We start from the raw sequence: 144,179 nt of genomic DNA on the forward strand, positions 1-144,179 counted from the left end.
ACACTTCTCCATGCTTCTGTATCCTTAGCCACCCCCCCCCCCACACACTTCACTTTCATTCATGTTTAAATTACTACCAGCTAGTGGAGCCAAAGATCCACATACAAATCCTTGAAGGAAAATGACATTTTTTCTTCTCAAGCTAGGACAGATAACGAGAGCTAAGGTCAAAGAGGATTTTCTGCATGTGAACGTGCAGATTTTGGTTAGCTCTGTATCTATTCAATACAAAGAATATGTTATACCTGAAAGAAACATTGTGGTCTATTGTTATTTAATAAACTAACCTGTCTATTTTGATCTATAAAAAATAAACTTTGATGGCAAAGCTGGGTTTCATTTGTAATTTCTTTTGAAGGCAGCTGGAAGTTGCAGAGGTAGCATTTAATCTCCCTCCTTGGGGCATCGTTTGAGTGACAGCTATTCACTAGTAGCCTATGGTGTAGGCTTCTAGGAAGCAGTAGCAGTTTTGTCTTCTCTTGGTTCACAGGCTGCTCTCTTAAGAGAATTGACTGACACTGTTTTTTGCTATGGAGGGGAAATTGTCCACAGACATAGGTGTGTAGGGAAGAGCTCAAACCTGTAATTTCTCACTGTTCCCAAAACCTCATTTCAGCGGTAAGGCTGAGGGTCTGTCCATTTTGCCTTTTTCGTGATTAAGTCTGGATGGCATTAACAGTCAGTGGGGAAGCAGACTCTTCCTCCATCATTTGCTCCAGCGTGGCCTAGCTTGGGGTCAGGAGGAGGGTTTGCAGAGCCCAGGAGCTGCCTTGCTGGGACACAGCTTGAACCCTGGCCCTTCTGAGCCTCCCACTTTAACTGATTGCCTGCTCACATACTGGTTGAGTGGTCTGCCTATTTCAGTGCTGCTTGTGCACTTGTGAGACATAACTGTTCTCCACCTGGATATCACTGTATGCAATGGGAGGTCTTAATGAACTTGGATCCTAGTTTCTTGGGAATGAGTTCTTGACAGTCTCAGTCTGGGGTTGGTGTCCCTTTTATGTGCCCTCAGAGTGTCCTATGCTTCCTGTATCACTCTATGTATTACACTTAATGCCTGTTTTATAAGTTAAAATTTTATTCTTAAAAAACTGAACTCATCCACTTAATTGATTTATCAAACATATCTTTACATGTACCATGTGCCAGGCACTGTGCAAAGGACTGAGGATTCAGTGGTGGACAAAATATTCAAACAAAACCGAAGTATGTGGGGAAAAGTGAAAGTTCTCTTTTAAATCCTCCATCTCTCCCTCAAGTCTCACTCCTCTGAAGGGACCTACTTTTAGTAATTTAGAGCAGGGGTTGGCAAACTGCCACCTGAGACTCAAATGTGACCTGCCACCTGTTTTTGTAAATAAAGTTTTATTGGAACAGAACCATGCTCATTTGTTTACATATGGAAGCTCTGTGATTGCCGTCACACTATAACCCCAGAGTTGAGTGGCTGTGATAGCATCTGTATGGCTCACAAAGCTGAAAATATTTACTATCTAGCCCTTTACAAAAATAGTTTGCTCACCACTAATTTAGAGGGTATTTTCCCAGAACTTTAAAAATGTATTTTATATGCACATATATGTGGATGTTTTGTTTTGTGTATTTTTTCTTAAACAAGAGTATGTTCCATTATTTTTTAACCTGCCTTTTTCTTTCTAATTGCTTGTATAATTGGCCCTCCAACAGAGAGAACAGAGAACCTACTCACTGTTTCTGGTTCAGCCCTTGGCATGGTCTCTGGCACATAAGGGTGCTCCAAAAATATTTATTGAATGATTAATGAAAAATATATTGCTATTTTTGATAAAGTTCCAAAGTTGTAAATGATTTAGTTAAGAGCATACTGAAGGTTATTCATATTATAATAGCCCTCTTCCAACCTATATTCCATTGTGATTTCTAGGGTCAGAGAGAAAAATGGACAATATCCACTTGTCCCTGGAGAATTGTGCAAGGACATAAGTCTTAGAGATGTGAGCCACCTGTGAAATAGGTCGAAATGGAAGGCAGGTTGACAACTGGCCATCCTTGGGAACACAGGGCTTTCCATGTTAGCACAGTAAGCTCTTTGCTGAAGCATGAGTGAATATAGGCAGCCTTCTTCATTAGGTAATTTTATATGTCATGGGTTGAGTACCTGGAATTGTGCTGGTGCAATGCCCATGGCATTGCAACATGTAGATACACTGCTCAGAAGGTATGGCTTTTATTACTATTTTGTAGCTTGCAGTTTTAAGGAGGTTTATTCTCCATCAGACAGTATGAATCATGTATTTAAGTATTCACAGGGATCTTTATTTCTACTAAAGGTGGGAGGGTCTGCTTTCTTATCAAGTTTATCATTTTCTATAATTTTGGCAAATCTCCTTTCTTGGATATTGAGGAAACAGTTTGGAGTGGCTTTATTTTATGGCGATGGCTTTCTTTTCTTTTTGCATCCTCCCCCACCGCCATGTCTCAAACCTTCCTCATCTAACCTTGGCAAAGCATGAGGTGCGAGTAGAGCAGGTGTGTTGCCAGGTGAGGTGAGGTGCGTGGGCACGTGGGAGCCTAGCTGCTGAAGTCTTTCCTGGATTTCTGTGTGGGAGGAAAACGCGTGCATTTCCCACCATCTGATTTAGGCTCGCTGTTGATCCTTCTCTCTCCCAGGCATTTATTTGGTTTAGGGGCACAAAGTGGGTCTCACGAGCGAAAGTGTGATTCCAGGTAGATTCTTCCTTAGCAGCTGGGACCTGGAGTGGGATTGTGGCTGCCCGGCGCAGCCAGCTTCTCGCTCCCCTCACCTCCCGTCAGTGAGCACTCTTGGGCAGCCACAACACAAAGTGGATGCTTATAGTTACAGGAATGGAGACCTTTTCACATCATCTCAGGAAAAGCTGTTTATTATGAGGATACTGCTGAACTGGAACTAAACTGGGAAGGTGGATGACATTAAGGCAACTCTAGAGATCAGCTACTTTTTATTATTTCTCTCTCTCTCTCTGTTTACCTCTTTCTGCTTATCTGCATAGTTCTTTTTATATAGTTATCTTCTGCTTTTCCATATCTTCAGCTTGCCATGCCTATCATACTTTCCTTAGCAGCCTCTCAATTTCTGCTTTATAAAACTATTTTCCACGCCCTACACTGAGGAACACAACATATTCTCACTGGTAGCAGTGATTCTTACGTTCTGAGATCTCTGGGTGTCTCTATAAATAGGTTAAGAAAACTCCTTGGTTCTGATGAATTCCCTTTAGGTAGAGCAGACCTCCCTGGTCAAGAATCATTACTTTCAATTTTGGCTATTTTAACTTCTTTCATTGAAATTCATTATTGTTTTTCTTCTGTATTTCTCAGTACTTCGTGTGCATACCAGTTGTCTGGAGATATGAAAATGCTGATTAACTCTAGGTTGGGGCAGAATATTCTGTTTCTGGCAAGTTTCCAGGTGATTCCAATGCTGCTGGTTGATGGACCACACTTTGAGGAGCAGAGCTTTAGGGCTGTGGTGCTCAGACTTCAGTGTGCATCAGAATGATTTGGAGGGCTTGTTTAAATGTAGATTGCTGGGTACCACCACCAGAGTTTCTAATCCAGTAGGTCTGGAGTGGAGCCTGAGAATCTGTATTTCTGACAAGTTTCCAAGAGATGCTGATGCTTCTGTTTTGGAGACCTCACACTGAGAACCACTGTTCTAAGGCCATGACACTCACCCTTGACTTCATAGCAGAATCAACAAGAGTACTTTGTAGAATATGTATATCCAGTTCCCCTAATCCCCAGCCTGATTTAATTGGTCTGTGGTGAACCCTGGTACCTGAATGTTTAAAAAGGTCACCAGGTGATTCTAACGTGTAGCCTGGCGAGAGAAAGCCTAGAGAATTTAATTGGCCATGTTGACCTTTTTCAGCCGGTGCATGAATGGACTGCCCTAGATTATGTTCTTGTCTATGGTCTAAACAGCTGTCATCAGGAGGAACTCGTATGGAATAAGTGTAGGCTCTTAGGCTAAAAAAGCTGGGAGTGAGCTGGTTGCTGTTAGAAGAAGCCATAGCAGGAAGGTGGTTGATGTTTGCAGCCCACTGAGTATAACGATACCTAATTCAAAGGATTGTTGTAGAGGGTTCAGTATAGGCTTGGTACAGAGTAGACATTTAAGTACTGATAATAGTAGAAGCAGCTCTAATTATAGGAGTTGTAGTGGTTGCTATTCTTAAGTCTTGGGGTCCATGAAGGACATCACCAACATTTTTTATGGCACTGGCAGCAAAACAAATATCCCCACTGCCTGATACTTCCAGTCTCTGCACTCATTAGTGACCTGACTTGGTTCTGTTACTGGTCTGTGAGACTTTTGGTTCTGGGGCCACGTCTCACTCATTTAAACATCCTGGCTACCTTGGCATCTCAGTTAGTATCCAGCACCTGGTAATAACCTTCCTGCTAGATGCAGGAATGAAAGGATACACAGACAGTACCAAGTAAAGTAGTACGACGGAGTTCCTGTTTGTGCAGCCCTATCGTGGGCTTGCTCCCCACCTCAGCTTGCAAGAGGGGGTCTTTGGGGGTTTGCTTGCATCCTTGGAGCATTGCCCAACAATATCTAGACAGTTCCTATTGGAACTGAGAAGGTCTTTGTGAGCAATTTAATACAATACCTCATTTTACAGATAGGGATGCTGAGGCTCAGAGAGTGGAGAAACAAGTCATCTTTGGGGGTTGAATTATACTATTAATCACCTGATAAGTTAATACTAAAACGTACAAAAACTTGAAAAATTTGCTTCCTTTTTTATTTACAACTAGGGAGCTCTGCATGGCAGGATAGTAGTAGTTTTTACATGTGCCAGGCATCGTGCTAAACACTTCATATGCATTATCTTATTTCATTATCACAGTAACCTTAGAAGTTGGTGCTTTTATTCACCACAGTTCATGAATAAATAAAGCCAAAAGAAGCGATGATTTCTCCAAGACCACATTGCTAGTGTCAGAGCCCAAGAAATCTGATTGCAGAGTTTATGTTCTTAACCAATGCACCTTCTCCTGTGCTTTGGATGAGAGCATTCAGAACACACCCTGCAAAAGAGGCTAGATGTGAACAGTGAGCAAAATCCAGCATTTAGCTTCTGGTAGAACCTGGCTTCTTCATTGCACCTGAGTGGATGAGGATCATAAAATCTTCAGTACCAGGGCAAGATGGGATCTGTGACTGCCTAGGCCCAAGAGTGAAAGGAACACACTCCTTGCACATGCTCTTTTCACTCCAGTCCCCTCTTGTCTGGACGTGGAAGGTCTTGGTGTTGTGTTTGGAAGAGGCAGAACTGGAAAGAACCACCTGGTGAGTTATTGTAATTTTACAGCTCATAAAATATTTCTGAAAGCTTTTCTCAGAGTCAGTATTGAAACATTTCTTGATTCCCAGGCCCTGAATCACACCACGGGGCCAATAATATTTCTTGGAAGAAATAATATTTCTTCTGACTCAACTTTTTTTGTCTTAATTGGTGTTACTTTAGGATCCTGAGGGGCATGAGTGAAAAGAGTCTGGTTGGCTGTTGCCTGATAGAATTTCATTACTTATCAGCATCCCTGCTATTTCCTGTGGTAACGTAATAACAAATGAACTTGGTAGCATCTGTCTTCATAATAGTGCAAATTACATTGGAATGTTGCTGGTGGGGAAAAATCAGCTACAGAGAGTCAGGAGGAACCCAATGAGAGGAGAAGGACTACAAATATTCTAACAAACATAAGTAAACTAGGCCTCCCTCTTCTCTGGATAAATTTGGGAGTTTAAATAGATTGCAGAAGAATTTAGCCTTCAAACTGGACCTGGAGCCACACAACAGATTTATCCTGACTCCTTTTGATTCAGGAGGAGGAAGAAGAAAATAGAGGCATTCATTCCTCTTGGTGATTAGCTGGCTGCCAGCAGAATGTGCAGAAAGGATTTACAGTCCCAGGAGCCCTGGGAAGCTGCTTTCAATAGCTTTTATAGTCTCAATGCTTGAGACTTTAATTTGTTTGACATTTGGTTGTTGAAGAGGATTTATTGTCCCCGGCTTGTTTTCATTATCTCAGGCACTGGAGAGGGGAAATTTAGAGACTAGGAAATGGGAAAGCAGCTGTTTAGGTCTTGGTTACTCAAAGTGTGGTCTCTGGGCCAGTGCTTCACCTGGGAGTTTGCTAGAAATGTAGACTCTCAGGTCCCAGCCCAGAATTACTGAATCAGAATCTGCATTTTAACAAGATTCCCAAGTGATTCGTGTGCACCTTACATTTTGAGAAGCACTGCTCTAGAATGTCTTCTCCTGGTCTTTGAGATGCGCAAGGATGGGTGTAGGCCGTGCTGGCCTTATGTATGTTTCTTCAGGCTGGTATAATTTCTTAATACCACATCCAGCACAGTGCCTGGAGTGTCTTATCTTCATCCTTGCTATGTCATCAATCAACAGTACTGATAACTGGGTGTTTACTGTGTGCCCAAGCACAGTTCTTAGCACTTTACAAACATTCTAATCTTCAGAACAACTGTGAGGAAAAAACTACTGTTATCCCTATTTTATAGATGGGGAGATGAAGACAAGAGATTGGGCAAATTTTTTTTTGGCACAATGGAATTAAAATTGAAGAGCTGAACTTAACAGGAGGCAGCATGCGGGTAATGGAAAGAGCTTAGGCTTTGAGGTTGGATAGACACTTGCTTAATTTTGATTTGTTTTGCATGCTAGCAAGGTAATCTTGGGGCTTTCATTACATCCTCCATAGGTTGTTATGAGGGTAAAGTGCAATAACATATGTAGACTGTCTAGCAGAATTCTTGGAATGTAGTAGGTACTCAATAGACGTCTTTCTCCTCCTTTGTTATTTCCTCTCTGTTCTTTCCCTTTCCTTCTCTTCCACTCCCCTACCCTGTGGTACCCTCCTGCTAGCTAACTCTGGGCTATCATTTAAGTCCTAAGCACCTCTGCCTGGAAACCCCCAGGTGTATGGAACTGAGGTTTTGTAATGCATGTATCTTTTTAAATATACAGCTTAGAAAGGAGTGAATATGAAGCCTTAAGTCAGTTGTCATTGATTATAAGCATCTAAGATTTAAGTGCTTGGCTTAGATGATTCCTGTGGTCCATATCTATACTGTGAAAGAATTTAAATTCTGATCTGAACTGAAAGCAAGTGGCTTCAAGTGAGATGTGTGGAAACATATATAGAGTCAGTACCCTACCTGGAGTCTTGCTGAGTCAGAATCCATCTTCATTAACTACTATCTCCCTAACCGTAGACCATTCATGAGTGAGACAGAGTCACGGTTAACCACACAGACTCTGGAGCCAGATTGCCTGGTTCTGATTCTCGGCTCTGGTGCTGACTAGCAGCGTGAAACTGCAAAGCTGTCTAACTTGCTTCTGCCTCAGTGTGCTCATCCTAACATGGGGATAATGAAGCCTATTCATAAGTTGTTTTGAGGACTAAATGAGTTGATGCATGTAAAGCTCCTAGAACAGGCCTGGCCCACATTAAGGGCTTTGGTATGTGGTATTTTCCATCATACTTGTCAGTCTGAGCCCCAATTTCCTCACTTGTGTATGGGATAATCCACCCTTGCATAGGGCCAGAGGCTTAAATGTGGTGGCATAATGGGTCTAGCACAGTGCCAGGTGTGAACAGGTACTCAGCTCATGTTTGTCCTGCTGCTGAACTAGTGAGACATGCAGAGTATCCATCACTTTGAAGAGTTGGCTACGTACTTGTATATACGTTTGTGCATAAGTTGGGTGTCTAACTGGGAATTTTTCCTAGGTTCAATTCAAGTTACTCATGGATCTTATCATATAAAACTTTAACAGGAGAGAGAGACTTCATATGAGCTGAAAACTGCACAATGAAATGATGATGATTATGATGATTTTAATGATGATGATAAAGAAGCAGGCAGAGATGTTTCCAGAGTTCTCCTTGGAGAGAGAACTCACACCCCTTTCCAGGGGTAGTGACAGGGCAGATGTTGACTGAAATGTCATTTAGATAAGGAGATGCATCCATGGCAACTAAAGAGACCGGAAACAGGCTGGGAAGACTCAACTGGCAGTGGGTCAGGTAACAAAATGACGGAAATGGCATTCTTTAAATGCTCTCCCGCCAATCATCAGCTTAACTTGGCAGCCAAACTGCCCTAGGTGAGAGGTGGTCAGAGTGGATCTATGCAGCTACTTTCTCCATAAACTGGAACGCATTATGACAACATCAACTGTAACCTTGCAAGCCTTCCGAGAAGTGGGAAGGTGCAGCATGACATTTTTCTTATCTTATGGATTGGCAAGCTTGTTCTCAGGAAATACTGCGAGGCGGAACTTGTTGACTCTCTTTCACTGTTCAGCCCTCCGTGGTTGCATGCCAATCTCTCTTTCTTTTAGAGTCCTTCTTTTACCTGGTTATCAGGGTGAGGAGTTTAGATGATAATATAGCTTAAGATGTTATTTACTACCTTTGAAAGTATTTGTATTTTACAGTTTTTTAAAGACTAAAAAATAGCAGAGCACCATTTGAGGACCTCTTGGTATGAGATGCCTCAACATCCATAGGAGAAGTCTATGTTTTGGTGCAAAATGTCCTCTAAGTACATTTTGTTTATCCTCAGAGCCGACTGTGGCTTTCAGTTTCTGTCTTGGTCCTGAGAAAAGCAGCCTTTGCTCCATGTGAACGGCTGTTTGTCCTTGCTCTCTTGCTCCAGTGGCTCTTGACTTTTCATTTGTTTCCTCCTTTCTGCTCAGCTTAGCCTGCCAGTGTCTCACACAGGCTCCATGTAGCTGCACAATTGGGTCTGAAGACAAAAAGGACTACCAAACTCAGCTTAAGTAAAGTGACCTTAACAAATAGTCGAAACTACATCTTGTCTCAGAATTCTAGATGTAGCAACAAAGTCAGTTAGTTAAAAATATTATGAATTTGCCATTTTTAGTCAAATGCAAGGCTGTACCTTGAATTTCTTCTTATAGGTTTGGATGATCACATCTTAAACCTGGAGGTAATCTAGGCTAATGGCTCGCAAACCTGATCCTTTGTGAACTTTAAAAAGTTGATTCCTGGGCCCTACCCCAGCCCCACTAAATTAGACTCGTGGTGGTTGGAGTCCAGGGATCCCAGGAATCTGTATTAGAAGGAATGACAACAACAACTCCTCCTGTGATACCTGTGCTACAGTCAATTGGCCTTTAGTCCAAGGACCAGCACTTGGGAACCAGTCCAACACTTTTTAGTTTGTGAATGTTGAAACTTAGGCCCAAGAAACTTGGCCAGTCACAGAGCAAGGCTGTAAGCAAATTGCCTCCAGGACTGGCTTTATGATTATCTTTAGCCTTTCCTTCGCAGTGACCACTTAGGGATGTTGACAGGCTAGCTGTGCTTCAAGTGAGAAGGGCCGACATGTTTCTCCTTGACCAGCTGAGTAGCAGCTTTGCCTGCAGTTGGTACTCACAAGCCTCATCCTGTTCTATCAGTAATGGCTTTTAGTTTTCTAATGCCCCACTGGGCCTACTTTTTATTTAAGGGGCTTTCTATTATGGTTAAAGAATACTCCATTGTTGCTTAATTTCTAAATCAAGTGTGCACAAATAATTTATTGATGCAATGTTGCACTCAGACAATTTTTTGAAATTGCCCTGTGTAACTTTATTAAGTGCAGAACCCGGAATGCTAATTTGTCTGATTGGAAAGGGGAAAAAAGAATCTATATATTATTAAACCATTTGGGTGATAAACAGCATTGCCCCTCAAAAGTCCTAATCACTGTTTTTAGTCATCAGATTTAAATTGTAATTGAAACAGGGTCAGTGCCTTGGAAAAGCACACGCCACGTTTTGTTAACATAATCAGAAAAACAGAGTTGCTACAAACCTTTTCCCCATCTGTCAGTCATTGTATTAAATGCTTCTGCAATTTTATTAGAATTCTCTGTCTCTGCAGATGCCAGTCAGCTGTGAAATTGAAATTGCAATAGAAATATTACATTTTCATCCACAGTGGAAACTGAGAAAGTCCATTTTTTTGACAGGCAAAGAAATGGCATGACCTTGTCAACTGGGTCATTTCTCAGTTTGGGTTTGAAGGCAGTTTTTGGCTCCTGTCTGGAAAGGGAGAAAGGAAGGTGGCTCTGCCTTTCTGTTGGCTTTCTCCGGCAGTTTGATCAACAAGTATCCTCCACGAGTTCACAGTTGGAGAGCTTTTGAGCTTTTCTGAATGCAACCCATTTTTCTTTCTCTCTCTTCCTCTGAGCAAATTGAGGTTGTGCTGGAGAAGCTTTAGTGCTTGAGAGGTCCAGAAATTTCAACAAGATGTTAGCTGTAACATTTTAAAGTTTTCTAGTGGGTAGGGAGGATTAATGGCAGTGATAAATAGTTCTTGTTGTACTCTGAGTTGGGCCTGAAGTAGCGGTCAAGAATGATAGTTGGATTGTCTTTCCTTGAGACACTTTTTCTTTTCTTATTTTCATGGGTAATTCCCTATCATTTGTTTGGCTTTGCTTAAATGTCACTATCTCTTGGAAGAGTTCCTTGATCAACCTTATCCACTCTCTCGAGACCAGGTTATTTGCACCTGCTTTGAGCTGCGATTACTATTACTACTGTTACCCACCTACTGGTTTTAATGTCTGCCTTCCTTCAGAGCTTGTAGACTTTCTGAGGGGCGGAGACCCTGTTTATCTTGCTCATTATTATATCTCCAGGCTTAGAATGGTGTGGGTTCATGAGAGTTGGATAGGTCAATATTTGTTAAAAGAATGAATGATGAAATAAAAGGTACCTCCAAAAACAACTTAGGTGAGAGGTACTGGGAAATTAAGAAGACCAGAACTAGGATAAGTGAATACAGGATGGAATTCCATAGAATGGAATGTAGAATAGGAGCCAGAGAAATTATAGTAAAGACATAATGGGAACTCTCCATAACAGCAGTTATAAACTCTCCAATGTTTTGAGGCGGAGGGGAAAAGTTGAGGTGGATCCTTCACCTTCAGTTTCAACTGTAAATATTTTGTGGTTTGGAAGGAAATGATAAGGAGATATTTATTCACATAGGTATGTTGTAGTACCCTGAGTATCAACTTGAGTTGAAGAGACCTGGCCTAGCACCTTTTATATTCAGCACAGAGCCCAGCTTAGGCTAGTTACTGTGAATTTGTGCTATCACATGCTAGACCCTGTGTTGAGTGCCTCTCAAACATTATCTCATTTAATCCTCAAAATAATTCTCTGACTCTAGGTATAGTTTTTAATCCTCCTTCTACTGGAATGGAAACTGGAGCATACAGAGACTATCTGACTTGCCCGGGGTCACATAGCTAATTAGTGGTGAAGCTGCAGTTTGAATCTATGACTATTGAATTTCAAAGCTCAACACACTTCTAACCATGATGCTGTGCTGTATCTCCATGCAGACCAGGATAGGTGTTCGATGAATCCCTATTTAATTGCCTGAAGAAGGACTATGGGGATACAGGAAGGATTGTCCACTGGATGAGCCTTACAAGGTTGCCTGGAAATGAGGTAGCTGGAAGGGTGGTCCCCCTTTCATCAAAGGGAGCTGCTGTGCCTCTACTTTACACAAGCTTTTTAGGTGCTTTCAGCTGGGGCTTCTAGACTGTTGTGCAACTCCCCTAAGCAGCTGGTGCCCCAGTCATGCTGGTTTTCCAGACTTGGAAGGCTGCTTCCTTGAAAACCCTGTAAAGAGAGAAAGCAGCAGGGAAGGGGTCCATTTCGTGGCGCACAACCGGTGATGTGTCCAGCTGTGCCTGATGCTAGCATATCTATGGGATGCTCAGAGAATGGGGACCATAGGCACTGTCCTGCTGCTGAGTTCTTGCCTGAGAGTTCCAGCCTACACTGTGTGACAGTTATGTGGTCTTTGTCTACCCTCCTTGCTTGCCAAGACCTGATGAAAGGAGCAAGCATCCCTCAGACTTGAGGCAACAGGATAAAAGCTATAATACAGACGACGAGTTTGCTGATGCTCCTTCCCTTCTTGTGAGTTTCTATGCATGATGGCCTTCAGTGTTTGCTCTTCAGTCTGCTTAAGCATCATTATCTCAAAAGTGACTACTGTTTATTGAACACTTTTATCATGTGCCATACTATGAGCTAATTGTGTTGTTACAGTATCGCTTATTCTCTACAGTCATGCTCTAAGAAGTATTACAGTCCCTATTCACAGATGAAAAACACCTATAGCTTGTAGAGGCTTAGTAACTTCCCTAAGTTCACATGCTAGTAAGCTGTAGAGCTAGACGCCATCTAGGTCCGTCTGACTCCAGAGTTCAGTTTTAAAATCAGTATATCATGCTGCCACTCTATGCAATGCTGAAGAATTGGCTGGATCACTTTAATGGGCATTGTCTTTGAAGTTCATCTTTCTGGTGCAGCTTTGAGATGCACAATAGCTGGGAGGTATATTAATGCAGCAGGTGGGCAGTTTATTTCATTGCCAGGACTGCTCCATGTCTGGGACTGCCCCTTCATCAACAAAGTCCATGCATAGGACCACAGAGGCAATTAAATCTACTTAGGAGCCAGTACTTCCCCAGGGGTTATAAAAGCCTCTCCAGAACACTCCGGTCTCCTCTGTAGAGCTAGCTGGATACTTAGCTTCACCCGTGTTTTCGTCCCCTAGGCGATAAGCCCTATGGCTTCCAAAAGCCCCTCTGGCAAAAATCTCTGGGAGGCACCTGCTATTTTTGAGTACCGTCTTCCTTTGCTGGCAAGCTTCCAGAATTTAATTATGGCGCCTGGATTAGTGTAAGACCATCATGTTCTATCGGCTACTGTACTTAGTTCCTTTCCCCCTCAAGAGAAGATGCCATTTCCACATCCCTCTTCCAATTTCTGTTTGGAGTCAGGCTTGTCCAAGGGCTTAACTGCTGTCTGGTGGGTGCCTTTGGGCTGGTGTATTGCTTCTGATATCTGCCGAAACTGGCTGCCACCAGCCTTGGAATTTGCTTTCTGCGTTTTGCCAGAGCCCTACCCTGCACACACTTTCTTTTTATAAAGTCCACGGTAGACTCGATTATAAGAAAGGTTGGGGTAGACTGACTTTTGAGCATTGGCAAATCGCTGCCATTCCTCCTGATCAAAGGTAACCAGAGATCAGCGGCACATTTAAGAAGCTGAAAATTGTCATTGTGCTTAATACCCTTAAGCATTCTTGGAAGTCTACTTACATGGTGGCAGCTCATGCCTCGAAGCCTCAGTCTGTTCAGAAGGATGGCCTGCCTGAAGTGCATGGTCTGGGTTATCCCAGCAGAGGGGGTGGGCTGCTCACTGTGAGGGGGCAAAACAGGTGCATCTTATTCATGGACTTGGAAAGTTTCTGAAAAAGTGTGAAATTTGGGTTTGGGAAAGTTGGACTGTCCCAGTGGCAAGAAAGGGCTTTTGTCTTTATAGGATCCTTGCACTAATGATTTCACCTAGCAAACATCTTTTCCTGTAAATGTGATTTGTTGGGCTTCTTAAAGTGGGGTCCACCTGCAACAGGGAGCTTTTACTGCCTGTGGAATGCTCTGCACCCCCTCCCCAAAGATATCCATGTCAAACCCCTGGAACCTGTGGATGTTACCCTATGTGGCAAAAGGGTTTTTGCAGATGTGATTAATTAAGGATTATGGGATGAGGAGATCATCTTGGATTAGCAGGTGGGCCCCAAATGCCATCACAAGCATTCTCATAAGAGAGAAGAGACAGAGGAAGAGGAGGAGGCAAATGTGATCACAGAGGCAGAGATTGGAGTGATGTGGCTACAACTCAAGGAATGCCTGCAGTCACCAGAAGCTGGAAGAAAGAACGGATTCTCCTCAGGAGCCTCCAGAGGGAATGTGGCCCTGTGGACACCTTGATTTCAGACTTAAGACATGATAAATTTCTATTGTTTTAAGCCACCCAGCTTCTATTGTTATAGCAGCCACAGGAAACGAATACACTACCTTTATCAGTGTAAATAAGTTCTTACTTATATTTCCCTCCTTTCAAGAGAGTTTATGCCTTGTTTGCCTGTGTTACAAATTCTTTGCTGTGTGCATGTGTATTAATAACTGTTGACTGTAAGACACTCAACAGTTTTAAAAGTTCTTTGAGCAAATCTGTGAAGGTGAACAAGGTTTATGTACTCAGTTCACTCCTGAGGTTAAATGCCTTGCTCTGGAGTCCACCTAGCCTTGAATTGGCAACCTAGCTTAGTAGTTAAGTAGTATCCTTCTGTCTCTTCTCTGCATGTGCCCTCATTGGACATTGTCCTGTTTAAAATGTAGTGAGGGAAGTGAAACACCATGGAGTAGTTAAGAAGAGGTTCTCAAATCAGAATGGTTGGGTCTAAACCTTGTCTCCCTTTTTTATTAGCTGTGTGACTTTGAGCAAGTTATTTGAACTCTCTGTGCCTCAGTTTCCTTTAACAACACCTACCTGATAGGGTTTTTGTGAAGTTTAAATTACTTAGTTCATGTGATACACTTGTTCATGTAGTAGGAGGAGACCCTTAAACACATGATAAATCTTAAACAATGTGAAGTTATTAGTATTTCTATTAGTGCTAGGCCTGGAACCAGTGGGAGACAAATAAATGGTTGGTATGTCGAACTACAGGTGAGGAAATCCGAGCTCAGGAAGTTGAAATAATGCACCAGTGTTGACATAGCTGCTGAATGGCAGATCAGGGAGCACCCAGTTTACAAACATGATTGTGTGAATTCCCAGAGGAGAAAATCTTTCTAGATGAAATGTTGAGTTGGGTGTGATTTTGAAAATGTGTATTATCTAGCTTCCCAGTTTCCTCAGTGTGGACGACATGCCAAGTCTGCCTTTAGGTTTCTTGTTCCAGATCTTTCTCACCTATCCATTAAACTTAGCCTGGCTTGTGCCCTTTTTTCTAGGGACACAATTTTTCTCCAGGTGGCAGCTATCTACTCTGAGACTCATCCTCTCTAATAAGTATGTGGATATTAATGTGTTAATATCAGTTTTCCCAGGTGAAATGTTTGCATTTTAACAAGAATGTTCAGTTGATTATGCCTGAATATTGTTGGTTGGGCTTGGGGAGAATGTATAAATATCACCCCTTTCTTTTATCTCTGAGTGTGGATCCAAGTGACTCAGACAAATGATTGCCATTGTTCCTAATAAGCTGTGTTGTGGCACACACTTTGAGACCTGTAGGTACATGAGCTTGCTAACATCTCACGTCAGGATTCAATAGCTTTATCTACCCAGTGCCTTGCGGGCATTTGTGCAGGGACAATTTTTCTATTATTATTATATTTCATGGCAGAGAACAGACTAGAATACACGTTCTTGGCAAGAGGCCTGATTGTTCAAAGAGAACTCAGAATGGGCCGAACCTTGCTTTCTGTATTTGTAAATTGAGAAGTGGAACTAGATAGCTTATAAATGTCTCTTCCCTCCCTCTTAATATTCAGTACATGTCAATTATGAAGATGTTCCATGTAACCTGCCCATGTCCATGCCAAGTCATGTCAGATTTGAGACTAGAATCTAGGATTCTTGACCTCCCCAGTGCAGTTTCCTTTTACTCCTCAATGCCCCGACCTTCCCATCCATGCCCATTTTTTTGGTAGAATGAAAATCAGTGTCATTGCCCTGAAACGATATATTCAAAGGTGCCATATAGTATTTATGATGTTTATTGGAAATGCACAATGTTTTGTCCAGAGATATACTTCTGATCATTAGACTGATGTAAACAACTGTCCATTTGGGAGAGGTTTAATTACCAACTCCAGATGTCAGGAGAAGCTGGTTCCAGGACTCCAGCAACCTGGCTCTTTCTCTCTGCTAGCAGGTATCTTCCACCCCCCAAGCAGACTTGCACACTGGACACCTCACATCTCAGCAGTGAGAACAGATGCTCCAGACACCTAGAAATAAAGAGGAGATGGCTGGCGACCAAATATGCAGGGGTTCCTAGGCCACATGCTTTGCACATTTTCTCCCTTTTCTCTGGTTTCTGGGAAGGGTCTGTATGACTCTCCTTTTTGAAGTGCTGAGGAAATTGGAATATTTTGGCACTTTGCTCTATATAACCTCCTCTTTTGGTAACATCCCCATTTTTCTTATTTTTCTCGCAAAAGGATTAATTGTGATAAAACCCAGTGAATCTTTTACTCAAGTGCTAGACACATTATACAACTGTAGCATGGTATGGGTGTTCGTTGCTCTGTAACGGGGTGCTGGCAGAAGCAAGTATGCTTTAGATTACAGATACAGTGCTGGTGTCACTCATAAGATATGTGTATATGTACACATTTGCTACTACAGAATTATGTATCATCTACCTCTACTCACTCTTTATGTAATTGCAGCTCCATGGCTTTAAACACCATCTCTATGGTGACAGTTTTCAAATTAATATCTCTAGTTCCAACCTCTTTCTTGAATTTCAAACTCAATATTCAATTGCATACAATGTTGTACATGGTCCATAACATATACTTTTCAATGAGGACTCTGCTACAGCCCCATAAACCTCTTAACAGGTACACAGATAACTCCTTCCACATCGCTGTGTTTACTCAGTTCACATAGTTGCATGCCTCATTGACTTCATTTCTTCATGTCTCTGCTAAAATGTCAATTTAAAAAAAAGTATTTGTGATCAGAAAACTTGCACAAGCCTCTTAGATAGCCTCATCCAACAGAGGGTAGACAGCAGAAGAAAGAAGAACTACAGTCCTGCACCCTGTGGAACAAAAACCACATTCACAGAAAGATAGACAAGACGAAAAGGCAGAGGACTATGTACCAGATGAAGGAACAAGATAAAACCCCAGAAAAACAAGCAAATGAAGTGGAGATAGGCAGCCTTCCAGAAAAAGAATTCAGAATAATGATAGTGAAGATGATCCAGGACCTCGGAAAAAGAATGGAGGCAAAGATCGAGAAGATGCAAGAAATGTTTAAGAAAGACCTAGAAGAATTAAAGAACAAACAAACAGAGATGAACTATACAATAACTGAAATAAAAACTACACTAGAAGGAATCAATAGCAGAATAACTGAGGCAGAAGAACAGGTAAGTGACCTGGAAGACAGAATGCTGGAATTCACTACTGCGGAAGAGAATAAAAAAAAAAAAAAATGAAAAGAAATGAAGACAGCCTAAGAGACCTCTGGGACAACATTAAATGCACCAACATTTGCATTATAGGGGTCCCAGAAGGAGAAGAGAGAGAAAGGACCCGAGAAAATATTTGAAGAGATTATAGTCGAAAACTTCCCCAACATGGGAAAGGAAATAGCCACCCAAGTCCAGGAAGCACAGAGAGTCCCATACAGGATAAACCCAAGGAGAAACACGCCGAGACACATAGTAATCAAATTGGCAAAAATTAAAGACAAAGAAAAATTATTGAAAGCAGCAAGGGAAAAAATGACAAATAACATACAGGAGAACTCCCATAAGGTTAACAGCTGATTTCTCAGGAGAAACTCTACAAGCCAGAAGGGAGTGGCATGATATACTTAAAGTGATGAAAGGGAAGAACCTACAACCAAGATTACTCTACCTGGCAAGGATCTCATTCAGGTTCCATGGAGAAATCGAAAGCTTTACAGATAAGCAAAAGCTAAGAGAATTCAGCACCACCAAACCAGCTCTACAACAAATGCTAAAGGAACTTCTCTAAGTGGGAAACACAAGAGAAGAAAAGAACCTACAAAAACAAACCCAAAACAATTAAGAAAATGGTAATAGGAACATACGTATCGATAATTACCTTAAATGTGAATGGATTAAATGCCCCAGCCAAAAGACACAGGCTTGCTGAATGGATACAAAAACAAGACCCATATATATGCTGTCTAAAAAAGACCCACTTCAGACCTAGGAACACATACAGACTGAAAGTGAGGTGATGGAAAAAGATATTCCATGCAAATGGAAATCAAAAGAAAGCTGGAGTAGCAATTCTCATATCAGAAAAAATAGACTTTAAAACAAAGACTATTACAAGAGACAAAGAAGGACACTATATAATGATCAAGGGATCAATCCAAGAAGAAGATATAACAATTGTAAATATTTATGCACCCAACATAGGAGAACCTCAATACATAAGGCAAATACTAACAGCCATAAAAGGGGAAATCGACAGTAACACAATCATTGTAGGGGACTTTAATACCGCACTTTCACCAATGGACAGATCATCCAAAATGAAAATAAATAAGGAAACACAAGCTTTAAATGGTACATTAAACAAGATGGACTTAATTGATATTTATAGGACATTCCATCCAAAATCAACAGAATACACATTTTTCTCAAGCGCTCATGGAACATTTGCCAGGATAGATCATATCTTGGGTCAGAAATGAAGCCTTGGTAAATTTAAGAAAATTGAAATTGTACCAAGTATCTTTTCCGACCACAACGCCGTGAGACTAGATATCAATTACAGGAAAAGATCTGTAAAAAATACAAACACATGGAGGCTAAATAATACACTGAATAACGAAGTGATCACTGAAGAAATCAAAGAGGAAATCAAAAAATACCTAGGAACAAATGACAATGGAGACACGATGACCCAAAACCTATGGGATGCAGCAAAAGCAGTTTTAAGAGGGAAGTTTATAGCAATACAATCATACCTTAAGAAACAGGAAACATCTCAGATAAACAACCTAACCTTGCACCTAAAGCAATTAGAGAAAGAAGAACCAAAACACCCCAAAGTTAGCAGAAGGAAAGAAATCATAAAGATCAGATCAGAAATAAATGAAAAAGAAATAAAGGAAACAATAGCAAAGATCAATAAAACTAAAAGCTGGTTCTTTGAGAAGGTAAACAAAATTGATAAACCATTAGCCAGACTCATCAACAAAAAAAGGGAGAACACTCAGACTGTATTGTGCTGGTTCTGTCACTCCATATTGATGTTCTTTATTTTTAAAAACTACTGCAATTTGGATACAGCATAGCTTAATTATCCATTTTCCTACTTACGGATAATTAGTCTCTAATATTTTGTATTACTACAATGCTATGATAAATGCTTTTATTCATATCTTCTTTAGAAGTGGATATAAGCATTTAAGATTATAATCAGTACTGCTAAATTGCTCTCCAAGGTGGCTGTACACATTTTGTGTGATGGTACCCGTTTCCCCATAGCCTCACTAATGCTTAATATTGAATATTATCACACTTTAATACTTTTTGCCAATCTAATAGGTAAAAAACGTATATCATCATAGTTTCAATTTGCATTTCCACATTCACAAGATTAAATATCTTTTTATATTTTTATTAACTATTCATAATTCCTCTTTTATGATTTATCTGTCATATATTTGCCCATTTTTCTATTGTATTGTTTTTATTGTTGATTTCTAGGGGTCCTTTGTATAGCCTAGACATTAATCTCCTATTATGTATACTATAATAAACTGTATACAGTTTATTTTATACCTATAAGCTATGTTTATTTTGTGTTTCATCATGCAGAAGTTTTAAATTTCAATCTACTCAGATAATCTTTTCCTTTTTCTAAAAGGATTTTTTTGTCTTTAAGAAAGTTTTTCAACTTCAAGGACATAATATATTCACCCATAATTTCTTTTATTATTATGGATTTGTTTCTTACATTTAGATCTTTAATCCACCTGAAAACTTTACCTAATTTTCACATCTCATTCACTAAATTATTTCATGTAGCTATTCCCTCACTATTACTGCATGTTGTACATATCTCCCTTTACACAATAGGCAGACTTCTGAGCAGATAAGCCCATATTATTCGGGTCAGTTGAGTAACTTTTAAAATGATGTACAAAGAATGCAGGTGGTTCATTTTCTGTCATGTGAAGGTATTTTATAAAGTGAGCACCCTAGCTCCTAATTTCTTTTGCATAAATCCCTATCTTCATGTACTGTGGTTGGTTTCTCTTTAGTTAGGTCTGGCTGCAAGTCCGAGTGCTTTTAATTATTGTTTGCTGAGTTGATTTGAATGTGTTCTGTTTCAGGCAGCTTTAAATCATTGACTCTTCTGTGTTTCACTTTTTCTTCTTTCTTCTACCCATTTCAAGTATCTGATTGATTTAAAAAAGGAAAGAAAATCAGAAATAAGGCTCTGCAAGGTGATAAAATACAGGCCTTGCCTTGCAGGGAGGCAAAATCATACACAGTAGGATTTCAGAATCGACCCAACATCATTCCCATTTTCCAAATGCTGTGTCTGCTGATGCCTGGAATTCCTTTAACAGAGGGCAACATATTGCATTGCCCAGCTGGAGGGGAGTTAAAGTGCACATTATCCTGAGAGAGCCAGTTCATCAAACTGAGTTCTTAGTGAGGTGTTACTGTTTCTTTGCTGGAAATGGATATGAATTAAATGTGGAAGAGAGAAATGACAACCTGAAAGAGGGGAGACCTTGGCGAAGGGGCCAAGGTCTTTGTTTCTTTATCTTTAAAATGGAGATAATTATAGAATCTACCTCGTGGCATGACTGTGAGGACTAAATAAGATAATGCTTGCCCGGAACCATAGCACAGTGCCTGGGACATAATTTACTATCAGACGGAAGTTAGCTACTATCATTTTTAAGAAAGGTAGCAGGTATCTTTTGTGGTACATGTATGATTATCCCTCCATCTGTGTAGTTCTGATGAGGCTGACCCAGGTGGGACACAAGGGACCGAGGCCTGGCCAGTCAGAGTATTCCATTCCCTTAGACACATTGTTGGGTCAGGGACCCAAGTTAGTCTAATGAGCACCAGCTCTAAGATTTTAACCGGAACTATTGGGAAGGAAGCACTCTTTTTGCCTGGTGTTGCTAATCTGGTAGAGCGAAAGCCTGGAGCTGTTGGCTTACCCTTGCTTAAGAAGAGCCTGCTTTATAATAAACCAACACAGGAGGAAGCAGAGCTGAAAGACACATTTCTGCTGGCACTGTGTGAGTCCTAGATCCAGGCATACCTGAAGCAGGAAACCTCTGGGCTTCTTTGTAACAGGAGGCTATACATTTCCTTTTTTGCTAAGCCAATCTGAGTTGAGTTTTTGTCATAGAAAATGTTAAGGTTGCTGTCCTTTATTCCTGTGAGAGTTCAAGTAAATTGATTTGAAGCAAGCATGGATCTTTTTAAACCACATCTGTATGCAAATTCCCTGCCAAATGTAAGCCCGTGCCTTCCATTTCTGCAAGGGTGGCTGCTGTGCTTCTGGGGGGGTTGGTTGGAAAAAAGAGTGTTAAATGAAACTGGATTCTTGTGGCTTTCTAATATCTGTTCATTTACTTAGAACATAAGACTCCTCCTTGGCAGGGAAATCACAAAAGTAGAAACAGCAGGGATTTTCTTAAAGCATAGTACTGTGCCGTTTCCAATTAATTCACTGCCTAACCACCCACTGTCCATTAGGAAATGCTTTTATTAACCTATAGCACCTCAGGACTTCTTGAAGGTGTTAGGGCTTAAAAGTGATTCATGAGAAAAAGAATGAGGGGAAAACCTTCATATAAAAAAAAAAACCTACCTTAATTTAAAGTACCCACACAGTGAGTTAGTATGGGACACCCAGGTTGCATTAATACATGTCAGAAAGCAGGTGCCTTTAAACTGAAGGCTCAGAAGTTGGCTCATTCCCAGACTTCTGTAGTACACCACAGGAAGCCCAAACCTTGAAAAAATACAAATTGAGGCCTTGATGTTGCTCCCAAGAATAAATTTTGGGTTAAGGGCAGCTAAATCTGATGACGGTAGCTTTTGTGCTAATAGACTCCAAATACTCTAGAACTCCATTTACTTCTCCCAGTCTTCATCCTTGTCCTTAGGTATACATGATGATTTCTGTATGTCAGATGTATTGTGTTTCTCCAGGTGTGTGTGTGTGTGTGTGTGTGTGTGTGTGAATTCAGCTGAGATAGAAATGTCCCTGGTCTTCCCCTGCCTCTCCCCTTAGATTGGTAGGAATCTTGCCCTCTCTGTTCCTTAACGTGTTGTGTGTACCACATCATATTATCATTGTGCTTGATATTCACCAGATTTCAATTGCTTTTCAGCAAAATTGCCCTGGGATTGTATCTTCCATGAATGTAGGGGTTGCATCTGTTTTGTTTAACCATGAGTCCCTAGACCTTGATTCAGTGACTGAACCAGAGTAAGGTTTTAGGAAGCATGAAAGAGATTGTTTCTTGATGCTAGGTGTCATCCTAGCCCTTCTGAGTTTTCCCTTGTATTAGAGAGTGTGAGCCTAGAAACTGGACTCCCTTATCCACAGGATTCTAGTTAGATTCCATCAGTGAGTGGCCGTCATGTGAGATTTGACAGGTGGAAGAGAAAAGAAGCCAGTATTCCTCTGGTGACACCTGTGGACAGGGCTGTGGGCATTGGAAATGGCAGGGGTGACGTTTTGCCCATAACTTTCGAGCATTCTCTTGAGAATCACCTACTTTGGTGCTGTAGGTAGCCAAGGCTACAGGTAATAGCTTCCTTATGATCCTGCACTTCTGAATTTGCTGAAAGCAGCCTTCCCTGCCCTTTATTCCTGCAACCTTTGAATGGTTATGCAAGTGTCTGTTTTTCTGTAGTAATGCGCTTCCTACTTTAAATACCTATAGTAATTGTTTTTTGTCTGATTAAACACTGATTGATAAGATGACAGTTGATTGCCTGACCTTAAACTTTGTGGCATGTGGTTTTAATCTTCTAATTTGAATTATTTATATTGAAAAATGTGTATATTACTAGCCAGTGAGTGTATCTCGTGGACAGACCAGCATCCACATCTTAGACTGGCTTTGTTGTAAACTGGTGGTGGTCTTATACACAATAGCTCTGATAAAGAGATGAAATTTTGTTTCTTGGTGAGGTATTGTCCCCAGTTGGAAAGCAATAGCCCCTGCCTGAAAGTGGAAGTGGAATACAACTAGTTCTAAGAAAATGAGAGTTATGTACTGTTCCATTTTGACTGTACAGCAAACAATTTAAAAATCTGAGTGGCTTACAACAACAAGCATTTATTTTCTTGTTCCCAGGCCTGCAGGTTGGCTGTAACTGTGCTGGGCTCAGCTGGGAACTGGCTGGGCTTGGCTGCAGCTTTTGATCTGGGTTCAGGTCAGTTCTGCACGTTTCTCCATTTCTTTGGACTAGCAGCTCTCCTACGCAGGTTCTTCTCATGACAAATCACAGGAGCATCATAGCGCAGGGCAAAACAGGAAAGACATTTAGAGCTGCTGTTCACATCATGTCTGCTCACATTCCATTTGCTAAAGCAAGTTATATGACCAACCACACCATCAACCCATGGTTGGAAGCCTCACACAGGCTCCTAGCCAAAACGGAGAGCTTTTAGGATAAATTATAATAGAATGCTCAGTCAAGTCATGGCTTCAATCTGTAACATGGACTCAATCATCTAATGCTTTATAGAGGAAAAAGAATAAGCAACTCAACTTTCTGGATAAAAGATACTTGTCAAGTGAAATTTAACACTAGGGTGAAGGTGGGGTGTGAGGAGAATCAGAAAATTCTCAATAAAAATGTGATTTGGAAGGTATTCAGATGCCAGGGTCCTCCGCATCATTGTGTTCCTAGTGCCTGGACCATAATGTATATTACATAAATATTTGTTGGGAAGTGAATTATTGAACTAATGGTATTGGTTGACTAATAGGCTGTGTTGAGAAGGGTTCTGATGTATAGACTTGTGGTTGATTAGTGATGTCTGCTTAGAGGAGGGTCCAGAGGAGGGACATGTATTTACCATTGCTGCATAACTCTACTTTTCCTTAGATCAGATGGATCTCTTTCAGCTTTAACTCTGTGACTGAGGTTCCTTGAAGGAAAAAACTCAAGTTCATCTATGAATATGCCACAAAACCTAAAAAAGAAGAGGGACGCAGAGTTTCTAAATGCCATGAGTGGTTCAGCATATGTTTTTTTTGAAGTCAGGTCAGGATTTAGCATCAGCAGACACTTCAGGGCCCCCATCCATAGTCCCTCAGCACTTTCCATTTCCTTGCACTTTTAGGATGCTGTATTACATGATATAATGCATGCTAAGTTCTTAGCATCAGAAATGCTTGCTATTATTATTAGCTATTTTATGATAATTGCAGTCATTTATTGCTGGAAAGATGAAATGGATTTACAGATCTACTGATGAGTAGAAAAGTACTGTGGTACAAAAAGCTTGCAGATCTTCAAGGGATGGTACCAGTCCTCAGCCTTCCCCTTGAAGTCTCTGATAATAGTTATATGCTTTAAGCAAAAAACAGAACAAAATAAAATCAAAACAGAACAATGTATTCTTTTGAATGTCTGGTTTAGCCTAGGAGCTAAGAACAGGCTCACTTAATCGCTGTGGTAACATTTTCTGGCCTCCTCTCTCTTTCTTGTTCCTTTTCTCCCTCTCCTCCCACTTAACATTGGCTGAAGAAAACAGAAGTGGAGAAATTCTCCCCCAAGTAATCAAACATGCCAACCAGAAAGGAGAGACTGCCAGGTCCCAGGAGCTGGGTGGCAGTTTGTAAGCACCAGTTGCATCAAGGCACATGTGATGTCGCTGGAAGCCAGGCATGCTCAGGGAAGGCCAGTTTGATGTGTTATCCAATTCATAGGCATGAACGCCTGGCCTGCTGAGTCTGGTTTTCCTCTATCGACACTTGAGAGCAAAGCACAGAAATCAAAGTGCCTACCGTGCTGATATCAGCCAGATGTTTGCAGAGTTGTCTCCCTTAATGGGAAGCTAATGGTGGCAGGAAGGAAACTACTCAGGAATTCTCTTGGTATAAAGTATGGTGCTTGGCGGGAGCCTGATAGACTTGGGTACAAATTTGGCTCCACTGGTCCATAGCTTTCTGACATTGGTTGATTTACTAAACCACACTGAGCCTCTGTTGCCTTGCTGGTGAAACGGGGACAACATTGCCTTTCTTATGAGGTTATTGTAAGAGTCATGTTATTTCTTGCTTATAACTCTCCAGTGGTTTCTCACAGAATTTAGAATAAAATTCCAACTCTTTATCCTGGATTAAGTATTTCTGTGTGATCTGGCCACTGCCTACGTTTTTGACATTATTACCTACCACTCCCCTCTTGCCCAGCATGGTCTGAACACTCTAGTCTTCTTTTTCTTCCTCCAACATGTCCGACTTCTTCCAGGTTATCAAGGCCTTTGTACCTGCTGTTCCCTCTGCCTGGAGTGCTCTTGCCCCCAGTTTTTGCATGCTGCGTTCTCACCAAACACGTCTTAGCTCAGTTGACCCCCTCCACCACCGTCATCACCATTATTGTCATCGCCACCAGCCCCATCACCATCATCATCATTATTAACATTTAGTAAGTACTTACCATGTGCTCAGAACTATTCTTTAGCATTATATGTGTCCTGACTCATTTAATCTTCACATCAACTTTCTGAGGTGGGTTAAATTATTATCTCCACTTAACAAATGAGGGAACTGAGGCACTGCAAAGTCTAGTAACTTGTTCAAGGTTACACAGCTAATACAGAGCTGGTATATGAATCTAAACAAATACCAGAAGCTAGTATTTAATCATTGTGTCTCTCTAGCCACTCAAATTTAAGAAGGCATCTAGTCACCTTCTCGAACTTCACCCAGTTTCAATTCTTTGCACAGCAATTATCTCTAATTTTTTCTTATCTGTTTAACTTGTTGACTTGTTTATTATGTATTTTGTTATTTATGTAGCCATGAAAATGAGGTAGACTGTTTTGTTCACTTCTTTATCTGCAGTGACTTGAAAAAAGCCTGGCACTTAAGATGTGTTCAATAAATATTGGTTGAATGAATGTGTGAATGTCGTGATTCTAATTTCAGGTCTGAGCTTGGAAAATAACAGGCTTTTAATACATGTTACTTTCTCTCATCCCCATGGCCTCCATTATGGTTGAAAGGGCTCCATTTGGACTATGATGGGGCCCCCAATTTTTCAGTACCCCATTTTCTTTCCTGTGGCTTATTAGGATTCCCTATGGGAATAGGCCATGACCCCCTCAGGCACTGAATGCCCTCTTGGGTCCCATTTCTCCCATCCTCCAAATCAGTAACTTTAATACGTAGCCTATCTTTAGGTTTAGACTCTGGAGAAGTCTAAAGTAGCTCTTAATCAGGAAAGGCTCAGATACACTTGTGTATTTTGACAAGCTCAAGCTCCTTGTCTGAATTTTAGCCCCCTGCATAAAGTGACGTGAATCAGAAGATAGAATCCCTGTTTGTTTTGTACCTCAGGTGCAGAGGGTGGACAGGACTGTTCTTCAGCACTGTATGTGTACTAGCATACATCATTGTCATTGACCATACAAAGCCTCTCTCATTTTTATTTAATTTATCCATTTCCTTTCAACTTTTTTCCAAACTCTCATTTCCTTTCCTCCTCATAGACAACCATTCTAATGTTTTTAATGTACGTATTGATACTTTGGTACGTGATCTTGTAAAGTGTGCTTTCTTGTTTTATATTTTTGTATTATTAATTTATATAAATGGTATTGTATGACATATCCTTCTGTTCCTGCCTCTTTTCCCAGTCTGTATTATGTTGTAATATTCATTTCTGTGTAGCTATCTGTGCATCTAGTCCAGTGCTTCTAACTGCTGCAGAGACCTCTGTGGTGTGTACCCAACACATTCTAATGAGACTCCCAGGGATAAACCGTTCCTGTCCGGGGCCTCCTCACAGTGCACTGGGACGCCAGAGATCTCTTCATCTTATCCTTGTCTTCCTTTTGTTCTTCTGCATCCTTCTTTTCTCCCCATTCCACCTCACCCCAACTCAGCTTTATCAGTGCCATGCCCCCACTTTGCCCACCGATTTTCAGCACCTAGACTACAGGTTGCAACTAAATATTGATAGCATACTCATGTATTTATTCATTTAACAAATATTTATTCATTTTATACTATGTACCAGGGCACTATTCCAGGAAATGGTGATTTAGCAGTGAACAAGACAGTCAAGTTTCCTATTTCCATGGAGTTCAGGCTTTAGAGGAGGGAGACAAGCAATAAATGATTGTACAGATAAGTAACATGTTTTCAGAGAACACCCCCTTTAAGAGATGAATTTGATCTGAATTCCAAATGACAAGAAATAGTCACGCAAACACCTGGGGCCTGAGGGGATCTGGAAACTGGAACAGCAAGTGCAAATGCCACATGGTGGGCAGAAGCTTGATCTGTTCGAGAAACAGCAAGAAGATTAGTGCGGCTAGAGGAGAGTGGGGTGGGGGAGAGTGGGAAGAGACGAGGCTGGAGAGACTAGGCCAGTTAAGACAGGACATGGTGAGAAGAGTGATTTTATTCTAAGTGCAGTGGGAAACCTATGGAAGATTTAAAGCAGGTATTATAGTATTTGCAATATGTAGATGATATTCCTCTTCCCTCTCAACTCTAGTAGATCTTGGAGGGGGGAGGGTTCTAGTTTGGTTTCTGCATGGGCACTGGGGGCTTTCTTACTCTGGGCCATCCTTCCCAGGGAAGGATGCAGTTGTCTCTGGCATAGGTACTAAACTATATGTGCCCTGTGTCATGACCCTGGGCTTGTTAGAACTATACCATGCAGTGCACCATTCAAAACTGATGGCCCTGAACTTCTTTGTCTCATATACGTTTGAATCGGGAGTCAGCCTCAAAATCCACCCAGAGTATACACTGAAGACAATGGCTGTTTCCCTAGAATCCAGAGCTTTTCCTTGGGGTGTACCCCCAGCCTGTCACCAGAAGATGATGAATCCTGCCTGAACGGGAAGATTCAGGGGCAGATGTATAGAGGTCTATTTGTTCATATCTCATAGCTATCTCAGGCTGAAGTTTCCATTGTTTAGTCAGTTGAGCTCAAGTTTTAAATCACTAGATAATTCATCAGATATTCTAAATATTTTCTTCTGGGGGTAACACTCTACTTCTACAGCTGTGTAAGCCTTAGCATTCACCTTTAACTGGGCCCCAAAGCTACCTTTTTATTTTTTTTATTTTTTTTGGCTGCGTTGGGTCTTTGTTGCTCCGCGCATGCTTTCTCTAGTTGTGGCGAGCGGGGGCTACTCTTTGTTGCGGTGGGCGAGCTTCTCATTGCGGTGGCTTCTCTTGTTACGGAGCACGGGCTCTGGGCCCGCGGGCTTCAGTAGTTGTGGCTCGCGGGCTGTAGAGCGCGGGCTCAGTAGTTGTGGCGCACGGGCTTAGTTGCTCCACGGCAGGTGGGAACTTCCCCGCCCAGGGCTCGACCCCTTGTCTCCTGCATTGGCAGGCGGATTCTTAACCACTGCACCACCAGGGAAGTCCCAAAGCTACCTTTAAGATTATGCTGCAGGTTGTGCAGATGTGGTGGATTCTCTCCTCACTGGTGTGCTCACTCCAGCCCACTTCTCCTGATGTCAGCTGTCTTACATCAGTGCCATAGACCCCACACTTGCCTGTTTTCAGCCTTGGAATAGCCAGTCCTCTAGTTTGTTTCTCTCCACCTTAGTGTTCAAGTGGTTAATGGCTCGTAAACAAGGAATGAGCTTTCAGTGTACGTTTAAAGGAGTCCTTGGTGAGTAATCCTTTGTGTTGTGAATAATCACCCAATAATTTACCTCCTTACAAGTATGGATTTGGAGTTTTTATTAAAGAATGTCCTTGTAGCAGTATTAAGGGGAATTAAATGAGTGTTTTTAGAAACTATTTGACTAGGGGGAGAGGAATAAAAAGGGTAATCAAGGTGAGCGAAGTGAGATCATCAGCTGTGTAAAGCTGTTTGTAGGGGAAGTCTTTTGTGAACCTAAAGGAATGAATGTCTTGAGGTAGTATTTTGGGGGAAAGTATTGAGAAGTAGATTTTTAACTAGAAAAACTCACGCCATGCACATATAGCTGCCCCCCACATTTGTGAAACAGAAACCTAGTTGTACGAACGGTTAAGTCAAACTTCCAAAATGCTTTACATATGAGTACATTCAGGACCAGCTACATGATTTGTGGGGGGTCCAGTGCAAACTGAAAATGCAAGGTCTCTTGTTTATATTCAGAATTTCAAGCAATGACAGTGGAGCTTGAAACCAAGCATGGGTCCTCCTATGAGTGGGACCCTGTGTAGGGCACATGCCCATGAAGTTGGCCCTAAGCACAGTTGCTTTTACTGGCAATTTGTAACAGATGCACTCAGTGTGAAGAGGTGAAAAGACTATGGACTCTGCAAAGATAAACCTGGGTTCTAATCATAAGTATCTGCAATTTAATAATGTAGTGGCCAATGGCACGTCACATGACCTCTTTGAGCTTCAACGGAGGTGTTACTCTTTAGCTTTCAGTATTCCTGAAAGGATAAGTAATGCTTTACTACAGTGCCTTGCAAGGAGAAAGCGTGCAGTATATACTGGCTATGATGGTGATTGGACACGCGAGTTAAAAAGCTGAAACTCTTTAGTAATTACCATCTTTGTTTTCCAGTGCCTGTTCCTTTGACAGATCTTATGACATTTATAGATTTCAAGCTTCTATTTAAGACCAATTCTAGGGACACTAATAGAGCCACTACTACTTATAGAGGAAGTAGGAGTGGGATTAAAAAGTTGAATATGAGACTTTCCTCTTCTTGAGATGCTTGTAATCTAGTGAATGGGATAAGACAAGAATACAAGTGGCTGTACTGTAATGTAGAGTAAGATAAGAAGTATTGGAGAATTACTTGACCCAAGTACTGAAGATATGTAAAGAAAAATGAAGCCAAATATGGCTAGAGAATAGCTGCAAGATTGAGGTGGCTCCTTTATTGCTGCAGAAGATGAAATTGTTAAAGTTGAAGGAACAAGTGCTGCTACAAATTGAACTAGGCTCCACTCTTTTTGTGAGGAGTAAACTATGTGGGGTGAACTATGATTTTGGGGGTAAACTATGGTTTTTGTGGCCCCAGTGAACCATGCCTCATAGTATTCATGTACTTATGTGGATCCCTCCCTTTGAATCTGAATGACCTTGTGACCTGCTATACTCATAAAATATGACGAAAGTGACAGTGTTCTAGTTTAAGCCCAAGCCTAAAGAAATCCAGGTAGCTTTTACTTTTGTACACTTGGGGACCTTGAACAACAGTTCTGGAGAAATCATCTGGAGAGACCACAAAGAGAGTCTGAGAATCTTGGAGGAGAACTAAGGAGCCCAGCCAATAGTGAGAACTGTGACTCAGATATAAGACCTTAGTGGAGCTGTTGCAAGCAGTCTCCAGATGTTTGAGCCATCCTAGCTGAGGTGCTAGATACGTCAAGAGAGCATCTAAAATACCGTGTGGAGCAGAGATGGGCAAACCCTACTGTGCCTTGTCTGAGTTCCTGACCCATAGAATGGTGAAATATAATAAGAGAGTTGTTTTAAGTCACTAAGTTTTGGGATAGTTTGTTTTATAGCAATAAAGAATCGAAACAAAAATTGGTGCCCAAATGTAGTCTGCTGCTGTAACAAAAAGTGTAAAACATGGAGCACTGGCTTTGGCAATGGGTGGTGGCAGGGAACAGAAAGCACTACGCAAGACTGGAGTGGGGACTGGAAGAGTGGTGAAAATTACTGCTGGAGGCTGGGGAATATGAGACTGGTATTACATATTGGCAGAACAGTTGGCCAAACTGTTGCCTTGGTCACGTGGAAGACAGAATGAGTATCTAATAAGTTTATGGATTTGGTAAGGAGATATCCAGGGAGAATGTGGCAAGTGCCAACTGGCTCCTTTTAACTGCCTATCATAAAGTAAAAGGAAGATCAAGATGAGCTAAAGAAAGAACTTCTAAGTTTTCAAACAAAATTTAGAGAAAGTGTGAGGAAGTTAGAACTTCCTGGGTTTGCAAATAAAACTATTTCTCCTTCCCAGCTTCCACAGCCTGCAAAAGTTAAAAAAAAAAAAAATTACCTACAATGCTTTTTGCATTCACTTTAAATTGATGATCACAAATCTTAAATGGACACTCAACACTACCAGCTAATCCTAATATAATTTCCTAACCGACTCTTTTTCCCAGTCAGCCAGAATATTTCATAACTCCTCTTCTATCTTCAAGTCTCTAGCACCCCTCCTCCATCACTGACAACTTTATTTCAGACCTTATAGAGAAAAAAAGATGCAATTAAATAAAAATGAATTCACCTACCTGGCACTAACTCTGATTAACCTCCTGCATCTATATCCACACATTTTGCCTTTCCTCCTAACAAGAAGTGTCTCTGCTCTTGTCCAAAGCCAATCCCTCCACTTGTGCATTGGTTCACCCTCTTACTTACTTAAGGATTTTGGTCCTGCAATGATCTCTATCTTGTCTAGCAAACCCCACCTACTCTACTGGATTATTTCCACTGGCATTTAAGCATGTCTTTGGGTGTTTTTTAATAAATTTATTTATTTATATTTTTGGCTGCATTGGGTCTTCGTTGCTGTGCACGGGCTTTCTCTAGTTGCAGTGAGTGGGGGCTACTCTTCGTTGTGGTGCACGGGCTTCTCATTGTGGTAGCTTCTCTTGTTGCAGAGCACAGGCTCTAGGCGTGCAGGCTTCAGTGGTTGTGGCACATGGGCTCAGTAGTTGTGGCTCGCGGGCTCTAGAGTGCAGGCTCAGTAGTTGTGGCGCACAGGCTTCATTGCTCCACGGTGTGTGGGATCTTTCTGGACCAGGCCTCGAACCCGTGTCCCCTGCATTGGCAGGCAGATTCCTTTTTTTTCAACATCTTTATTGGAGTATAATTGCTTTACATTGTTGTGTTAGTTTCTGCTGTATAACAAAGTGAATCAGCTATACGTATACATATATCCCCATATCCCCTCCCTGTTGCGTCTCCCTCCCACCCTCCCTATCCCACCCCTCTAGGTGGTCACAAAGCACCGAGCTGGTCTCCCTGTGCTATGTGGCTGCTTCCCACTAGCCATCTATTTTACATTTGGTTATGTATATATGTCCATGCCACTCTCTCACTTCGTCCCAGCTTACCCTTCCTGGCAGGCGGATTCTTAACCACTGCACCACCAGGCAAGTCCCCAAGCGTGTCTTAGTATGGCTTTAAAACATCTTCCCTTGACCCCCTATTTTTGCTAAGTTTCACAAGTGCTAATCTTATTTATCTGTTCTCTCTCATAGAAAAACTTCTTGAATGAGTTGTTAAAAGTCACCCTCTCTACTTTTTCACTTTCCATTCTCTTCCTAACTCTTTCTAAAGAACTTTTATGTTCACACCATTGAAATGATCCTTATCTAGGTCCCCAATGACCCACATCTTGCCCAAGCCAATGATGACTTCTGTCCTTATCTTACAGGATCTCAGCAGGCTTTGACACATTGACTACTCCTTCTTTTGATTTGACACTGTCTTTTCTAGGCTATTATAATGGAAACTTTACGTAATTGTCCTCTCACATACTGGTCACTCCTCGTCAGCCTGTTTTACTGACTCATCCTCTTTAACCAGACGTCTGAATGTGGGAGAAGCTCTTCTTTATTGACGTCTTTACCCTGGCTTATAACTCTGAGTACCGTTCATCTACTGATGACCCTTAAAGACTAACCTTTTTTTTCTTTTAGCAGAGGAGGGGAGCAGAATTCAGATTTATATATCCAGCAACTGTCCTGAATTCTCCATTTGGATATCTAATAAATACCTCAAAAATAGGGCCAGAATAGGAATATCGATTCTTGCCTCCTCCATCCACTCTTTTCCATGTCAAGAAATGGTGTCACTATCCAGGAATTCACACGGTCGACACATGATACCCAGACATTTCACATGTTCTCTTCAAATGCTTCTAATTGGTCTAGTCTGCGTTTTTTGTCATCTAGGCTGTGTTCCTTACTAGTGACTCATCACTATTGCTCATCTGGCGAGTGTTTTGACTTTCATTGCCTTCCATTTTGGATTAGTCTAGAATGGAAAATCAAGAGTAATTTGTGTCACTGAAATGACATGAATAATCTCTTGGGGAGACAGAATAGCAGCACTCTTCTGAAATTAGGCCACTAAGTAATCCTCTTCCGATTACCAGCACCACGAGCTCATTAGTGACCACATGGTGTCAGGACCTTGATTTCCTCTCTTAGAGGCCCAAAGACAGGCAGACTCAATCACTGCAACACCAGCAAGGACTCCACTGCAGAGAGAAGTCATGATGATACTGCTGTCAGTGTCCAAAGAAGAGCAGCTTAGTTCTAGTTGTCTCTTTTCTCATTCCCAGAATCTGAGGACAGAAGAGACTTGATTAGAATGACTGTATGCCCTATTTTTAAAATAGGCATGTTTAATAGATAATCTGTAGCTATGATCATCTAGGATTTGGTTATGTACTCTTCCAGGGAAAATCGCATATGTAGGCCAATCAGAATGATGGATTCTTTCCTGTTGTTAAGTAGCATTCACACTGCAGTTCACATAAAGGATGTCCCCTGGCCAGACTAGCCACTGGGATCACTGATCACTGATCACTTTAGATTAGAAGGTACAAATGTTTTCCTTGTTCCCAGGTTTTTAATTCCACACCCTTTCTTCTTTGTACCTCACTACCAATCACACTATAGTTATGTTGGACAGTCTGTGGTAAACAGAATGCTCTGAAGAGAAATGAGGAAGTGTCCAGCAGTGGGGAATTAGAAAATTATCTCCCTGTTCATTGTGTGTCAAATATGGTGTTTCCTTTTCAGCTGGAGTCATCTGGCAATTAAATTCTGTGCCATTCTTGAGTAATGGGAGAAGGTCCCAGGGAATGTGTGGAAGTCTCTAGCAACATGTGCCCCTGGGGTCCCCACGTGCACATCTTACCTGAGGTTGACTTCTCCGTTGTCATCAGTCTCATCTTTTTTGGTCTCTTATCCTTCCAGTTTCATTAGAAGGTGAGCTGACTCCTCAAAGGCAGGCTCCGGGCCTTCTTTTTTTGTGTGTTCCTAGTGCCTGGCACAGAGTAGTCATTAAGGAAGTTTGACTGAATTAATGAAAAAGAAAAAAAAAGAGAAAGAAAAAAAGCAAGCAAGTAAGCTAATTTATACATGAAAAAAATACAAAGGCAGTTACCGCATCCCTTTTGGGAGACAGCTACTCTGGTACAGTGGTGTCTTGTGGATATCCCAGGTTTGTTTCAATACTATAAGATTATTATCTCATTTAAGCATCAACATGAGTTCAATTATCTTATCCTAACTTTTTGATGAAGAGTCATTGAGATTACATAGTTAATAAGTGATGTTGCCAATACTCAAATATATTTCTCTCTCATAGCTTATAATTTTTTAAGCCAAACCCCGCTTACAATAGAGATACTGGGTTTGCATGAAGTGTGCTGTGTTAATGTGTTGCAAGGTGCTTTTGGTGTTCAGGGTCTCTGCACACAGATGTGGACATGATGCCTACTTTGGGCACTCAACGGCACCAGCTATCAAATTGGCAAGGGGAGAAACCCATCTAGTCATCAATTTGGAGGCTTCTAATTTATTCTGAAGAATTGGTAAGAAATTCTTATTCCTGTATTTCCAGTTTTGCTACACTTCACCACAGAGAGATTTTTAGTGGTTGGCAAGAGCTTTCTTATTGGTTCCTCTTTTCCGTCTTAGGATCTGCACTAATTAGAGTTTGCTTTTGGCTGCATGTCATTACAACCCCAAACAATGGTAGTTACATCACATTGGCGTTTATTTCCCCTGATTATCAAAAACGCCTGTCTATTCCATCATTCGATTACATTGTCAAAGACTGAAGCTCCTTTCTTTTTTCACTCTGCCATATAGATGGTGTGGTTTTCATTCTCAAGGTCACAAGGTAGCTCCTTTATCTTCTAGGCCTCACACTCACATTCCAGACAGGAAAGAGGAGGAAGGGAAAAAGGAAAACAAAAAGCAATTGAAACAGTACAAATGATTCTGTTTTCTTTTTAAAAACTTAGTATATCCATGGCCAGGAGAATGGCACAGGGCCACCTTGAAATGCCATAGAATCTGGTACACTGTTGCCTCATACAAAATAGAGTTCTATGACTAAGGAAGAATGGAGAGTGGATGCTGCATAGGTAATGACCAGTGTTTGCCACTGGTATTGCCTGGTGTCCACCCTTGTTAAACAACATCCATACCCTTCTTTTCAGACATAGGTCAACATCCCTGAAGTCTCTTTCAATTATAGCATTCACCTCAAAGTCCCAATGTATTTGTCAGGTTCTTGAGTTCCCATAACGAGTAATTTGATGACAATTTTTGTCTGCCTCCTACACAGCCAATATACAGTTGTGGAGAAAGACGAAGATAATAAACAATAAAACAACAGTAAAACTACAATTCAAAAAAGAGGAGAATTGGAGGCACATCAGTCCAGAACAGTGATGAGACCCTCTGGGTAGTATGAGTGATGCCTTCGTGCCCTAGCACACTTGGTGGACTAAGTGCCTTGGATGTTGACTGGCAGCCTCTGGCTCTACTCCCTGGGATGATAATCCTGTCCCTTATCCTGCAAAGCCAAACTTGAGAATGGCATTGAGAAGGATGTCATTCACTGCCTCTAGAGCCCACTTCTTGTCGAGGGAAGCTAAGGGCCTGGGAATTATTTTAGGGGTTAAATTGTCACAGAGCATTAGTGATCAGGCCTGGAGTTTCTTTGGCAAAAAGTTCCCTCAGAATTCTTGTCAGGCATGTAGTCTGTTCATTGCCTTTGAGCATGATAAGAGCACACATCTTGTTTAGATGATTTTAAGCCTGAAGCTGCTTCCCTGCTACCTATTACTCTTCGTGCTGTGGCCACCACCCTGCGTCTTAGCTTAAAGGCATCTGTTCTGAGGCAGTTCAGGCAGTGAGCTTCAGTGGCAGGACAACCTCTTCACCTCCTCATTGCCAGCAGGTTAGCCACCTCCCCCTTGCAGAGACCTATTAATGAAAGGTGTTTGGGGAAGGCCTGCAGCTTTGCGGCTGCCCTTTCTAATGTTTTATTTTAGGATTATTGAAGAGCCTGGCTTTTTCAACCGCAGGGTTTCAAATTATGGGACTTCCACTTAAATTACAAGCTGCTAGCAGAGGGTTTCCTTAGGAAATTGGTGTTCCTGTCCCACTCTCGATAGTCTTACTAGCTCCAGACAAATTGCATCTGTCTCTTTCTGAACGTTGCTGAATGTGGCAAGAAGGACCCTGTGTGAGTCACTCTATTGGACACATTTTATGTGCCATCTCAGATGTTCATGGCCTAACCTACATCCCAGACTCTCAGTTTAGAGAGTCTGACACCTCCATGACCTCAGTTAACCTCAGCCACCTCCATTAGCAACCAGCTACATGCCTAGGTCTTGGGCTCCTCCTGACACTTGTGCATTGTCCTGAAATGTTACACCATAGGATGTGGGATGTGACTTCTTGGGTGCCACTGAAGGGGCCATATGATGTATCCCAGAAATATAGGGGGATTAAATTTTCATGGGTGAATTTTGTCCAAGGAGGCACAGGAGGCAGGAGGGAGAAAGGCACGTAAATTCCCTCTCCTTCCTCTTTTCAGTGGATACGTCGGGGTCACCCTTGTGACCTCGTTTTGCCATAATTACCTCCTAAAGACCCTATCTTCAGATACAATTACATTGGGGTTAGGGCTTCAATATATGAATTTGCGGGGGGGACACCCTTCAGTCCATAGCATTCTATGTCACCATTTTCAGCATATGTGTTTAGCTATTACAGGGAAGTAACAGGAGTCAGAAAGGATATGATAGGGTTCCTTGGTTTTCATTCATTTTTCTTAGAATGCCATTGCCTTCTTTCTACATTTAAAGCAAATTCTTGTTCGAATAGAAAGGGTGGACTTTTGGGGCTCTCAGTGCCTCCCTCTCAACCTACTTATTCAGTCTTAGCTGTAACACATTTTCCTTGTACATCTTGTATGCCTCCCTGAACTTGGATGCATTGTGGGTCCACTGGAATCCTGTGCTCATGGGGCATCATGAATGCTTATGCAAATGGTTGGCAAGAAACAACACATACATTTTTGTCTCCTCTGCTTTCATGCATGCTTTATTGTCTCATTAGTCTTCACTTACAAAACACAAGTTCAAATAAAATTATTAAAAATTTCAAGACAAGGGTAGCAGAACATTTAACCAAGCATCGGGCACTTCTGAGCTCCCTTGAAGCCAGTGCTTCTTAGCCAAATTCAACAAAGCTAAATTTTAGGTTCTGTTTCTTGCTACATCATTTTCTTTTTGGTACCAAGTGTGTTGGGCTGTGTGTAACAGAAAATGCTGATTAAAAATTCCTTAATCACGGAGGAATTTATTTTTCTTACATAACAATAAGTCTGAGGTGGGCAGTTCAGTATGGTTAATGGTACCACAAAATCATCATGAAATCTGTGTGTTTGTGTCATTTTGCAACCCCATTTCTAGACTGTGGCTTTCAACCTCCTGGTAGCAAGATGGTTCCTGCCCTTCTAGGCATCAGAACTGTATGCCTGGCAGGAAGAGTGAGGAAAGTAAAGAAAGGCGAAAGGTCAAAGAAACTAGCCATTTCACCTGTCTCCTAAAAGAACTTTATTTTATTTTATTTTATTGTTTTGAAGCTCCAACTAGCAACGTCTGCTCACTTCTCACTGGCCATGATTGTATTACTTGGCCATATTTTGCTGCGTAGTAAGCTAGGAGATTTAGTATTTTCAACAGAGCTCTCAAAACAAAATCAGGGTTCTGTTGTTAAGGAAGAAAGGCAGAATGGATAATGAGTAAGACACAAGTACTATCTGTTTATCAAACCATCCCCAAATTTATAGAATACTACAGTAACCATATTATAATGCTCATGGAATCTGTGGGCTAGGAATTCAGATAGGGCACAGTGGTCGGGCTCGCTTTTGGTTCCATGCTACCTTCCTCAGTTGGGAAGACTCAAATATCTGGAGTGACTCAAAAAGCAGGAAGCTGGAACTTTCAGGAGCTCCTGCTTGGGATATGTATTGAGATGGTTTTCCAGAGAAATAGAATTAATAGGATCTATCTATCTATCTATCTATCTATCTATCTATCTATCTAACTAACTAATGAGGTTTATTATAGGGAATTGGCTCGTGTGATTCTGGAAGCTGAGAAGTCCCACAGCCTGCCATATGCAATATGGAGACCCAGGAAAGCCAGTGGTATAGTTTGAAGGCTTGAAAGCTGGGGAACCAATGGTGTAGATTCCAGTCTGAGTCTGAAGGCCTGAGAACCAGGAGCATGGAGGACAGGAGACAATCAATGTTCCAGCTCACCCAGTCAGAAGGTAGAAGGTGAATTCAACCTTCCTCCACCTTTGTGTTCTATTCAGACCCTCAGCGGATTGGATGATGCCCATACACATTGGGAAGCATCATCTGCTTTGCTTGCTCCACCAGTTCAAATGCTGTTTCTTCCAGAAACACCCAGAAATAATCTTTAACCAGATATCTGAGCACCCCATCATCCAGTCAAGTAAATACATAAAATTAGCCTTTATAGGATGGGATGACTCCAAGCTGGCCCCATCTGGGACTGTCAACTAGACATAAAGCTAGTCTATGTGGCTCTCTGAGTGCCTTAGGCTTTTCTCAGTATGGGGGCTGTTTTCTGAGAGAAAATGCTCTAAGAGATTTGGACAGAAGCTGTATGACCTATTCTGACATAACCTGTAAGTTCATGTATGTATAACCTGTAAGTTCATGTATGTTATCAGTCGTAAGTGAGTCATTAAGGCCAGACTAGATTCAAGGGGAGGGGAACTGCACCTCTTGAGGAGGTGGCAAGGTCACATTGCAGAAGAGCATGCGTAGTGGGAGATATTGTTGTAGCCATCTGCCATAGTTGGCTATAGAGTTCAAGAATTAATGAGGTGGCTATAAAGGTACATTGTTTCCTGTGCTTTGATGTGACTCTGATCTCTAGAGGTAACATGGGAACATGGAGGGAAATGTGGGTTTTTGCAGGATTTATCACTGGTCAGAAAAATAAAATGCTCAATGTCTAGCTACTCTTAGGATTCCTTTTTTGTTTGTTTTCTCAGCATTACTTAGTGCCTTGTACTTAGCGCCTCTCCTACCACTAACTCCTGGCAACTTCTATCTCTAGGTAAAAATTCCTGTGTTTAGTGGTCTTCAAAATATGCTGTACATACTCTCGGGGGTATACAAGATGATCTAAAGGGGGAAAAAGGAAAAAAGGTTTTCTAAAAAAATTTTTTTAATTGAAAACTTTTTTAATAATGGTGTGTTAGTTTCAAGTGTACAGTAAAGTGAATCCATTATACATACACATATATTCTTTTTCAGATTGTTTTCCATTGTAAGTTATTATAAGACACTGAGTATAGTTCCTGTGCTATACAGTAGTTCCTTGTTGTTTACCTATTTTATATATAGTAGCGTGTATATGTTAATCCCAAACTCCTAATTTATCTCTCCCCCACCCCACTATCCCCTTTGGTAACCATAAACTTGAAAAACCAGAATTTATATTTCTATTTTTATCTCATCTGTTTATGTTTCAATTTTTGGTAATGTTTTTAAAATGCACACAATACATTAGCACTGTGATACTACATATAATTTATAAATAAATAAACGTATATCGGGAGGGTTGTTAAAAAATTGATTAATGATAAAGATAGATGACTGAAAAAAGTTTTTAGACTACTGGCTCAGATTTAGCACCAAAGGCAATTTTCTCTGGGGTGGAAGTGGCGTAGTTGTTTACACATGGACTTTTTCATAGCCAAATGGAACAGTGAATGAAGAACGAAGAGGCTACTGGAAAAGTATGGTCTCTGAGTTGGCGTTTGGATTCCCCAAATGAGATTCTAAAAGATTCTGCAATTACTACTCAGTTTTTGCCTTCTTAGTTAGGTTGTATGCTCCATGGAAACAGGGGCCATTTCTGTCATTCATTCAGGTACATGCGTGGCAGAGTTTTAGGATCTGTGGACACAGGAGAGAACAAGACACTTAACATCTTGTTTCTTCTGAAGTGTATTTTCTACAATAAGAAAGAAATAGTAAACAAATAAGAAAATTTCAGATAGTGGTAGGTTCTATGAAGAAATAAAAGAGGGTAATAGGAGACGGGGTACAATATTACATTAGCTATCCATGGAAGACCTCTCTGAGAAGGTCCCATATGAGCTGAAACCTGATTGATAACAAGTCAGCCACATGAATATCAAATAGGTTTGGAAATTTGATAGAAGGTAGGAATAATGCATGGATTTTCATTTGTTTCACTGATGGATTTTTATTTTTATTTTTGATTCTCCAGGGTCTTGCTTTATTTATTTATTTATTTATTTGGCTATGTGGCATGTGGGATCCTAGTTCCCTGACCAGGGATCGAACCCATGCCCCCTGCATTGGCAGTATGGAGTCCTAACCACTGGACCACCAGGGAGGTCCCTGATTGAGTTTTAAAATCAAATAAAGCCTGGGGGTGGGGGGCAAGTGTTATGGAAAGCCTCCGTGCCCAGAAATATGGGGATTGGTAGAGGGCAGTGGGCAGTGGTGACACAGTGTCTAGGTAGAGAGGGCCTGAAACTGCTACAGTGGCCTTTCTGTGGCTCCAGGGTATAGTGGGAAAAGAGCCAACAATTTTTCATACCTTTCTAAAAAGGGCCTGGAAGTAACTGGTGGATCTGGAGAGACCTTGGGGTCACTACGTGGATGACTTAGTGACCTGAGTGGCTTGATCACTGGGACCAGATAGGAACTCGTGTCTCAATGGATATCAGTGTGGCATCCACCCATTATCACACTTTGGAGCCTGTGGCCCATGAATGTCATATTCATTCTACTGGGCACTGAGGATAAAATGGTAAATGAGTCAGTGCCCTTACAGCCTTTCTAGTTCTCTCCTCACCTGAGAGGGTCACCATCTCCTTGTATGTCGGTTTGGGATCTACAGATCCAAAAGAAGCAGATACAGAGACAAAATTAAAAACGCAAAAATGTTTTTGGAGGTCAAGCCCACAAAAGATAGAAGAGGAGAAGAAACAGGAGTAGGAAGAGGAAGTCTTCAGACCATGATGCTGGTCTGACCCTGTGAATGGAGAGGGGAAAGAAAGGAGGATTGGGTGGAAAGATCCTCAGACCTCAGTGCAATTCTCAGAACGTCTCATCTAGCCCAAGGGGGAGCTATAGACAATGATTATTTGTTGGAGGAATCCTGTGCTGGGCAAAAATTATGCGGTTCTAGAACTGCTGTGCTCAGGGAGAGCATGGAGCATAGCCTTGGCCCAAAGACACTGAAGCTGGGGCTGTCCGCTAACAGCACTCCTCCCACCTTTCTCTCTCCCTCTTTTTAAAATTTAGAAATTTTTGTTGGAGTATAGTTGATACACAATGTTGTGTTAGTTTCAGGTGTACAGCAAAGTGAATCAGCTATAGGCCATACAGAGTACTGAGTAGAGTGTTCTCATATAGGCCATACAGAGTACTGAGTAGAGCTCCCTGTGCTATACAGTAGGTTCTTATTAGTTATCTTTTTTATATAGAGTAGTGTTTACATGTCAGTCCCAATCTCCCAATTTGTCCCTCCCCCCCCTTATCCCCTGGTAACCATAAGTTTGTTTTCTACAGCGCCTTTCTCTTGGAAGGAGAACTGAGGTGTGTCTTCAGGGCTGCTGTGCGTTGTTCTTGGCAAGCATCCCTCTTGCCAGCTTCTGTGGGTATTTTCATTTGAGAATGCCACCCCAGGGCCCTGCCCCTTATCCAAATTAATTTAATGAGTTCTTTAGAAAAGAAATGTGGAGCAGTTTTATTCTTACTGATACTTATCTCAAGGAATGTCATTAATTATCAAGACAAAATTCATGGCCATTAACGTTTATTAATTAATTAGTTTTTGTGTGTGCGGTTTGGAATCCTGGAGGGTGAAGATTCTGACTATGAACTCAAATCAGCGAATGCAAACTGTGACTGATGTGAGTGGGCTGGAAACTTCTGTGATGGGAGCTGAGGCCCAAAGATGGTAAAGGGACACAGACACATGCACTGCGGAGAACAGGGGAATGAAGGCACCTGGGATCACCTGGAAGTGTTGCAGCCGTACTTACAGGATGTCTAAGTCCTGAGGAGTAAAACAAACGGGCAGAGGATTAGGGTTCAGTGAGTGTTAGAGTCTCAGCTGCATTGAGCCCCTGGAAGTGGTCGAAGCAGCCCGGGTTGTGGATCAGGAATGACTGCACGCCCTTCACTTCTACCCAGAAACCATCACCCATCCTGGAGCACAGTGGCAGTGCCTCTCCCATAGGTCCAAGTAAACTCTCCCTGTTGAAAGTGTTCCTTAAAGTTGCCGCCTACTTGAGATACACTTTTAGCGCCTGATTACTCTGGTTTGACTTTCTTTTTTCCTGAAATCGATGGCCAAGTTATTGCTTATTCTTTTCTCTTTTTTCAGATGCCATTAGTGGTTCTCTGAGGTAACACATGCTTGACCCACTGGTGACCAGGAGTCTCCAACCAGCTTTCTGACCTAGCTTGAGAAATATATGGATTTTTCAAGAGTGAGTAGCAAGTCACCAGAGTGGCACTGGAAAGGGAAAGGGGAGGGAAGAAAATAAATTGAGTTTGAATGGCGGCAAAACAAATTCCATATTCACTCAGGCATTCAATATATAGAGGAAGTTGTCTGATTCCTTGGTAATTAAACTTTAAAGAATGGCTTGTTTGGCCCCAAGTAAACAAACATAATGATCCTTTGTCCACAATAAGACTGGTACATGTGATTTCTCACTGAGACTTTCTGTTTTAAGCTGTCGCTGAGTCCTGAGTAGGAAAATTGGGCTTCCTTTTAGTCCATTTTCTTGGATTAGAAGAGAGTGAGCGTGATGTGGGAGAGAGGAATGTCCGTGTTTGCTGTGACAAGGGAGGGGTCTGAGCTAGGCTGGGATGCTACTAGAAGGAAAAGAAATTATAGAATTTGAGGTGTTAGCGACCTTAGCATCTACTCCAACCTCTCATTTAGCAGATGTGGAAACAGAGACTTAGAGAAGCTAAGAGGCAGACTGGTGGAGCAGAAAGAAAACTGGAGTCAAGAGATCAGAGTTCAAGTACCACCTGTGACAGTTAATGATCTCTGTGACTTAGCTTTGATAAGCGCCTTCCCCCTGTAACCTGACCTTCCTAGGATTCTGGAGGCAATGTGGAAAACGCAGAAGCCAAATGTGACTTCCAGAATCTTAGGCAAAGTTCCTGATATTTGCTGGCATTTTGAATGTAAATATAGGTATAGGTTAAACCCTGCTGGCAGATTGCTACATTCCTTGCAGTTCAGTCCCTCAGATCCTCATAACAACCCTCAACTCCTAACACATAGTGGTCATGACAGCCTGGCAAATTCAGTCCTTATTCCTGTTCTGGAAGTGCTTCTCTTGATGTTCTCATCTGGTGATTCTTGGATGTTGATATGCATAGGCCAGTTAACATTCGAGAGCTTCCATCTGGCTTCTTGGCTTTAAAATCATAAGTATTTCCTCACACCTAGCACCACTAGGTAGGCCTACATACACATGGAGGGACAACAAAAAAATTGAGATTAAGCCATCTAACTCAAACGTCATAAAAATTGGAGCTTAATGTGAAATAACTGAAATATATTAAAGTGATAACAGTACCTTGGAGAGCAAAGAAGAAGAGACACTAGGCTAGGGCAGACCTCTGCTCTTTCCGGGGGACAGTGACTGTTGCTCACCCAATCACATACAGTCCTCAGAGTTTTAAGTCTTTCCCACATACGTAACTTCTCGCAGCTGATGTTTCTTCATCTTCTAGGCGGCAATCATATCTAACCTTGCTCTTAAGGCTGTTGAGGGGACCCAAATTAATGGTGGCTTTATAAACCTTGAAAGTACTATTAAAATATTAAGTGGTTTATTAGCTAGTTAGTAGCATTGGGCTAGAACTGAGGATTCCTGACAGCTAACTCAGGTCTTTTTTCGTGGCTCTGGGGAGAAAGTTGTAAATAAAGGTAGGTTGTAGAGAAGACAACTAATGTTTCGAGACAAAAGGAAGTCAGCACTAGTACCATCCTTCTTGAAAAGACAGTTAAAAAAATCATAGTATATAATTTTATTCAAGTCATAGTTAAGGGCGTAGAAACTACATGAACCTATGTTCCGAAGAGGAAGGACAGTAACTAAACTGTTCCTTTTGAGTGGAGACGTTCCCCAAGTCCAGGCACAGAGCTGATTTGCTTCTCCTCTGTCTCCCGAGTGAAGGTGAGGCAGAGGGTGGCCACGGACTAACTTAACAGCTGAGGATAGCAAAGCGTGAATTCTCATAAATAAAACTCAAAGATTTCCCGAGACCAGAAGGCAGGACCAACCTGCAAGAGAAAAAGAGAGTCTCAGAAATTGGTCTCTTTACTAATGCTTTTGTCCTAAGTAATATTTCTCCAATTATCATCCAGATAGCATCATATTTCATTTTTCTGCTTCAACTTCTAATTCTTTAGAGAGGCCCCTAGAAATCCATGTGCCATTTTGTGAGATGGAACCCAGGATATGATCATCATTATTATTATTATCACCGAAGATAAAGAAGTCTATCAATTTCACTATTTCCTGCTGCCTGCATAATAATTCAAGCTCTGTCTTGGTCATCTACTTTAAGGCACAATATAATGACATTGCTGGGAACTGCATATATCCACTCACTCCAAAGCCACCTGCTTTTGGTTCAGCTTTAATAGATCAAATTCTATGCAAAAAAGTTATGAGAACAATGACTGTATTTCTTTGAGAGCTAGGGAACCTTATCTCTACAAAAGCGGGTCTGAAGAGTTTGCTACTCAGTGAGTACCAATTTGTTTATGGGAAATGACATGTGATTTCTAAATGGTACTCTATCTTATAAAACTTTAGCAAAGTATTCTGAGTTATTAAACAAGGACCCAAAGCATGTCAGCAGTTGATTTGCTCCATATTTGCTTATTTGGGAAGACGGTGAGAGCATAGTTCATAGGAACATCATGACCTTTCATCTCCAAAAGTTCCTCCAGCCCACACTCATTGAACACCTTGTGCATGCAAAGCACCAGGTCCAGCACTGAGCGTGCAAAATAAATAAGACCTTGTCTTCATACTTGAGCATGTCCAGCAGATGAAAATAATCTCTCTTCTCCTCTTCTCTTCATGGGGTGTGTGAGAGGGGTTCACAGAGCTTCCGTGAATGATGCTAAATTCCCAGAAGTCTTGTGTAAAGATCTGGCCACTTTTTCAACACCTTTATCTGTGTGGTTTTTAAGCCAAGTATACAGACAGAACTGTCCTTGATTGTATCTGTTTGCCAATGTGACTATAGCTATTGGATCTAGAAGCCTGCAATGAATAATCAAGTCTATGTAATGTGGTGTATGGTAAATGCTACAAGAGATGTATTTATGAAGACCGGTGGAAGCAGAGAAGAGAGTTTAGTAATAGAGGAAATAGTAGTTGAGCCTGACCTTAAAAGGAGAGTTAGATTTTTCCAGGTAAAAATGTGGACGAAGGTATGCAGGGAGGAAGCAGCCTGGGTGGAGGCACAGAGGTGTGAGAGAGTATGGCACTTTGGGGCATTTCCATAGTAACTGTAATGTACGGTAGTAGGAAGAGCTGACCCTGGATGAGTAGGCTGGGCCAGTCTGCGAAGGGGATGCTCTTTCTATATTAGGTTATCTCTGTCTTGTTCAGTCTGTTCGTATCTTCCTGGGCGATGGGCAAATTGAGCAATTAGTATCTTGTTCACACTTCTCTTCTGATGTGGTAACTCAAGATAAACATGTGCTTCTAAATATCAGTGTGTCTGAAATTCCAGATGGAACTCGACTTCCCCACTCTCTTGCCCACTCCTCCCCCATCCATAGAAACCCTTCTTCTATGCAAGTCATATGACATTCAAAGTTGTTTTTATTTACTCATGGACACTGCTTTTGTCAGGAATCACATTTCTGCTTAAAACCGTATCCTACGAATTAAAGTGTTAAAGCAGAAAAAAAAAGTTAATAAATTCACAGCTTTTTCTAATTAATGATTATATGCTGAAGTAAAAGTTGTTAAAATATTGATAAAAAGAAATTTGAGGAAGCAGATTGAAAGCAAGACTGATGAGACAGGTAGAGAGGTTCTTCAAAGGGAAGTGCTATTTCCCTACCAAACTTTGTAAAGCCTTCCCCCAATGCTTGCTTGCCCTGACGCTAGAAAGTTGTGCCTGTGACATGGCTACAGTACTTTCAGTTAAATGTGTACTTGGCTTTTTTTTATGTATGTGTGTTTAGTCTTTCCCAACATGCCAATCATCTAAGGGGGTTGATAAACAAATTTTATCATGTTTATACCTCTCACATTTTATAAATTAAGGATATTTAAGCCATGTATAATATGAGTTCACTCATATGGGTTTATCATTCTTATGTGACACTTTCGTGGCTCAGTAATAGTGGGAAAGATGAAAGCTTAACTCGTGTGTTGTCTCTCTTCTGTTGAGGGCCTGGGACTGCCATCCGTGAGACTTGCATATCACAGTCCTCGGCTGGACTTCTGTGCTATCATACATAATGTATAACCCATAACATGTAATATTTGGTATGTGATATATAATATATATCTTTTAGTCAAATGATGTATAATACTATTACATGATGTATTATATATAACGATCATCTTTCCCTTTGCTCACCTCATCAGAGCTATTGCTGATCCCCGAGTTGACAGCCTGTGGGGTTATGGACATCCTTAGCCATGTCTAATTTTGGTCTTGATTTCATAACTGCTTAACAATGAAAGACTCACTTCCTCTTCTTGGGCCATGGCCCATTTTACAACAATCTGAGACTGGTTAGGTGTTGTGGCTCAAAGTCCCCCCAGACCTGGCTATAAATTTCTGTTCTGCCACTCACTTGTTAAATAAATCTTGAGCAGATTACTTGTGTAAACTTTATTTTGCTTCTCTGGAGAATGAGAAATAATAACTAATTTAGGGTGGATTCCCTAACCTGTTTTATAGGCTTGTTGTGAAGACCGAGACAATTTTTTATAGTGTATTTGCCTGGTGCCTGGCTCATGGTAACTGATCAATAAATTCTAACTGTTATTATTGTCATCTATTGAGATGTTCAGTGCGTTGCTGTTGTCTCATTTGCAGACATCAGGGTAGATCATGTATCATAAAACATTATAAAACAAAGGGGGATTGAATGAAGTGCTGATAACCCCTGGGTGTGGTTAATCCCTTGGGTGTGGTAGTTACTCTTACAATTTGATCACCTTTAAGTTGGTGAATATATTATTTCTAAATCCATTAATTGAATTCCTTGTAGTAGCTATATCATGTTACTGTTGGCTTGGGTTTGGAAACCGGACCCTCGTGTGCCTCCTAAATTCATCCTAAGAAATTAGCCTGTGATTTAGGTGAACGCTGACAGGTTGGTGGTGTGGCCTGGTTGTGAATGCAGCCCTGAACCTTACGGAAAGCTAGAAGTTCAAGAACACTCCTGTCTTTTTCAGAAAACACCTGAACTTTCTATGAATGATGCTACATCACCAGAAGTCTCATGTTGGGATCGGGCTTCTTTCTCAATGTTTTTCTCCATATGCTTCCTAACAGAGCACTGAGATAGAATCATCCTTGATGGTGTTTATCTGCATGAATGTGGGAGGTGGGGAGAGAGGGGGAGAGAGAGAGAAAAAAAGAGAGAGGCTGAATATAGCCATTGAGGTCAGAGGAGACCCTACAAAGAATAATGAAGCTCATTAAGCTCATAGCCTTTTGGTTCTGATCCATGAGGTGTGCGTATGCCGTCACTAGAAGACACTGGTGTATACATACAGCTGACCCTTGAGGAACACAGGTTTTGAATTGTGTGGGTCCACTTATATGTCGATTTTTTTTTTTTTGCGGTACGCGGGCCTCTCACTGTTGTGGCCTCTCCCGTTGCGGAGCACAGGTTCCGGACGCGCAGGCTCAGCGGCCATGGCTCATGGGCCCAGCCGCTCCGCAGCATGTGGGATCTTCCCGGACCGGGGCACGAACCCGTGTCCCCTGCATCGGCAGGCGGACTCTCAACCACTGCGTCACTAGGGAAACCCTCTTGTGACTCTTTTGAAGACACTAATTCTATTCATGAGGGCTTCACCCTCAGGACTTCATCTAATCCTTCCTTAACTCCCAAAGGCCCCACCTCCCAGTATTACCACACTGGGGAGTAGGGTTTCAACATAGATATTTTGCTGGGAAACATTCAGTCCATAACTTCTGGTGACCTAGGTCATATTGAGGAATAGGATTTGTTTTTCTGGATTGTGATTTTATATCATAATGATGATCTCCTTGGGGAAAAAAAAGCCACCTTATGAAGTCCCAGAAGAATGCATTTATTAGAATGTTTATTGGCTTAAGAAAAGGAGAGAGGCAAATACTCAGAAACTTGATACCAAGGAGGATAATAGATGAAGTAAAGGAACAATAATATGATAATGTCTTATATATGGCATTTACAGTTTTCAAAGTGTTTTTGTAAGATTCTAATAACAATACTCTGAAGTTTTCAGAAATAATGAAGATCTACATTTCTCAGATGAAGATATTCTTCATGAGTCCCAGAGAGTTTAGCTGGTTTGTTTTAGGTCCCACAGTCATTAAAGAATATGTCTGAGATTAGAATCTAGATCTCTTGATTATAGCCATTATTGTAGAATATACTAGTATTTTTTGATAATAATTTTTTCCACATATGAGACTTGCTTGTGATTTTGGAAGCAGTCTTTTAGGCCATAAGGAATTTAAAATTTTTCATAGTTTTCTTCATGGTTTCTTTCTACGTATTTGACATTAGAATATCTTCCCCAGTTTCTGATGAACTCTTGACTTGTCCTGTTGAGCAGGGGTCCCCAACCTTTTTGGCACCAGGGACCGGTTTCGTGGAAGACAGTTTTTCCACGGTCCGGGGTGGGGAGTGGCAGATGAAGCTTCACTTGCTAGCCCACCGCTCACCTCCTGCTGTGTGGCCCGGTTCCTAACAGGCCGCAGACCGGTATCGGTCTGTGGCCCGGGGTTTGAGGACGCCTGCTGAGGATTTCATCCCTGGAAAGGTAATAAAAAAGATGAAGGAAGATTTCTAATTTTAGACTCATTTCTGACCAAGACAATTGAAGTAGAATTGAAGGACAACTTGGAAGAATATTAACAACAGTATTCATAATAGCGATGAGAGCAAATGGCGATCAAAGTCAGGCATTTATCTTAGATCCTAGGAGGGATACATTTCAAATAGTTCACATAAAAGATGGCTAAGAGCAGCAGGAGAGTTTAGAAAAGAGAAAAGGCTGACATTGAGGTCACATATTATTCCTTTGAAAAAGAAAGTAGTGGTGGTGTGACTTCATGGACGTCTCTGAGCTTGGATTTAATTTGTTACAAAAGGAGTATATACAGCTGACCCTTGAACAATATGGGTTTGAACTATACAAGTCCACTTATACATGGATTTTTTTCAATAACTATACAGTTGGCCCTTTGTATTCGTGGGATGGATACCAAAGAGTGGAATAAACTTGCAAGGACAACATTGACAAAACTATGAAGAATCAGTGCAGCTCAATGAAATGTGTGCTACAGAAAATGAAGTGTTTCATTTATCCATATTTAAAGCAAGAAGAACCAGGAAAGGATGGGCTTACCTCTTGGGCAGATGGTGTGTAGTTAACTGATGAAAGGAAGGAGAATGATTCAATGTCTATTTTGTTTCCATCCTCTACATGAAAGCAATGACCTTCATGTTGGAAAGGGCAGGAAGGGGTGGTTACCAGCCTGAATTTTAATAGATGTAAATACTTAAGACAGTGCCAGCAACATAGTAAGTACTCAACACATGGCGTTAAAATTTCTCTTTTCCTTTTTAAAGAGAATTGCCAGAAATAAAAAAGGTGCTGGATGATAGAAATGGGAAAATCACTAATTTTCAAAAAGGGAAGTAAGATGAATTCTGAAAAGAACACATCAATTAATGTGACATCAATCCCTGGTCAAATTCAGGGACAAAATATTTAGAGAAGGATTGTGAGTAGTTTGGAAAGGAAGTTGAGATTATTGAAAATAATGAGTTCCAAATGACGAAGTCTGACTAAACTTATCTGATTTCCTTTGTTTGTTCTTTTCATTGAGGGTTTTTATTATGGGAATGTACTAGATGGAAAATATCCATATTTTAGTAAAATATTGGAAAAATTGCCCGTAAGTTGTGCTTTCTCATGCATTTTGCCCATGCTCTAATCTCTGTTTGGAAGCTCGTCCTCTCCTCATCTGCTGATAATTGCCTCCTTGTGTGAGGCAGGATAATACTTTTGGAATATTAACCAACATTTAAAAAAAGTCCTTTCCAACCTTGGCCCTCCTTGAGTCAACTAGGCTGTCTGCAAACATTACTTTAGGTAAGAAAAGACACATCAAAAAGAAGCTGTGGAAAAAGATAGTCTGTTGTTGGCTTTGGATTTCAAAAATCTAAGTCTTCAGGGAAACAAAAAACTCCGGGCTAGAAAAAAGATGTGGAAGAATACTTTGATGTATAAAAATAAAACCTTTCCTCGTGGAGAGTAGATAATGAAAAGTAGAGGCCTGAAATGAGAGGACTAGATCTAGTGAGCACCTGGCACTTGGCATTGCTACTTGACCTTCCCATTGTCCTTTATGACCTACCTTTCTGACAGCAGTATCGTCCACTGATAGCCTGGCATGAATGATGCCTGTCTGCTCCATGTATATCTCACTCTATGTGTACAACTCTCCCTTTAATGCCTATGACAGTTACAAGCCTAGAGCTGGAGGTTGGGAAACTGAGACCCTAGTCTAGAGGGGAGGTAATCATGTGAAAGGGACCTGTCCTTGGGTAGTCCTAAGCAGAATCAATATTTTTCCTCCTTTACCAACCACCCTTGCTGTTAGACTACAGTAAAAGTCTACCTTTTCACATTCTTGAGACATAACTCAAAAAAAAAAAAAAAATGGCAGAGGGGAAGGAAGAATCTTACATTCTTTTCTGAGGTTTCCTCAACAACCCCAGGTAGAGTCCAGTCCTCCTTCTTGAGCTCCTCTTGGACTGCAAGTCCACTTGTAGCATAGGACCCATCATAGGGAACTGCTTTATTGACTGCATGATCGTTTCCTCATTTGACTGTGAGCCTCTCCAGGGCAGGGAATAGATTTTATTATATTTGTATTTCTTGGCACACAGTAGAGACTAAGCAAATGTTTATGGGTTGAATTGAAGATGGTTAAATGTGTGGAATTACCTAGGTTCATAAGTGCTGAAATATGTACTCAAAGAATGTTGACTAATGTGTCAATGTGGGCTTTGAACTCTCTCTCTATGAGGTTTCTAGGTTCAGAGCCTTACTTTTTTGTTTCTATTAATGATCAGAATGAGATTATAACTCACTGATTACATTTTGGAGTGATAGGAAGCTGGAAGGGAACGTTAATACACTGATGAGAGTCAGAAGCAGAATAGTTGAAACAATGAACCAAATATAATTTAATTAGGAGTAAATATAAAATACTACAGTAAGGGTAAAAAAAAAAACAACTGAGTTACAAACTAGAGGGATATATAGCTTAAAATAAAGTATTCATTAAAGATCTTTCCAGAGCTTTAGTTTATAAGCTTATATGGACCAAAGTATCATGCAGCTTTTACTATACTATATATTATTTAATGCAATTTTGGGTATTATTTATAGAAATAAAAGGAAGAGATGCACTAAGGCAAGGGTCCTACTGTATGCCTCATTGATGAAATCATGGCTGAAATATTGGGTACAGTTTCATATATAATATTTAAAAAGGATAATACTGGATAATTTAGGAGAAAATATTTGTGGAAACTACATTTTTATGATAACTGAGAAGGGGTTGGGGCTAGACCAATCCTATAAAATTAGATATTTCCATCAATGAAGTGACAGCTTTGGGACAGTCTTTACCTCCCTCCACTGGAAGAGTTTAAACTGAGAAAAGAGTTTAAACGACCATCAGCATATGGGATCCCTGAAATGCACAGGTGATTGGATTCAGATGAGCTATAAGGTGGTCTCCAATTCGAAGACAAGGCACTCTTTCCATGTATGCTCCATGGTTTAGTTGGAGAGTACTCTGTGGATGTGGATGGATGGAAGGGCCTTTTGACCAAATGGCAGAAATGATGGAGAGACCTGCTTAGCTCAGAACAGAGCTTCCCAGACTTCTTTTATCCTTCACTCCATATGCAGGCCACGCAGAAGGCAAAGATCTGGGCTGTTGGACAGTAACTCACGTGAAAGGGAAGGATATAATTCCTTGGTGGATAGGAACCGTGAGGAAGAATGATGATGCTACTCTATGTTCTGTGACTCGGTACCAGGAGAAATAACGGGACTTGATCAATGGGAATATTTGGGGGAGGGGAAGGGATACTGATGATGAAGAGGTAAGTGTGGGTCTCATCTGAGAGAATGATGATGTTTTAGCCCCACAGTCCAACTCTGAGTTCAGCAGGTGAGTCTGGGACAATTGATGACTTCTGACACCCAGGCAGTTGCAGGAATTCTGAGCTATGTGCCGTGGCCAAGCAGCTCTCAGTGCTGGAGACAGCTTCATTACTGGGGACCCAGCCTTCACTGAGCAGCAGACCTTCTTCCATCAGTCAAAGATGAATGAGGAAATCACCCAGGCTCTACATGTTTTTAATATTCCCCTCTCTCTTTTGTCCAGACCAGCTTTGGTTTATGTACTCTGCTGCCTCCCCTGCGGAAGACCTCTGGCATCACCCACCCCTCTAATGATATGTGAAACATGGGAAAGAGGATCTTATCAAAGGACTCGAAAGATTGGGTATCTCTGCAGCAATCAAAGAGTGACAGAGTGTGCCCTGGCTTGCCCAGGAATAGGCAGAGGTTCACTGCTGCTTTAATTCATCAATAGGGTTCCAATCCCATTTCTGAGCATGGAGTGAATAGAACTTCTTCCAAGAATCAGAAAGGACAAATTAAGCAAAGCTTAATTTCCTGCCAGAAGAAAGCAAAATGTTATCCTTATGTTAGAGGCAACATGAAATGGTGTACAGCTATGTAGCACTTAGTCAAATTCAGTGTCCTTTATCTTCAAATTACAGAGAAGTACAGTCCCTGAAAATCTCTAAATCACAAAGCATACTTACTGTTTTCTTCCTAGTGAGTTCAAAGAGAAAATGTAGTAAGTGAATGTAAACCTCGTGCAATTTTTTCTGGTATCCTTCTTTCCAAAGCTGCCAACTGCCTCCCAGGCTGTGCTGCAGGTGCCGCCTCTCCTAGCATCCTTGCCAAGCACCCCGTGTAGGTGGGGGTGTGCTGAGAAGCCCTGATGCTCCAAGATGAAGCCACACTGAGCAATCCCTTCACCTCTGAACTTAGATAAAATGGCACACCCTGGGGAACAGAACCAGCTTTCCTGGGCAACCATCAAAGGGTCAGATAACAGAATTCAGAAGCGTGGAAAAGCCAGCTCTCATGGAGTAAATTTTCACCAGTGGAAATGGAAACTGGGAAGATAAATTTCCTGTCATTTCCCCTCTGAGGTGGACTGCTCCAAGGTGCACTTTCTTCTTGCCAGCCTTCTGGAGAAGTCCTGCCTGCTGAGGGAATGTGCCTGGCGAGGGGTGTGCAGCACCTCCTCGTGGCTCACTGTGAAGTGCTGACTGGCGTGTCAGCACACTGCCTCTCACTGCCCATCTTTCCTTAGCTTGCTTCCCCTTATTTCCTTCCCTGTACCACTCTGGATTTGCACCTTTTCAATGAAGTATCAGCTCTTTAGTCCTTGCCTCAGGTTCTGCTTTTTTAGATGACCTGGGCTAAGGCAGATAAACAAATCAGGAAGCTCACTCATTCATTCACTCACTCACTCACTCATTATTTTATTTTATTTTATTTATTTATTTTTTTTGTAGTACGCGGGCCTCTCACTGTTGTGGCCCCTCCCGCTGCGGAGCACAGGCTCCGGACGTGCAGGCTCAGCGGCCATGGCTCACGGGCCCAGCCGCTCCGCAGCATGTGGGATCTTCCCGGACCGGGGCACGAACCCGTGTCCCCTGCATTGGCAGGCGGACTCTCAACCACTGTGCCACCAGGGAACCCCTATTTTATTTTTTTAATAGATCTTTATTGGAGTATAATTGCTTCACAATACTGTGTTAGTTTCTGTTGTACACCAAAGTGAATCAGCCATATGCATACATATGTCCCCATATCCCCTCCCTCTTGAGCCTCCCTCCCATCCTCCCTATCCCACCCTCATCGCAAAGCACCAAGCCGATCACCCTGTGCTATGCTGCTGCTTCTCACCAGCCAAGTATTTTACATTCGGTAGTGTGTGTATGTCGATGCTACTCTCACTTCGTCCCAGCTTCCCCCTGCTACCCCGTGTCCTCAAGTCCATTCTCTATATCTACATCTTTATTCCTGCCCTGCAACTAGGTTCATCAGTACCATTTTTTTTTTTGGATTCCATATATATGTGTTAGCATACGTTATTTGTTTTTCTCTTTCTGACTTACTTCACTCTGTATGACAGACTCTAGGTCTATCCTCCTCACTACAAATAACTCAATTTCTTTCCTTTTTATGGCTGAGTAATATTCCATTGTATATATGTGCCACATCTTCTTTATCCATTCATCTGTCAATGGACATTTAGGTTGGTTCCATGTCCTGGCTATTGTAAATAGTGCTGCAATGAACACTGTGGTACATGTCTCTTTTTGAATTATGGTTTTCTCAGGGTATATGCCCAGTAGTGGGATTGCTGGGTCATATGGTAATTCTATTTTTAGTTTTTTAAGGAACCTCCACATTGTTTTTCATAATGGTTGTATCAATTTACATTCCCACCAACAGTGCAGGAGGGTTCCCTTTTCAACACATCCTTTCCAGCATTTATTGTTTCTAGATTTTTTGATAATGGCCATTCTGATCGGTGACTCACTAATAATTGAAGGTTTATTGAGTAGCTACTGAGTGTTGAGCATTTGCTAATTTCTGGGGACATAATGATGGGTATAATATGGTTCCTACCTTTAAATAACTCATAGTCCAGTTTAGAGAGAGAGACATGAGATCAGATTAAAAAAACCCCAAATTAGGAAGAAAGATCTTTATGGCAAAATGTTTGAGATAAAGTGTTGTTCTTGTCCTAGAAATCTGGCTTCAAGAATGCTGCATATGACTTAGTATTGAAGTCCCAAGCTAACAGAATCTTGAATCAGTTTTCTGCTGTTGTACCAGAATTGGACTGAGGCAAAAGCTGAAAACAGAAGTCTTCAAGTCTGCATCTTCTCAGGAGAGCCACAGGGCATTACCCATCATTGGGCAAGACACTTCCCTGAAGGTTTTTGAGAGTTGGAAGAAATGCTTCCTCTTTCATTGCTTCCCCACATCCCCACTTGAATCTAAACGAGAAGGGGACTGGAGTAGTGACTAGAACCATCATGTGGCTGGCCTTATGGTGAGAGTTGTGTTCTTAGAGAGAAGATTTTTCCCCTATCCTGTTGGAATGCAGCAGAGCAAGTGAAGCAGCAAGAGAACCGCCTATAAAAATCAGGAGCGCTTGAAAGAAGGGCCATCTGATTCCTTGGTGAAATACTTGCTGAGCTAAAAATTCAGCTCGCCCACCCCGGTGCTGCCTCCAAAGCACACAGGGCGAGCTCTTGGGTGAGTGGGCATGGGTGTTAATAACCATGAGGACTCATGCGTGACTTAGCTGTGGGGATTTGGAGGTGGGAGACCATTGGTGCGGTGCACAGCCACAGGCTTGAAAGGACTACGATGAAGTGTGTTTGAGAAGAATATGAGGGGACTCCACCTCATTCCATTCATTTTTGCCCTCAGAGTGGTCAGACCTAACAGTTCCGGGGCTCTCCATAGACAAGTTCAGATGCTAGAGAAGAACCAGCAGCTGAGGGCTTCCTGGGTCCCCTAGGCCTGGCAAAGAGACAGCCAACCTGAAGAAGGGAGAGGGGCATTGTGTAGCTGGCAAGGTTTATGCAAGAAATAGTTGCTCCACTGAACAGGTGAGACAGCCAGAGAAGAGAAGCCAAGAAAATCGTGCGCTGATGTGAAGACAAACACAGGAAAGGAGGCAATGAACATCAGACAAAACCCAAACCAACCAGAGTGAGGCCAGACAAAACCCAAACCAACCAGAGTGAGGGACTTAATCCTCACCAGTGACAGACAAATGGACATCTATTGAAGAAGACCCCATACTCCACCCTTCCTCCCCGAGCGCAACATCAATGTCTCTACCTAGAGGAGGGAGGGGGGTGCAGCCATTCATTCTCATGATCTTTCTCCACTCTGGGAGGCCAAGGCCACAGTAGCTTGTGTTGGGGAAGGGGGTAGGGAATTTTTGAATGCTGAAGTTTTAAACTGGATTGGATTATGTTTTAACAATTTAAAATAATTGGAAAGTTTAGAATCTGCAAAAGACATTACCAAGGGGTGGAAAAAGAATTTTACATAGCAGGGTGGAAAAACAGTGACTGAAAGATGTAATTCTGTTTCCACAAGGGATTTTAAGGGCAGGACTGGAAGTGGCATATTCTTTCTGCCTGCATCTAATTGGCCAGAACCCAGTCCCATCACTTCAGCCTAATTTTATATGAGGCTTGGAAACCTCCTTCTGTGTGTCCAGGAAGAATGCCTTGAACACAGAGCATTGTGTCTGTCACAGGCAGCCACTTTGAAATCCAGAACACTGCACAATTTAGTTAGAAGACAAGTTTCTAGCAGTTTTGTAGTGGCGAGAATATTAACGAAGAAAACCTATGATGTGATTGCCGCTATTCAGTAGTTCTTACTTGTTTCCTCAAACAACCAACAATGTTTTACAGGTTGAGTCTCTGAGAGAGTGTGCTCTGACTTAGAAGAATCTAATATTTAATCCTGGCAACTCTATGACGTGCGTGCCTTGACTCTTAGGTTCTAGAAGAAACAAAAGAGCTAACAATTTAATGCCACAACTAATAGGTGGTAGGTTTATTGTTAGTATCTGGCTCTATCCCACTTTAACATTCCTGCTGTTTCTATTATACCCATATCATCTTGTCATCTTGACTTCTTAAAATTCAAGGCCTTTCTTCTCTTTGTTCAGGGTGAATTTCCTGAGCCTCGTTTTGATGATTCTATGATGACCCCCTATTGACTTTCCACATGACATATACTCACTGTGCCAAGGATCAGGTTGCCAAGCATCAGAGTTTATTGTTCCATCTGGCTATTATTATTCCATTTGCACCAGATCACGGTGTGTATGGTCCTTTCTGGTATAAAGTTGCAGTTTTAATGGTTTGATGATCTGTTGAGCTGCATTTCGTTCGTTGGGTAATTTCTTTCATTTGACTCTGATGTTTGTGAAGATTGGGTATTCACTAGTTCATGCAGTTTTGATTTTTGACTCATAAAACTGGAGCAGAAGGGCCTGGGGCTCAATAATTCAGCTACTGCTGATCAGTTTCACATCCTTGTTCATTTGTTAATGGGACTATTGCTAGTGAATCTTTCTCTACAATTTTCTTTTAGTCTCCTAAACCAATTTTTTGATATTAATATACTGTCATTTTAATCTCAGATTGTCCTTTTCAGGTTTCATGGAAGCTCAGTAAAAACACTTTAAAATAATCTGTGTTATTTTAAATAAGCATAACGATATCATAATTAGATGTTGTAGGCTTTGGAACCCAAAATATGATCTTCTTTTTAATAAGTTTAAACAACAGCAACACATGTTCTTGTTTACCAATTGTGTGGAGCAATCAGAAGTAGTTTAAATGGGGGAGGACACATAGAGAACATTTGGGTGTGATTTTAGTTACTGGATTGAAATGGAGAAATTAGTAAAAGCAACTTTGTCTTTCCCTTGGTTGTCCTTAAAGAGTGACCATTGGCAAGTCTCCTTACAAAATCATATATCCAACAAATATGCATCAATAACATGTCATCTTTATGCCAGTCTCTGTGAGCAAAAATGATGAATTCCTGAACTTTTTAAAGTGCTCTGAGTCTTCTTGGGGTAGAGTATATATATATAAACACAGAGTGATAAAAGCAATAGCATAATATGTTCGATATATAGTGATAGCGCAAAAAAGGGAGGATTAATTGCACCGGATATCGGGTTTCGTAAATGTTTGATTGATATTTGATCTCTCAGAGAACTGTTTATATTACCATTTCCTCTGCTTAAATAATGCATTAGGGTAATCAATCACGACTTTCTTTCTTTGATCCCTAAGTCTTTCTCTATGAGTCTAGAGGGCTGTATCTTAGGGCTTCGGTCTAAAGAGATCATCAGTATTTCAGAAGCTGGACTTGGCTGTGCTTTCTCTATCATGCTTGTTATTTTTCTTTCCTATTGGGTGCTAATCATGTGTATAGAATAACTTCTCTCCCATGTACAGAGGAGTTCTTTTACTGAGTGTTGCTGCATGTAGATCTCTGAATGGCCAGGAAATGGGAAATAAAGTTCCTTTCAGGTTTATTTGCCACTTCACAGGTTGTTTGTCAGAATTTGCAAGTAGATCAATCCTTGCGAAGAGTGGAGTGTTTTGTATTTTAATACCTTTTTTTTTGTAATTAGGATACATTTTTTTATTAAAAGCTGCTAGAAACCAACATTTTTGCACCCATAAATTTAGCATCTTGTGACACAGTAAGAATTACAATGGTAGGAAGAAAGGGAACTGTGCAAACAAAACAAAGACATAAAATGTAATGAGGGAAAAGCAGCCAGCTTGCTGCAACTGTAAAGAAGAAGAAAACTTCCGGGAGGTCTGATTTATAGGGAATAATTATTATTGGTTGATTTAGAAAACTGGGGCAGAGATAGGAAGCTGCTGAAGTGGCTGTTTTCGCAAACTGATTTGAAGAACCCTTCTCTTACATGCCATTATAAAATAATAACTCTTGGTGAATGTGTCTCCTTTCACTTAACAATTTGCAAGTACTGGAAAAATACTGCTTGAATAGAATTATGATGCCTGAGAAGCACGTTCAGACCACTATTCCAAATGTAAAAGCAAAGATCAGGAGGAGGTCAGGGATTTGTGAAAAGTTGCCAAAGGGATCAGAGCAAGAGAAGAGATCCAGTTCCCAACTTTTGATTTCCCAAATTTAGAAACAGTTGTTCCCACAGTAAAACTTTAAATTCTAATTAGGAAAACTGAATCTTCATTATAGCTTTCACCCATTAATTCATTATTCACTTGTTCATCAGATATTTATTGAGCACCAACTATGTAGCAGGTACAGGTTCATGTGCTAAGAATACATGGATGAGTAAGACATGCTCTCTTTCCTCAAAGAGTTCATATATTTAAGGGATGAATTTAAATGAACATGGTAAATTAAGATATGCATTTCCCTAACTGTGAAATACTGATTAATAAAATGCTCAGACTCAGAAACCGAGATATTATCTTTCTGTTGTTGACAGTGCATTTTTCCCCCCAAAATGTAGGGTGATTTGCCTGGTTATTCATACACATTTTTTTCTGAATTTAATGTGTATGACACCAAATTTTATTAATTTCCAAACATAATTTTTGTTGCTCCCCAAACTGGTATTTCTTTTTTTAAAAAAACATATTTATTGGAGTATAATTGCTCTACAATAGTGTGTTAGTTTCTGCTTTATAACAAAGTGAATCAACCGTACATATACATATATCCCCATATCTCCTCCCTCTTGTGTCTCCCTCCCACCCTCCCTATCCCATCCCTCTAGGTGGTCACAAAGCACCAAGCTGAACTCCCTGTGCTATGTGGCTATCGATTTTACATTGGATAGTGTATATATGTCCATGCCAATCTCTAACTTTGTCCCAGCTTACCGTTCCCCACAACCGTGTCCTCAAGTCCATTGTCTAGTAGGTCTGTGTCTTTATTCCGCCTGCCCCTAGGTTCTTCTTAACCATTTTTTTTTCTTTTTAGATTCCATATATATGTGATAGCATACGGTATTTGTTTTTCTCTTTCTGACTTATTTCACTCTGTACGACTCTAGGTCCATCCACCTCACTACAAATAACTCAATTTCGTTTCCTTTTATGGCTGAGTAATATTCCATTGTATATATGTGCCACATCTTCTTTATCCATTCATCTGTCGATGGACACTTAGGTTGCTTCCATGTCCTGGCTATTGTAGATAGAGCTGCAATGAACATTGTGGTACATGACTCTTTTTGAATTATGGTTTTCTCAGGGTATATGCCCAGTAGTGGGATTGCTGGGTGCAAAAAGACAACCCTCAGAACGGGAGAAAATATTTGCAAATGAAGCAACTGACAAAGGATTAATCTCCAAAATTTACAAGCAGCTCATGCAGCTCAATATCAAAAAAACAACCCAATCCAAAAATGGGCAGAAGACCTAAATAGACATTTCTCCAAAGAAGAAATACAGATGGCCAAGAAGCACATGAAAAGTTGCTCAACATCACTAATCATTAGAGAAATGCAAATCAAAACTACAATGAGGTATCACCTCACACCAGTCAGAATGGCCATCATCAAAAAATCTACAAGCAATAAATGCTGGAGAGGGTGTGGAGAGAAGGGAACCCTCTTGCACTGTTGGTGGGAATGTAAATTGCTACAGGTACTATGGATAACAGTACAGAGGTTCCTTAAAAATCTAAAAATATGCAGCTCTTTTTAATGTTATAAAGAGAGATACCAAACATCATAGGGCACACTCACTTTAAGTTCCAAGTAGAATAATTATCAGTAATGAGAAAATGTCTTTACCCCTCAAAATGTTTTTTTGACTTAGAGTATAATTTGTATAGTATTAATATAATCACACCAGCTTTCTTTAGGCTAGAGTTTGATTGTTAGGCTTTTTCTATTCTTTCTTTGTACTTTTATTTTTACGTTAATCCTTTGTCGTCTATATTTGTAGTTAAACATTTTTTTTTATTGAACTCTACTTGATTTACAATATCATGTTAGTTTCAGGTGTACAGCAAAGTGATTCAGTTTTATGTATGTATGTATATATATATATATTCTTTTTCAGATTGATTTCCCTTGTAGGTTATTATAAGATATTGAATATAGTTCCCTGTTCTATATACAGTAGGACCTTGTTTTTTGTATATTTTATGTATAGTAATTTGTATCTGCTAATCCCAAACCCCAATTTATTCCTTCCCTCCTTTCCCCTCCGGTAACTATTGTTTTGTTTTCCTTGTCTATGAGTCTGTTTCTGTTTTGTAAATAAGTTCATTTGTCTTATTTTTTAGATTCCATGTATGTGATATCATATAATATTTGTCTTTCTCTGTCTGACTTACTTCACTTAGTATAATAATCTCCAGGCCCATCCATGTTGCTGCAAATGGCATTGTTTCATTCTTTTTAATGGCTGAGTAATATTCCATTGTGTGTGTGTGTGTGTGTGTGTGTGTGTGTGTATATACCACATCTTTATACATTCATCTCTCAATGGACATTTAGGTTACTTCCATGTCTTGGCTGTTCTAAATAGTGCTGCTATGAACATTGGGGTGCATGCATCTTTTGGAATTAGAGTTTTCTCTGAGTATATGCCCAGGAGTGGGATCACTGGCTCATATGGTAACTCTATTTTAGTTTTTTAAGGAAGCTTTATACTGTTCTCCATAGTGGCTGCACCAATATACATTCCCACCAACCGTGTAGGAGCATTCTTTTTTCTCCAGTCCCTCTCTAGCATTTATTATTTGTAGACTTTTTAATGATGGCCATTCTGACTGGTGTGAGGTGATACCTCATTGTAGTTTTGATTTGCATTTCTCTTATAATTAGTGATGTTGAGCATCTTTTCACGTGGCTTTGGCCATCCATATGTCTTCTTCGGAGAAATGTCTATTTAGGTCTTCTGCCCATGTTTTGATTGTGTTTGTTTTTCTGATATTGAGTTGTATGAGCTGTTTATATATTTTAGAAATTAAGCCCCTGTTGGTTGCAGCATTTGCAAATATTTTCTCCCAGTCTGTAAGTTGTCTTTTTATTTTGTTTATGGTTTCCTTTGCTGTGCAAAAGCTTTTGAGTTTAATTAGGTCCCATTTGTTTATTTTTGTTTTTGTTTCAGTTTCTCTAGGAGACAGAGCCCAAAAATATTGCTGCAATTTATGTCAAAGGGTGTCCTGCGTATGTTTTCCTCTAGGAGTTTTATAGTATCTTTTCCTTTGTTGTGCAAAAGCTCATAAGTTTGATTAGGTCTCATTTGTTTATTTTTGCTTTTATTTCTTTTGCCTTGGAAGAGTGAGCTAAGAAAATATTGCTATGATTTATATCAGAGAATGTTTTGCCTATGTTCTCTTCTAGGAGTTTTATGGTGTCAGATCTTATATTTAAGTCCTTAAGCCATTTTGAGTTTATTTTTGTGTATGGTGTGAGGGAGTGTTCTAACTTCATTGATTTACAGGAGGCAGTCCAGCTTTTTCAACAACACTTACTGAAGAGACTGTCATTTTTCCATTGTGTATTCTTGCCTCCATTGTTGAAGATCAATTGACTTCAGGTGTGCAGGTTTATTTCTGGGCTCTTTATTTTGTTCCATTGATCTATGTGTTTTTTGTGTGTGTGTGGGAGTACCACGCTCTTGATTACTGTAGTTTTGTAGTGTTATCTGAAGTCTGGGAGGGTTATGCCTCCAGCTTTTTTCTTTTTCCTCAGAATTGTTTTGGCAATTCTGGGTCTTTTGTGGTTCCATATAAATTTTAGGATTTTTGTTCTAGTTCTGTGAAAAATGTCATGGGAAATTTGATAGGGGTTGCATTAAATCTGTAGATTGCTTTGGGTAGTTTGGTTATTTTACTTATGTATTTTAATTGGCAATTTTAGGGGCTTCCCTGGTGGCGCAGTGGTTGAGAGTCCGCCTGCCGATGCAGGGGACATGGGTTCATGCCCCGGTCCGGGAAGATCCCACATGCCGCAGAGCGGCTGGACCCATGAGCCATGGCTGCTGAGCCTGCACGTCCGGAGCCTGTGCTCCGCAACGGGAGAGGCCACAACAGTGAGAGGCCCGCCTACTGCAAAAAAAAAAAAAAAAAATTGGCAGTTTTAAGTCTTTTATATTTAATTATTTTATTTGAATATTTATTTAAATATTTTATGAATATTTAGATTAATTTATACATGTTATTTTGTGTTTTCTATTTTTTGTTTGCAATGTGATTTTGAACAAAAATTCACATGAAAGCTGCTTTTGCTTAAGAATTCTCATAATAGGCATTTTAAGAAAAAAAGTTTTATTGAACTATAAATGACATACAATAACTTGCACATATTAAATTTTATAAATTTTATAAATTTTGATATATGTGTACACCCATGGAACCATGACCACAATCGAGATAATGAACATATTTGTCACATCAAAAGATTCCTGATGACACTTGTAAATTCCTCTCTTTTATCCCTCTCTTTGGATAGAGAGATTTTCCTGGATTGCACTTCTGAAGTCTTGCTAGTGGTTCCCAGATGGTGATCTGTGAGCCAGTACTGACTGGACTGTCAGAATTCTCTCAGAGAACTCATTGAAAAAGCCCACAATTCTAGGATGCTTCTGTAGAATTTCAGGTAAATTTTTTCTGGGGTAAGGCTTGTGTTTCAAAGGGGCTCTTTAGGATATTCTTATATGAAGCTGGGTTGAGAAGCACTGCTCTAAATGGTAGGCATCCCATTTAGGTTTGATGGGATTTGGGATTTCAACACAATAATAACAACTAATTATAATAATACTTATTGGACACATAACACCAGACATTTTAAGTGTCTGTGGAGCATGTATGTCACTTTTATGAAGATTACTTTAACTTTTGAGTTAAATACAGTTATCACCCTTATATGAGGAAACTGAGTCTTACTCAGAATCACATAGCTAATGACTGGGAACCTAAGCCTATACAGACAACCATACAATGTAAATGGTGTGCTACCTAAACTAGGAGGCAAGCACTGGTTCCAACCCTATCTCTTGCAGGGTCACCTTGGATAAGACATTCAAATATGCAGGAAATCTTCTTTTTTTTTTTTTCATTTGTAAAATGAGAGGGTTAGATTAGGTAATTTTCTAGTTCTTTTTAGCTCAAAAATTATGCTTTTTGTATGAAAATGCAATTAGCTTTAAAGAAGTATAACAATGAACTAATCTCTAACATATGAAGCGTTTATACCCAGTTTAGAGCAATATTCAAGGACATACAAAAATGCATACAATTTGGCACCTTTTAACACTAATCTTCCATTTTATCAACACAATATATACATTTTCTGCTTTAAATATTGAACTGTGATTCTTTCTTTTGCTGCAGTGTGGGGATCTAGCCATTGGGCTTAACTACAGGTCAGCTGTTCCTGGAATAAAAGTACCTTTTGGTTTTTCTTTTGCCGTTTCAAAGTGTCCTAGTGAAGAGCCTTCCCAGAATTATTGTCGTTTTAAAACATTTGCATCTCAAGAGGGGTCCTATCTGGTTTTGTCCTTTACTGCAATCACTCTATTCTGGGGGTTAGAAATGGAATGGGATGATTATGTACTTATGCACTATACTTCCTAGCATGGCTGTTATTTTTTTAATCAGCAGAATCTTTCTTTTTTATACCTGACCTACTGTTTCTGCCAAGCTTTCTATCCATGGAAGGCAGGGCTTGACAAAATAAGGATACTTACTAACACTTTTTCATTAAGCTGTGCTGGCTCTATTGAAATCTACTGCTAAATTTTTAAAGGTGGCTATCATTTTCCTGTGATTCAGATTTTAAAACATTTATTCAGGAAAACATGCAGTAGTTTATAGGCTTTGCTCACATAATTTCATGTTGAATTTTGTAATAATTAATACAGAGCATATTATATAGTAGTGTATGTGAGCAATCTGAAATCATATATGCACACACAGTTTACATATATGTGTGTGTATATATATAAATTTAAAATTATAATTTTCTGTTAATATTTACTACTAATGATTTTTATTTTCTGATAGACTCATGGCACAAGTTGTTATGGAAAGTTTCCGCTGCAAAAGAGATATTTATTGCTGCTTTCGTTTCTCTGTTCAAGGAGACATGCTTCCTCTATGTTTCCAGGTTCTGTGAAATGAAATGCTGCAAGATGTATCTATCTGCAGCAGAACATTCTGAGCATTGCTTTCCACTCAGTGCTCATGAAAAGAAAGTACAAAGAGTAAAGAGAGTCAAGGTAACATTTAAAATTCTTTATTAAATACATTCATTTATTTATTTATTTTTGGCTGTGTTGGGTCTTCATTGCTGCGCGCAGGCTTTCTCTAGTTGTGGTGAGCAGGGGCTACTCATCATTGTGGTGCGTGGGCTTCTCATTGCAATGGCTTGTCTTTGTTGCAGAGCACGGACTCTAGGCTCACGGGCTTCAGTAGTTGTGGCACGTGGGGTCAGTAGTTGTGGCTCATGGGCTCTAGAGCGCAGGCTCTATAGTTGTGGCCCATGGGCTTAGTTGCTCCGCGGCATGTGGGATCTTCCCGGACCAGGGCTCGAGCCTGTGTTCTCTGCATTGGCAGGTGGATTCTTAACCACTGTACCACCAGGGAAGCCCCTGGTCTTTAATTTTCTTAAAAAACAAACAAACAAAGCTTAGTGTACATAAGTTAAATCTTACCTGGTCAAATAAGGAAAGTCTGATTGTTTTGGTGATAGAAGTCTTACCAATCATTCCTTTAAAATACTGCTCTACATAGTTATGGGCTTTGGAGCTGTATTTGAAATTATCATTAATTCAAAAGATCATTGGGACCACTAAAGTTTACATTAGACATATCACCAGAGAAGTTTTGTGAAAATAAATTTCTCCTCAACCCCAGGAGAATGAACTTTTCCATCTGTCCCATTTGCAAACATTATCTAATATAACATTATTTCCAGATCTATTATATAGAGGACTTGAAGAGACAAAATTAGCATTGGAAAGAACATCTGATTTAAGATTCAGCGTTAGAGTATTGCTGTTTACTTCATTCTTTTACTAGAAATAGAATTTCTTTCACACAAATTTTATAGAGTCTTGTGTTAAGTGAGCTCAAAAAGGAAGCCAGTCTCTATCCCCAAAGAGGATGGCATTCTTATGGCCTTGTGTTGTGAGTTTTTTTAAAAATACAGTTCTGATTTCAAATAGTCTATGCCATATTCCCCACCAAAACACAAAATATTTTAGAAACCTCTGTTTACCACATCCAAACTACTTCTCTGAGTCTTCCTTATACAACTGACATAGACTTGAAAATCCTTTGGGAAACCGATTGCAGTTTCGGGTAAAAAAAAATTGTGATTACGGGAAATGTGACTATACAGTAAAACATAAAATTGTAAGTACCTTAAAAGAGGCACAGATGCAATGCTATTGCTTTTTATTGATAGAAATAACTTAATATCTTGTAGGACCAGGGAGAACCTTATGGAAGCAATGGCACTTGAAGTAGACCTTAAATAGTATTGATGGTGACAGTTGATGATTACCTTACACCAGTTGTCTGCCTAACTGTTTGTATACATTATCTAAATTTGTTCTTCAAATCCTGTGAAGTAGTTTCTCTTATTGCCCCAGTTTAATAAGTGAAGAAAACAGACATTAAAAAGATATGTCATATACCTAACTGGGGATGGAACTAGGATTTGAACTCAGGTATGTTTGGCTTTACCTCTGTGTTTAAATTCACTATGTTATATTTTGTCTTGGTGGAATTAAATGTGCAATGATGAGGGTGTGAAAAAAGAGTGTTTGAGATAATGGGAGCAACATGAGCAAAGACATAGAGACTGGAAAGCACAGGACACAGTCAACAGAGAACAGTTGATTTTGTTGGAGCTACTGGTATATGGGGAATGAGAAACAAGTTTGGAAATACCACTTGGGGCCAGATGGTGAAAAGCCCTAAATGACAGGCTCAAGAATGCTGACTCTTATCTTGGGTGATAGAAAGAGTTATTGGTCATTAAGGCTAAAGAAGAATTGGGATAAGCATATAAGATTCTGGAGACTGAGAGATTAGTCACAAGGTTAAGACTCTAATCCCAGAAAGCTACAATGAGGATCTGAGCTGTAGAGGTGAATGGAAAAGACCAGGATGTGGAATGAACTACCCAGATGCAAAGATGAGGCCACATGACCCAGCAAGTGGACACAGCTTCCTGAGGAAGAGAAGCCTGTTTAAGATAGAACATTGTGATTTCGGATACACTAATTGGGATACCCAGGTGGACATTTCCAGGAGGCATTTGTAAGATTTTGCCTGTAGTCCATCAGCCACCTCTCTGGTTAGAAGGAGAAGAATGTTGTACCAAGCTTTACGAGTGAATTAAAATGAGGCAGAAATAAAATCTTTTTTTTTCTAGGAAAGACACTTTTCTAGGTGCTTTACTATAATAATCTTATGAGATAAGCCATATTAACTCTATTTTAAAGGTAAAGAATTGGCTTAAATGAAGTTATGATTTGCCCAAAGTATAAGTGAGTAGTAGAGCCAATATTCAAACTTAAATTTGCTTCACTGAGGAGTGTGAAATCATTAATCTTTGAAATTATCATTTACTTATTCATTCATTTATTATTATTTATTTGTATATTGGGTATTTATTTTGCACAAAGCATTGCTCAATTCCAAGAAAAAAATTATTTTGTGAAAAAAGCAGCAGTCCAATATGATGCTATTTATGTATTTTTTAAAAAGAAAATCTGTAAAATAATACTGCATATTTTCTGTGACAACATGTAAAAAACACACAGTAAATTGGTCACAGTGTTTACATCTGAGGAATAAATTAAGATAGGTAGAGAGGTTAAAGAAAATGTATGTCTAATGTTTTAATTATACAGAGGATATTTTCATGTATTATTTGTGTAGTTAAAATTTAATATTAAAATGAATATTTCTGCCCACAAAATGGCTTCCCATACAACATGATTATGTTATAAGGAGTTTGAATTAAGTAAATAGGATTTAAAACAAATTAAGTAAATAGGATTTAGAACAAATTTAGAAATTATTTAGAACAAAATTTGGGTTAAGTGAGAGACATATTTTTTTCCCATGACTGGTTGCTGGTCTCTTCTGAAGAAAGTCAGGCAAGCTTCCATTAACAGCTCCATGAGCCACAGCCGGCTGGGCACACCTCATTTTTCTGAGGAATGTGTCAGGCTGTAGGTAGTAGGCTGAGGGGGAATTTCCCAAGGAGGAATTTGGATATAACTTGCTCATTCTTGTGGTTGAAGGCAACTGAATTCCTTTGTAAGTGGGCTCAAGCATGAATCTGGGGCTCTCTTCTGTTGAGTTTCCTCCCTGGGGAACCTTTAACTATCTTCAGCCCTACTCATCCCCAGTGTGATCAAAGCTCCAATCATAATTAGCTTCTGCCAGGTATTCTTATTTAAGTCCTTTGGCTTTTCAAATATACTGTTTTCTTTACAGTGTTTGCTCTTAGCTACTTAACGTTCCTCGTCCTTCAAGTCTCAGCTTCAATTCCACATTCACCAAAAACTCATCTGTATCCCACCTCCCAAACCAGATTGGGTGTTCCTTCATGTACCCCCATGGCCCTCTACTTCCCACGCCATTTCACCACCCCCTCACTCATCTAAGGCAATTCTCCACCCTGGCTGGACATCAAAATCATAATTAAGCTCTAAAAATATAAATGTCTGGGTTCTACTTCAGATTTATGGCATATGAATCTTCAGGATTATATCTAGATGTTTATTTTTGTAAATAGTGCTCGTTATATAATTGCAACTAATATTTCTTGATATTGATAAGTGCATTAAGAAGAGAGGCTCTGGGATGGGAGGGGAGTTTGGGGGAGAATGGGTACATGTATATGTATGGCTGAGTCGCATCGCTGTGCACCTGAAATTATCACAACATTGTTAATCGGCTATACTCCAATATATAATAAAAAGTTAAAAAAAAAAAAAAAGAAGAGAGGCTCTGGTTCTGCAGCTGTTTGTTTTACTGATACTGAAGACTTTTTTTCACCCTCATCAGTAACTCTGGCCTTACTGGAATCACTAGGATAATGTCATAAAGACAGAGATCAATTTGGCTTGCTTAATTTAAAGAAAAATATTTTGACATCATAAGTGATGTTTTCTGGGTCCTAGAAGTAGACAATGGGGCAGCTCAAATGAGACTAAAAAATGTAAATATTCAATAGCTTATACAAAGCCGTCTCTCATTGCATCATCTTTCACTGTCCATTCTAGTTCAGCTCCTTCCCATTACCGTACCAACTCATATCTAGTAATAGCAGTGGGATGGGGCATTACCTGGACAGGATGTAACACACTCAGTGTTGTTTTCTGGAGTCTTATTCTTGATCTCACGGGCTCTCAATGTGCAGCATCTGCCGATCAACGTTTGACTAGGGGTTCTTGGACCCAGACGCTCCTGAGACCTTGGTGCCTAGAGTACTGCTCCAAATCTTATGTGTCCTTCCAACCCTCAACATCCATAAATCAGGGAGAAGCAGAAGAGTATAGTGTTTGAGAATCCAGGGTTCTGGAGCCTGGTTCTGGGTTTGGAGGCAAGCTCTGCCATTTCAACACGCTGTATGCTTCTCTATGCTTCAGTGTTTCCATCTTTAAAATGTGGAAAACGTAGTATGGTATCTACTTGGTAAAGTTTTAGTAGGATTAAATGAGGTAATATACATGAAGAACTTTAGGAGGTTATCTAGTACATTGTAAATGCTGAAAAAATATTGGCTATTTTACTTTTAAAGATTAGGCATTCACCCTAGGTACACAGATGTTACAGAAATGTATAGGGAAGATAAAGAATAAACTAAGCACAGATAATATAAAATCACTGATGATAAAATGGAGTAGAAAATGTCATTACATAGACTGAAGAAGATTTTTAAAAATGCAATTTGGTAAAGAGGATATCAACAAGAGCAGATTTACCATTTTCACTGGCCGCTTAGAAGGTTCTGGAAATGTCTTAGTATTCTTTTTCTTAAAGAGACTAACTTAAGTCATATAAACTTTAGGATTTGTAAAACCTGGATCTTCTAAATCAAAATGGAAAACACTGTTCAGGAAGACAAAATAAAAGAATTTAGGCCAAATTGGTGAGGTAGATATATGAAGTATCCATTGATTGCTGACTTTTGCCTTGTGAGCTGGGCCTCAGAATAACTTACCACAGTTCCATTTTCATATGCCTTTTTTGAAACTCTCCTAACAACCTCCTAAAGGAATCAGTTTGCCCCATGTGTGGGCACATCAACTCTTATTTTTTTTCCCCTTAATTGCCTTAATCTTAAAATATAAGGAAGAATTAATTAACTATCCTGATGGGGGAAGAAAAGTTAATAGCAATTTTAATGAGGGTAACCTTAGCAGGATTTGTAATGACCCTGAAAAGATGGTTAAGTCCTTTCTCCACTTGACTCTCGCCTTCTGCAAATAGCGGTAAGGGCTGATTACAAGTGATTAATTACCTACTGGAAGGCTTGTCTCCAGCTCATCTTCTTATCCCCAAACCAACTGCAGTCTGAAGAATATAGTGAGAATTCTAAACATAAAAAAGGTAAAATGGCTTTTTCTACAATATGAAGTGCTTATGAGACAGAATTTGATGAAGAACATCTGGATAGAGATTTTACACCAGCACAGGGAAAGGCAAATAAGTTGTATTAGGCTGGCCTTGGAAATTTCATCTAAAATGGCAGAGAATGTGGTAGCCACGCCATGAATGAGACATTTGTATTACTACAAGGCAGTGGATTTTTACCTGGAACCACTCTCTGGACTGCGGTGCAGGAAGGAAGAGCCCAGATAGAACCTACTGATATCATTAAACTGAGTATTCAGAGTTCAGAGTTTGAGGCTCATGAGGAAATTGGAATTTGTAGGTCAGAAGGGCAGCTGTGGAGAAGAGAGCCATATGGGGAAGAAAGAACATAAATCTGACAGGGGTATACTTGACTATCTGGCCAAACAATAATCTGTGCACATTCAGAGTGAGATTCCGTATGTTCCAGCAAAGAACAACTACTGGAGAAAAAAAAAAAAACTACTGGAGAGTTGTGAGCTGACTTGAGATTGTATAGTGCTGAGAGGCACTCAAGTTCCATCCAGTCAAAGTAGAAGGACCTTGTTGAACATCCTCAGCATTCAGTAGAGAGCCTAGAAAGGCCATGCTCTAGAAGTAGGACTAATTTAGCCCTAGAATAAATGATACTCTAGAACCACTATGATATATCACAAAGTAAGACTTAAAAGAATCAAGCAGGCTCCAAGTAAATGCACTGCCTTATGGAATAAAACCCACTATTCTATTCAGGAAGATGACAAAGTCCAGGTGCACGACAATGTAGCATCCATTATTCCATATTACAACCAAAATATATGAGACATGTGAAGAAGCAGAAACATATGTTCCATAACCAGAAGAATAATCATTTATTAGAAACCTGTCCCCAAATTACAGATATGATAGAATTATCAGATAAGGACTTTAAAAGTTACTATAAATATGTTCAAGGATATAAAAAAATACTGACATGTAGCTATAATTAGAAAAAATAATTGCAATAGAGAAATAGAAGATATAAAAAGGATCCTAATGAGACATAGTGATGAAAAACAATATCGGAAAAAAAATTTGACAGGTTTAACAACAGATTATTCACTGCAGAGCAAAATATTAGTAAATTAGTAGAAAGGGGCAAAATAAACTATGCAAACTGAAGCCAAAAGAAGAAAGCTGAAAATAAATGAACAGAGCTTCAGTGACTTGTCAGTCTATACCTGACCATATATAAATGGTCCTATATATGTGTAATTTGGAGTCACAATAGGAGGGAGGGAGAGATTTGGGGAAGAAAAAAAAACTTTGAAAATATCAGGGTTGAAAAAATTCCAAATTTGTTAAAAAGACATAGAGAGCACATATTTATGAATATCACAGAAAAGCAAGAGGGATGAACTCAAATAAAACCGTATCCAAGCACATTATGATCAAACTACTGAAAATAGATTGATAAAGAGAAAATATTAAAAGCAGCCAGACAAAAATAACACATTACATACAGGGAAATAGTAAGAATGATTCTATCTACTCATCAGAAAAAATGTAAGCCAGAAGACAATGAAATGACAACCTTAAAGTAGTGAAAGAAAATTATAGCCTAGAATCTTATATAGAGTGAAAATATTCTTCAAATATGAAGGCTAATGAAAGCAAATAAAAGCCATTTTCAGAAAAAACAAAAGTTAAAAGACTATTTCACCAGCAAATCTGCACGACATGGAGTGTTAAAGGAAGTTCTTCAGGTTGAAAGTAAATGATACCAGATGGAAATTGGGATCTATATAAAGGTAAGAAGAGGGCTTCCCTGGTGGCGCAGTGTTTGAGAGTCCACCTGCCGATGCAGGGGTTGCGGGTTCGTGCCCTGGTCTGGAGGATCCCACGGGCCGCAGAGCGGCTGGACCCGTGAGCCATGGCCACTGAGCCTGCGCGTCCGGAGCCTGTGCTCCACAATGGGAGAGACCACAACAGTGAGAGGCCCACGTACCGCAAAAAAAAAAAAAAAAAAAAAAAAAAAAAAAAGGAAAGAAGAGCAATGGAAATGGTAAATAGGTGGGTAAATTAATTTTTTATCTTATTTAAAAATTTATCTAAATTATTTTGACTATTAAAGAAAACCTATAAAATTGTACTTAAACATGCTTATGTGCAGAAGTAAAACTTATAAGACTAACAGAAAGAATGGGAGTGTTGAAAATAGAAGTATACCTTATAAAGTTATTATAACTGAAGTGGTATATTGTTAACTGAAGTGGTATGATGTTATTTGAAGGTAGAATCTGATACGTTAAAGACACAAGTTAAAGCTAATCAAACATTCCAAGGCAAGGTAGATTGCTAAATATTGCTTAATTAATAAAAGGAAAACCAGAAAAAGAGAGAAATAAAGAATCAGAAAAAATCAGGACAAAAAAATCCCCAGGATAGTAGCCTTAAAAGTCAATCATTTAAACAACCATTTTAAATATCAATAAATTTATCACTTAAACTAAAAAACAGAGTCTAAAACTAGATATCAATTTTTTTTGGTTGAAATATAGTCGATTTACAGTGTTGTGTTAATTTCTGCTGTACAGGGAAGTGATGCAGTTATACATATGTATACGTTCTTTTTTTAAATATTCTTTTCCATTATGGTTTATCATAGCATATTGAATATAGTTCTGTGCTATACAGTAGGACCTTGTAAACCTGAATAAAAAAGCAAGACTCAACTATATGCTATATATTTACAAGAGGTGCACATTAAAGATACAGATAGGTTAAAATTAAAAGGACGAGAGAAAGTTATACTATGCAAATACTAAAAATAGGAAAGCTGGACTGGCTATATTAATATTATACAAAATATTCCTCAGGATGAGGATTATTATAAGAGATAAAGGGAAATATTTTATAATGATAAAATGGTTCACTTATTAATTTATAACAATGCAAAATGTGTATGGGTCTAATAATAGTGTTTCAAAATACATGAAGCAAAACTGATAGAAAAAAAGGAGAAATAGGCAATACCACAATTATAGTTGTGCATTTCAATATTTACCTCTCAGTACGTGATCCGGTAAGAATATAGAGATATGAATAGTAGTATAAATCCATTTAATCTGACCACTGCAGAATACACATTTTTGCCAAGCTCACGTGAAACATTCACCGAGAAATACCATATGCTGAGTCATAATACAAGCTTAAATAAATTTAAAATGATTAAAATAATTCAGAGCATGTTAGCTAATGAACCTGAAAATTAATGAGAAAGTATCTGGAAAGTCTCCAAATATTTGTAAATAAAAAGCACACTGAATCAGTTATACACATACATATATCCACTCTTTTTTAGATTCTGTTTCCATATAGGTCATTACAGAATATTGAGTAGTGTTCCCTGTGCTATACAGTAGGTTCTTATTAGTTATCTATTTTATATATAGTAGTGTGTATATGTCAATTCCAATCTCCCAGTTTCTCTCTCCCTCCCCCCTTTCCCCCTTGGTAACCGTAAGTTTGTTTTCTACATCTGTGACTCTATTTCTGTTTTGTAAATAGGTTCATTTGTACCATTTTTAAGATTCCACATATAAGCAGTATTATGATATTTGTCTTTCTCTGTCTGTTGAAATTCTCCTTATATGAATTACCTATTAATGTATTGTATTTTTTTTGAAACTTGTTTTTCCTGTCTTTTTTTCTTGTTGGTTTGCAGTAGTTCCTTGTTTATTCCAGTTATTAATTTTTGTCAGTTTTTTGTCATTATTAGTAGAATGAAAATCTATCATCTTGATTTGTCATTTTTGAAAATCCTATACAAGACTTTATTTGTAGTTACATCTATCAATTTTGGTGGGTCTTGCTTAAGACATCTTCCTTAACCCTTAAGTCACAAAGATATTTTTAATTTTTTTCTTTTAGCTTTGTAGTTTTTCTTTAAATTTAGAACATTGCTCCTTTTGGAGTCCACCTTCTTATAGAGGAGAAAATAAGGAGTGACTTAAGTTTTTCTTTTTAAAAAATTTTGTGTAGTAAGACTACATTTTTAATTCTGTCTACTAAAATATTCACTATTTCTTCATAGATGTACAGTGACACTTTCATCATATTTGAAGTCTCCGTACATGTTTGTTGTTGCAATGCTGGATTTGTTGGTTCCTATACAAACACCATACTTTAAAAATCATTGATAGAAATGTTCTTTTAAATGAAATAATTTTTAATCAGAGAAATGGAAGTCCCATAGTTGTGTGGATAAATAATGCAAAATAGTCTGATAGACTTCCAATTCACATTACCAAGAGGCAAACATTTTTCTTTTAGCTTTTTCTTTTGTTATTTATCTCCTTATTCTTAAATGTACTTACTACCATTTCCTGGTTTTCTCCTGTGCCAGGTACTTTTCCTATCATCCTTTCAACTCCTTCCATTAAACCAGGGATTGATAAACTTTTTCTGTAAAGGGATAAGTAGTAAACATTTTAGGCCTCATGGGGCATATAGCTTCTGTTGCAACTACTCACTTCTGCCACTGTAGTGCAGAAGCAGTTATAGATGAATGGGGGTAGCTTTATTTACAATAAAATTTTATTTACAAAAACAGGTAGTGGGTTGAATTTGTCAACTCCTGCAGTAAACCATATTGCCTCTCTTTAAAAATAAAATTTTCAAGATGAAGACATATTTAAATATAACTATTACTTTTTTAAAAGTATTCTCTCTATATAGATTATGTTGTATGTGAAAATAACTTCATAACTAATAGTTAATGATGCTGGTCAGGTATGTCACTAGGTTCTCCAGTGACTTATTTCTTTGTGCTTTAGGTTTTGACTGGGACTCAAGCAACTAGAATAGACTATTACTAGATACTAGAATAGACTTGGCCACCCAGTCTATGTTTGAATACCTTTAGTTCTATTTCTAGATTTAATCATTGATAGTTTCCTATACTCTTCAACAATTATTTACACACATCCCAAAGGAGATTATACTCTGTATTTGTTCTGTACCCTCCCTCCCCCTTTGCTTTTTTCCTTCTTTCATTGCTTTCTTTGTTTCTTCCTTCATTGCTTTCTTTTTTCCTTACACCCTTTATTTCTATCTCTTTTCTCTTGGAATTCCTATATTATACCAGAACAAATGAATTAAAGTTAGAAGAATATGAATTATATTTTATTCATGAAAACATTACTTAACATAAAAAATGTAGCATCCTAAATACAATTTGGTTTTGAAAAAAATTTTTTTTAATTGCTAATTTAATTTGTATGAGATCAGTTCACTAGAAAATTAAGCACATTTTCTGTAAAACACAGTAATGAATATCACTGTACCACTCAAGCATAATTACAATATAATTGTACTTAATACAATTAAATATATTTTCTATTAAAGGTCAATAGCAGAGTCCATTGTTACACTACTCAGGCAGAAGTGCCATGCAATTAGGGCTTTGTATCTAAATGAGCTGTAGAAGAAACCAAACTCATTACTACTTCATAGAAACATTTCATTACATTCCAATTATAGACTGGAGGCCTTTTCCCTCTTTCTTTTTCATCATATTTTCATCTCTTTTGAAAACTGACGACTAGTGGAAGGATCATACCCTATTGTGGAGATTATGGATCAGTATAAAACTTGATTCTTCCTTAAATAGTACTATCCATCTCACAGATGTCACTCTAGACTTCTCCTTGGTATATTCAGTTAGTGCTTCTACCGGTTGTTTCAGGTTGCACACCCAGGAAAGGATAAAATAAACTTTGGCCAGAGGAAATTTTGGCTTCACTATAGGTTCTTCTTAATTATGGTGTCTTGCATCTCTTTCCTGCCTCTCTCTTTGCCTTTGGTCTGAACTTCCTGTATGCCTGGTTTGTTACATTTTTCAATACCCTAAAATATCTCAGATTCAATCTGCTGCAAGCATAGCTCCTTTTCATACATTCCTTTTGCTTTCTCTGTACACCTGTTCTTTTACCTTTACCCCTGTATCTTTACTTCTCTGCCAACCATAGTTTTGTGATTATCACTCATGATGAGAAAGAGGTTTAAAAAATATCTAAGCAGCATAAATTCTGAGGTTATCTTTATGTAGACTATGTAGTATATGTTTGTATGTGCATGAATTATCTAGGTAGGTAGGTTAATCCACAATCACTAAAATAGATGTGCATAATAGATTGATTGTGTTACTGCTCCCAGTTAACGGCTTCTCTGTATCCATACTTTTGCCTTGAAATTTTTAAAATTTTGTAGTCCCTTCCCACTCTGAGATTGGCCATGTGACTTTCTTTAGATGATGGGATGTTAGTAAATGTAACACAAGCAGAGGCTTGAAAAATGACTGTGCATTTCTATTTTCTTTTTGCACAATTGAGATTTCTCAGTCTTAGACCTCTGCCATGTCATGAGAATAAGCCCAGGTTGGCCTGCTAGAGGGAACTTATGGATAAAGTTAAGCCCTCTGTGCTGAGGCAATCCTAGGTTAGCTAATTGCTAAATTGACTAGCCAGCTAGTTGCAGATGCACAACTGAGCTCACCAAGATCAGCCAAGCATGGCCTAGAACAGTTGAACTATCTAAATGACACATACCCAAAAGAAGTAAATAATTGTTTTAAACCATTAAGTTTTAGGGTGGTTTATTACTCAGCAGCAGCAGCTAAATGATGTGGATTATCCATCCATATTTCAATTAATTAAAAAAATAAAAGACTCATATATCTGCCTATATATTTACTATTTCTTGTGTTATTCAGATTTCTATTTAGTGTCATTTTCTTTCTGTCTAAAGGACTTTAACATTTCTTATGGTGATGATCTATTGATGATGAATTCTTGCAGCTTTTGTATGTCAAAATTTTTTTTCATTTTGTCTTAATTATTGGAAAATATCTGCTAGTTTTTCATCCACTACTTTAAAGATGTTGCTACACTGTCTTTTGGCCTGCACTGTTTCTGATAAGAAGTCTTCTATCATTCTTATCTTTGTTCCTCTGTTCCTCTTCTTTTTTTTTTTTTTTTAACCCCTAATTGCTTTTAAGATTTTCTCTTTAACTGGTTTTGAGCAATTTGATTACAGTAGGCCTTGGTGTAGTTTTCATCATAGTTGTTGTGCTTGAGGTTCACTGAACTTCTTGGATATATGAATTTATAATTTTCATTAATTGTGATAATTTGGGGCTATTATTTCTTCAAAAATTTTTTTCTTTTCCTGTTTCTCCTTTCCCTCTGGACTCCAGTTAAATGTATTTTAGTCTGATTTTCTGTTTTCTCACAGCTCACTGATGTGCTCTGTTCATTTATTTTCAGTATTTTTCCCTCTGTGTTTTATTTCATACAATTTCAATTGTCATGTCCTCAAGGGCACTAGTCATTCTTCTACACTGTCTAAATGCTATTAAACTTATCAAGTGAATTTGTTAAGATATTGAATTTTTCATCTCTAAATGATTGATTTTTTTCATAGGCCATATCTTATGCTCATTTTTCTTAACCTTCTAGAACATATGAGGTATGTTTATAATAGCTGCTTTGTTGTCACTGCTAATTCTATCATCTGTGTTATTTCTGGGTCTATATAGATTGATTTTTCTCTCATTATGATTTTATATTTTCCTGCTTTGTTGCATATCTGGTAATTTTTGTTGGATACCCAGCATCGTAAATTTTACTTTGCAGGGTGATGGAGTTTTTATTTTCTTAAGTATTTTGGGAGCTTTCTTATGGGATGCAGCAATCAAGTTACTTGGAAACAATTTGGTCCATTTGAGCTGTTAGGCAGTTTCTCCATGACTAATTTGGCCCTATCTTGAGGTAATACTCTTCTGAGGACTCTACTTGATGCCTCATGTGTTAGGAAGAAGGAATACAAACTATTCTTGTCCTGTGTGAGCTCCAAGAACTATTACATCTTATCCTTCTGATGATTCTTTCCCATGCCTTGCATAGTCATTATTCAGATGAAGACTCATTAGGTACTCTTTGCAGATCTCTGGAATTCTCTTTATGCAGCTTTATTTTTTTCCAATTATCTGTCTTTTAAATTCTAGCTACCAAAAAAAAAAAAATTCCAGCTAACATATACCTCTTGAATTCTGAACTGTCTTCTCAACTCAGGAGGTTTGCCAGGCTTTATTAATGCCATTCAGTAAACTGGGACAATTATTGATGCTTTAGATGGAATGTTTGTGTCTTCCCCAAATCCATATGTTGAAGCTGTAGTGCCTAATGTGACAATATTTAGAGATGGGGTCATTGGAAGGTACTTAGGTTTAGATGAGGTCAGGAGAGTTGGACTCCCATGATGGGATTAGTGGCCTTATGAGGAGAGAAAGAGACCAGAGCTCTCTTTCCCTCTCTCTGCCATGTGAGGACACAACATGAAAGTGGCTATCTGAAAGCCAGCAAGAGGGCCCTTACCAGAATTCAACCATGCTGGCACACTGATCTTGGACTTCCAGCCTTGAGAACTGTGAGAAATACATTTCTGTTCCTTAAGCCACTCAATCTATGGTATTTTGTTATAGGAGCTCAAGCTGACTAATACAGTTGGTCTCACCTTATTTATTTTCCTTTTTTCGGGACCAATGGCCACCTTGCCTATTGTCTAATGTGTAAAAAGTGTTGTCTCAGTATTTTGTCAATTTTTTAAAATTGTGTAAGGCAGGAAGATAAATATCTTCCCTGTTACTCCTTCATAGATGGAAGCAGAAGTCTCTTTCAATTATATTTTGTTGAGCAAATGCAAATTCATTGTAATAAAACTTGTGTTGAACTCTGATATACAGAAACCTGATATTAATTATGAAGAGGTCTAAGAGGTTATAGGCTTTCAGATCTGACAGCTTTTTCTCTTCCTCAACATTTATTGATTTGAATGGCATAAAGGTTTTTAAAAAATTAATATCAGCTAATTGAATTAAAATATTATTCTTGAATAAAATTTATTCTTTCTCCTATTTGGTATGCAAATTGGAGTCTTACTCTCACTTTCGGTGAGAGTAAGCAACCTTGCTATGATCTATGAAGAAATTAGAGTATAGTAAAATATTTCTTAATTCCTGTGACACTGAGGATACCATGAAGTCAATAAATTCTCTTAACATTTTGGCAAATAGGTTAATTTGTTATTTTGTTTCTCATTAAATCCTATGGACCAGAGTTATACCAGAAAACAGTCCTGGATAGGTATAATTTTAATGATAAACAATGCATTCGCAGGCCAGACAATAATGACTGTGTCATTTTCTGCAATTTAGAATTATCCCTACCTCTTTCCTTTTCCCTGATAGTAGAAAAGCAAGTATTGTGTTTTATCAAGTTCTACTTTTTAATTTTTTTTTAATAATTCTACAGCATTTCTATTGATTGATTGATTGATTGATTGGCTGTGTTGGGTCTTAGTTTCTGTGTGAGGGCTTTCTCTAATTGCGGCGAGCGGGGGCCACTCTTCATCGTGGTGCGCGGGCCTCTCACTGTCGCGGCCTCTCTTGTTGTGGGACACAGGTTCCAGACGCGCAGGCTCAGCAGTTGTGGCTCACAGGCCCAGTTACTCCGTGGCATGTGGGATCTTCCCAGACCAGGGCTTGAACCCGTGTCCCCTGCACTGGCAGGCAGACTCTCAACCACTGTGCCACCAGGGAAGCCCTATCAAGTTTTTTTTAAGCAAAGTGTCAACAGTCAATAATAAGGCCATCAGTGCAATCCTTCCATGACAGATTCGAGAAGACAGAAAAAAAAATTAGAAGGTTTTTCCTGAAATTGCATTTTCATTTTTCACCTGGAGAGAAAACTTCTTTTAAACATTGCTTTAGATCTCTGAGAATGATTGTGTATTACATCTTCAAGTGTGTTTTTTTTCAAACTCCCCTGAAGGGGTTTCAGTGAGAGTAAGCAACCTGATAGAATTCTTATGCATTCACATCCCAGACATTGTCTACCATTAGAAGAAGGCTGCCTGGCCTAAAATACCTCTGGGACAACATTAAACACAATGACATTTCCACTATAGAGGTCCCAGAAAGAAAAGAGACAGAGAAAGGACCTGAGAAAATATTTGAAGAGATTATAGTCGAAAACTTCCCTAACTTGGGAAAGGAAATAGCCACCCAAGTCCAGGGAGTGCAGAGAGTTCCATACAGGATAAACCCAAGGAGAAACACCATGAGACAAATAGAAATCAAATTGGCAAAAATTAAAAACAAAGAAAGATTATTGAAAGCAGCAAGGGAAAAATGGCAAATAATATACAAGGGAACTCCTATAAGGTTAACAGCTGATTTCTCAGAAGAAACACTACAAGCCAGAAGGGAGTGGCATGATATATTTAAAGTGATGAAAGAGAAGAACCTACAACTAAGATTACTCTACTCGGCAAGGATATCATTCAGATTCGATGGAGAAATCAAAAACTTTACAAACAAGCAAAAGATAAGAGAATTCAGCACCACCAAACCAGCTCTACAGCAAATGCTAAAGGAACTTCTCTAAGTGGAAACACAAAAGAAGAAAAGGACCTACAAAAACAAACCCAAAACAATTAAGAAAATGATAATAGGAACATACATATCAATAATTAACTTAAACGTGAATGAAATAAATGCTCCAACCAAAAGACACAGGCTTGCTGATTGGATACAAAAACAAGACCCATATATATGCTGTCTACAAGAGACCCACTTCAGACCTAGGGACACATACAGACTGAAAGTGAAGGATGGAAAAAGATATTCCATGCAAATGGAAATCAAAAGAAAGCTGGAGTAGCAATACTCATATCAGATAAAATTGACTTTAAAATAAACAATGTTACAAGAGACAAGGAAGGACACTACATAATGATCAAGGGATCAATCCAAGAAGAAGATATAACAATTATAAATATATACACACCCAACATAGGAGCACCTCAGTACATAAGGCAACTGCTAACAGCTATAAAAGAGGAAATCGACAGTAACACAATAATAGTGGGGGACTTTAACACTTCATTTATACCAATGGACAGATCATCCAAACAGAAAATTAATAAGGAAACACAAGCTTTAAATGACACAATAGAGCAGATAGATTTAATTGATATATATAGGATATTCCATCCAAAAACAGCAGATTACACTTTCTTCTCAAGTGTTCATGGAACATTCTCCAGGATAGATCACACCTTGGGTCACAAATCAAGCCTCAGTAACTTTAAGAAAATTGAAATTGTATCAAGCATCTTTTCTGACCACAACGCTATGAGATTAGATAAAAACGTAAAAACCACAAACACATGAGGCTAAACGATACGTTACTAAATGACCAAGAGATCATTGAAGAAATCAAAGAGGAAATAAAAAAATACCTAGAGACAAATGACAATGAAAACACAACAATCTGAAACCTATGGGATGCAGCAAAAGCAGTTCTAAGAGGGAAGTTTATAGCTATACAAGCCTACCTCAAGAAACAAGAAAAATCTCAAATAAACAATCTAACCTTACACCTAAAGGCACTAGAGAAAGATGAACAAACAAAACCCAAAGTTACCAGAAGGAAAGAAATCATAAAGATCAGAGCAGAAGTAAATGAAATAGAAACAAAGAAAACAATAGCAAAGATCAATAAAACTAAAAGCTGGTTCCTTGAGAAGATAAACAAAATTGATAAACCATTAGCCAGACTCATCAAGAAACAGAGGGAGTGGATTCAAATCAATAAAATTACAAATGAAAAAGGAGAAGTTACAACAGACACTGCAGAAATACAAAGCATCTTAAGACTACTACAAGCAACTCTATGCCAATAAAATAGACAAGCTGGAAGAAATGGACAAATTCTTAGAAAGGTATAACCTTCCAAGATTGAACCAGAAAGAAATAGAAAATATGAACAGACCAATCACAAGTAATGAAATTGAAACTGTGTTCTTCTCTGAATCTACCGTTCCTGCTTGCACATTATCTCTGAATCTCTTGCTTTTTCTGACTCTTCCTCTTGAGATCCTGGAATGACTAATAGAACAATCCTGATTCAGAGCCAGAAAGCATTGCCATTTCAAGGGCTTTTGGTTCATCACCGAGGTGATAAACGGGAAGTCTTGAACAAGAATATGAACTTCTGGAGGTGGGGAGAGAATGAGTCTGTTCTGATATAATCAGGTTTGCTTTTCTGTTATGCTGGACTGGCAGGAAATGGACAGGATAAAGAGACAGAGGGCTGAGAGATGACATCCAAGGACACAAACACGGGGATAAAAGAAAAGTGTTACTTGAATTCATGGAAAAACACATCACTGTCCTAGTGTTTTGTTCATGGACTGGGCTACGTTCATCTTGAAAGGGGGGCAAATTCAGTGAAAAGATGTCAGGAGAAGAGAACTTTAGCATTGAGTTTGAGGTGAAATGTCATGGGAAGTGATTCAGATGCTTCCAAATTACTGTTTCTTTGAAGCGTCCTTTTAAAATGGAATCAGACCATTTAGGAAACAGGGTGTTAGAAAAAATAGCACTGTGAACAATAGGTAATTGTTGTTGTTGTTGTGAAGTGCTTTCTCTGTGACAGGCATTGAAATAGGACCGTCGTATCCATACTTCAGTGATCCTCAAAACTCCTATGCAGAGTGTATCATTTCCCCTATTTCAGAGCTGAAGAAACTTAAGCTAAAAGAGGTAAAATGACTTGTGCAAAGAACAGCAAGAACGTGGCAGAGCTTACAGAACTCCCACTGCATTAGATTCCCTGGTATTTTCCTTGGAATATTCACTGCTTTGGTCACTTACATGCTTCATGAAACCTGGAAGGATCATTTAGATGTTCTCCTGGGTTTCTCCAGGTGTTCTTCCGGGTTTCTTTGCTGGAAATTGGTACTCTCAACACTACTGAAGGCTGCTGGGCTTAGCCCCGCATTCACACACACTGATGTTACCGTGCTCTCCCTGGCTGATTAATAGTGAGGATACATTATCAGAGCTAATAGGACTCAAATGAAGAAAACTGGTCAAGTGAAACCCTGTAAATTGGTTTGCGTGCTTCCTCTGTCTCTTTTAATACCTGATGCTGGGGATTTTCATCCTTGTCTGGCCAGGCTACAAGGGAAAGGATTAGCGTGAATAACTCCCATGGCAGTTATGAGAGTGCAGCCAGCTGCTTTGATGGCCCATTTATTAGCACGACAGTAATTCAAACCTACACATGGGAATCTTCTTTTCTCCGAAAACACCTCTTTGCTTCAGAAGAAGGATGATCACCACCACCCCACCCCCACCCTCTTCATTTTATTCTTTTCCTGCTGTTTCCTCTGTCCCAGGGAATTTGCCACCCTCTTCCTAGTCTCACCCCCACAAGCTTTTTGCCTTGTGATGAATGAAGTGTGAAGTACAAGGTGTAAACCTCCCTGGAATACCTGTCTCTTTAAGCAGCAGCACCGTGTAGTGAGAACCACAAAGCCTGGGTTCTCAGCCTGGCTTCTCCACTTACTACCTGTGTCATCTTGGCTTTGTTGCTTCACTTCTCTGTGCCTAATTCCTCTCCCCCCACCCACACCGGTAAATGGGGGTCATAAAAACACACGCCCCGTAGGTAGATATAAAGGTGGAGAGCAATGCCTGGCACAGATGTAAGCGGTTCATTCATGACAACTGTTATCATTAGTGGAGAGAGGGCTATGCATGTAGCATGGAAGGCTGGTCGGGGTGGCCTCTCTGCAGTGCTCATCTAGTCTGTGCTCTTGTTTCCCATCAGACGCTGCAGCAGCTTCACTCTGCTTACACGATCTGATTTTGCATTTGAGCTGCCATAGCTTCAGGGTCACTGAGTGACCTCAGCCATCGTCTTCCCTCCAGACTGTTGGTTTGTGGGGCAGACACCACAGACTAGCCCAGGATTGTCTCTGTCTGCTGCAGATGTAGCTCAGTTGGAGAAGAATCCCTCCAAGGGGCAGCTAAAATGGCACTAGAGCTTGAGGCTAGCTGTACAAAAGCTGTCTTTCCTCTGTTTCTAGTGTTTCTAAAATAATATATATGGTAGTTGACCAGGGGTCACGTGTTTTGGACTTGCCTTACTCATGCCCTGGAGAGGTCCCCAAGAAAGGACAAAGCTGAGTAAATGCATGTTCTTTATGGCAATTTTTGTAAGTTTTGCTTTATCCTCCATGTGGTCTCCTGATGTTGGATTATAAGGCTGGAGGTGAGTTTTCCTGGGCCCTCACTCACTTACTCCTTTAATATCAGGGTGGAGGGTGGAGCCAATCCTGGAAAGCTCTTTAAAGGAAGATCGTATCAATGAAGGAAGAATTTTGCCTCATTGCCCAGAGCAGAACTGAGATGGCCCATCCACCCAAGGCCTTCTTAAGGTGAGCTAGGGAAGAGTAGAGGGCAGTCTTTGGCCCTACTACCTTCTTAAATATTGTGAATGAAAATTTTAAAAATTTACACACACACACACATATACACATACCAAATAAAATCTGAAGAGAGAGATCCTGGTCATAAGTCAGGAGTTTATTGGATGTCCTTAGCCTTGACAGGTCACATCAACACTTTTTGGGGATAAATAAGTAGGGGATGGTCTAGAGCAGATAGGAGGAGTGAGCAGAGCTTTGTGGGAAAAGAAACAAATTGCCCGCAGAGCAAAAAAAGGGTGTAGCAGGTAGATTCTGGGACAGAGCAATATTCCTCAAACTAAGGGATAAAGATTATTCTCGGATGGCCACGGGCTCTTTTTGAAAATTGTTTAATTTTATGTGATGACCCAAAAAGAACATAGAAACATATTCTAGACCATCTGTGTAACTGTTTCAGGATCCCTTTTTGCATTTGTGCTGCATCAAATAGTACCTTAAAAAATGTTCAAGTTATAACGATAAGGAACAGAAGTGAACATCGTGCATGTGATGTATTTGCTCCAAAGGAAAGCCCAGTGACGGTATGGTGGTCTGTGCAGTGGTTTGAGTAAGGAAATGATCGGGGAAAAATGAACAATTCCATGATAAATCATGTTAAAAAAACCTAATTTAGAGCCACGTTAATTCCTTGCTTAAAACTCTCCAGCAAACTCCCCTCACAGTTAGGATAACATTCACACACTGACTGTGGCCTGTGAAGTCCTGCATGATCTGGTGTATGGCCTCTTCACCAGTGTAAACTCTGGCCATTTCCTCCTTACTCATTCTAGTCACACTAGCCTCTAGCTGTTCCGCATCTCGCCAAGCTTGCTCCTGCCTCAGGGCCTTTGCACTTGCTTGTTCCTCTGCTTGTAAAGCTCTTCTCCTAGGTCTTCCAAGAGCTGGCTTCTTAATTTCAAGTCTCTGAGAAGCCAAGCTCTCCCTGACCTCCCAACCTAAACCACCTCTGATTCCTTTCTGCATCATTCCATGAATTGTCTCTTGCTGTCCCTTTACCCTGCTATACTTTTTACTAACACTTACCACCATCAGAAATTATATGTTTATGCATGTGCTCTTACTTCTTTGTTTGTTTTATTGATTCATCTAGACTATAAGCTCCATGAGGGCTGGAAGTTTTCTTATTCACTGCTGAATCCCCAACACCTCCATGGTACTGATACAGAGTAAGCATTAAATAGATATTTGTTAAATAATAAATACATAATGTTAGATGGTGAAAACAATTATTCCAACTGCAATGATTGTTTTTATAGAATCCCGGGATTTTCAATCTGCAAAATAATAAAGTATCAATAGAAGTTTGTGTAAAGCAAAAAACAAAAAAATCATGTTTAAAAAAACAACAAAACTGCCAGACTCAAAAGAACCAGCTCTGGAGCAGTTTGAGCTGTTATAGTGAGCACTGGCTTCATTTATTAAAAAACACATTATCCATCACACTAAGTCGATACTGACGATTTGAATTTGTTGGATTTTAAATATAATGTGTAAATTTACTTTAATTCTAAAGATTTATAAGCAATATAAGCATGCAGATATTTTACCTCGTTTTTTGTTTGTTCATATTCAGATAACATTGTTTTATTTAGCTAACGTCTAGATTGTTCTTATACTAGCCAGATGCTAGTCCAATGATTTTATGTGTATTAACTCATTTAGACCTCATAAATTACTCCATGAGGTTGGTATTATTATTATCTTTAGATGAAAAAATGGAGAAAGAGAGGGGCCCAAGGATGTGTGGCCAGCAGGCACTGGATGGAGCTGGGATTTGAAGCCAGGTTTTCAAGATCTAGAGCCTATGCCTTTAATCACTATTTTTTATGGCCCTTGAATTACCTTTTATTTTTTTTCTTTTAAAGGTGGTCTGTTCATTACTCAAGTTTCAGAAACACTAGAAAGATGTTGCTAAGAACATCCAAAGCATTTATTATTGTCCCTTCAGTTTCCCATCATGTGCATAGTTTTCTCTTATTCTCTATTCACTTTTCTTCAACCATTTATTTTTCTCTGACTCATTTCATCTTTCACATTAGGCTTCATACTGTGAAGTTCTACTAGTGACTTCAGGTCTGGATAGAATTATTAACTACTGTGTCTTCATCACTGCGTCTACCTGCCCTCATTGTGTGCCATCAATATACTTTGGGAACATCCTCCTGTTCCAGAAGTGAAATTGATTGTTTTAATCCAATCAAGGTAATCTTATACCCCTTTCTATAGTGACTGTGCCACCTGGCACATAGCAGTCCTCCGCCCAAAGGAATTTGTTCAGGAGCAGGCTTATAGCAAAGAATGGGCTGATAAGATGTGAGGACAAGTTTGAGGGACCCACAAAAAGCCAGAGCTCGCTTCTTCTGAATATTGTAGTTGTGCCGCCATGAGGGAAGCCAACTTTGGAATGAAATGGTCACTGCAAAAAGCAGAGAAAAGATACTCTGATGACTTTGATGAACAACTGAATCAATAATACCAGAGGCCACGTTTTGTTTGAATTCTTTGTTACATGGCCAACAAGTCTTCTGTTAGTTTAAACCAATTGGATCAAAGAGTTCTGAGACATGTGTCATAGTTGGATGAACTTGTAATGAATTCTGATTGTTTTATCCAGTTCTAGTTCCAGATAATTTTCGCTTACCTATATTTGTCAGTGGGTTGCGGTTTGATTATAAAATTTTCTCCAATATCTATGACTTAACCCTGTATTTAAATAACTAATTTAGGCTGTGTATTAGTTTCTTTGTAGTGCTGTGTAACAAATTACTACAAACTTGGTGGCTTAAAATAACATAAATTTATTATCTTACAGTAGGTCAGAAGTCCTGTGTGGGTTTCAGTGGGCTAAAATCAAGGTGTTGGCAGGGCTGTGGTCATTTCTGTAGATGGTAGGGAAGGATCTATTTCTTTGCCTTTTCCAGCTTCCATAGGCTACCCATTTCCCTTGGTTCTTGGCCGGCTCCCTCCACCTTTAAAATGGGGAAACTTATGTACTCTGCATCGGAATTGTGAGGATCAAACTTACTGGGGGTTACTTCTGTCACACCATGTGGTATGCAGAAAAATGCCGCTGCAAGACGTCCATATCCTGATCCTCAGAACCTGCTAATATGTTACTTTACATTGCAAAAGGACTTTGAAATGGGGAGAGTATTCTGGATTATCCAGGCAGGCCCAATCGAATCCCATGACTTCTTAAAATATAGAACCCTTCTTGGCTGTAGTTAGAGAAAGATGGGACAAATAAAGAAGGATCATATATATGATGGTCTTATTTCAGTGCCTGTCACAGAGAAAGCACTTTGTAACAACAACAACAACAATTACCTATTGTTCACAGTGGTATTTTTTCTAACACCCTGTTTCCTAAATGGCTTGATTGCATTTTAAGAGGACGCTTCAAAGAAACAGTAATTTGGAAGCATCTGAATCACTTCCCATGACCTTTCACCTCAGACTCAATGCTAAAGTTCTCTTCTCCTGACATCTTTTCACTGAAGTTGCCCTCTTTCGCTGGGACAGTGATGTGTCTTTCCATGAATTCAAGAACACTTTCTTTTATCCCCGTGTTTGTGTCCTTGGATGTCATCTCTCAGCCCTCTGTCTCTTTATCCTGTCCATTTCCTGCCAGTCCAGCATAACAGAAAAGTGATATTAACTGAGCAGTTACTATATGCCAGACACTTTGATCTTGGACTTCTAGCCTCTAGAACTGGGAGGAAATATCTGTTATTTATGCCATCCAGTCTATGGCATTTTGTTATGACAAGCCGGGATGACTAAGACATGGCCAATCATTTGGCATTACATAAATACTCTATAGAGGATACAGAGAGAAATAGAAGGTGGGGAAATTTTCATATAAGCATTTTCACATTCATTTTATATTCTAATGGTCTAATGGTTTGAAATCTGAAAGCTCTAGACTTGCTTCTGAAAGGGAAAAAATTGTTTCAAGCTAACTGTTAAAATCTCTGCTGCAGCTATATTGTTTTCCTTGCTGTTTATAGAACCCACTAGGAATTCTCTTCGTCACGTTTTTGTACTAGCTTTTCCCTTTGCCTAACATGCCTTTTTCCCAGGGATTCACATGACTCACTCTGTTATCTCCTTCATATCTTTACAAGGATATCACCTTCTCAGTGAGGCTTTCCTCATCCACTCTATTTAGAATTACAACACTCCACCCCAACTACTTTCTGTACTACTTTTTTTTTTTTTTTTGCGGTACGCAGGCCTCTCACTGTTGTGGCCTCTCCCGTTGCGGAGCACAGGCTCCGGACGCGCAGGCTCAGCGGCCATGGCCCACAGGCCCAGCCGCTCCGCGGCATCTGGGATCTTCCCGGACCAGGGCACGAACCCGTGTCCCCTGCATTGGCAGGCGGACTCTCAACCACTGCGCCACCAGGGAAGCCCTGGCTTATTCATTTTTAATAGCTCTTATCTTCTGTCTAACACACTGTATATTTTTCTTTCTAATGTTGTTTACTGTCTATTTTCTCTCAGTAGGATGCATGCTCCATAAGAATGAGACTTGTTGTCTATTTTGTCCACTATTACAGTCCTAGTACCTAGAACAGGGTCTGGTACATGGTGGTGTGTTCAATGGTTCTTGGATGAAGAAATGTTGAGTGCTAGGCTCATTTTTTCCCCCACATGGATTGTCTCATTAAATTCTCATAGTAACTCTTTGGAGTAGATTTATTTTTTTATCATTCCAATTTTACCTGGAAGCCAAGGCCTAAAGAAATTAAGTAACAGCTAAAATCCTACTGCTTGCAAAAGGCAGAGTTAGCTTTCAAACCCAGGCAATCTGTTTCCAGAGCCCACACCTTTATCTACTCATTATACTCTTCCCAATCTTTAATTTGTTTTGTCTTCTACCACTTACAGCTAAGGATGGAGTCAGCACCTTTGCAGCTCATGAAGGAGCAGGGCAGAGGCCAGAATACAATTTCTTATTCTGTTAGAAGGAAAGAGAGGAAGATAACAGTTGGACAATCAATAGTATCTGTTAAAATAATTATAATTTTGAAAACTCTAATTTGGTTCATTATTTTTCAGCTGATTTTTGAGTTATAACTTCCTTGAAGATGAATTTATGACAGATTTGTAAAAATGCTAAAACTGTTAGAGCACTATGAATCTGAGGCTTGGATAAATTTTAACTTATAATCTTTGATCACATTTCTGCAGCAATTCTGCACTTGGCTGGCATAGTATCTCTGGGGGTGATGATTGTGGAGGGTGAAAAAAATTTGGGAACCCTTCCAAAGAAGGGCAAATCAATGTCTTCCTGTCTTCCTGTCCTCCTTGTAATTCAGGATTGTTTCTGTGTTAGTCCTGTAATGTTCTCTTTTTGTGAGTGATGTCATGAAAACAGTTCGTCATTGCAGCCATCAGATTCTCCAGGACAACTCCATATAGCCTGAAATATTTTGCAGGGAAATTGATTTCCCAATTTAAGCTTCATGTTTGACTGGTTGTGCTGTTTGTAAACAAATAGCTTGAATAACTTAGTTGAAGATTTACTGTGAGTTACAGATATCATTCTTTCTATTTTTTTAAAGCTTTCTAAATATGCTGTTATCAAGGAAAGAGAATCTTAAAAATCAGAGAAGGCACTATTAGAGTTTAGTGCTGATTTTATTGGAGTTTGCTGCATTTGATGGAAGTTTATATCAGGCCTGGATCAATTTCAAATGAAATGAAAGTAACACTAACAAGTGTGTTCTGTGAGCAGGGTATTGTCCTAGACTTTTTGGCATATGTTATAAGTCACAACACCTCCTTTTATATAGATGAAGAGGTTCAGAGAGTTTTAAGTAATTTGATCTACGATAAAGGTTAAAAAACTGAGATTCAAACACAGTGCCAATGTGAAAATCCATGCTCTTTTCACACCACTATGCACCAAGTTTCAAATGCACAGACAAAACCAGTCATTTCCATCTCCCTGTGGAGTGGAGGATTCTAGCATGTCTTCCATACAACACCAGGCCTACAAGATTCTCTGTGAACCAAAGGGTTTCATGGAAAAGCCAATTTGGGAACAAAGGCATTCTAAGTCACCACTTCTGATGATTTGTCATGCATGATCACATAGTGCAATCTCTGAGAAGTTCTTCAGTTAAGAAATCTGTTAAACTTTGTATAACCAAAAGTTTCCCAAACTTAATTGACTGCTGAATACCTTCACCAAACTCTGTTGTTGACTTAAACGTCCTAAAAAGTGAGCTCCTTTGTTTGGAATACTCTTTGAGAGATTCTGTGGTAGAAATTAAATGTAAAACTTGATGAAATGTTGGAATCAAACATAACCATTACATCCTGGGTAGGAAACTGATATCTGTGTTTCCTTCTTGCTGACTTAACACACAGAGTATTTTGACTTTACCCACACAGTTCTCGGTCTAGATTCATTTCCTAAGGATCGTCAGAAAGACTGCACCATGTTGCTTTGATGGCTTTTGCTTTATTACTAACATAGGGGCATATGTTGTTTTGCTTTTTCCTTTTCTGTTATGTCAACAGAATCCTTCTCCTATGTCTCTTGGTTCATTTCAGAGTATGTGACCAATGTAAACCAATGAGAATCCTCCCTGGGACTTTTCCACCAGTGCTATTGGAGAAGATGTTCTTTGTCCTCTGATACTGCTAAGATCTAGAATGTGAGTCTTGTGCTGCCAGCGATCATAATGTTTATACACATGGCTGGAGCCTAAGAATTGATTTCTGATGAAAATGCTTGAGTTTATGGATCCTGATGTGCCTGAAGCCACAAGTTTTATCCCAAGATTTTTTGGTTATATGAGCAAATTCCCCCTCCCTCCCTCTCTCCCTTCCTCCCTCCCTCCCTTTCTTTCTTCCCTCCTTCCTTCCTTACTTCTTTCCTTCCTTCCGCCCTTCCTTTCTTCTCTCTCTAACTTACTCTCTGTCTCTGTTTCTCCTCTTCTCTCCATCTCTCTTCCTTGCTAGTAGTTTGAGTAAGATTGCCACTGCTGCTGTGAACTGAAAGAGTGCTGATTAATATACCTACTTTCAATAAACGCAGTAAATCAGTGTTTTCCCCCCCCCAAAGCTCTGGATATTACCAAACTGCCAAATAATAGAGGGTGTACAAGTAAGTGCTACAAAGACTAGGAAAACTCTTCCAGTGCCAGTGGAACCGGGGAGTTTCAAAATATATCATCATTTTCACTGTTGTAGTCCTAACGGCTAACACAGTTCCTGGCTATGATGAAAGATGTTCAAGGAATATTTGTTGACTGATTTACTGAACACATTTGACATCATCTTTCAGGAAAGATCAACCCCCTTTTCCTTCTTTAAGTACTGAACGCTAATTATCAACCAGAGACTTAGAATTGTGAAAGAACTCTGTTTTCAAGGAGCTTATACTCTAATGGGATAGACATTTAGAAACAAATATAAAAAATATTGAAAAGTAAATCTGTAAGAGAAACACGTTATCTGAGAAGACAAAGAAATTCTGACTTTTGGCAGATGTGAGAGCTCAAAACACAGACACCCAAGTTAAAAAACAGGCTAGCGGGGCTTCCCTGGTGGCGCAGTGGTTGAGAGTCCGCCTGCCGATGCAGGGGACACGGGTTCATGCCCCGGTCCGGGAAGATCCCACATGCCGCGGAGCGGCTGGGCCCGTGAGCCATGGCCACTGAGCCTGCGCATCCGGAGCCTGTGCTCCGCAACGGGAGATGCCACAACAGTGAGAGGCCCACGTACCGCTAAAAAAATAAATAAATATACTTGGGAGGTAAAAAAAAAAAAAAACAGGCTAGCTTTAGAATGACAATATGTTTGAAAATTTGGAAAATTATACATAAAATTTCATGTTTACATTGTTTCTTTTTTCTAGTTTTATTGAGATGTAATTGACATACAGCACTGTATAAGTTTAAGGTGTACAGCATAATGATTTGACTTACATACATCATGAAATGATTCCTACAACAAGTTTAGTGAACATCACCTCACATAGATACAAAATAAAAGAAAAAGAAAAAAATGTTTTTCCTTGTGATGAGAACCCTTAGGATTTACTCCCTTAACAATTTTCATATATAATATACAACAATGTTAATTATATTACTCATGTTGTACATTGCATCCCTTGTACTTATTTATCTTATAACTGGAAGTTTGTACCTTTGGACCACCTTCATCCAATCCCCTCTCCCCCACCATATTTACATTGTTTCTTTCTTTTCCAATCTTTTTTTATTAGTTATTTATTTTTTAAAAATTGTTTCTTTAAACACTAGAATATCTGGCAACATGGGCTTGTGTGTCCCTTTGGGAACAAAGGGCAAGAACTGAGTAACTGCTCACCCCTTCGTGTGATATGAAACACGCACACACCAATTTTGCACAGCTTTTATGATACTATTGTCTGGTACCCAGTCCACATCACTCATCTGTGTCACCTGCCTTTCTCGTAAAGGCATTTGTGTTAGTGACCCTGGTGTTCACTCTCCTCTTAGTGACTGCCAAGTAACCGCACAGGGGTTCAAGGATCTCATAACCCATCTGCTGATCAAAATGCCTTTTGAAGGGTATTAGTAAACAGAAAATAGAAAAATGAATGTTCTAGGATTGAGGTAGGCAGTAGATGGGCCCCTGGGCTGGACAGCTGGTGTTTGTCAACTTGTCTCCAAGGACAAAGTTAATGGCAAGAGCTGAGCTCTGCTGGAGTAAAGAGATAAGATGACCAGTCCTGAGGTCAAGGAGATCCCTCCACCCCGACTGTACATGCACAGAAAGGCTCCTTGGGGGTTACAATGGAGGGGGCATCACCCCATAATAGGTAATGCTAAGCCTCCCACAGGCCTCTGTGCTGGAATCCATCTTGGAAAAAAGATGCGCATGCATGTTGGGGAGGGACCTACCACAGGTCAGATGTGGGAAGAGAAGTGAGATAATTGGCCAAAGGTAAACAAAGACCCAGAAGAACTGCCCTATATAACTGATTTAGCTGCCTCTTTACTGTGCTTCTCCTTATTAGGGAGGACACCCATACCCTTTCTCTCTGGATGTGTATTTCTGCCTTGCTTCTGATTCTTTTTGTGTGCTCCCACATGTTGAGCTGTGTCTCTAATAATAAACTTTGTACCTGTTTTTACAGTTTTTGCCTTTTTTGAGAATTTATTTTTCAAATGGGGCAAGAGCCAGGGGACCTTTGCTTCTAGCCTCTAGCCCCTAGTGGCTAGGATTCTTGGTTTTCATCCAGGCTGCCCACGTTCAATTCCTGGGCAAAGAATTAAGATCTCTCTTCACGACTGCTCACTGCTGTCTCTCCGAGATCAGGATTATGAGTGTTAGCTGGACAGTCCAGTCAGAGGAGGCATATTATCCCTGCATTTTCTTTCATCAGTTTTGTTTGAGGCCATGGGAATGTGATTGTTAAATGCTATGCAGACCACGTGGTTTGGTAAGGCAGGGAATCTACTATGGGTGGAAATTTGAGTTGAATATCTGTTCTAATCATATAGGCTACCCAGGCCTATTTAACATGCTTCCGTCAGGATAGATTTCATTAAACAAACTGGGACCCAATGTTGCATAATGGAAGAGCTCTGACCAGAAGTCAGGGAGCCCAGGTTTGAATCCCGGATCTGTTAAAGAGGTGGGTGATGTTAGTCACGCTACTTTGCATTCCTTGGTCTGTTTATTCCTTTATATAATGAGGAACTTCAATTAGATAATATCTAAATTTCTGCTCCAAAAATATAGATTTCCTACAACACTTTGCTGCATAAGGAGGGAATATAGTGTAGCAGTCTAATTCATCCTCTGGAATTGGGGTTTAAATCCCATTTCTACCATGTATTCCTCATATATCTTTGGACACATTTTCAAACTAAGTCTGTTGTTGCACATTTCTCAGAAGTGGGATCATTGTAATGCCTATGTCATAGGGTGGAAGGGAAGATTCAATGTAAGGAACACAGCACAGTGCCTGGCACACAGTAAGCACTCAGTAAGTGATAACTTCTTTAAAATTACAAAATTCTGCTTTCTGAAAGCAATTCTGTGCCCCTCCCTTTATTTTTAATTGTTCTCTGTTTCTCTACTTTTCATGCACATGCTTTACTCGATAGCAAATTGATACTGGTGAGTCTGGCACAGGAAACAAACATCCTTCCTTTCAAGTACATTGATTTATTACCAGTGAGAATGTAGAATTAATAGAGTTAATGCTTGGTCTAAGCAGCAGTAATTCAGACAACTGAGAAATTTGAAAGTAGGATTACCCAGCTCTGTGGCTTGTCCATCTCTGGGTCTCCAGTGTCTGCACTCTGCTTGGTGAGTACTGAATGATCAATAGATGCTACCTGACTACATCCCTCAGGGTGCACTGGCAGGTTAATTTTAGTAATAACTAACATTTATTAAGTACTTAACTGTGTTTAACAATCTGTGCTAAAAGTTTATGTATACTATCTCATTTAATTCTGATATTTTTCCCATTTTACATGTGAGGAAATTAAGGCTTAAAGAAGAGCAAATAAGTCATTTGCTCAAGCTCATACAACTGGTGCAGTGGCAGAGATAGAATTAAGCCCCAGCATTGTCTTCTTCTAGAACCTATGTTCTTTACCCCTGTAGCATGCCATACAGACACACTACTTTCTACTTTGGTCTCATGGATAGATAAGATGATGATGGCCAGGAATTGAGTCTTGCCTCAGTTACTGGACTAGTAGATATTGTAGCTGTTGGGTTTTCAGTCCCTTGAAATTCAATATCATTCTTGCAATTGTCAATGCTAGTACTTATTTAGAATTCTCATTCATATAGTCTATCAGATGTTGGTAAGCAGTTCCTGTGAAACTGTCATTGCCACATTGATGCTCCTGGTTCGTGAGGTTGTAATGGTGACAGCAAAAGTAGGGTACTTTACTTTGAGAATAGGCTGTCAGGCATATATATGAAAACAAATGAATTCCCTCAAAACTCCAGTGTCAGCTGAGCTGTGTGAGAGAGCACAGCTCTCTCTCTTTCTCTGTTTTTTATTCAGTAGTCTTTGCCTTTTAAGACAGCTAGTGACTCATCTAGAGATCATCAAACATGTGATGTTTGGAATATTGAGAGGAAGCGAAGGCTCCTCTTATGCCGTGATCTAACCTTTTCTATTTTTTCTAATCTGACTGGAACATGACACAATTTTCCCCCCATTTGCATTAGCCAATGCTACAAAGATTCCCAATATGTCTGCCCTGATTAAGGATACCTATTAGCTTCAGAGATCACTACCCTTTCCCTCTCCTCAACTATATTTAATGAACAAGCGTATCTTGTTTGTGTGACATTTAATTTTATTCAATGTTAATTTAAGAAATGCATTAGTACAGTGGATATATTAATGGCTATGTCTCTTCAATCTATTACTGAGCTGTCGGTTTATCCCTGAGAAAATATTACTGGGCCAGGACCATTGCTCAATAAGAGTAATTTTGCACTGCCGATGGCTGTGCCCTTGTTTTGTCAAGGCTACATTACAGACATTCTTTATTTTCTAGAAGTCCAGATTGTATTGTTTGGGGGATGCAGCTGATTCAGACTAGATCAGCCCCTACCTTTCCTACACAGATCTCTTTATCATGATCATTTTCATTGTTTGGATATCCTTTGGATGGAAGGCATTTGTTCTTCTTCTTTTTTTTTTTTTCCTTCTGTTTTCTTTCTTAGACCTCAGTTTCAGTGGATTGAATAGTGACACGTAGCAGTTCAGGTGCATATGGTCCTTATTACTTGCAAGACCACTGCTGTTTTATTGCTTTTCTCCTTCACTTTTATCCCTATTTTATCCCTACTCCCACTTCCCTCCCTTCCTCATAACAACCATTCTAATCATCTAATTCATATTTCTTTGTTGTGTCTCTGTCTTCCAAAATGTGCATTGCAGTTTTACACACATGTGCTTTTAAATTATGTAAGTGATATGATGTCAAGTATTTCACCTGCTCTTTTTTTTTTTTTAAATCAGTACCGTGCTTTTAAGATCTACCCATGTTGCCATGCGAAATCTAATCCTTTGCCTTTAACTGCTCTCTTTCTTCTTCCTAAGGCCTTGAAAGGGACTGTCAGTGTCTGGCATGCTGACCCACTCAGATCATTCTGCTTGTTTATACTAGGTTGACATCAGAGTCAGATGATGATGTGATGATCTCAGAGAAGTTCCTTTGTAGTTTATGGAGGGCCCCAAGCTCATGACAGGAGACATAGCTTAAGAATTGCTTGTTGCTTCTTGAAGGTACAATGATTTTTCTTGCAGGGAGGTAAAGCAAAACCCTACGCTGTCATGGAAGCAGTAGAAAAAAACTTTTTCTGAGGGCAAGCCTCAGTTTCTTAATTACTATATGGAGACGATAATAGTACTCCCATCATGAAGTTGCTGAGGTGAATAGGAGATAATTTACACAATCTGTTTAGTACTGTGCCTGACGCATTGACAAATGGCTTGCAATTAATATTCTAAGTCCAGTGTTCCATTCCCATTACAGCATGCTGCCTTACAGCAAGAAGATTTGTTCTTTTATTGGTGTGACACTATATGGATTATCTGAAAAGTGTGAGAGAAAACGAGGGATGGGGACTGATGCTCTGTATCATATTTAATTGTGAGCGGACACACTCATGCTTCATGCGCAACAAACTGTGAAAGCTGAGAGCATGAACACAGCTCATTGTTGTAATCAAATGCAACGTACAACAAAGTTCTTATCTCCCAATCAATATTCATAATTGTTATTGTGTTGTAAGGTCATGACACATAAATGGTAAATGGTGTATACACACACATCTACTAACTATTATTACTCTCACCATCAGGGCATGCTTTACTTTTCCAGTTGTTCTTCCTTTTTTGTTTTGTATTTCTAGTGTCGCTGACCTTCATCCACACGAGGGATAAGTGTACAGGGAGAATGGGAGCCTGACTGGGGCCCTATGGTAAAAGGCTCAGGGGACATTTTAGAAGGGAGGTGATGATGGCAGCGCTTGAGGCCCCGAGTTTGGCACAGGGGCCTGGCAGTGAGAGGAAACGATGAGTCTGTAATCTGTCTTCTCAGTGATAGATGTGCAGGAGCCTCATTGAGCCCATCTCAGTCATGCCCTGCTCAGGGCAGCAGGAGTTTGGAGTTGGCTGTGGAAAAGATGCAGAACCTGTGCCTCCTGGGGCTGGTCCCACAGAAACCCCAGACAACTGAGGCAAGTCAGCCTTTCTCCCGAGCCTGACAGCCTTTACCGGTTGGCTTGACATTCCTGTGACTCAGAGTTTTGCAGAGATGGTCCACAGGCTAAATCCATCCCACTGCCAGTTTCTGTAAATAAAGTTTTAAGGGAACACAGCCACCACGCCCACATGATTTCCTATCGCCTCCGGCTGTTTCATGCTAAACAGCAGAGCTCCATAGTCATGATAGAGACCCTAGAATGGGCAAAATCTAACGTATTTACTAACTGGACCTTTACAGAAAAACTTTGCCGATGGCTGCTCTAACTCAACGTAACACTTTCCTTCTCACAGATCAGTCTGGAGAGGCAGTGCAGGACGGGGTGGAGAGCGTGCAAGCCTAAGTCAGATGGAGCAAAAGCTGCAGCTCTCTTGCTCTAGGATGTTAGGTCCGCGTTTCCTGAAGTCTGATTTGGGAAGCATTTCCCAAGATAGAGCGTGAGAAATTAAAACTCCAAATTAGAAGATCTCCCTACCCTTGAGTGGCAATATGGCCATTTTCTGCCTGTGTTTCTCCAGAAGCCACGCTTCCTGCACAGCTGCTGTTGAGTGCTGTGAAACAGATAGGTTAGCTCATATGCAAGGACTTGACTATTTCCTTCCCATCACACTTTTATTCTGTTAATAAAATAGGCTGCTGCTATTGTTGTCTGAAATATTATTTTCAACGTACTGTTGTTTGCCCTTTATGACTTGCTGATGTACCTGCCATTTACAACAGGCTCTTAAAAGTGAGTCACTGATCTTAGCTGCTGCTGCTGCTGCCGAAAAAGTTTTGAGCGTGAATTCTTCTAGACATTGCGTTAAGCAGTGTATCCTCATTTGGATCTAGTGTAAAGTCTGACACATATTAATAATTATTTGTTGAATGATGATAAAGCAATAAATATGTTAGATATTGTTCCTGTCTTTATGGATTTCAAGGTATAAGAGGGGAAGGTAGACATTAATACTATTATATATATAATGATCAGCTCTCTGAGGTAGGTGTTTATGGATAAGTAAGTTATTATGACCTGATTAACATCATATACCAATAAGTGGCAAAACCAGGCTTTGATCCCAGGTCCAACCCTGCCGTCTTCATCTTTAAACTCTATTGCACCTCATAGATAAGTAATTGCTCAGAGATAACATGTATGTGGTGAGTGAGTAATTTGAAGAATATGATGAGAGCACTTTCAGATAGGAATAAACTTTGTTTGGGCCTCTAGGTTGCAAAGTGTGCTGCCTCCCTGAGGTGATTGATCTGGGCATCAGAATATGCTCCAATACGAGTCCACATAGATCAGGGGTCCTCACCTGTATATTAAAGTAGCATTTCTGGGCTTCCTTGGTGGTGCAGTGGTTGAGAATCTGCCTGCCAATGCAGGGGACACGGGTTCGAGCCCTGGTCTGGGAAGATCCCACATGCCGCGGAGCAGTTAGGCCCATGAGCCACAACTACTGAGCCTGCACATCTGGAGCCTGTGCTCCGCAGCAAGAGAGGCCGTGATAGTGAGAGGCCCATGCACCGCGATGAAGAGTGGCCCCCGCTTGCCACAACTGGAGAAAGCCCTCGCACAGAAACGAAGACCCAACACAGCCATAAATAAATAAATAAATAAAGCAGCGTTTCTCAGTGTAGACTCAGGCCACTGCGTCAGAGTCACCTGGAATGCTTGATAAAAATGCAGCTTTCTGGGCTCATTCCAGAACTGCTGCATCTGAATTTTTACACAGCCCTCTGAGAAATTTTATGCACACTTAAGTTTGGGAACCACTATTTAAAAGGATGTACCAGGCAGTTCAGTCAAGATAGCATAAGCCATCTTAAGCATTTTGAGTGAGAAACCATTTAACAAAGGAGATTAGAAGGTTACACTCCTATTGAAAAGGCTAGGGAGCAGAGGTCAGTGTGGCTACTGCAGACTTTCAAGAAATCCTGAAGTGCAGAAATTACAGGTAAGCTGCTGTCCGTTCTCTCTCCTGGCTGTAGCTTCTAAGTGGATGGGTCTCAGGGAGACTGCTGGAAGACTCCAGCAAAACCCACATCTGACATATGCCACCTGCACGTGACTTCTATACCTACTGTCAGAGAAAACTGGCTCCACCTTCTCTCCCTTCTGAATCTCACATGAGACTCTTGGATTCTTGACTCAATCTTACTAGAACTCTGCTGATAAGTGATTCTGAGCAATGTAGTTTCCAAACTTTCAGCCTCTTTGGTACAGGGAAGAACATGGTATGGAAAATTAACAAGTAGGATCTGGCACTGAAGGTCTTTAAACTCAGGGCTCTATTAAATCAAGCCAAAGAATTAGTTGAGAATTTAGTTTATGAAAAAGTCTCCAGGTGGTCTGCTAATAGATAATTTGCAAAAAGAGATACTAGCAATTTACCAAAACCAAAACCAAACCCAAATAATAATACCAAGTAAAAGAAGAGTCTGGTTCTGATATATTACCTCTCCACCGCTTGGGGCAGATCACTTTTGTTCCTGGTCCAGATCCACTTCTGTCCACATCTTTGGGCACCCTGACTGTGTCTTCCATCTTGTCCTTGTAAGCTTTCCTTTTCTAATCCATGCTAGTTCTACTCCCCTTCCTTCTGGCTGATTCAGTCAGTTGGACATCTGACTGAAACTGGGACAAGTGTGCTCTCTCTCTTGGGAATTTGAAAGTAAAACAAGCAGTTGACCCAATCAGATAGAATTGGGCTTGCACTTCAATGTCATTTTGAATTGTGGCTTGAATACCTGGCAACCCAGAGCCGCCTTTAACCTGGAGTCATAGAGAAACAGAAAATATCATTAAGTGAAAGACATTGTCAACTATAAGTCTATGTCTCAGAGAGATACAACCTGCCACTTACACTATGACATGATAGCTTTTCATCATTTAGAATTTTTATTTGATGGTTATCGGAAGAACTCTTTTCCCTATTTCTCACAAATAGGGAAATATAAGTAAAATAAATTGTTAAGATGTTCCTAAAACTTCATATTCAGAGTCCAGCTCTTTAAAATTAGCTTTTCTGGATTGTGTCATATGCTGTGCCATTGAGAGCATTGGTGATAGAGCATGTCTTCAAAAAAAATGATGCTCTACTGTGGCCTTCAAAATTTTACTCTAATGTAGTGGTCCCATTCTCAAGTCTGCGTGCAAACTCATGGCCCCAACTGCATCAGATGTCACTGGAAGTTAAGAAATTTATGAGATATAACAGACCCACAGCTCACATCATACTCAATGGTGAAAAGTTGAAAGCATTCCTTTAAGATCAGAAGCAAGACAAGGATTCCCACTCTTGCCACTTTTATTCAACATAGTTTTGGAAGTCCTAGCTACAGCAATCAGAGAAGAAAAGGAAACAAAAGGAATCCAAATTGGAAAGGAAGAAGTAAAACTGTCACTGTTTGCAGAAAACATTACATGGAAAATCCTAAAGGTGCCACCAGGAACTACTAGAGCTCATCAATGAATCTGGTAAATTTGTAGTATCCAAAATTAATATACAGAAATTTGTTGCATTTCTGTACACCAACAATAAAAGGGAAGAAGGAGAAATTAAGGAAACAATCCCATTTACCATTGCATCAGAAAGAATAAAATACCTAGGAATAAACCTACCTAAGGAGGCAAAAGACCTGTTCTCTGAAAACTATAAGATGCTGATGAAAAAAATTGAAGACCACACAAATGGATGGAAAGATATATCATGTTCTTGGATTGGAAGAATTAATATTGTCAAAATGACCATACTACCCAAGGCAATCTATAGATTCAGTGCAATCCCTCTCAAATTACCAATGGCATTTTTCATGGGACTAGAACAAAATTTTTAAAAATTTGTATGGAAACACAAAAGACCCTGAATGGCCAAAATAATCTTGAGAAAGAAGAATGGAGCTGGAGGAATAAGGCTCCCTGATCTCAGACTATACTACAAAGCTACAGTAATTAAAACAGTATGGTACTGGCACAAAAACAGACACCTTGATCAACGGAACAGGACAGAAAACTCAGAAATAAACCCACGCACTTATGGTAAATTAATCTATGATGAAGGAGGCAAGAATATACAATGGAGAAAAGACAATCTCTTCAATAAACAGTGCTGGGAAAACTGGACAGCTACATGTAAAAGAATGAAATTAGAACATTCTCTAACACTGTATAAAAAATAAACTCAAAATGGATTAAAGACCTAAATGTAAGACCAGACACTGTAAAACTCCTAGAGGAAAACGTAGGCAGAACACTCTGACGTAAATCACAGCAATATTTTTTGGATCCATCTCCTAGAGTAATGGAAATGAAAACAAAAATAAACAAATGGGACCTAATTAAACTTAAAAGCTTTTGCACAGCAAAGGGAACTGTAAATTAAATGAAAAGACAACCTACAGAATGGGAGAAAAAGACAACCTACAGAATGGGAGAAAATATTTGCAAATGATACGACCAACAAGGGGGTAAATTCCAAAATATACAAGCAGCTCATGTATCTCAATATCAAAAAAACAAACAACCCAATCAAAAGATGGGCAGAAGACCTAAATAGACCAATTCTACAAAGACATACAGATGGCCAATAGGCACATGAAAAATGTTCAACATTGTTAATTATTAGAGAAATACAAACCAAAACTACAATGAGGTATCACCTCACACCAGTCAGAATGGCCATCATCAGCAAGTCTACAAATAATAAATGCTGGAGAGGGTGTGGAGAAAAGGGAACACTCCTACACTGTTGGTGAGAAAGTAAATTTGTATAGCCACTATGGAGAACAGTATGAAGGTTCCTTAAAAAACTAAAAATAGAGTTACCTTATGATCCAGAAATCCCACTCCTGGATATATATCTGGACAAAACTCTAACTCATAAAGATACATGCACCCCTATGTTCATAGCAGCACTCTTCACAATAGCCAAGGCAAGGAAGCAACCTAAAGGTCCATCAACAGCTGAATGGATAAAGAAGACATGGTGCATATATACATATATATATAATGGAATATTATTCAGCCATAAAAAACAATGAAATAATGCCATTTGCAGCAACATGGATGGGCCTACAGATGATCATACTAAGTGAAGTAAGTCAGTCAGAAAAAGACAAATATCATATGATATCACTTATGTGCAGAATCTAAAAAAAATTGATACAAATGAACTTATTTCCAAAACAGAAATAGACTCACAGACATAGAAAACAAACTTATGGTTACTAAAGGGGAAAGGAGAGGGAGGGATAAATGTGGAATTTGGGACTAACAGATACTGACTACTGACTACTATATATAAAATAGATAAACAACAAGGACCTACTGTATATAGGTCCACAGAGAACTATGCTCGATATCTTATAATTGCCTACAATAGAAAATAATCTGAAAAAGAATAGATATATATGTATAATTGAATCACTTTACTGTATACCAGAAACATTGTAAATCAACTATACTTCAATAAAAAAATAATTTTTTAAAAAAGAAAGAAATTTATGTGATGCAGAGATGTTAAGTCTGGGAAAATGTGAATTCTGGAATCTATTAAATATGGTTTGTCTTGGAAAAGAAGGTGAGTTTCAGAGGAGTGGGAGGATCAAAGTTATGGAGCTTGGTGGATGTGAAACACGCAAGACTGCAGGAAGAGAGACTGAAGTCTTCACAGTTCTGGAAAGGACTGCCTGTACTCCCCTAAGTTGTGGTCCATATGAAGCTACTGCAACCTTAAGATAAGTTTCTCTTAAACTTAAAAAAATATTGGGCTCTTTTTTTCTCCTATAATTAAACAATCCATGACTAAGGTATCCTGAAGAAGTTCATGCCTAGTGGGGAATATGAACATGTAAACAGAGACAATTACAACAGTGCATGGTTTGTGCTATGAAGAAGATTATGTATGAAGTCCTGTGGGCGACCACAGGGTGAGTGGATTTGTATTCACCTTCCCATCATTTCTGAGCTGGGGACCAGCTTCATTCAAATAGCTTACAAATGATGCTCATTAAGACGCAGAGTGTGCAGAAGTGAGCTGATAGTGTTCCACTGTAGAATTCTAAACAAGCTGTCAACTAAGGCATATGCTGGTTGGTCATTGCTGTTTTGGGAACTCAGCCCAGGCTCCTTTTTTTTTTTTTTTTTTTTTTTTTTTGCGGTACGCGGGCCTCTCGCTGTTGTGGCCTCTCCCGTTGCGGAGCACAGGCTGCAGACGCGCAGGCTCAGCAGCCATGGCTCACGGGCCCAGCCGCTCCGCAGCATGTGGGATCTTCCCGGACCAGGGCACGAACCCGTGTCCCCTGCATCGGCAGGTGGACTCTCAACCACTGTGCCACCAGGGAAGCCCCCAGGCTCCTTTTTTTGTGATTGTATTATTGTTTTGCGAGGTCCTACATTTTTCTGGCCATACCCAATCTCTTTTTCTTTTCATACCCAATCTCTTTGTATGTTTCGCTCTCCTGCTTGAGCTCACCCTCCACCTTGTCAAGATCTTTCTTCACTGTGTTAAACAAAGCTGTGCACTTTCCATCCTTCTGTCTTTGTTGCTGCCTTCCACCTATTATCTCTCTGTGCAGTTAAAAATCACCTTTTTAGTCCCAGTTCAGTTCCTTCTCTTTCAAGAAGCTTTCCCTGATTATACCAGTCCAACCCATAGCTTCCTTCTCTTAACAATTCTTATATCCAAACTATACTTAGTTGTTTGAATGTGATGTGTTATTTCCCTCAACTAGGTTGTCCATTCTTGGAGCTTGGGGACTATATTTTAATACTTTTATTCAGCAAATATATACTGAGTTATGTGTTTAAGTGCTAGATAGTGAGCTCAGTGATGTGAAATAAACATGGTCTAGAAGATGAGAAAAAGATACTTTATTAAACACATACATGTAAAAAATGGTAGAAATGGAGGCAGTATTAAGAAAATTAGGGATCAAGATCTGTGGGGGGGGCTTCCCTGGTGGCGCAGTGGTTGAGAGTCCGCCTGCCGATGCTGGAGACACGGGTTCGTGCCCCGGTCCGGGAAGATCCCACATGCCACGGAGCGGCTGGGCCCATGAGCCATGGCCGCTGAGCCTGCGTGTCCGGAGCCTATGCTCCGCAACGGGAGAGGCCACAACAGTGAGAGGCCCGTGTACAGCCAAAAAAAAAAAAAAAAAGATCTGTGGGGGATTAGAAGAGGAAGAGCTGCCTTCAAGTTGGGAATATGAGAGGAAGATTTTCTGATGTGGCAGTGATTGTATTGGTCCTTGAAAGATGGGTAGAATGTGGGCAGACGGAGAATGCAGTGGAGGTAGAAATTCCAATGCACCTCACAGTTGATACATTCAGTGACCATTTGCCTAGGACTGGTGTTGATAAACTTTTTCTGCAAAGGTCTGGATAGTTAAGTATTTTAGGCTTCCCAGACTGTATGGTCTCTGTGTCAACTACTCAATTCTCAATCCATTGTAGTATGGATGCAACCATAGGCAATATGTAAATGAATAGACATGGCTGTGTTATAATAAAATTTTAGTTACAAGAACAGGCAGTGGTCCAGAGCATACAATGCATGCTGTAGTTTGCCAACCCTTTGTTTAGGGTGTTACATGATTGAATATGTAATGGAATGTATAACAACCTCATCAATGCTCAAAATTAATAAAAACTGAAATAATTTACTGAAATGCTGACGGTAGTTGTCTTTGATTATGGAGAACAAATAACATTTTGTTCTTCTGTCTACTTTTTGATTTTTCCAGACATTTTATGAGGACCATGAATTAATTTTTATTGAGAACAAGCAAACTTTATTTACAGAATTAAAGTATAGACATTGGGCAGTATACATAACCTAGACCTTGGCACATAGATGTTCAGGGCGTACTTGAGCTTGGCTGATCAGTACCATTTCTGCAAGTGTTACCCCTAGTGCTAAAGAAACTATTGTCCTTGGAATGCCAGCTTAGATACGACAGACAAGCTTGGATCAAAACCAGGCTGTTTCTTCTGCTGCCCTCTGTCATCAGCTCCACAGAGCCATTATGTTGTTCAAGAAACAGTATAGCAAAAGGCTGCCTAGGCAGAAGCTAAATTGATTTTGATTCCACCCTTAACCCTCTTTTTTGTGGTCTCTAAAGGGAGCCCAGGGTTTTTAAAGCACTCTGTGTGACATGCTGCCAAGTCAGATAGGAGATGGAATAATTGTAGACTTAGCCTTCACCTCAGGTCACAGCAATGTCAATGAAATATGGTCAAACAACAACAGTTGTCTGATTATAAGTGAGCTTAGGAAGCAGACATTAGGCTTTAAATTCTAAGGTGGAAGTGCTGCTAATGATAAGAGCTATGACTTCTTAAATACCTTCACTGTGCTTTACTTTGCACGTTTCCTTGACTTTCAAAACAATGTTTCAAGATAGGTATGGCTATCCCGATTTTACAGGTAGGGAAATTGAGGTTCAGAGACTTATAGTGATTTGCTCAAGGTTATAACTTTATGTATGTGGTAAAGTCAAGATATGAACCCAGATCTGCCTGATTGCAAAGGCTGCTTTTTCTACTTTACTGCTCTGCTTCCTCTTAGCCCTACTTTTTCTCCCATACTGCAAGAGACGCATACCCACAGTTGAATTTCAAAGTGGCCTTGACATGCTAGAGCAGTCTTCCCTAAAGTCTCCCTGCCTAGGGAAGAGAGCATATGATAAGCTAAATAACTATAGATAGCACATGACAAATCACATAGGTTTGGAGGGCAGGATTCAAAGGCATTTGATTGAGCTTAATTAAATTTAGGCTGTGGGCAACAGAAATAAATTCTTTAGGAGAAAATGATAGAATACCTCTCATTTTTTTTTTTTTTAAACCAATGCTACTGCCAGTTTTCAGACAATAGTATCAAGGCCCCATAAAGAATGATAATGGCTAAAAAAAATTTTATGAGTTGAAGAAAACCTTGGGGTGTGGTTTGTAATAAGATTGTCTTAGTTTAGGTTCAAACTTTTCCAGTTACTATGTGTATGTGTGGGTTCTCCAGAGGAACAGAACCATTAGGATATATATGTATATACATGTACATGAGAGACAAGGAGAGAAAGAGAGAGAGTCTCTAAGGAATTGGGTTATATGATTGTGGGGCATGGCAAGTGTGAATTCTACTGGACAGGTCATCAGGCTGGAGACCCAGGGAAGAGTTGATATTGCAGCCCAAGTCTGCAGGCAGTCTGGAGGCAGAATTCTATCTTCCTTCAGGGATCTCAGTCTATTTTCTCCTGATACCTTCAGTTGATGAGATGAGCCCTCCCTCCAATTGTGGTGAATAATCTGCTTGACTCAAACTCTACTGATTTAAATGTTAATATCATCTAAAAAATACTTTCACAGCAACACCTAGACTGATGTTTGACCAGATATCTGGGCACTATAGCATAGCCAAGTTGACACGTAAAACTAATCATCATGCTATATAAACATCCACAAGAATTTAGGTGCTCAAATCTTGTATCCTCACCTGTTGAATGGGAATAATAGTATCTGCAATGTAAGGATTGCTGTGAGGCTTGAATGAACTAATGCATACACATTTCAGAGTGCTGGCACCTTGTAAGTGCTCAGTAGATTGTAGCTAATATTATTATTGTTATTAATATTATTATTTTATCTTTTGGCCACCTTTTTTCAAATTTGGAAGCAACAAGAGTTTTTCTCTAACATCAAGCTGCATTAAACTTCTGAGTTTAGAAGTCGTAAGAATTTTTATTTGATCTGTAAGTGCTCTGTTCCTAGAGTGTCTCCACAACTTGGGTTTCTCTTTCTACCTGAAACCTTCTATTTTATTTTCCTGGATGGCCTGTAATTTATTCCGTTATTTATTAGTGTGTACCCAGGATCCCCTGCTCTGAACCAAAGATTTCTTTTCTTTTTTATTGATACATAATTGACCTGCAATATTATATTAGCTTCAGGGGTATGACGTAGTGACTTGTTATTTTTGTATATTATGAAATGATCATCATAATGTCTAGTTATCATCCATTATCCTACAACAGTATTACAATATTATTGACTGTATTCCCTATGCTGTATATTGCCCTCCCGTGGTGACTTACGTATTTTGTAACTGAGTTTTGTACCTCTTAATCCCCTTCCCCTATTTTTCCCATTCCCCATCCTCCTCCCCTTGGGCAACCACCAGTTTATACTCTGTATCTGTGAGTTTGTTTCTGTTTTTTTGTTTTTGTTTTGTGGTACGTGGACCTCTCACTGTTGTGGCCTCTCCCGTTGCAGAGCACAGGCTCCGGACGCGCAGGCTCACGGGCCCAGCCACCCCGCGGCATGTGGGATCTTCCCGGACCGGGGCACGAACCCATGTCCCCTGCAACGGCAGGCGGACTCTCAACCACTGAGCCACCAGGGAAACCCCTGTTTCTGTTTTATGTTTGTTCATTTGTTTTGTTTTTCAGATTCCAAATATACGTGAAATATGGTATTTGTCTTTCTCTGTTCGACTTATTTCACTTGTAATAATACTCTCTGGGTCCATCCATGTTGTTGCAAATGGCAAGATGTGATTCTTTTTATGACTAATATTCCATTGTGTGTGTATATATATATATATATATATATACCACATCTTCTTTATCCATTCATCTATTGATGGACTCTTAGGTTGCTTCTGTATCTTGGTTATTGTAAATAATGTTGCAATGAACATAGGGGTGCATATATCTTTTCAAATAAGTTTTTGTTTTCTTCACATAAGTACCCAGAAGTGTAATTGCTGGATTGTATGGTAGTTCTATTCTTAATTTTTTGAGGAAACTTCACACTGTTTTCTACAGTGGCTGCACCAATTTACATTCCCACCAACAGTGCACAAGTGTTCACTTCTCTCCACACCTTCGCCAATACTTGTTATTTCTTGTCTTTTTTATAATAGCCGTTATGACAGGCGTGAGGTGACGTCTCATTGTGGTTTTGATTTGCATTTCCCTGATGATTAGTCTGTTGAGCAGCTTTTCATGTGCCTGTTGGCCATCGGTGTGTCTTCCTTGGAAAAATGTCTATTCGGGTCCTCTGCCCATTTTTTAATTGGATTATTGTTTTATATTGAGTTGTATGAATTCTTTACATTTTAGCTAATATTTTTGCAGTGAGATTACAAATTTTTCTCGTTAAAATCTTAAGAAACATGGAGAATTATATGCATTGCTCATATCCCTTAAAATGCCCTCTTTCTATTGTGAGGAGACATTGAAAATTACCATTTATTAAATCTGAAATAAACAGAGCCCAGAGAGGTCAAGGGTGGAATGACTGGCTCTAGGTCAAACCACAAGTCAAGCAGAAATAGTTCAGGGTTTTCAGCCTCTGTAGGGCACTTCCCATTAGACTGTCATCATTTATCATGTTCCGTTTTCTTTCAGATGGAGCTGTTTCCTCAGGGTATTTTCCAAGAAATTCACACATAAATCCCAGTAGTGAAGTGAGGCTCCTTTCACTAAGATCTGAAATGTCAAAGCAGTTGGAATGTTCAGAAGGTCAAACATTCTCAAAGTTGAGAGTGATTTTGGTCTCTGTGCTTTAATTAAAAGGATATGTTGTTAATGTTACCAACCCTACCGAGAATGTCACCAACAAGGGTCCTTCTGCCTGCTGTCATTCGAGCCAATTGAATGAGACCGAGTTTGGTTCGGAGCAAAGGAAAGTTTTACTCTTTGATCAAGGAGTGGAGAGTTGGAGCTCACAGTCTAGCGTGCGTGCTCTCTCTGAAAGGCCGCGGTGAGGGCCGCTTTGCTGGGTTCTCGTCAGCGGGGAGGGGGCAGAGTAGAGCTGCTCACGCTCCAGGTCACAGCGCAGGCGCAGCGTCTCTGCACCGCCATCTTGAATTGCCGTGTAGTGTGCAGTGCTTCTGTACGCGGTCCAAGCTGAGGCATAAAGTGAGGTGTTTGTTGGGTGCAGCTGTTTCGCACTAGGAACGCCGGTCTGAAGTGCCGGGAGCAAGGCCTCTGCAAGCCACACCCTGTGAACGAGTGAAACTAGACTAAGCATCAAGGGAAAAAAAAGGTTAGACTTAATTTTATTACCCAGATTCTATTTTTATTTTCTGGGAATTGTTAATGGGCTCTGTCAGTGGCATTAAGGGACCAGTTAACTGACTTGTTGTGATGAGGAAGAAGATTATAGTGGTTTAAAGTGTGGGCCGTGGAGCCAGGGTGCCAAGGTTCAAATCCTGGCTGTGTGACTTTTCAGCTGTGCCGTCCTGGGCACGTTACCTCACATCTGTTTCCTGAGATATAACGATGGTGAGAACATTACAGTACCTCTCTCATAGGCACTGTGGTGGTACTAAAACAGTGCATGGGAGGTAGTCATTGTTCACCACTTTGTTTATTTTCATCATCATTGCCACTGCAACCACCACTATTCAGGTAGTATTTTCCATATATAGTGTCTCTCAAGCCTGGTTTTTTGCCCTCCAGAGTTTACAATTTAAAACAGAATATGAATTAACAAGGCCCTCTTGTTCGGAAGCAGCAAAATTCCAACTCAATCCAGTTCAAAACTGGTTTAAGGCAAAAGGGGAATTTACAGGCTTGCTTATAATGAAAACCCCAAATCCCTTCAGGATTCTCTCTTTTCCTCCTTAATCTCCATTTTTTCCTCTGTACAACAGCTTTATTTTCTTAGCCTGGCTTATCCCTGGAGTGGAGGACATGCTCTCCAGAAGCTTTGCTTTTATGTGTTTATACTTTCATGACCAGAGTGGAAAAGGCACTTTCATACTAGCTTCACCTTGAAAAAGCCCAGGGAAGCACTGTGACTGGCTGGTCACTGGCCCAGAGGGGTGACTGGCCTAATGTAGGTCATGTACCAATTGCTGTAGTGGGGACAGGCCCTATTTCCACTAAAGAATTATAGAAATTATCAAATGGAAAAGGGCCTTAAAAGTCATGTTTCCCCAGCATTGTCCCAAATTCAACTTGTATAGAATTGTTCCTTTTGGCCTGATGTTGATATTGCGTAGTGATGTCGTTCTTAGCCTATTTTCTGCTCCTCCACACTTACACGTTCATTACATTTTTGAAGGATGTGTGGTGACTTTCTACTAGGAGGTAGTTGAAGGGTCTGAGAGTTTTTGGAGGCAGGGCTGTATATGTGTAATTTAAGAAGGGCCTCTTTGGGTTCCTGGTTCACACTTTGGCTGGGAGTTGAGGAGATAGTTGGGGTGGGGATGAGGTGACTCCTTCCTCAGCATTCCCAGATTGAGAACCACTAATGTAGACTCTCCTAATACAATGATTTTAATGCAGACCAACTGGGAGAAGACAAATGAGGGTCAGTGGAAGGTGTAAACTATGAACTGTATTATAAGACATGCCATGCAACTTAAGTGTATAATTTAAAAAGTTAATATCAAGTATAGTGTTTCCAGATAGACCTCCAGAAGAATCAGCACTAACAAAGCTGTAAACCTTTACAAAGATTATGAAAGCTGTTTGTAAAGAGTGCCATTAAATAATTAAAACACATATTCTTTAGCAGGCTAAACATTTTCTCTGAGATTTTGTTTAAACTTTAAATTTGCCAAACAAAAGAATTTTGAAGAAACTGATGCTGAGTGAAGCTGTAAGACCAAGCTGGAAAGAATTTGAGACAAGCATTTTCGTAGGTGATGGGAGGAAGGGGGCCAGGGACTTCATGTTTCAGTATTTAAAATCTCATTTAATCCGCGTATTTTTAGTATGGTACTTTAACCTCACTTGTGCCAAGTGACCCCAAGTTCAGAATGTTTTTGACTTAACCTCCTCAGAGAGTAATCCCTAGTTTTCTGTAGGAATGGTAGTGAGGTTTGAGCGTGATCCAAACAGTTTTCCTTCAGAACTATATATACCTCCTCTTTCAGAGTTAGGTGGCATTTCTTATTCTCGAGCATTTCTGAGAGTTTGTATCATGAACCCTCTACTTCTAAGGCTTCCCAGTGCCGGCTTAAATTTTAGATTTATTTGGGTTACAAGAAACTGCTACATGGCAATTTTCTTTCCATCTTCCACAAGATGTATCCTCTCCTATAACCTTTGCCTCTGTGGGTCTCTGATTTAAAAATCACTTTACTGTCTTTTTAGTGATGATAACTAGAAGTTGTGACCAGCTTCTTTCATTTAGCAAATATAGTTTGAAAACATTTTCATGTATTTGGATACTCTTTGATAGTGTGGTTTAATAGCTATACAGATTTATAATTGGGGTAAACTATAATTCATTTAATTACTATATTTTATGTATATTTATATTTAAATAAATATAAATATGTATATTTACCTTATGTATATATATTCCCATTTTTATGATTATGAAAATAATGTGATAAAAATCCTTGTGACCTCATTTTTGTGCATCTGATTATGTCCCTGGGATAAAATATGACCCTTGAAAACATTTGGTACATGTGTGGGAGTGAGTGTATTTATCCATGCTCTTGAATCCCCCAGGGACACTCAAATCATTCTCCTCTGCCAGTTGAAGAATCTGGATGAGAGTTTTAGAATCATGGCTCTGTCAGGCTGTCATGAAATCATTTTAGATTTGTTTGGACTTATATTTTAATGATACACCCTTTTTATGAGGTGAGAGAACTCCCAAGTTTTCAGAAAATAAATCATGCTGTTGATGTTTAGAGATGCAGCCCCGAAGTCTTTTTTTTTTAAAACAGTCTTATTAAGATAAAATTGACATACAAAAAACTGCACGTTTAAAGTATACATTTGATGAGTTTAGACATGTGCATACACTCCTGATTTAATAAGGTAATGAACGTACTGATCATCTCTCAAAGTTTTCTTGTGCTCCCCCTTTTTTAAGAATAAAGCCTTACATGAGATGTACCCTCTTAACAAAATTTTTAAGTATACAGCACCACGTTGTTAACTATAGGTACTATGTTGCCCCAGATCTTTTGATGTACTTTAGAAAATTGGAAAGCCTTAATTAAGGAGTCAGAGGTGGTGGTCATGTTAATAAAGTAGGTAGGATCAATGAACAGCTGTCCTCAATCTAACTCAAACTTAATTGACATGAACTCAAAGGTGTTTGCATTCATTCATTCATCCATCATTTAATCAACAATTTTGTACTGAGCATTTGCCATGTGACAGGCACTGTTCTAGGAGCAAGATCTATTAAAGTGAATAAAACAGGCCTGGTCCATATTTTCATAGAGTGTATTATTTAACCATAGAGCAGTTGGCAAGTGGAAGGAATTCTAGCAGACAGAGAATAAGAATTCATTGCATATGGGTAAGATTGCAGAGAGAACTACCTTATCATGTTAGAGAATTCATTTGTCAGGTGCTACTGTGAGCCAAAGACTGTGCTAAGTGCTCCAAAATCTAGTGAAACACTTCAAAGAAGACTATGAATCAGATATTATCCTCATCTACTTTTTTTAGAAGGGGAAATAGACTTTGAGAGTTTAAGAAAAATTTTCAAGGCCCATAATTAACAAGTGGCATAGTCAGGTTCACCCTGATTGACGCCAAGACTATACTTGAACCTGCACTGCCTCCCCATCAACCCCAAGGTATAAGAAATTAGAAAGGGTCCAAACATATGAAATCCACTGGAATAGTCATGCCTCACACAAACTTATTTTGCAGGTGCCTGAAGTTACCTCTTGACTGCAGTGAGATTTTATAATGTAAACACAACTTTCTAAATGAGCCCAACAAAGACCAGGTTTTTAAAAAAAAGTTTTTAATTTTTGTTTTTTTAGCATCTTTATTGGAGTATAACTGCTTTTGAATGGTGTATTAGTTTCTGCTGTATAACAAAGTGAATTAGCTATACATATACATCTACATCTATCCCCATATCTCCTCCCTCTTGTGCACTTTGTGACCACCTAGAGGGGTGGGATAGGGAGGGTGGGAAGGAGACGCAAGAAGGAGAGACCAGATTTTTTACTGAACTTATACTCTGGCAAAGGCACATTGCTAGTCCTTAAAACTATGTCAAAGTTAATAATTATGCCCGTTTTACAGATGAGAAGCAGTTTTGGGGGAAAAAAGTAAACCTTTTTTTCTTTTGTTTTCTTTTTTTCCCCAAACTCCCACAGAGAGGCGAGGTAGGATTTAGCCCCAGGTGTGTTTGGCCCCAAACTCATACCACCTTCAACAAATTAGGATTGGTGACTCAGGACCACCTAAAGGTTCAAGGACCTTAGAAATAATAGAAAAAATCTGGAAGGTTAAGTTTATTACATGATAGAGTTGCTATTCTTTATTTTGTCAGGTAAGGGCAAATGGATGTGTTTCAACCCTTCATTATGCCTCCCGAAGCTTTTAAAATCCAGTTCCACATGTCACATTCAGCAAGAAACTGAGAAAATAGAGTTTAGCTTATTTTACTATTAAGTACCCCTGGCTCAAATTGAAAGTATTTGTCAGCAGGTCATTGTGACTTCAAAGTAGGGAGAGAAGACACTTTGAGAGAAGTACTATTGTGGTGCTTAGAAATTTCATTAATGTCTTGGATAGTAGAATGAGTGTGCTTATTAAATATCCCATTGACAGGAAGTTGGATGTGTTGGTTAATGCCTTGGAAAGAGGATTGAAATTGAAAATGACCTTAACAATTGGGAGAAGTGGGAAGATAGAAGAAGGGTGAAATTCAGTAGCTTGAAAAACTGACGGTAGAAAGAAACATCAATATGCTTCACTGTTCCATTAAATTTATCAAATGGAAGAATATCAGGGCTGTTGGCCTGTGGTGGTATGGCCGATAACGATGATGATTATTAAAAGTAACATCCTGAGTTTTCTAGGAGATGACAGTAGAAATCAGTGGAGGAATAGTTGATTTTCTCGCCTGTGTGAAAGTCTAGGTGATTTAAATGTTGGTACAAATTTGGCTTGAATGGCAGCATGTGACTGAATCATATTTAACCAGGTCCTTCTAGCTGTGATACTTAAGTTGAATTCTTTATTCCTTTTTCCCCAGAGAAAGCTACGTATCTAAACACCAGGTAGTGGGAGAAGGAGAATCCATTTTAAGAATGGACTTTACAGGAAGCGTAGGTTGGGGGTCCAAGGTTATGAGTAAGCCTCTTTTAAAACGTAAGGGGGCACATAATCTTAGTGTGTGATAATAAAGCAAAAAATGGCAGTTCATACAGCACAAAGATAAGCAATGGTGTGTACCAGGGTATTTCTGACAGGCTAAGTAATAATCTTCATTCGTGTTTGTCTTTCCTTTATATCCATTTCTATCCATTGAGATATATAGCAGGTTCTGTTTTGTAACTGGTCAAGAAGAAGGAATTTTTTCTTTGGAAGGGGGTCAGGTTGGTACCAGAAGAGAACAGAATGATGTTTCAGTGTCTGTTTTGGGTCAAGACAACTGGGTTGGCTTTGACATTCTATGGTTAGGAAAATTAGGACCAAAATGTGATCAGATTTTTGTTAAGACCCTAAGCATAGGCAGAGATTTATCAAGCCCTAATAACTCAGTCGGGCATAGAGTTTAAAAGGAAGACCTTCTCCCTCCCTTCTGTATGAAGCCCAGAAAGACTCTGGCACTCCAGAGATTAGATGAATTATCATCCAGAATGCTTTCAGTTTCAGATGACAGTAAAAGCCAACCCAAACTGATTAAAGCAAAAAGTATGTCTGTTAGCTCTCTTAGTAGAAATATTCTGGGCTGTCTCTTCTAGCTTTAGGCATAGTTGTATCCAGAGGCTCAAATGAGGTCATCACCACTTGGTATTTTTCCAGCCCTCCAACTGGCTCTTCTCTGTATTGGCTCCCTACTTAGTTTGACTCCTTTGTGATGGCAAGGTGGCTGCCAGAAATTGTAGCTTTTCATTTTAATCCCTTATTTTCATCTACAGTTATTACAAAGGTCTTGGGTGTCACTCTTGCTAGTCTGAAAGGGGTCACATGCTGTTATTGGTGTCAGGCCACCCAAACTACCCAGATTGACAATGATGGAGGCATGGTCATCAAGAGGACCATGAGGTACTATGACTAGAGGCAGAAAACAGAAATATCAACAAACAAATGTTCACCAAAGACGTGAGCTTTGGAGGCATGTAGGGGCACCACCCTTTGCATGCATATGAGACTTCACATGTTGGATATGGGCTCCAGGAAACCAAGGCTTCCCCAAATGGCTCCTCAGGCAGGAACATGGACTAAAAGGAAGCAGAGGAGGAAGGGATGTTGTGGTGGGTATGCCTCACAAACTAAGATGTTTTCATGTGCCTCTTTAAGGTCTCCAAGAAAGAAGGGGGCTCAGGGCTCTTTGAGGAGAAATTATTTTTTGGCAGTTGGGTTAAAGGGGTCTGACACTGCAAGAAATTGATCATTGAAAGAAAATGTAGCTCTAGTTTGCATTTACAGGTTGATGAATTGCATAGAATTTGGATTACAACGTAGTTCTTTTTGTGGGATTTAGTGTGAAATAAAGTGAACATGTATGGATTAACCACTTGAAGAAGGAGAGTAGAAATAAGAGACCCAGAAAGCTATTTCCTTTCAAGAATTGTTGGTGAGACAATTTGATGACTATGTGAGATGATGCTAATTTTGACACTAAGACCTGGGATGATTTGCAAGTTCCTCATACTTGATCTAAAATTATTACAATAATAGTAGCTCAAAGTTTATTGCTATGTACTAGGCACTGTTTTAAGCACTTTCCATGAATTATCTCAATCAGATTCTCGTGGTAACTCTAGGAGTAGATAGTATTGTTATTACCATTTTGTGATGGGGAAACTGGCATACAGACAGGTTAAATCCTGTCTAGGACCAGGACCCCCATGTCTGGTAAGTAGCTGAGTCAAGATATAAACTCCAGGCTGTCTAATTCTAGCACCCAGGCTCTTAATGAAGCCATGTGTTCTCTCTTAGAGAACAAAGGCAGGACTGCTGCTTGTGACATAATTCTGCTTAGGCTAGAATGGGGCAGGGGTTCATTCTTTGTCCTTCCCTTCCTTCCTTTCTTCCTTTCTCCCTCCCTCCTTTCCTTTCTTCTTTCCTCCCTTCCTTCCTTCCCTCCCTCCCTCCCACTTCCTTCCTTTCCATTCTCTTTCTCTTATTATTCATTGGCCTAAAAACTCTGTGCAATTCCTACACTGAAGGTATACCTCTCCCCTCCCCAGTTATAAAATAGATTTACTTGCTTGGATACCTACATATTTCAGAATTCTGGATGGGAAGTATAAAGGCTCATTCTTATATAAAATTAGAGTGACGTATTAATGTAGCATGAAATGGGATATAGTTCAACTCCTGCCTTTTGAACTCTTGATGTATTTGGCTATTTTTCATTTGTGGTGGTACATTTTTTTCACTGTAACTCATTTTGGGGGGCACTTCAGGTTTGGAGACTAATGGGCACTTACAGCAGCCTGCCTGTGTGTGTTCCAAACACAGATGCCTTTGGGCAATTGCTTGTGGAAAGAAGGGTCATTGTACTTAAAGGCTTTAAACTAGCACAGTATGACAGGTTTAACGAAAACTTTAACCTCTTCATAGTGTCAAAGTTTCTTGTAAGGCATGAACAGAAGTCCTTTTAAAACTGCCTGGTCGTCTGATGTCCAGAGATACATCCTCTCAGTTTCAGACGTACACAAAACCTGTGTTTGCGTTTGGGAGCAGAGTAGGCTCTACAAGAAGAGTGAGGAGAATGGACTAGGGTTTTCTGTGTTTAACAGCATAAGTGGCATACAAAGAAAGAGCGAAGCTGTGGGCATAGAAAATCTGCAAGAATAGCACAGCCATGTACCCTTAACTTAGAGTCACCGGCTGTTACCACTGTCTACTTTTCCTTCCTCCCTCCTCTTTCTGTCTGTCTGTCTCCACTCACAACACACATGCAGACCATGTACAATAACGTGTGTGTATGTTGAACCTTTGAGAGCACTTTGCCCATAAATGCTTTAACAACTACATCCTAAGGACAAAGAAGTTCTCCTGCGTAATCACGATGCGATGATCATGCTCAGGAAGTTCAACAGTGACATAATACTGTTTCCAATACACAATTTATATTCAAAATTTTCCAATTATCAGTATTCTCTTTTATATTTTTCTTCTGATCCAGGATGCAACCAGAGGTCACACATGGCCATTTACTCATCATGCCTCTTTAATTTCCTTCAACTGAGACCAGTTCCCTAGTCTTTTATTATCTTTCTTGATTATGACTTTTTGAAGAGCCAAGGCTGGTTGTTGGCAGAACGTTTTTTGATTTGAATGCATCTGATGGTTTACTTAGGAGTTAATTATGGTTAAATAGGTTTTTTAAAACATCTTTATTGGAGTATAATTGCTTTACAATGGTGTGTTAGTTTCTGCTTTATAACAAAGTGAATCAGCTATATGTATACATATATCCCCATATCTCCTCCCTCTTGTGTCTCCCTCCCACCCTCCCTATCCCACCCCTCTAGGTGGTCACAAAGCATCGAGCTGATCTGCCTGTGCTATGCAGCTGCTTCCCACTAGCTATCTCCTTTACATTTGGGAGTGTATATATGTCCATGCCACTCGCTCACTTTGTCCCAGCTTACCCTTCCCCCTCCCCGTGTCCTCAAGTCCATTCTCTACGTCGGCGTTTTTATTCCTGTCCTGCCCCTAGGCTCTTCAGAACCTTTTTTTTTTTTAGATTCCACATATGTGTGTTAACATATGGTATTTGTTTTTCTCTTTCTGATTTACTTCACTCTGTATGACAGACTAGGTCCATCCACCTCATGGTTAAATAGTTTTGACTGGAGTATTCCATGGGTGATATTATCTCCTCCATCTCTGACATCTGAAGGTTTATAAGGTTCCTTTGCCCTGTTTTTGGTGCTATTAAGTTTAACAACTTGGTTAAGATGGTGTCTGTCAGATTTCTCCATTCCCAATGTACCTTTTCCTAGTAGCTTTGAAGTCTGAGGTACCTGATTTTGCATTTTGGCTCTGCCACTCACTAGTCATATAGAATTTGTCAAATTAGGCCATCACTCATCTTTCAGTTTTTTATGTCTAAAGTGGGGATAACCATACCTTCTTATATGGCTGCCGTCAGAATTAGACATTATGACACAGATACGTACCCAACAAATGGCAGTTACTGTCATTTTGCTACGAGTACCGTGTGAGTTTTGGAGTCACGCAGATCTGAGTTCAAATTCTATCTCTAAGGTACTTAGGTTTTTAAAGCTTTGGTTTGCTATCAATGTCAGGGAGATAATAGTAGTATCTATTTCAGAGGTCAGCAAACTTTCTCTGAAGGGCTAGGTAGTAGTTATTTTAGTCTTTGCAGGCCAAATGGTCCATGTTGTGACTACTCAATTCTGCTATGGTAGTATAAAAACAGATAGATAAATATATAATCAAATGGGCACACTGTGTTCCCAATAACCTATTTATGGACACTGAAATTTGAATTTCACATAATTTTCATGTGTCATGAAATGTTATTTTGCCTTTGAATTTTCCCCCTCAACTATTTAAAAACATAAAAAACTTTCTTAGCTTGCAGGCTGTACAAAAACAGGTTCAGGCAGCAGGCTGGCTTTGGTCCATAGGTCATAATTTGCCAGAGCCTTATTTATTTCATTAAGAATGAAATACTATGTATTATGTAAAGTGCTTAATGCCTGGCACTGGCATTAAAGAAACTGTAACAATTCTTTGGTAAAACTTTTACTATTTTCAATTGTGCTTAAAGCTTGTAGATTTTTTAAAAATCAAACGTGTAACAAATTGTAAAAAGAAAAAAAAAATGACCACCAATTACTTGCATCTCCCCCCCGGCAAGAGATTGAGTCTATTTTTCTCATCCCTGAATGTGGGCTGTCTGGTGGCTTCTTTTTTTTTTTTTTTTTTTTTCGGTCCGCGGGCCTCTCACTGTTGTGGCCTCTCCCGTTGTGGAGCACAGGCTGCGGATGCGCAGGCTCAGTGGCCGTGGCTCACGGGCCCAGCTGCTCCGCGGCATGTGGGATCCTCCCAGACCGGGACACGAACCCATGTCCCCTGCATCGGCAGGTGGACTCTCAACCACTGCGCCACCAGGGAAACCCCTGGTGGCTTCTTTTAACCAATAAAATGTGTCAGAAGAGATGCTGGGCAGTTTCCAAGCCTAGGCAGCCATGGAAGTTTTGTAGCATTCACTTTTGTCAGAAAATTCTGAGATTCTCTGCAGAAGCCTGTGCTACCCTGGTGGATTATGGGACTGTGTGGAGAGAGGCCCCAGATGTCCCAGACATCTCAGCTTTACCACCTGAGGTTCAGGCCAGCTGACATTATATGAAGCGGAGATGAGTTATCCTGGCTGAGCCCTGATCAGATTGCCAACCCACAAAATCATGAGCAATTAAATAATTATTATTTTTAAATCACCTGGTTTTGGAGTCATTTGTTATGCCAGCAAAAGCTAACTGTACGAGATGCTACTTGTATCAGAAAAGAAGGTATTGAAGGTTGCAATAAAGTCAGACACTTGAGCTGACTCTTTTCCTATTTAGTCTAGTTCAGACAGAGTATCCTAAAAAGCAGAAAAGGACTAAGAGGAAGACATGCAGTGAGAGAAAAAGGCATTTCAGGGCACGAGAAGTGGGCAGAGGTACATGCTGGCCAAAGTGAGCATCACTTTGTTACAAGTGTTTGAAAACTATAGGACTGATAGTGTAAGCAACTAGTAAGAAAAATATGGTCAAGATGAATAGTTCTAAATTTGAGTTAGCATTGGTCATACATTTCAGGCTATGAAAAACATTGATGACCTAAACAGCCGTATCTGACTTAAATTGTGAGTATGCTATGCATATAGATCTTTTTTTTCCATTGCATTGTAGTTAAGAAATCAAACTAGGCATACATGGGAACTGTGATTGACATAAGGAGATGAGTATATGGTGAAAGCAGAAGCATCACAGGTGCAGACTGGGACTCAGACTATACCTTTGGAAGACGAGAACACATTGCAGCTTTCACCAGAGAGAGCACAATTCAGAGAACTGAAGCTCTAGGGAGAGTAGTTAAGGAATGTTTACTCTCCAGCCTCACTAACTCATGTTTACATGATATGGCTCCAGGCTGCAAGTTGGAGTCCTTGACTGTTACCTTGAAGCTGACTCCATTTTCACATCGTCATCTCACTCTTAACTATGCCTGCTGCCATCTTGTTTATTCCATTGTTGAATCCCAGGGATTCTGTTTCTCTCATTTGAATGATTTATTATTTAGAAACGTGCAAATCAATTCACTTATTTTTACCTTGAGCTCTTTACTTGTGAATTGTCAGTAAAATATTCTTTGTTACTGCTCAGGATCAGATACAGGGCTCGATTGGAGTCTGTTCATTACTAGTGAATAGTAAGACATATTGCTGTTCATGTCGTCCGTTCATGAAATAAATAATTACTGCTAAGCATCCTTCTGGATGCAAGAGATGGCGCAGTGATCACAGACTTTAGGAACTTTACAGTTTGTTATTTATTTAACAAATATTTATTCAACAACTTAATACTATGTTTTAGTTCTCTAACTGGAGCTTTAAAATAGGTTTGAGACTTGGCTAAATGGCATAGTATGTTAAGTTTCACGAAAATTTTTTTCTTTCTTCGTCAAGACAAGAAGAGATTTTTTTTTTTAACAACCAAAGCCTAATCTATAATCAGCCATATTGGCAAAACTGCATAGATTTCCCTCGAAATCTTTGTTTTTTTAAATTATTTTTGCCCTCTCTTGTCCTTTCCAAGTGCCTCTGAACAGTTCTTCTCCTGCCGTGTCTGAAATGTAAGAGAGATAGCCAGTCTAATTCTATCTATAAAGCCATTTCCCTGCATTCCCCTTAGACTTTATGCAGCAATATAAATCTCAGATAATGTGTCCAGGTTAGCAGAGTTACTTAAAAGAGCGTACAGTCAGTGTGGCACATTTATTAATATAATATATAACAGGGCTGTAACTGCACAGTAACTTCTATTTAGTCAAAAAGGTGGGGAAAAAAGTGCTGCTGAGGTTTACGGGGCCGACTGTGGGCCTGCAAGGTGAGTTATGTACCCAGATAGCTCTTGTGTATCATAAGCTGGAAGCTAATAAACCATCTTTAAACTCTACAGTGTCTCTCCTTTAGAAGAAATGAAGAAACACACACACACACACACACACACACACACACACACACACACACACACACACACACACACACACACACACACACACACACACGTTCCTGATCTGCTTCCTGGCTACTCTCAACAAAAAGTTTTCTGCCTACATGTGACACTAGGCAGGTCATTTAGGGAAAAGAAAAGGCTTTTTAGGTTGGACAGGAGCTGGTGGGATGTCAGCACCAAGGAAGTTGTAGATCATAAATTGTCATTTCCATTCTACAACAGTAAGTGTCCTTGGCTAGGTAAATTAGTGAGGCAGTTAGCACTTATTACAACACAGTGCTATACTGAAATGACCTGTTAGTGTATCTGCCTCTCTCCCTGGACTGTGAACCTTTTTTCTTTAAAATAAATATATTTATTTATTTGTTTTTATTTTGGACTCTGTTGGGTCTTCGTCGCTTCGCATGGGCTTTCTCTAGTTGCGGCAAATGGGGACTAGTCTTTGCTGAGGTGTGCGGGCCTCTCATTGCCTTGGCCTCACCTGCTGCAGAGCATGGGCTCTAGAGCGCAATTGTGGTGCACAGGCCCAGTTGTTCCACAGCATGTGGGATCTTCCCGGGCCAGGGATCGAACCCGTGTTCCCTGCACTGGCAGGCAGACTCCCAACCCCTGTGCCACCAGGGAAGCCCTGGACTGTGAACCTTTTGAAGACGTGCATTGTTTCTTATTCATCTTTGTGTTTCCAGTGACTCAAGACATTTATTTACTTAAAAAAAAAAAATCATTGTAACTATCCTAAGTCTGCTTTTTGTTTTCTTTCTCCCTCCCCACCCCGTCCCCTGTGGTGACAGCTACCATGCCTAATGTACTGTAGAATCCTAATTCCAATGTGGAATATCTTTCCTATAAGAGGGGAAACATAAGTATGTATTGACTCAAATGAAATGTATATCTATCAGTAAAATCTTTACAAAGAGCAGGGACAGTCCTTTCCTTTGAGGGTACCAAGAAAGGGGAAAGCTGATCTTGGTCTCTGTAACAACAACAAGTAATAGTAATAAAAGCATCCCTAACAAGGTGACTTCTAAGTGCCCTTGGTAGATGACATTAGTAGAGGAAACTCATGGACCCTCTGCATTCTAAGTTCTCAGACACACAAGACATTTTCTCCAGTCCTCCCCTTCCTCTTTCTGGTTACAGGTTTTAGAAAACTTGTGTCCTTCACTGTACTCAGTTGCACCAATGAGCATCATGTCATGAAATCCTGATATATGAGACAGCAAAGCATGCAATATGCTAAAATATGATTACTCGTATCAAAGAGAGATTCTTTGTACTTTTAAGAGATATTTCCAAGAAATTCTTGTATATAATTCCCGTAGCATGTTTATAATATTGCTTAATGCAGATTTACATAGAATCATCCCCAACTTATCAAACAACTTTTACTATTTTCCATAATATAGTCCTAAAATAACTTATAAACATTTTCTCAAACGATGAAAAAATAAAACCATGTTCAGAAGCTGGTTCTTCAAGCCCACTGATCTAGTTACAAGACCTGTGGCCTGTAGTTGAAGAATCTGCATCATGTTGGGGCTCAGTATCACTCAGTGAATGCTTCCTTCTTCACACTTGACTTGTGCTTGTACATACACATAAAATAATCTGTATGCGTGATGTTTTGCATTCTCAATGTGCTCTAAAAGTGATAAAAACATGACTGGTGCTTCTGTTAAAATACACTGAAGCAGAAAGGCATCTTGGGAAGTTATTTCTAAAGTACTAGAAGAAGGATAGAGAGCCAGCCAGCATAAGAGAGCACACCAGCCAGGGAGAGCATCTATTTTCATCGTCATATTAGGGAGTTATTGAGAATGAATTTTAAGGTTAGACTTTGCTAAAGAAAAAAACGATTTAGTAGTTTTACTCAGACTATTTTTGTGCTGAAATTTTCTTTGCACTTGGCACATCTTTGACTTATGCCTGTTCTTTTTCCTTTTCCTTTTTTAGGTTGGTTCACAAGTACTAAGCTGCTGGTAGGTAGGTGTGTTACTTTCTAAGAACATGGAAAAGACACACTGTGAGGTTCTCATGTTCAGGAATTTTAGCAGAATTTTTTACATTTCAAGTGTAGAAAGAAGGCTCCCATAAAATGAACTGATTTATTAATCTTTCTTTAAAAAAAAATCCCCTTATAGGAGAGGCTAAGGATTTTTTGGTGAGCATGTTTTGGTTTGCTAGATAAAATCTCAGGTCCTTTCAAGCTTGGACTTTAGGCTTTACTGAGATTTATTAGATTCTAGAGGACAGTTCAGCCCTCAAACAAATATGTGGGTGGTTCCCCCTTATTATGTGGCCAGAGCTCTGACTCTTTAGTGCGTTAGGAGAACCTCTGTTTTCTCTAATCAGAGAAGTCAAGATTCAGTGGTAACAACAGACATGAAAGGGAGAAACACAGACCAGAGTTGGTTGGGGGAGCTTCTTCTGAGACCAGGGAAAGGATGCAAAGAGGCAGGCTCCGTGAGAGGCACAGGGGTGAAAATGACACCCTGCATTCTTGCAGTGCCCCGGGGCAATAGTGTGTTCATCTAGGGAGCTCCGTGGTATGACTAGGGAGTTATAACATCATGGCTCTTAGCTTCCTTGCTTTGATGGTGACTTCTGTGTCCAAGTTTGAAATAAGAGCACAGGAATCATCCACTTTCAAGGAACTGTGCAGGCATGAGCAAATAAGCACTCTGGCAGTGGCCACTGTGAGTTAAAGAACACAGGGTCTTTTTCATAGAATCTGTACAGTAAAGGACCTCAGATTCTTATATGTCATTAGAGAGATAAAAGGCTCCCCCAGCCCTCCTTTCCCCCACCAATGGAAATTGAATTTTCCTCCAGTGAAGCAGATTTCACTAATTTAAGAGAAATAAATGGGCCATTTCTCACCCTAGTATTACAAAGTAAAATCCATGCTTACAAAAATATATTTATAAAGTGTTCAATACGATGCCTAAAAGATGAGTAATCAACAGATTATTTCTATTATTCTTAATTAATAAATCAGCTGCAGTGCGTTCACGTCCTTTGTAAAAGTAAGATAAAAATACTACTTTATAAAGTTGTTCTGAGAATTCAAAGAAGATTAGAAATGCCTGTAACGGTGATTACTATATATAATGCAGACGTAAAAGGTAGTCAGTAAACTGGAGCTACTCTTAATATTTATGTATATTTCTTCTACTATATTTTTTATCGAGGAGCTGATATATATATAAAGTTCTGGAAGAAAATCATACAACAAGCTGTGTCCTGTAGCTAGTTTGCTTACTAAATTAATTATCAGTATGAAATCCAATGAACAAAGTGATGTGATTTTTCTTTTTCAGTTGGATGATTCAGATATATTCTTTTCACAAGCTCTCTTCACTTTCTCTTAAGGTTTCTTGTTTTATTTCTGGGGAAATAGGATCTTGGCTCTTTGCTTTTTCTTAATGTCCCTCATGGATATGTCATGAGTATTATAATAATGCCTCACAAAAACACGAAGTCCTTTTTCTCAGTCTGAAGCCATGGGCTTCTGTTTCCATAGACTGAGTTGATCAAACTCAGATTTGGGTCCTACCAAGATGAGAGGTTCAGAGTGGAAGCTTCTGAGCTTCAGCAATACTATGATCCTGTTTCTTTCCACAAAGAATGATGGGCCTTGAACCATCTGAAGGAGGTGTTTTGATGTGGTATTAACTCCTTTTAGAAAGCATCCATAATCTGGGATGCTGCACTCCTGGACTGTTGAGACGGCTGATTCCTTATTCCTGTAACATGGCTGTGTACATCAGAGGCTGGAGCTGTTTGGAGTGTATGGGAGAAACTACATAACTGTATACTAATTGTGCAGTAAAACACTTTTTATGATATAAATTTGAGTCAAGAAATATATTAAAGGTCAGTAGGGGAAATTCTGCAGCCTGCTCAAGTAAGTCATCTGAATTGATGATAATCTTTAAACATTTTAAAGTCAACTAGTAATTTATGAATACTTTCTGGTAAAGAGATTCAAGCAATATAGATAAAATGAAAGTTATTTTTGAACATCATTAGAAATTTCAGTTTCCTCCCCTAAGGCAACTACTGTTACCATTTTGTTAATTACCTTGAGATTTTCTAGTGTGTGTGTGTGTGAGATATATCATTTTATTTTGTGAAATTTCTTCCTACAAATAGGTCATACTTTATCACTTTATTTTACAAATTTAATTTCATTGAACACATTTAATATTTCTGTACTCCACAGTATAGCTTTCCATTGTTTAATTATACCTCTTTTGGTGGACATTTAAACTCTCTAATAGTTTGCTATTATGGACATCTGGAGGCAGCTCTGTGCAACTGTTAGGAACAGAGACTATGCAGCCAGCTCCTGAATTAGTTTCGGTAAGTTACTTACCACTGTGCCTCAGTTTCTTGATATGAAAACAAGCCATTGTTTTGTGTTAAATAAGTTAATATATGTAAGGTGCTTGGAATCATACTAGCCACACAAGTTTTAGAATAGTAATTGCTATTTGTAATTTTTTTTTTTTTTTTTTTTGCGGTACGTGGGCCTCTCACTGTTGTGGCCTCTCCCGTTGCGGAGCACAGGCTCTGGACACGCAGGCTCAGCAGCCATGGCTCACAGGCCCAGCTGCTCCGCGGCATGTGGGGTCTTCCCGGACCGGGGCACGAACCCGTGTCCCCTGCATCGGCAGGCAGACTCTCAACCACTGCGCCACCAGGGAAGCCCCGCTATTTGTAATTTTATAATGACTGTCTTAATATGTGCTTCCTTTCTTTTTCTTTCTTTCTCTTTCCTCCCACTTTCATTCCTCCCCTCCCCCTTCTCTCGCTCATTTTTCTCTCTTCTTTTGGCTAGATATGAAGAAGTGGAATAACTGTGTCCAAGTGTATGTTTATTTAATTTTTAAAATAGATACTCTAAAACATACTCCAAAAAATGGCATACCAATTTATATTTCCACCAGAAGAGTATTATAGTAAATGCTTCCTCCTTCCTTCTCTAACACTTGTTATTATCAACCTTCTTAATTTTTGCCAATCTGTTTTGGCTAAAAAGGCTTTCTTAGTATACATTCGATCCTTGAACAACACGAGGGTTAGGAGGCCAGCCATCCACACAGTGGAAAATCCGTATAACTTATAGTTGGCCTTCTGTATCTGTGGCTCTTTCACATCCACAATTCCACGTCCACACACTTGGAAAAAAAATCTGAGTATAAGTGGACCTGCGCAGTTCAAACCCCTGTTGTTCAAGGGTCAACTGTAGTCTTAATTTACATGTCCCTAAGTACTGTGGGTTTTTGTGTGTGTGTGTTTTCAATTAAACTTTAATTCTGAGACGCATTGTAGAGTTCCATGAACTTGTAAGAAATAATAGAGATCCATGTATCCTTTATCCATTTTCCCCCAATGGTAACATCTTATAAAATTACAGTACAATTTCACAGTCAGGATGCTTGCATTAATTCAGTCAAGATACAAAATATTCTATCATTCTAAGTTTCCTTCATGTTACACTTTTATAGCCACTTCCAGTTCTACCCCACAAACTTAACTCCTGGCAAACAGTAATCTGTTCTCCATTTCTAAGATTTTGTCATTTTTAAAAAAATAATTAATTAATTAATTTATTTATTTTGGCTGTGCCGGGTCTGAGTTGCGGCATGCGGGATCTTTAGTGGCGGCATGCAGACTCTTAGTTGCGGCAGGCGGACTTCATACTTGCGGCATGAGGACTTCTTAGTTGTGGCATGCGTGCACTATCTAGTTCCTTGACCAGGGATTGAACCGGGGCCCCCTGCATTGGGAGCGTGGAGTCTTTGCCACTGGACCACCAGGGAAGTCCCAATTTTGTCATTTTTAAGAATGTTATATAAATGGAGTCATACAGTATGTAACCTTTTGGGATTGGTGTTTGGCATAGCCTGATTCTCTGGAGAATAGTGTGTATTTTTAGTACTATTTTCATTTCTTCTTCAAGTTACTTGTTTATAACATTTGTGTATTTTTTTTCTCCTGAATTGTTTATATTTTACTTATTGATTTTTGAAGCTATTATATATTTTGTATGTTAATCTTTGTTTTGTTACAAATACTATAAATGTTTCCTCATTTGTCACTTGTCATTTAATTCTGTTTATAGTCTTTTGTGTTTAGAAATTTTACATGCTGAGAAAGTCAAGTTTGTTAATGCATCTTTCTCTGAAATTTCCATTTATTTTAGAATTTTATTTTATTTATTTTTTATAGCAGGGTCTTATTAGTTATTGATTTTATACATATTAGTGTATACATGTCAAACAAAATCTCCCAGTTCATCCCACCACCACCTCCCCACCACTTTTTCCCCTTGGTGTCCATATGTTTGTTTTCTACTTTGTCTCATATTCTGCCCTGCAAACCGGTTGATCTGTACCATTTTTCTAGGTTCAACATATATGCGTTAATATATGATATTTGTTTTTCTCTTTCTGGCTTACTTCACTCTGTATGACAGTCTCTAGATCTATCCATGTCTCTACAAATGACCCAATTATGACCCAATTTCGTTCCTTTTTATGGCTGAGTAATATTCCATTGTATATATGTACCACATCTTTAGCCATTCATCTGTTAATGGGCATTTAGGTTGCTTCCATGACCTGGCTATTGTAAATAATGCTGCAGTGAACATTGGGGTGCATGTGTCTTTTTGAATTACAGTTTTCTCTGGGTATATGCCCAGTAGTGGGATTGCTGGGTCATATGGTAATTATATTTTTACTTTTTTTTTTTTTTTTTTTTGCGGTACATGGGCCTCTCATTGCCGTGGCCTCTCCCATTGCGGAGCACAGGCTCCGGACGTGCAGGCTCAGTGGCCATGGCTCACAGGCCCAGCTGCTCTGCGGCATTTGGGATCTTCCCAGACCGGGGCACAAACCTGTGTGCCCTGCGTCAGCAGGCGGACTCTCAACCACTGTGCCACCAGGGAAGCCCTACTTTTACTTTTTTAAGGAACCTCCATACTGTTCTCCATAGTGGCTGTATCAATTTACATTCCCAGGAAAAGTGCAAGAGGGTTCCCTTTTCTCCACACCCTCTCCAGCATTTGTTGTTTGTAGATTTTCTGTTGATGCCCATTCTAACTGGTGTGAGGTGATACCTCATTGTAGTTTTGATTTGCATTTCTCTAAAAATTAGTGATGTTGAGCAATTTTTCATGTGCTTCTTGGCCATCTTTATGTCTTCTTTGGAGAAATGTCTCTTTAGGTCTTCTGCCCATTTTTGGATTGGATTGTTTGTTTTTTTAACATTGAGCTTCATGAGCTGTTTATATATTTTGGAGATGAATACTTTGTCCATTGATTTGTTTGCAAATATTTTCTCCCATTCTGAGGGTTGTCTTTTCGTCTTGCTTGTAGTTTCCTTTGCTTTGCAAAAGCTTTTAAGTTTCATTAGATCCCATTTGTTTATCTCTGTTTTTATTTCCTTTACTCTAGGAGGTGGATCAAACAAGATCTTGCTGTGATTTATGTCAAAGAGTGTTCTTCCTATGTTTTCCTCTAATAGTTTTACAGTGTCCAGTCTTATATTTAGGTCTCTAATCCATTTTGAGTTTATTTTTGTGTATGGTGTTAGGGAGTGTTCTAATTTCATTCTTTTACATATAACTGTCCAGTTTTCCCAGCACCACTTATTGAAGAGACTGTCTCTTATTCATTGTAGATCCTTGGCTCCTTTGTCATAGATTAGTTGACCATAGGTTTGTGGGTTTATCTTTGGGTTTTCTATCCTGTTCCATTGATCTGTATTTCTGTTTTTGTGCCATACCATACTGTCTTGATTACTGTAGCTTTGTAGTATAGTCTGAAGTCAGGGAGTCTGATTCCTCCAGCTCCATTTTTTTCCTTCAAGACTGCTTTGACTATTTGGGGTCTTTGTGTCACCATACAAATTTTAAGATTTTTCTAGTTCTGTAAAAAATGCCATTGGTAATTTGATAGGGATTGCATTGAACCTGTAGATTGCTTGGGTAGTATAGTTATTTTCACAATATTGATTCTTCCAGTACAGGAACATGGTATATCTCTCCATCTGTTGGTATCATCTTTAATTTCTTTCATCAGTCTTACAGTTTTCTGCATACAGGTCTTTTGTCTCCCTAGGTAGGTTTATTCCTAGGTATTTTATTTTTGTTGCAATGGTAAATGGGAGTGTATCCTTAATTTCACTTTTAGACTTTTCATCATTAGTGTATAGGAATGCAAGAGATTTCTGTGCATTAATTTTGTATCCTGCACCCTTACCAAATTCATTGATTAGCTCTAGTATTTTTCTGTTGGCATCTTCAGGATTCTCTATGTATAGTATCATGTCATCTGCAAAGAGTGACAGTTTTACTTCTTCTTTTCCAATTTGTATTCCTTTTATTTCTTTTTTTTCTCTAATTGCCGTGGCTAGGACTTCCAAAACTATGTTAAATAATAGTGGCAAGAGTGGACATCCTTGTCTTGTTCCTGATCTTAGATGAAATGCTTTCAGTTTTTCACCATTGAGAATGATGTTTGCTGTGGGTTTGTCATATATGGCCTTTATTATGTTGAGGTACGTTCCCTCTATGCCCACTTTCTGGAGAGTTTTTATCATAAATGGGTGTTGAAGTTTGTCAAAAGTTTTTTCTGCATCTATTGAGGTAATGATCATATGGTTTTTATTCTTCAGTTTGTTAATATGGTGAATCACATTGATTGATTTGCATGTATCACATTGATGATTTGTATGATTTGCTTGCATCCCTGGGATAAATCCCACTTGATCGTGGTGTATGATCCTTTTAATATGTTGTTGGATTCTGTTTGCTAGTATTTTGTTGAGGAGTTTTGCATCTATATTCGTCAGTGATACTGGTCTGTAATTTTCTTTTTCTGTAGTATCTTTGTCTCGTTTTGGTATCAGGGTGATGGTGGCCTCATAGATGAGTTTGGGAGTTTTCCTTCCTCTGTAATTTTTTGGAAGAGTTTGAGAAGGATGGGTGTTAGCTCTTCTCTAAATGTTTGATAGAATTCTCCTGTGAAGCCATCTGGTCCTGGACTTTTGTTTGTTGGAAGATTTTTAATCACAGTTTCAATTTCATTACTTGTGATTGGTCTGTTCATATTTTCTGTTTCTTCCTGGTTCAGTCTTGGAAGGTTATACCTTTAAGAATTTGTCCATTTCTTCCAGGTTGTCTATTTTATTGGCATTGAGTTGCTTGTAGTAGTCTCTTAGGATGCTTTGTATTTCTGCGGTGTCTGTTGTATCTTCTCCTTTTTCTTTTCTAATTTTATTGATTTGAGTCCTCTCCCTCCCTGATGAGTCTGGCTAATGGTTTATCAATTTTGTTTATCTTCTCAAAGAACCAGCTTTTAGTTTTATTGATCTTTGCTATTGTTTTCTTTGTTTCTGTTTCATTTATTTCTGCTCTGATCTTCATGATTTCTTTCCTTCTCTAACTTTGGGTTTTGTTTGTTCTTCTTTCTCCATTTCCTTTAGGTGTAAGGTTAGATTGTTTGTTTGAGATTTTTCTTGTTTCTTGAGGTAGGCTTGTATTGCTAGAAACTTCCCTCTTAGAACTGCTTTTGCCACATCCCATAGGTTTTGGATCATCGTGTTTTCTTTGTCATTTGTCTCTAGGTATTTTTTTATTTCCTCATTGATTTCTTCAGTGATCTCTTGGTTATTTAGTAACGTATTGTTTAGCCTCTGTGTGTTTGTGTGTTTTCCATTTTTTCCCATGTAGTTGATTTCTAATCTCATAGCGTTGTGGTCAGAAAAGATGCTTGATATGATTTCAATTTTCTTAAATTTACTGAGGCTTGATTTGTGATGCAATATGTGGTCTGTCCTGGATAATGTTCCATGTGCACTTGAGAAGAAAGTGTAATCTGCTTTTTTTTGATGTAATGTCCTACAAATATCAATTAAATCTGTCTGGTCTATTATATCATTTAAAGCTTGTGTTTTCTTGTTAGTTTTCTGTTTGGATGATCTGTCCATAGGTGTAATTGAGGTGTTAAATTTCCCTAGTATTATTGTGTTACTGTCAATTTCCTGTTTTATCGCTGTTAGTATTTATTTACCTTATGTATTGAGGTGGTCCTATGTTGGGTGCATAAATATTTACAATTGGTATATCTTCTTGGATCGATCCCTTGATCATTATATAGTGTCCTTCCTTTTCTCTTGTAACATTCTTTATTTTAAAATCAATTTTATCTGATATGAGTATTGGTACTCCAGCTTTTGATTTCCATTTTCATGGAATATCTTTTTCTGTCCTCTCAATTTCAGTCTATATGTGTCTCTAGGTCTGAAGTGGGTCTCTTGTAAACAGCATATATGTGGGTCTTGTTTTTGTATCCATTCAGCAAGACTGTGTCTTTTTGTTTGAGCATTTAGTCCATTCACTTTTAAGGTAATTATGGATATGTGTATTCCTATTACCATTTTCTTAATTGTTATGGGTTTGTTTTTGTGTTTCTTCTCTTGTGTTTCCACTTAGAGAAGTTCCTTTAGCATTTGTTGTAGAGCTAGTTTGGTGGTGCTGAATTCTCTTAGCTTTTGCTTGTATGTAAAACTTTTCATTTTTCCGTCGAATCTGAATGAGATCCTTGCAGGGTAGAGTAATCTTGGTTGTAGGTTCTTCCCTTTCATCACTTTAAGTATGTCATGCCACTCCCTTTTGGCTTGTAGAGTTTCTGCTGAGAAATCAGCTGTTAACCTTATGGAAGTTCCCTTGTATGTTATTTGTCGTTTTTCCCTTGCTGCTTTCAGTAATTTTTCTTTGTTTTTATTTTTTGCCAATTTGATTACTATATGTGTCGGCATGTTTCTCCTTGGGTTTATCCTGCCTGGGACTCTCTGTGCTTCCTGGACCTTGGTGGCTATTTCCTTTCCCATGTTAGGAAAGTTTTCAACTATAATCTTTTCAAATATTTTCTTGAGTCCTTTCTCTCTCTCTTCTCCTTCTGGGACCCCTGTAATGCAAATGTTGTTGTGTTTAATGTTGTCCCAGACGTCTCTTTGGCTGTCTTCATTTCTTTTCATTCTTTTTTCTTTACTGTTCACAGTAGTGAATTCCACCATTCTGTCTTCCAGGTCACTTATTTGTTCTTCTGCCTCAGTTTTTCTGCTATTGATTCCTTCTAGTGTATTTTTCATTTCAGTTATTGTATTGTTCATCTCTGTTTGTTTGTTCTTTAATTCTTCTAGGTCTTTGTTAAACATTTCTTGTGTCTTCTCGATCTTTGCCTACATTCTTTTTCTAAGGTCCTGGGTCATCTTCACTATCATTATTCTGAATTCTTTTTCTGGAAGGTTGCCTATCTCCACTTCGTTTAGTTTTTTTTCTGGGTTTTTATCCTGTTCCTTCATCTGGTACATAGCCCTCTGCCTTTTCATCTTGTCTATCTTTCTGTGAATGTGGTTTTAGTTCCACAGGCTGCCAGGATTGTAGTTCTTCTTGTTTCTGCTGTCTCCCCTCTGCTGGGTGAGGCTATCTATCAGGAGACTTATGCAAGTTTCCTGATGGGAGGGACTGGTGGTTGGTAGAGCTAGCTGTTCCTCTGGTGGGCAGAGCTCAGTAAAACTTTAATCTGCTTGTCTGCTGATGGGTGGGGCTGGGTTCCTTCCCTATTGGTTGTTTGGCCTGAGGCAACCCAACACTGGAGTCTACCCGGGCCCTTTGGTGGGGCTAATGGTGGACCTGGGAGGGCTCATGCCAAGGATTACTTCCCAGAACTTATGCTGCCAGTGTCCTTGTTCCCACAGTGAGCCACAGCCACCCCCGCCTCTGCATGAGCCCCTCCAACACTAGCAGGTAGGTCTAGTTCAGTCTCCTATGGGATCACTGCTCCTTCCCCTGGGTCTGGATGCGAACACTACTTTGTGTGTGCCCTCCAAGAGTGGAGTGTCTGTTTCCCCCAGTCCTGTCGAAGTCCTGCAATCAAATTCCTCTAGCCTTCAAATTCTGATTCTCTAGATATTCCTCCTCCTGTTGCCGGACCTCCAGCTTGGAAAGCCTGACATGAGGTTCCCAACCTTCACTCCAGTGGGTGGACTTCTGTGGTATAAGTGTTCTCCAGTCTGTGAGTCACCCACCCAGCAGTAATGGGATTTGCTTTTATTGTGGTTGCACCCCTTCTACCATCTCATTGTGGCTTCTACTTTGTCTTTGGATGTGGGGTATCTTTTTTGGTGACTTCCAGTGTCTTCCTGTTGATAATTGTTGCAGTTAGTTGTGATTCTGGTGCTTTCGCAAGAGGGAGTGAGAGCACGTCCTTCTACTCTGCCATCTTGAAACAATCTCTGAAATTTCCATTTTTATCTCCTAAAACAAGTCTTTCCTACCCCCACGTTTTGTGTGTGCATATGTGTGTGTGTGTGTGTGTGTGTGTGTGTATACACACATATATAAATGTAGCTAACTAAACAAATACATGTACATGTATCTTCTGTGTTTTATTATGCTTTTATACTTCATTTCAGGGATCACAAAACAGATTATGGTGTATTTGTTATGACCACCAATACTTTAAAAGGCAATGTAAGAATGGACTAGGCAGTTATGCTCAAATATTATATAATCATTTTAGCATCTACTTTTTTTATACTAGGCTAATATCACAGGTCTGTATTAAAGGCATACGCCTTGCAAGCATTTGAGTTTGAACCTCTGTGGTTTTTTTTTTAATGGTTAGCTGTTAATGTATCTTTAATCTATTTGTTTTCCAAAAAGATAACCCATTTTCCCAACACAGTTTATACTATTTAATATACTTATCTTTTAACGTTAAGAAATTCAAGCTTAAGTATCTCTCATTATATTTGAGCTATTTCCTTCTGCGTTGGTGTCAGGACATATTGAAATATTTATAACAGTTTAAATTTCTCCTTACAACTGTTCCATAGTTATAGTAATATGGAGAGATAGCAGTTAGTCACAGTTGTGATATCTAGAGGAGAATACACTGAAGCTATAGAATGTCAGATTTGGGTATATTAGAGACAATTTTGTGGAAAGTTCAACCCCTGCAATTTGGGATTTTACTGAGAAAATTAGACCTAGTCAGAAATAAGATTAGATCTCAACTCCTCTGATGTCTAATCTGTATTTATTCCCAAGTTACCTGGACATTAACATCTGAGCAAGGACCTCAGGGAGTAGGGCCAACTCCCTGCTAGAGTGACTCTTAGGATACTGGCAAAAGTGATGACTAATGGCCAGGGAAGTGGAAATACTTGAATTTCCCTGGAAAAGGGTTGAGGAAGAGACTGGTGGGAAAAAAGGGGAGGAAAAGAGATTGAGAGATGTCATCATATTCAAATTAGTGCATAATGTTGGGCTAGGAGACCCAGCAGAGGATTATGATCTGAGGTAGGGCCTGGGGACCTACCATTCACCAAGACATCAGGAATATGCTGGTGTGAAGTGCACCAGACTCACTAACTCACTAAGAAGTTCAGTGGTGGGTGGCTCTCCTCTGCAGGCCAAGGCTGACATGGCGGGTGTCACAAACTGGGCTCATTATTATCAACAGGACAATGGGCCCAAGTAATGGAGGTAGGGTGATGTTTAACTGCCTGAAGTCAGGAGATCACAATTATGATAACTGCTGGAAGGGTGGAAGGGCAGCAAATGGGGTTTGACTCAGAGAGAGTTATAGATACAGTTAATGGAGCATGGTTCCCTAGGTGCAGAAGAGTCCAGCCAACCACAGTGCCTCTTAATATCTATAGCCCCAAAAGCAGAAAGCTGAGGGTGTTTGCCCCCATAAAAAGTCAACGATCCCTTGCTCAGTCTCAGACTAAAGCCAATTTTTTATCTGGAACCATTGGCCCATGAGGTAGCCACGTCCTTCTGAGGAAGAACCTGAAGCACTGTGGCAAGTATATACTATTGTGATTCCTATATTCCTTCCCGAAAAGGGAATATCGCTATTACTCAGGTGACTGTAAACTGTGGAAAGGGCAATATCTATGTATTTCAAGGGTCCAGGCACAGGTCTGAATTGACATTGATACTTGAAAACTGAAAGCCTCATAACTGTCCCCTTAGTTGGAGTAGGGACTTACAGGGACCAGGTAATAAATGGAATCCTGGCTAAAGTCTGGCTCACAGTGTATCCACTGTATCTGTGGACAAGCCCTATGGTCATTTCCCCTGTAACCAAGTGTATATTGGAATTGATGTACTTGGCAGTTGGAACAACCCTCATATGAAGGCCCAGGTGATGACATCATAGTGGGGAAGGCCAAGTGGAAACCTCTGAACCTTCACCCCCTGGCCAAAGTAGTTCATAACAAACAAAGCAAAGCAATGTTGTATCTTTAGGCAGAGATTAGTGCCAGGTTTTAGACCTAAAGATTTAGGATGCTGGTTCCTGTCACATCTCTATTTGATTCACTGGTCTAACCCCTGCAGAAATGTAATGAATCCTAAAGGTTGACTATAGTGTTGACCACCACAGTCTTAATCGAGTTTCAGCCCTGATTACACCTGCTTTGTTGGACGTGGTGTTATTGTTAGAGCAGATTAATAAGGCCTCAGGTACATGATATTGATTTGGTGAATGTGTTCTTTTCCATGTCAATTATAAGTAAGGATTAGAAACAATACATATTTATGGAAGAGAGACAAAATTATTACTTTACATTTTTGTCTCAGGGCTATGTTAACTTTCCTGCCCTCTGTCATAGAATAGTCTGAAGAGATCTGGATATCCCACAGAACGTTACATTGGTCCGTGGCATTGATGACATCATGATAATCAAAGAGGATGGGCAAGAGGTGGCTAGGATGCTAGATGCTTTTAGACTCATGCACTCCAGAGAGTGGGTAATAAACACTATGAAGGTTTAGGGACCTGCCATTTCAATGCAGTTTTTAGGGTTTCAGGGGTGAGGACCATCTGGGATGTCTGCTTCAATGTAAAAGAAAAATTGCTATGCCTTTTATTTCCTTCCACAAAGAGGTACCTGTTAAACCTCGTTGGGTTCTTTTTTTTTTAAAATAAATTTATTTATTTTTGGCTGTGTGGGGTGTTTGTTGCTGCGCGCGGGCTTTCTCCAGTTGTGGTGAGCGGGGGCTACTCTTCATTGTGGTGTGCGGGCTTCTCATTGCGGTGGTTCTCTTGTTGCAGAACACGGGTTCTAGGCGCATGGACTTCAGTAGTTGTGGCACGTGGGCTCAGTAGTTGTGGCTCGCGGGCTCTAGAGCGCAGGCTCAGTAGTTGTGGTGCACGGGTTTAGTTGCTCCGTGGTTTGTGAGATCTTCCTGGACCAGGGCTCGAACCCGTGTCCCCTGCGTTGGCAGGTGGATTCTTAACCACTGCACCACCAGGGAAGCCCCTTTGTTGGGTTCTGAAGGCAACACATTAGACACCTAGGAATGCTGCTCCAGTCTTTTTAGCTGGTGACATGGAGGGCTTCAAGCTTTGAGTGGTCCCTGGAGCAGGAAAGGGCTCTGCACCAGAGCCAGGCTGCAGTACAAAAAGCCATGCTGCTTGGACCATATGATCCAGCACAACCCATGATTTTGGAGGTGTTGGTGGTAAGAAAATTTGCAGTGTGGGGTTTTTTGGCAAGGCCCTCGTGGAGAATCACAACACAGTCCCTGTGATGACATTCTCAGCATAGAAATATATGCCTTTTTAGGAACAGTTTCCTGATAGAGGGCCCAGTAACACTTGGCCATGGGGCACCAAGTGACCAAATGGCTGGAACTGAGTTCGGTTCTGTTGGACACGCCAGGTCAAAATTCAGATGGGCTAGCAGCAGTAACTCCTTGGATGGAAATGGTAAAGTATTGGGCCCAAGCAGGACCAGAAGGCCTGAATAATGTATACCAGCGCCCCATTCTTTATTCATGCTTATGTCCACGTGGGAGGTCTCAAAAGACCAGTTGAAGGAGGATGAAATACTCTGAGTTTGCTGTGTGGATGGGATCATTTAGTATTTGGGTTGAAATAGATGGTAACTGAAAATAGATGGTAAGCCACATTACCATTATAGCCACATTCAGGGATAAGAATTTGATGGGAACCCCAATGCAGACCTGTGGCCCCATTTTATTCAGCTCTCTGATCTCTGGAACTGTTTTCTCACAAATTATAGTTGTTTAATCTGCTCCAAACTCTGATTCTTGCTTCTTCAGCTCAGTGAGAAGTCCATGTTCTACTTTGCTTCTACTCCCTGTACCCTGGTTCTGAAAGTGCTCCCAAATAGGAATTTGCAGGAATATGGGCTCGGCTTCTGTATTTCCTTTCTCTCAGTGGTTACAATACTGTTCTGTTGTTCGATTCCTGAAAACAGTTGCATCATACAGTTTTTCCAGTTTTATCTCCGATATGGCAGAAGGGCAAGTTCAATTCTGGTCACTCCATCATCATTAGACTGGAAGTCCCTCTCTCCTCTGTTTTAAACTGAGTTAATATAAAGACATAGATGACTAGTCTGAAACAGTTCATGACAGTCAGGTTTCAAATTTAGATCTAATTCACAATCCATTGTTATATTCAATACATCCAGGATGTCAGGTTTTTATATATAAAATAAATTCTGTTTGATACATATACCATTTAGGCTTTTAATAATTTGTTTGATTACAAATACCATTTAGGCTTGTGGGGCAAGTTTCGGCTCGTGGAAAAGTGTGCTGTACTCAGCTTTTGATGGCTGCCATGGTTATGCAAGGGGAATATCATGGCCAGAATGGTTTACTCTCTAAGCCCTGTATAAAACTGTTGCTTTTAAGAAACCAGTAGAGAAGTGATTTGATAGAACTGAAGAGTCCTGACTTCAGTAAGTGATTTGGGATTCCCCTTGTGGGTTTCACCTCCTGTTTTTCCCATTATGAAGAAACACATGGATGTCTCCTGGATAGAGATGGTTTGAATTGAGTTGGCATGGGTGGGTATGGGTCCATTTACCATCCTGGTAGATTTTTGGTTCACCCTTTGGTGCACTACACTCCTCGGGTCTCATCCTTGGCGTTTAATAATGGGTCTGAAGTGAGACAGTGTGGAAGTTCATATGTTAGACTGTATGGGTGGCAAATGCCTACAGTTTCCTGTGGGCCAGTTATATTTTACTGAAGGCTTCTATCCCTGAAAAATGGGAACCGAAGATCCAAACGGCTCAATTAGCAATTGTTTTAAGCATACATTTTTGGATCCAAGGATGTTTGGCTAATTTTACAGTTGGCTTTAGTTGGAGTCATTATTGAATGTCTCCTGCATGAATTCTACTATATTCAAAATGTGAAAATTCTCATTTCGGCAGCAGCCACTCAAGTGAAAAAATGAAAATCCCCAAACAGAAAATTAGCAAACATTTGTTCTGTCATAGCTCAAACACATGGTGTTCTTTTCCCCACCTGAAGAAAATTATCCTGGCCTCCTAGCCAATATATGCAACTATTTTACAACATCCCAGGGGAAAGGCACCCTGTGGCAACCAATGAGCTGATTATTTAATCATAAAAGACAAGGGTTTAAATAAGAGAGATAAAAATGTCTTCAGGAGAGTCACTGGGGACACCAGGATTTAGCTCTCCACATAACTCAGCCCTGATCACTATTCTGAACATCACTGATTCTGGAAAGCTGGGAATGGAAGGAGGCACAGTTGAATGCAGCTTGGTGGAGACCCCCCCCACCCCGCCCCGCCAGGAGAGCTGCCCTCCCATCTCAGCATCACATTTTGTTCAGTGAGTTGATATTATGCAAGTTGAACCAAATGTATGGACCAGGGGAAACTTCTAAATATCAGACCTTCTCCCCCCGCCCCCTTTTCATCCCTGGGAGGCAGCTAAGGGTTGGTGCTGATGGGAGAAGATAAGAAGAAATAGTTAGGATCTAGTGAGTCCCTGTTCCCTTCCCACTGCCAGAGTCTCCCAACTATGGAGTGGGGATTGATAGAAACCGCAGCGAGGTTTGGGGAGGGGGGAATTTGTGGGCAGAAAGGACCAGTGTTCAGTCCCTGAGTGAGGCCCAGGAGAGTGAGCAAAGTCCTCTGAGATGGCAGTCGTTTATGGAAATGGCAGTGTGCCGGGTCTAGGAATTAGAGGGACGAGGGCAGCCCCCTGAGCCTTTCACATGCCCAGACATTCTCATGGGGCAGGGGCAAGAAGATAGCCCAGAGAGGCTGGCAGCCCTGAAGGAGCCTAAACAAGGAAGAGGCAGCATGGCCTCCGTCAGGGATCTGATGACTGGAGGGCATGGTAGGACTGTGGACATCAGCACCAGGTGCAGCAGGATGTGAGATTGTGGGGATAAGTTACATATTAGTGGAAGGCCACAAAGGTCCTAGGATGGCCGTGGACCTGCTCTCTTACCCTAGCACTGCCTGATGCTAACAGAAACCTTCCTCTGCCTGGCCCTTTATAGGGCTGAAAATCTTGAACTTCCCCATCTAAAACCTATGTTGACTGAATTTGCCCAACATAGACTGAGTTCACCTGGAAATACTAGGTAAAATTTCTATTATTAGGTAGAAAAGTTGCTATTTCAGACAGATACTAAGTTCAATGGTAAGGAAAGTATAAGAAAATTGAACTTTTTATATTTATATTTGTGGCTTTTGAAATTCATAACAATTTTCACTAGGTTTAATATCCAGACTGTGTTTTTCCCATGGAAAACCTCAGCCTTATTCACAAAGCTAAATTGGCTACATCCCTCTAAAACCCTTCCTCTGGTTTCTGCCCCAAGGTGGCAGTGTAAATTCTTTTACCTACTGAGGGACACCAAGATTCAAATTATTCTTTTTATGATGCTTATCACGTCTCATCTTTTACTGTGGTTATTTATAAATACATTATTTGTGTATTATAATAAGGATACTTACTCAGAGAGGTTAGGTTATTGATAAATAGTGAATTTCAATTCACATCTTCAGGACTTTTTGGTTTCAAATACTCTTTTTTTTAAAGATTGTTTTTTGATGTGGACCATTTTAATTTTAACATCTTTATTGGAGTATAATTGCTTTACAATGGTGTGTTAGTTTCTACTTTATAGCAAAGTGAATCAGCTATACATATATCCCCATATCTCCTCCTTCTTGCATCTCCCTCCCACTCTCCCTATCCCACCCCTCTAGGTGGTCAGAGAAGAACCGAGCTGATTTCCCTGTGCTATGCAGCTGCTTCCCACTAGCTATCTATTTTACATTTGGTAGTATATGTAAGTCCATGACACTCTCTCACTTTGTCCCAGCTTACCCTTCCCTCTCCCCATGTCCTCAAGTCCATCTCTACATTTGCTTGTTTATTCCTGTCTTGCCCCTAGGTTCTTCTGAACCTTTTTTTTTTTTTTTTTAGATTCCGTATATATGTGTTAGTATACGGTATTTGTTTTTCTCTTTCTGACTTACTTCACTCTGTATGACAGGCCCTAGGTCCATCCACCTCACTACAAATAGCTGTTTCGTTCCTTTTTATGGCTGAGTAATATTCCATTGTATATATGTGCCACATCTTCTTTATCCATTCATCTGTTGATGGACACTTAGGTTGGTTCCATGTCCTGGCTATTGTAAATAGAGCTGCAATGAACATTGTGGTACATGACTCTTTTTGAATTATGGTTTTCTCAGGGTATATGCCCAGTAGTGGGGTTGCTGGGTTGTATGGTAGCTCTATACTTAGTTTTTTAAGGAACCTCCATACTGTTCTCCATAGTGGCTGTATCAATTTACATTCCCCCCAACAGTGCAAGAGGGTTCCCTTTTCTCCATACCCCCTCCAGCATTTATTGTTTGTAGATTTTTTGATGATGGCCATTCTGACTGGTGTGAGGTGATACCTCATTGTAGTTTGATTTGCATTTCTCTAATGATTAGTGATGTTGACCATTCTTTCATGTGCCTGTTGGCTATCTGTATATCTTCTTTGGAGAAATGTCTATTTAGGTCTACTGCCCATTTTTGGATTGGGTTGTTTGATTTTTTGATATTTAGCTGCATGAGCTACTGGTATATTATGGAGATTAATCCTTTGTCAGTTGCTTCATTTGCAAATATTTTCTCCCATTCTGAGACGTTATCTTTTCATCTTGTTTATGGTTTCCTTTGCTGGGCAAAAGCTGTTAAGTTTCATTAGGTCCCATTTGTTTATTTATTTTTTTATTTCCATTTGTCTAGGAGGTGGATCAAAAAGGATCTTGCTGTGATTTATGTCACAGAGTGTTCTGCCTATGTTTTCCTCTAAGAGTTTAATAGTGTCTGGCGTTACATTTAAGTCTTCAATCCATTCTGAGTTTATTTTTGTGTGTGGTGTTAGAGAGTGTTCTAATTTTATTCTTTTACATGTAGCTGTCCAGTTTTCCCAGCACCACTTATTGAAGAGGCTGTCTTTTCTCCATTATACATTCTTGCCTCCTTTATCAAAAAAAAGGTGACCATATGTGTGTGGGTTTATCTCCAGGCTTTCTATCCTGTTCCATTGATCTATATTTCTGTTTTATGCCAGTACCATACTGTCTTGATTACTGTAGCTTTTTAGTATAGTCTGAAGTATGGGAGCCTGACTTCTCCAGCTCCATTTTTCTTTCCCAAGATTGCTTTGGTTATTTGGGGTCCTTTGTGTTTCCATATAAATTGTGAAATTTTTTGTTCTAGTTCTGTCAAAAATGCCATTGGTGGTCTGATAGGGATTGCATTGAATCTGTAGATTGCTTTGGGTAGTTTAGTCATTTTCACATTGTTGATTCTTCCAATCCAAGAACATGGTATACCTCTCCATCTGTTTGTTTCGTCTTTAATTTCTTTCATCAGTGTCTTATAGTTTTCTGCATACAGGATTTTTGTCTCCTTAGGTAGGCTTATTCCTAGGTATTTTATTCTTTTTGTTGCAGTGGTAAATGGGAGTGTTTCCTTATTTTCTCTTTCAGATTTTTCATCATTAGTGTGTAGGAATGCGAGAGATTTCTGTGCATTAATTTTGTATCCTGCTACTTTACAAAATTCATTGATTAGCTCTAGTAGTTTTCTGGTTATATCTTTAGGATTCTCTAGGTATAGTATGTCATCTGCAAATAGTGACAGCTTTACTTCTTCTTTTCCAATTTGGATTCCTTTTATTTATTTTTCTTCTCTGATTGCTGTGTCTAAAACTTCCAAAACTATGTTGAATAATAGTGGCTAGAGTGGGCAACATTGTCTTGTTCCTGATCTTAGGGGAAATGGTTTCAGTTTTTTGCCATTGAGAACAATGTTGGCTGTGGGTTTGTCATATATGGCCTTTATTATGTTGAGGTAAGTTCCCTCTATGCCTACTTTCTAGAGGGTTTTTATCATAAATGGGTGTTGAATTTTGCTGAAAGCTTTTTCTGCATCTATCGAGATGATCATATGGTTTTTCTCCTTCAATTTGTTAATATAGTTTATCACATTGATTGATTTGCCTATATTAAAGAATCCTTGCATTCCTGGGATAAACCCCATATACATCATGGTGTATGATTCTTTTAATGTGCTGTTGGATTTTGTTTCCTAGTATTCTGTTGAGGATTTTTGCATCTATGTTCATCAGTGATATAGGCCTGTAGTTTTCTTTCTTTGTGACATATTTGTATGGTTTTGGTATCAGGGTGATGGTGGCCTCATAGAATGAGTTTGGAAGTGTTCCTCCCTTTGCTGTATTTTGGAAGAGTTTGACAAGGATAGGTGTTAGCTCTTGTCTAAATGTTTGATAGAATTTGCCTGTGAAGCCATCTGGTCCTGGGCTTTTGTTTGTTGGAAGATTTTTAATCATAGTCTCAATCAGTGCTTGTGATTGGTCTGTTTATATTTTCTGTTTCTTCCTGGTTCAGTCTTGGAAGCTTGTGCTTTTCTAAGAATGTGTCCATTTCTTCCA

Source organism: Pseudorca crassidens, chromosome 9 (assembly GCF_039906515.1).
Source record: "Pseudorca crassidens isolate mPseCra1 chromosome 9, mPseCra1.hap1, whole genome shotgun sequence".
Classification (NCBI taxonomy): Eukaryota; Metazoa; Chordata; class Mammalia; order Artiodactyla; family Delphinidae; genus Pseudorca; species Pseudorca crassidens.